Raw genomic sequence first — 143775 nt, forward strand, 5'->3', positions numbered from 1 at the left:
CGCCTCTAACAATGAAGCAGAATATGAAGTCATCCTATCCGGATTGGACCTCGCCCTGGCTCTATCCGTCTCCAAACTCCAGGTCTATAGTGATTCTCAAATCGTGGTAAGACATGTCCAGAAGGAATACGAAGCTAAGGATGCACGCATGACGCGATATCTAACTAAAGTAAGGGACACCTTACAACGATTCACCGAATGGACGATCGAAAAAATTAGACGAACTGAAAATGGGCGCGCCGACGCCTTGGCAGGCATAGCTGCCTCCCTCCCCATCAAAGAACCCATATTGTTGCCTATACATGTGCAAGCCAAGCAAACGTCCAAGAGTGGACGAATGACATTATAGGGTACCTCCGGACAGGCACTCTGCCCGAGGATCCCAAGCAGGCACATAAGATCCGGGTGCAAGCCGCCCGTTTCACCTTGATTGGGGGGCACTTGTACAAGCGATCCTTCACAGGTCCCTATCTCCGGTGCCTAAACCATTTAGAGGCCCTGTATGTATTAGCTGAATTGCACGAGGGAGTATATGAAAATCATTCTGGAGGACGATCTCTAGCGCACAGGGCCCATTCACAAGGATATTATTGGCCCATAATGAAGAAGGATGCGACAGCCTATGTCAAAAAATGCGACAAATGTCAAAGACATGCCCCCATACCACATATGCCCTCAGAGACGCTGAAACCAATTTCAGACCCCTGGCCCTTCGCGCAGTGGGGTATGGACATAGTAGGACCCCTACCAGCCGCACCCGCCCAAAAGAAATTCCTGCTCGTCGCCACGGATTACTTTAGTAAATGGGTGGAAGCTGAAGCATACGCTAGCATCAAAGATAAGGATGTCACCAAGTTCATGTGGAAAAACATCATCTGTCGCTTCGGAATCCCCCAAACCATTATAGCCAACAACGGTCCACAATTTGATAGCATCGCTTTCCGGAATTTCTGTTCGGAACTAACATCTGGAATTCATACTCCACACCACGTTATCCTCAAAGTAATGGGCAAGCAGAGGCCACAAACAAGACTCTAATCACTGCCTTAAAGAAAAGGCTCGAGCAAGCAAAAAGAAAGTGAGTGGAGGAGCTACTCGGCATCCTATGGGCTTATCGAACCACACCCGGACGTCTGACAGGAAACACTCCCTTCGCCCTCGCATACGGTATGGACGCAATCATTCCTACTGAGATAGGGCTACCCACTATCCGGACCGAGGCAGGAAGGCAGGTCGATGTAAATGTGGAGTTAGGAAGAAGCTTGGACTAGGCAGACGAAGTACGAGAAACTGCATCCATCCGGATGGTAGAGTATCAACAAAGGGCATCCGCTCACTACAATCACAAGGCAAGGCCTAGAAGCTTCAAAAATGGTATGCTGGTCCTTAGAAAGGTTTTCAAAAATACTGCTGAGATAGGAGCAGGAAAATTTCAAGCCAACTGGGAAGGACCCTATATAGTATCTAAGACAAGTGAAAGTGGGGCTTATCATCTACAAAAGTTAGACGGAACCCCATTACTCAGACCATGGAATGTGTCCAATTTAAAGTAGTATTACCAATGAAAGAAGGAGACAAGTACAAATATGAATAAGTATGTTTTATTAATACTTGTGAAGTTATATACAAAGAGTTCTCCGGACTACAAAATACAGAGAGAAGATAGCAGTAAAAAATTACAAAAAGAAAAACTCTCATTGGGAAGGCTTGCTGTGCAGCTTCTCCTCCTTACCCGGGGGAATCGAAGGGACGTCCTGCTTGATACCATGTTTCTTCATACAGCAACGGTAGCCGAAGAAGTACATTTCGTCTACCTGCTTCTGGTAGTCCGCTTCAAGTTCCTTCCTTTCCGCAGCAAACTCAGCCTCCAACTCTTCTTTTTGCGCTGATAAACGCAACTGCAAATCCTCTCTTTACTTCTTCTCGATAGATACCTCCGTCCGAAGTTGCCTCACCTCCCCCCTCAGAAGGGCCATCTCGTCCTCCGCCTCAAGCAGGCGGGCGTCCGTAGATTCCTCCCGGATCTTTGCCTTAGCTAGCTCCATCCGGAGTGCCTCGTTGTCACTTCGAGCAACGGATAAACTGGCTTCGGCCTGCTTCAATCTCAAGCGCAGATCCTCTTCACTGTTTTTGCGCTGAGAGACGAAGGCCTTCATATAATCAGCATTCCGCAGCAGGTCAGAAAAAAGATCACGTTGTTGAGCCATGCCGCGAATACCGCTCACCAGTTGTAGAAAAACCCACAAACAAGAAGTGCAAAAGTTACAACCCATGTAACTAACACATCAGTATGACGAGAAAAATCAAGAAATAAACTATACAATTTCCGCCGCTTCGAACATTTTTGCTGAAGGCACAGCAACATCTGTGTCGGATGGAATCCGTTTTAGCATCTCTCCCAACTCCGCGTAGCTGAAAGGGCTAGCGGAGATGCAAACTGCATCATCAACAAGACTCCCCCCTGACAAGGCATTAGGGAGTGACTCCTCCCCCGGGTCCGAGGCCCCTTCATTCTCGGTCGGTTGGGCCTCTCCAGGTGAACCCCCATCCAGGACCAGCACCGGGACGGTTGGATTCTCTTTTGCCATCTCCGTCTCACTGCCCTCCGGATGATCATCTTGGACGGGCGAGCAGCTGACTTCGATGGTTTCCAAGAAACGATCCTGAAGTCGCCCGATGAGGCCAGCCTTCAAGTCGAGGGCCAGACGAGACCTCCTTGTAGCTGGCCCCTTCACCGGTACAAAGGCAAGGGGGCTTGGCTAGCAAGGAGGGAAACCCTGACTCTTTGCCCCCATTTCTTCCGTTGGGGGTGTCGTAGGAGGCAACGCTTCAGCACAAAAGGCCCCGGCTGCATCCGCGTCCGGATGGGGAGAGCCGGGCTGATTTACTGAAGTTGCTTTCTCAGCCAGAAGAGTCAGCCGTCCGGACGCTGGCACCGAAGGCCCCGAATGGTTCAGACCCGCAAGACGTCCGGAGCCACTTGAAATAGAGGGCAAGGCGGGGAGCTCTGGCTCTCTTATTGTTATTTCCTTCACAAAAGTTGGAGGCGACATTACCACTTCCTTTGGGGGAGTTGGAAGTTTTATTTCTTTCCCCTTATTGAGAACCAGTTTCTTCTTATTCTTCTTTTTCGCTGGGGCGCCAGCAGGAAGAGAGGGTGCAGAGGGTTTTTTACCGGGAGCCTTCTGCAAAGTTCCCTTTTTCCTCCTTCCCTCCCGATCATCGAGGAGTGCTTGGCGTTTCTGAGCATCTGCCTTGCGCACCTCCTTGTAGAAAGGGAGGTCTTTTAGAACGTAATGCTCCCCAGGCACTACCTTCTTTGGCAGCTTCCTGGGGAGAATATTGACGACGTACGGTTGGGACTCCCGAGCAACGGCCAACAAGTTTCGCGCAGTGAGCAGCGTCTCATGATGCCTCTCAGCGGCAATAATCTCAAATAACTTGTTCAGTCGAGCGAACGACGCTTTTTCTACCCACTCGACTACGCGACCCCTATTGTCCGGACCTGCATTATCAGCAACCAAAGATATTAAGTCATCTGCTAACCAAAGCAAGAAGAACAACAAAACGAATGTCGGACAAACCCCGCAAGTTGCCTTACCCGGAAGCACCAACGAATGGTTTGGGGAAAATGGCCTCTGCGGATGCTCTAGTAGCCCAGCCCGAACCAACATATGTCCCTTGGCTCCTCCCTTCGTCGAATCCGACAGCTCAGTCACCAGTTGAAGAGAAGGCAGGTGGGCAACCATACTAAAAATGTCATTTTTTCCCTTCTTGAGGGAGTAGACGAAAAGAACCTCCAACTGCGAGAAGTCCAGATTGAACAACATGCTTAGAATGCTGCATCCCATCAGCACCCGGACCATGTTGGGATGGATGTAAGCCGGAGGAATCTGGGTGAAGTGAAGAAATTCCTTGAACAGTGACGGGAGGGGGAATCGGAGCCTAGCATTGAATTGCTCCTTTGTAAAAATGATGGCATTGTCCTCAGATTTCTCAGTCGTCATGACCTCTCCGTCCATAAGTTCCACGAGCACGCCATTTGAGATGCAGAAGCGTTCGCAAAACTCCCTCACATTCAGCTTATCCAGGGATTTCTCAGCATGAGCATCTCCAGACGAGCTAGATGAGGTAGTTTCCTTGTTCGCAGACATTTTTTTAAGCTGGGGCTGAAATTGAATCTGCATGGAGAAATGCCAATAGTCAAACACAGCAATCCGACCCCACAACCTTAAACTCTACCCCAAAGAAGGATCGACAACCCACAAAAAGTGCAGGGGGCAACAGAAACCCTAAACACACCCAAAACACAGTAAAAAAACCCCCAAAAAAAAACCCTAGAAACCAATATCCACACCTAGTCGCAGAGAAACTTGCCTAACAAACCAAAAACAACCAAACAAAGCAAACACAACAAGGAGAAGACAGATATAGAAAACGTACCGAGTGTAAATTGGAAAAATAGGGTTGAAAACCGCAATGCAGTCACCGACACAACACGAGTTTTGCCGGAAAAAAACCCTAGAGCTTCACGCAAGAACGAAGATACACAGAAGGTAGAAGAGAAAGCACTACCAGAAAAACGCAGAAGGAAAAATGCAAGGGAAGGAACAGTTTGCTATTTATAGCGAGACAAACCTCTCGGTATTCTAACTGATCAGCTGCGCCATTATTGAAACGACACGTTGCTTGGGAATACTCAGAGTCGGCGGCTCATCATAAATGCTTTTCTACCTCTTCGCCCCCGCTCGCCACGTGGCCCAATCAAGCAAAAAAGTCAACTTCAGTTTCAGAAAAACAATCATTTTTTAACCCGCCCATTTTGCCAGGGCAAAATGGGTAGGTTAAAAGGGGGGCATTGTAGGGACCCCTTCCCTGATGACACGTGGCACGCATTTCTATCCGGATTTCCCCCAAAGGAAACACGTGGCGCGCTTCTCCTATCTGGACTTCCTCAGGGAGTAGCACACGACACTCACAAACATCACATCCGGACGATCGTCATATTACATCCGGACGACCAACATATCCTATCCGGATATATTTGTCCGGATCGTTGACTAAAGTAAGCAAGTCTTACTACATCGTTCCGACAGCCTGTCACGGCCCACGTTCCGCCACCTGCAGAGTGAAAGGGCAAGAATGATGACAAGTCACTTCCTACGATCTCAGACAGCTGCGGCGCCTCCCACGATCTCTGTCAGCCGCCCTACGAGTGATGATGGTCCTGTCACCATCTAGAGGCATCATGACAAGCCAAAATATCTCCCTATCATTAAAGAGGGAGACAGAGCTTCTGATACGATATATATATATGGACCTTTGCACAAAGAGAAAGGTAAGCTTGCTATACCTGGTAAAAGACCAACTGATTATTCTCTCTAACCATGCCTAACAAAACCATTGGAGGGTGTGTCCGGACACCCTGTCCGGACGCCTTTTGCAGGAACGACTGAACCAGGAATCTATATTGGTTGAGATCGTGTGTCCATCCATTTGGTAACTACGTGGATCACCAGGGACGTGAGGCCTCAACACATAGAACTCAGAACTGCAATGGCGTTTCGGAGCCATTGCTGGTGACTGAGCTTGTTGATGGCGTCTTTATTGGTTGCACTATCAATCACATGATCGTGGACGACACATCCTTCTGGTATTTCTTCAATTCATGGTTGGAAATCTCTCGAGGTTCCAATGAAATAACCCTATCTCCCGTTCTCGATCGCTGGTTTGTTGATGATCCCGCTACCCCATACGAATTCCTCGGTCGCTACTAGTCTGCTAGGCGCACAAGCGCACCACTACAAGAGAGGATTTTCCACTTCACAAAAGGATAAAAATGCAGTGCTCAAAGTAAGAGCCAATGCAGAAATGGGCACCCACAAAATTTCCTCTTTGCAAGCCCTCTTGGCCCATCTTTGGCGATCCGTTATTCGTAATAGGCGTTTACTAGAGGATCAAGAGACTATGTACCGGTTCCCAACAGGTATGAGACCAAGGCTGCATCCACCATTGCCCCAACAATATTTTGGGGCTCCAGTTCAACTGGGAATGGTTACGATGAAAGAAGGGGAGCTACTGAAGCTGGGTCTTGATCATGCGGCTTGGCAGTTGAACAAGGTGATTTCTACTTACACTGAAGCAGAAGCTAGCCATCAACTTCTTGGAATCTTGGGTGAAGAACCCTAAGCCATCAACCTCTTTGTTATGCGAGTGTTTTACAAATTCTGACAATGAAAATTTATGTTTATCTTTCACAATTTCTTAACTAATTCTTTTCTTCATTATCATTAAAAATAAAAAATAAAAAAAATAAAAAATCAATTTTCCCAATTAAATAATAATAAATTTATTTTTCAAACGGTACGTAGTCTAATAATAATCTTGAACATGAAATAAATACTTTTTTTCCTAATTTTTTTTGCTTCAGATAACATCAAATAAATATCACCTATGATTTCTTCTTTTAAGGTAATATTTTATTTCCCTATTTTATTCCAATCTTAAATAAAATAAATTAATATTTGTGATCAACTATTTTGTTTTTAAGTAATTTTTTTAATGGTAAATCATTTTTTTTACTAGTGATAATATTATGAAACATATGTTTTTTAAATTTAGCTTTTTTATTTCACTATCATAAATAAATTTTTCATAAACAATTTTTAGAAGAATATATATATTAAGTAAATACGTTGAAGTGACGGTAAGTCTGTAAGTATGTTTCTTTAACCTGCCAGCTGTGGCTTTCTCATTGTGGGTGAGCCTTTGGGAATCAGCAAAATCCATTTCTTTTATATTTACTAGGAGGTCTGAAAGAGACTACTTGGACAAAGAAATGAACTCTTTCTCTAACTTATATACACAACTTACATCTCTTATGTTTTAGTTCATTTATTTATACCTACTCTCATTTATTTATATTATAATTCCATATGTTGGTAACTTTATCCATTAACCTAAATTTAATCATATATTTTCAAATATTGAAATTATAAGTTCATTACTTATCAAATCAATACTCTAAATTGGCACCCTAAAATTTTCCTTTTACATGGAATACCGTTTACTTTACATTCCCCCCTCAAAGAGGAGCAAAACAATTTAGATCTTTAGCAAAAGAAATAAAAAAGGCACCAAATGAAATTTGTTTTCCATATTTGAGAGTGTTTATTTTAATTTGAATTCTTTGCAAAAATAGGAGAGGAGAGATTGAGATTCATATAACCAATGATAATAATTTTTTAAAAAGTCAAGGGTGTATTTTGGTAATCATTCTTAAAAATAGTTTTTTATTTTTGAGAACAAAAAAATACTATTTTGGATATAAAAAAATAGATTTGATTTTAAAATTTTGAAAAAATCATCTTTATGAAATTCTTCTTAGTTTTAGAACTACATAGAGACAAAAAAAATAGAGATCCTAAAAACATTGTAATGCAATTTTTTTTATATACTTTCGTATTTAACATTGTATAGAAAATTTTTGAAAACAACTAAATTTTATTTTAAAAATAAGTTTTATTAAAAATATTGAGAAAGTATTTCCTATTTATAAAATTAAAAATATATATATTGATCACTCTTGCTTAGAGATAGATAATTGCCATGGTTGGATGATTATTTAAATGATTTGGTATAATTAAAAACAACAATTAGTGGATGGAAATTGAACCAAAACGAAACTCCATTGTTGATGTCAAAGATAGGCTCCAGCGTATGAAAGCAGCTCACACAGAGGAGACAAGCCCTAAGATTCTATGCAAAGAAATTAAGATCAAATGGTGACAGCCTCCATGAACTCTGCATCTTCCATCATAGCCTCCAAGGTCTCCGGCGATAAGCAAACCTGGATATCGATGCTTCCTTCTTCAGATCCCGGGAAAAAGGTGGTCTTTCCATCCAACTTGTTCCCTCCTCCACTTCTAACCGCAACTGGCTTTCCCCATCCAAAATCAGCACCATATACATGGAACTGCGGAGAATTGCTCATGTACAAAGAATCATTAATCATCGTTGTCCCACCTCCAAGCAGCTTGGGGTTCTTCACCCAAGATTCCAAGAATTTGGTGGCTCCTTCTTCAGTGTAGGCAGCGACAGTCTTGTTCACCTGCCAAGCCGCATGACCCAAACCCAACTCCAACAACTCACCTGCTTTCATCGTTACGGTTCCGGGCTGAACTGCAACCCCAAAATATTGCTGGGGCAATGGTGGACGCAGCCTTGGTCTGATACCTATTGGGAAGTTATATCTAGTCTCTTGATCCTCTGCAAGACCCCTGTTACGAATTACGGATCGCCAAAGATGGGCCAAGAGGGCTTGCGAAGAGGAGATTTGGTCGGTGCCCATTTCTGCATTAGCTCTTGCTTTGAGCGTAGCGATTTTATCTTTTGTGAAGTGGAAAACTTTTTCTTGCAACGGTGGCGTAGTGGGTATAGCAGAGACTAGTGCCGACTGAGGAATTTGTATGGAGTAGTGGGTATCATCCACAAACCAAGGCTTGAAAATAGGAGGAAGGGATATGCTATTGGAACTCCGAGAGGCTTCTGACCATGAATTGAAGAAATGCCAGAAGGAAGTGCCGTCTGCAACCATGTGATTGACAGTGCAACCGATAAAGATCCCATCAACGAGCTCAGTCACTTGCACTGCAAGGAGTGGCTCGGAGACGCCTGCAGAGTTGCGGACTCCATGGAGTGGGAAAAAGGAAAGGACGATTCGAGGAACATAGGCAGGCTCAAGGACATCGGCCACGGTGACGTCATGCGCAGCAGCATGGACAAACTGAGCTCCGGCGCCATTACAGTTGATGAAGAAACTAGTAGTATTGTCGTCGTTTACGGTGGCGCCAAGGCGGCCGGCCAGTGGGTAGAACGAGTCTAGAGTGCGAGAGAGAGAGGTTTTCAAATGATCTATGATGCTGCTATTCTCTTGTGGTGGGGTTGAAGGCTTGAGAAAGAGGAGACCCTGTTGGATGGAACTAAGGAGAAGAAGCTGAAGCTCCCATGGAGTTAACTCAATCCTCTGAGTTGACTCGTTCTGACTCGCCGGTACGACCGTAGTAGTGGAGATGATGCTGATGCCTGCCATAAATCTTGTCTGCCACAATGTCCAAATCACAGCTAGCCTATGTTAATAAATTGACTACTCAACCTAGACTGCACTTGAATGTGTCAGAATTGAAAATATTATAATCAATTTTTAGTGGAAAATTATGGAAAAAGTTTCCTCACCTCCCATGACCATCATACCTTTTCTCCTATCTCATAGAAAATGCCACTAATCCAAAACCATAAGAGTAATGGGTCACGATTAATGGTGTTATAAATTTAATTCTCAATAAATAAAAAAATGCGAAAAGTTTGATCCCTCATATGATTCATGTGTTGACAAGACTCCTAATGCTAAAAGTTTCATCTAAACTAACAAATATCGAAATAATTGATTCAATTTTCAATAATAAAAAAAGTGATTTTAAAAATCAATCTTATTTTTTCGATTCTCAATTTTCTTGTTTCCTAATAGTTATAAACTGAATTAAACCCTTTATGTATAATTGTTTAATATTTGATCATTCTGTTTATATTTAATTTTATTATAATGATTCATTATTTTATATTATAATTAAATTAATTTTAAATATATTTTTATCATCAAATTTGAATTAATTTTAAAAACAAATTATACATAAAAATTCAATAAATTAATGAGTCTGGATTCAAAACAAAAACAAATTTACAACTAGACTAAATATTAAAAAAAAAGACTATTAAACTTAGGAAAAACCAATTTATAAAAACTAAATTAAACCGGTTTTAAAAGGTTTGGTTTGATTTAATTTTTAATCAATTTGGATGATATTTAAGTCAAAAATCAATCAAATCGTATTTATTTATTTTCTTTACCCTTACTTTACGTTCATTGTGCTCTTTATTTCTACTTTATATGTTCGAATTTTTTTAGTCCACTTCATACTCATATGGGCCTGTCAATTACAGCTATTTACCAGTAAACAATACATCACCATCTATTATTATTTAATATATTTGAAGAATTTTTAAAATCATAATATCAATTCGAAGAGTAACATTCCTCCTCATGCCTTATCAGACCATCCTATCTTAATTTATTCTAACAATCAATTGAATAGAACTGTAATACAGACGAGCCAACCCACCCAACCAATGATTTAATTGGTGTAAAATTTTACTTTTATTAAGTTATTATTTATGTGAATTAGGTGATGTTTGTTTTTTTGGTTGATTAAAAAAATTAAATATTATTTGATTTTTTCTTATTTAATTAAAAATAATATAATTATTTATTTCAATCAATATAATTAAATTAAACTTATTAATAATAAATTTATTTTAATTGATATTAAAATATTATTTTTTATCTAAATATAAAAATTAAATATTTTAACATTTTTTATTCAATTAAAAAACAAATACTATCTTTTGGTATTAATTGAATTTATGAAAAGCAGTCAAAACCTAATATTTATATTATTATTTTAATTATATTATATATTATTTCATATAAAATATGAGAAATATAAAAATAATTTTTAAATATTAAAATCAACATTTCTAACATTACCATAATAAATTTTAATTTATCTATGTAATAAAATATTATTAGATAATATATTTGATATTTGTTAATATTATTTATTAATTAATAGCATCTTCTTGATTGATAAAAAATCATAAATTTAAAATAATCAAACTAAATCTTCATCATCATTAAACAATTTAGTTGAAATAGTCATTAAATGAAAATTAAATAATTGTCAGAAATAAATATGTATATTAATTTTAGTTTTTATATACTAATTTTATTATTTGAAAGAAGAATATTTGAAGATCCCTATATACATGTAATATTGAAAAAATGATTAAATTATAAAAACATATTTGATTATAAAAAGAATGAAATCTAAATTATGTATGTAACATTGTTTATTACTCCCATTTTTTGGTATGTACTTATTCTATATCATGGTGGGATTGTTATTTTTATTTGGATCTTAACCGTGTTAAATATTAGTGTAGACCCCTTTTGTGGGGGGCCGGGAGAGAGTTTTTTTTTCTCTTCTTTGCATTTCTTTTTTGAAATAAGGGGGGCCCCTTTTCTCCCGGAAATCGGCTGCATGGGCATGGCGGGGGCCATGCTGGTGGTTGAGAAGCTATGCTGGCTGATGGAGGAATAGTAGGGTTGGTGATGGCTTGCTGAGGAAGACATAAACAGGGGTGTTGGGAGATATTTGAGGAGCAAGAAGAAAGCCGGAGGGGCAGAGGTTTTTCTGGAAGAAAAGGCTTAAAGAAGGAGAGGAGGATCATCGTGGTGGGGGGTAGCAGAGAACTTTTATAAAAAAAAAAAACTGAGGTTAGGAGTTGTCTGGAGCTTGAGAGGACTTTGGAGGAAGGTGAGCATCTCGGGAGGAAAACTTGGAGATAGGCTGGTCTTGCTGGAAAAGGATTTTCTCAGGTACGAATGCTACGGGTTTATTATTTGTTATTGATTGTTTATCACTTTTCCATGTCCCTTGTTGATATTTGAACGTTCATTAACTTGTTTGGGGTGGATAATGAAGGCCACTGGAAAAGGATGTTCTCAGAGGGCTCACTGATGACTCATGAAGTGAAGCCTCTGAGAATCACCTTTACTTGTTTTCTTTTATGTTCTATTTTCTATGGATTCTTCTTTGTAGTGGCCACTATTTGTTTCTAAGCCTTGCTCAATGCAATGGCTGTGAAAAGGCATATCCAAGTCTGGCTGCACACTCCCACAAAGATCTATCAGGGTCAAAAGGGACGTATTGGGTTTTGAGAGATGTTTTGTAGAGGTTGTTTTGGCTGAAGAAGTAAACCAGCCGAAGACATCCAGAGATGAGACTTGCTTGAGCCGAGAAGGATTCTGGAGAACAAGCTTTGCCCGGGAAATAAGAAGAACCTGAGACATAAAGAATTGTGGGCAGCTTGAGAAGAAGATCATCTGGAGAATGTCCGGATGCATGGAGCTCTGAGATGCTTGACACTCCTTTTTGGGGATTTGGATGACATAGTAGTGCCAAAACTAGCGCCTGTTTTGTTCCCATGCTCACATACAATTGTTTCGTCTCCTCAGATTTATGATGAACCTTTGCTCACAAAAGCATTTTTAATAGTTTATGCTTGCACTTCCTTGTTGGGTGTGATGGCTGGTGTATATGAGACAGAAACCAGTAATTTTGATGATGCTAATGCTTAGAACATGGATGGATCGGTTCTTACCATCTTAGGGCCCCCGGCGCAGTCTGAAGATCCTGATGATTGGAGCATTAGAATGGAGGTTTTAAAGTGTTTGAATAAGTTTGACCAGATTTTCTCAAGCCTCACGGAAATAGAGTTTAAGGTTGTTGTGGGACCTTTGTGGCAGACATTTGTATCATCTTTAAGAGTGTATGAACCGCTATCAGTTGGAGGTGCAGATGATCCTCATGAGGGAAGATATGACTTTGATGGTGCAGAAGAAAAAAAAAAAAGCCTTGAATCCTTTATAATCCAATTATTTGCGTTGCTGTTGACCATTGTGGGTGGCAGAAGATTGGCAAAGGTTGTTGCAAATAGATTTAGTGAGTCACACGGGAAAAGGAGTTCATTCACTTGCATCTAAGGCCCCACGTGGATTAGCTTGATGGGAAAATGGGTTTGTGGCCTTTTTTTTTTTATTATTATTATTTGTTTGTTTGCTTTTCTTAAGTACACGCCTGTTTGCCAGGCCATTCCTATTTTTATCATTTTCTTAGTTTTTCCAACTTTTGATGCCAAAGATTCATTTTCAAAATTTTATTTTTAATTTAATTATTTAAAGAAAAACTCCCATTATATATATATATAGTTTTCAAAATTTTGACCTCCCAAATTTTAATTATTTTATTTATTTATTTATTTATTTTTAAAATTCCATCCTTAAAATAATTTTTCGGGTTTCCATTTTTCGAAATTTAATTTTTCGACGTTCCATCCTTAAAATAATTTTTCAGGTTTCCACTTTTCGAAATTTAATTTTCCGGCATTCCATCCTTAAAATAATTTTTTAGGTTTTCACTTTTCGAAATTTAATTTTTTAGCGTTCCATCGTTAAAATAATTTTTCGGGTTTCCACTTTTCGAAATTTAATTTTTCGGCATTCCATCCTTAAAGTAATTTTTCGGGTTTTCACTTTTCGAAATTTAATTTTTCGGCATTTCATTCTTAAAATAATTTTTTGAGTTTCCATTTTTCAAAATTTAATTTTTCTGCATTCCATCTTTAAAGTAGTTTTCCGGGTTTCCACTTTTTGAAATTTAATTTTCCGACATTCCATCCTTAATAATTTTTCGGGTTTCTAATTTTTGAAATTTAATTTTTCGGCGTTCCATCCTTAAAATAATTTTTCGGGTTTCCACTTTTCGAAATTTAATTTTCCGGCATTCGATCCTTAAAGTAATTTTTCGGGTTTCCACTTTTCGAAATTTAATTTTCCGACATTCCATCCTTAATAATTTTTCGGGTTTTTGATTTTTGAAATTTAATTTTCCAGCATTCCATCCTTAAAATAATTTTTCGGGTTTCCACTTTTTGAAATTTAATTTTCTGACATTCCATCCTTAATAATTTTTCGGGTTTCTGATTTTTGAAATTTAATTTTCCGGCGTTCCATCCTTAAAATAATTTCCACTTTTCGAAATTTAATTTTCCGACATTCCATCCTTAATAATTTTTCGGGTTTCCAATTTTTGAAATTTAATTTTCCGACATTCCGTCCTTAAAATAACTTTTCGGGTTTCCACTTTTTGAAATTTAATTTTCCGACGTTCCATCCTTAAAATAATTTTTCGGGTTTCCAGTTTTCGAAATTTAATTTTTCGACATTCCATCTCTAAATAATTCTTTAATTTTCCAATTCTCAAGTTCACTTCCCAATTTTCACAATTATTTACCTAATCATTATTACTATTATTCCATTCGTTTATCTATTCACTTATTCTTTTATTTAAAATCTCATTTCTAAATAACTCTTCAAACTTTCAATCTCAAAGATTCCACTATTCACGTTCATTCGTTTAAATATTATTCCATTAATTTATTTTACAAATTCCAATAATTAAAGTTCAAATTTTCAAAATTCCATTTTCCAAATTTAATTTTCATTCTCAGAAATTCCACTATTCACATTCAGTTGTTTAATATTAATTTCATCATTATTATTATTCCATTCATTTATTTATTCACTCATTCGTTTATTAAAATTCCGTCTTTAGAATAATTATTCAAAATTTCGATTCCCAAATTTAGTTTTTCGAAATTCTAATTCCTTTCAAATTTAATTTCTAAAATTCTCATTCTTGTATTTAATTTCTATTTCGGGTTTCCATTTTTTGAAATTTAATTTTCCGACGTTCCATCCTTAAAATAATTTTCCGGGTTTCCAGTTTTCGAAATTTAATTTTCCGACATTTCATCTCTAAATAATTCTTCAATTTTCCAATTTCGAAGTTCACTTCCCAATTTTCACAATTATTTACCTAATCATTATTACTATTATTCCATTCGTTTATCTATTCACTTATTCTTTTATTTAAAATTCCATTTCTAAATAACTCTTCAAACTTTCAATCTCAAAGATTTCACTATTCACGTTCATTCGTTTAAATATTATTTCATTCATTTATTTTACAAATTCCAATAATTAAAGTTCAATTTTTCAAAATTCCGTTTTCCAAATTTAATTTTCAATCTCAGAAATTCTACTATTCACATTCAGTTGTTTAATGATTAATTTCATCATTATTATTATTCCATTCATTTATTTATTCACTCATTCGTTTATTAAAATTTCGTTTTTAAATAATTCTTTAAAATCCCGATTCCCAAATTTAGTTTTTCGAAATTCCAATTCCTTTTAAATTTAATTTCTAAAATTCTCATTCTTGTATTTAATTTCTAAAATTCCAATTTTCAAATAATCTCTAAGATTCCAATTTTCAAATAAATTTCAAAAATCCAGCTTTCTCTCGAACAGTTTTTAATTCCTATTTGGTGACGCGTGTGATATGTTTTATGCTCTTTATTATACACTGACTCCATTTTTATGATAGCGCATTGCTCGTTCGTGGTCCAGGTATGCATCCTTTCCCATTTCGGTCATTCTTTATGCATATTTTGATTCCCATGTGTGCATGGTCGATTTGAGTATCCATTGATTTTCCCATTGATTACCACATCAGCTTCATTTTATTAGTAGAGACCCGACTTTAAGGACTTAGAGGAGTGTTACGATTTTTACCGTACCTTCCTGATAAGTAACATGACCCTCGAGCCTGATCTGGTTTTTCACATACCACATTTTCCAAAATAAGGAGTCACACTTAGGGTTTTATTTCTTATTTTGTTTATCCTTTTAAAAATAAAAAATAAAAATAAGTGGCAACTCCAAGTCATTATTTTAATAAATAAAATCATTTTCAAATAAAAATCGAACTCACCATTGAGTGGAAGACATATGAGTTGAAATGCGAGGTTCACAATTAGATTTATTTAGTTAAATATATAATTATTTTTTCCCTCAAAAATGTTTTTTTTTTCTTTTTTTATGAAATAAATACAAAGAGCAAATAAGTGGATGTATTTAACATGTGTTTTCTAAATACCGGTAATTAAATATCTTTGGCCTTATAAAAAATAATTACTATATTATTTTAATAAATATTTGAAAACTAGTAATTTAAGAGAAAATAAAAATTTATTACAATTTTTAAATATTCCAAAATATCAAATTTTGTTATAGTAATAAAAGGTTTAAAAATTAGTAAGATTAATATTATTATCCTTATTCAAAACTTGAAAAGAAAAAAAAAGACACCAAACATGCAAGAATTCAGTCAAACAAAATCATAAACGACAATTTCATTCCTCAAAAACTCTTAAAAATATAAAAAATAAAAAATAAAAATGGAATGGGGGCGAAGATCTGGAAATATATAAGTGATGAGTGCTTGGAAGCCAGTGATGAGTGCTTGGAGGCTGTGGCAGAGAAGATACATGGCAGAAATAAGCTTCATTTCCGCAGCCATCGTCGCCCTGACGAATCCGAGCTAGTCAACTCAGAGGATTGAGTTGAATCCATGGGAGCTCCGGTTACTTCTACTTGATCCCATCCAGAAGGGTCTTCTTCTCTTTCGCATGCCTACACCCCCATAAGAGCACAGCATCATAGACCACTTGAAAACCTCCCTCTCTCGCACTCTTGACTTGTTCTACCCATTCGTCGACCGCCTTGGCACCACCGTAAACGACGACAATACCTTTTGTATCTTTATCAACTGCAATGGCGCCAGAGTTCAGCTTATCCACGCATCCGCCAATGGCGTCTCCGTCGGGGACATCCTTGATTCTGTCTACGTTCCTAGGATCGTGTCTTCCTTTTTTCCACTTAATGAAACTCAAAACTACCATGGCATTTCGGAGCTGTTGCTTGCAGTACAAGTGACGGAGCTGGTGGACGGCATCTTTATTGGTTGCACCATGAATCATGTGGTCGCGGATGGAACTTCCTTCTGGCATTTCTTCAATTCGTGGTCCGAAGTCTCTCGGGGTTCCGACAAGATATTCCTATCTCCTGTTTTCAAGCATTGGCTTGTGCCTCGTACCCATTTCCCCATACGAATTCCTCAGTCAGCACTAGTCTTTGGTAAGGTCCCTTCATCACCAACCCAAGAAAGAGTTTTCCATTTCACAAAAGAACAAATTGCAGTGCTAAAAGCAAAAGCTAATACAGAAATGGGCACCAACCGAATTTCCTCTTTGCAAGCGTTGTTGGCCCATCTTTGGGTATTGGTAATTCGTAACAGGCGCCTTCCAGAGGATCAAGAGACTAAGTATATAATCCCAATAGGTATGAGGCCAAGGGTGCATCCACCATTGCCTCAACAATATTTTGGGGTTGCAGTTCTGGGCGGGAACGTGACAATGAAAGCAGGTGAGCTACTGGAGCTGGGTTTGGGTCATACGACTTGGAAGATGAACAAGATGATTTCTACCTTTACTGAAGTAGAAGCCACCAACTTCTTCGAATCTTGGGCGAAGAACCCTAAGCTGTGTTGAGATATTAGGAATGTTTTCCTTATATCATTATTTCCTTATATCATTTAGTGTTGAGATATTAGGAATGTTTAGATATTAGGAAAGTTGAGATATTATGAATATTGAGATATTAAGATATTAATTGTTATTTCCTTATGTCATTCTTTCTCATTCTTAGAATGGCAATACCCTCTATATATACTCTGTATATGAACGAATGAAAATATGAATGAAAAAACTATCATTTATCAATTTGAACATGGTATCATAGCCATGAAACTGAAATCCTGGATATTTTGTCGCTATGGTAGTCCGACAGTGATCAACCATCCTAAGACAAACCCTAATATTGATAAGTCAACCTTCAAATGCACTCACTGTAATAAGACTGATCCCACCAATCTGGATATCCCACAATTTCAAAGCAACGACTCTTGGTATGATCAGGAAAAAAATGAGGAACCGAGGGTTTGAACCATGGACCTTTAGATCATGTTTAGGTTATCAACACTTTGTTATTAATGATAATAATCGTGATCAACGGAAGAAGGATTCCAAAAAAACCTCGACTGCAACTGTTGCCGAAATAAAAACAGAGGTTAATGTTGCTGAGAAAGCTTCTGCATTGGTAGTCGCTACAGATCATGGTGGTAAGTTTTTAAATACTTTTACACCTGTTATTAATAGTGCATGGATAATTGATTCTGGTGTTACAGATCATATGACTTTTGATTCTAGACAAGTTTCACCCCTTAAACCTTCCTCACAAAAAATTATTTCCACAGCCAACGGTAACACAACTCCAGTCATTGGGGAAGGATCCTTAACTCTTACTAATACTTTGAATTTGGATTTTGTTTTAGTTGTTCCATCTTTAGATTACAATCTTTTGTCAGTTTCTCAAATCACTGCAACCTTATCTTGTATTGTCATTTTTTTGCCTGAATTTTGTGTGATTAAGAACATCCAAACAAGACAGACGATTGGTTGTGGTATTAAGCGGGGAAAACTCTATTACTTGGACTTGCAGTCAAAGAATTCAAATAAGTTGCAACAAGCCTTGATGGCTGATGGATCTGAGGGAGAGAAGAAAAAATCTGAAATTTGGTTGTGGCATCGACGTTTGGGACATGCTTCTTTTGGTTATTTAAAAAAATTGTTTCCTAGTTTGTTTGCAAAGAGTAATATGTCTGGTTTCCGTTGTGATATTTGTGAATTGGTTAAAAGTCATCGTGCTTCGTTTCCGTCAATTTTAAATAAAAGTCCGTTTCCTTTTATGGTTATACATTCTGATGTTTGGGGCCCATCCAAAGTCCCAACTTTGAGTGGCTCACGTTGATTTGTTACTTTTATTGATGATTGTACCAGAATGACATGGTTATGCTTGATGAAGACCAAAGATGAAGTGAACTTGTTGTTTCAAAAATTTCATAAAGTACAATGCAAAGGTTCAGGTTCTGCGTAGTGATAATGGTGGAGAATATCAAAGTTCTGATCTTCAAAAGTATTTGGAAGGACATGGCATCATTCATCAAACTACTTGTGCCAATACACCCCAGCAAAATGGAGTCGCTGAACGAAAAAATCGGCACTTGTTAGAGGTTGTTCGTGCTTCCTTGATAGCAGCAAAAACACCGATATCTTATTGGGGAGAAGCAATCACATCTGCCGCATACTTGATCAATCGGGTACCTTCTAGCTTAATTAACTTTCAAACACCACTCCAAGCTCTTACTAATGTCGTAGTTGCCCCAATCGTCCCAAATTTACCTCCTCGTGTTTTTGGTTGTGTGGCATTTGTGCATCTACACAAGCACCAACGCACCAAGTTAACTTCTCATGCATTACAATGTGTGTTTGTTGGATATGCATTGCACAAAAAGGGATATCGATGTTACCATCCTCCAACTCGACAAATGTATATTACAATGGATGTGGTGTTTCATGAAGATTCGATGTATTTTTCATCTGAGTCTGAACTTCAGGGGGAGTACCATAAGGAAATTCAGACTCTTGATTATGATTGTCATATGTCTGAGGAAGATGAATCTGGACAATCTGAACTAGTGAACAAGGAAATGGGTGAGTTGGATATGAGTGGTCAACAATTTGGGTCCGAAAATGTCTTCACTGAAATACCAAACCAATCGTCGTCTGTTGAGGGTGTTCTTAATTTGGAACCTGATCCATTCGTGAAACGGTTACCACATCGTCATAATAGAGGTATTCCTAAACCCACATATGAACCTGAATTGTCTACCAAAGTCAAATATCCCATGAGCAACTATGTGTCTAACCATCGTTTGTCTGAATCAAATAAGTCATTTGTAAATCAACTATCTACTGTACCTATTCCTAACAGTGTGCAGGAAGCCTTAGCTGATCCAAGGTGGAAAGCAGCCATGAATGAAGAGATTAAATCATTGCAGAAGAATGAAACATGGGAACTCGTAGAATGTCCACCAGGAAAGAAGCCAGTTGGGTGTCGTTGGATCTATACTGTGAAGTACAAGGCAAATGGTAGTATTGAACTATTTAAAGCAAGACTAGTAGCAAAAGAGTACACTCAAACTTATGGAATTGACTACACAGAGACATTTGCACCTGTAACTAAGATCAACACAGTTCGAGTATTACCGTCTTTAGCTGCAAACCTAGATTGGTCATTACAACAATTTGATGTGAAAAATGTCTTTTTGCATGGCGAGTTATCTGAAGAAGTATATATGGATCTTCCACCAGGATGCATGGTGTCAGAAAAGCAATGTCAGAAGGTGTGCAAATTGAAAAAGTCATTGTATGGGTTGAAGCAATCCCCGAGAGCATGGTTTGGAAGGTTCACAAAGTCAATGAGAGCTTTTGGCTATCGTCAAAGTAATTCAGATCACACTTTGTTCCTGAAAAAGCAACATGGTAAGATTACCGCACTCATCGTATATGTGGATGACATGGTAGTTATAGGAAATGATCCTGAAGAAAGAAAAGCTCTGCAAAATTATCTATCTAGAGAATTCGAAATGAAAGATCTAGGTTCTTTAAAATACTTTCTTGGGATTGAAGTTTCTCGATCAAGTGAAGGAATTTTTCTGTCTCAAAGAAAGTATGCCTTAGATCTTTTACAGGAGACTGGAATGTCGGGATGTCAACCTGTTAATATACCAATAGAAGAAGGTCTGAAATTGTGTGTTGAGCCTAATCAAGTATCAACCGATAAGGGAAGATATCAGAGACTTGTGGGGAGATTAATGTACTTAGCTCATACAAGACCAGATCTTGCTTATGCATTGAGTGTAGTGAGTCAATACATGCATAATCCTGGAGAGCAACATATGAATGCAGTCATGCGTATTTTGAGGTATTTGAAGAATGCTCCTGGGAAGGGAATTTTGTTCGCTAAAAATGTTGATCATCAAAGTATAGAAGTATATACTGATGCTGATTGGCCGGTGGAGTGGATGATAGGCGATCTACATCTGGTTACTTTACCTTTGTATGTGGTAATCTTGTGACATGGAAAAGTAAGAAGCAAAATGTCGTTGCTCGTTCAAGTGCAGAAGCGGAATTTAGAGGTATGACTCTAGGACTTTGTGAGACATTATGGCTAAGACTCCTCTTACAGGATTTATGTTACCTATCTAGGCAACCAATCCGATTGTTTTGTGACAATAAAGCCGCGTGTGACATTGCTCATAATCCAGTACAACATGATCGTACAAAGCATGTCGAGGTGGATAGATTCTTCATTAAGGAAAAGTTGGATGATAAGATTGTGGAATTGCCTAAGATTCGATCAGAAGATCAATTGGTCGATATCCTTACCAAAGCTGTCTCAAGTTAAGTGTTCTCAAAATTTTTAGACAAGTTGGGCATGTGTGACATCTATGCACCAACTTGAGGGGGAGTGTTGAGATATTAAGAATGCTTTCCTTATATCATTATTTCCTTATATCATTTAATGTTGAGATATTAGGAATGTTTAGATATTAGGAAAGTTGAAATATTATGAATATTGAGATATTAGGAATATTGAGATATTAGGAAAGTTGAGATATTAGGATATTAATTGTTATTTCCTTATGTCATTCTTTCCTTGTATCATTTTTTCCCATTCTTAGAATGACGATACCCTCTATATATACTCTGTACATGAACGAATGAAAATATGAATGAAAAAACTATCATTTATCAATTTCAACAAGCTGGTCATACCTTTGAACGCAATGATCAGTAATGTTCTCGTGATGAGCAATTCGCCGCGATTCAACGTCTACGGTACTGATTATGGTTGGGGAAGGCCAGTTGCGGTTAGAAGCGGACGTGGCAGCAAACGTGACGGGGAAGACCACCGTTTTTCAAGGGGCTGAAGAATGAAGTATTGACATTGAAGCTTGCTTATCGCCGAAGACCTTGGAAGCTATGATGGAAGATGCAGAGTTCATGGATGCTGTCACCATTTGATTTCGATGTTTAGAATCCAAGGGTTTGGGTTTTTGGAGCCTTGACATCCATTCTCATTTTCCACCCTTGACTACATTTCAATGTTTTTAACCAAAGCATTTAAATTGGTGTACAAGAATGGTAGTCAAATATTTATAACAAAAATTCTATCACGGTTCAAGAGTTGAATAAGTGGTTCAACCGTGTTAGACGATATATATATAATTTATATATTATTAAAATTTAAAATCAATAATATTTATTTCTTCCATCTCTTATCTAAATTTACAAAAATTCCAAATTTTATCAAATAAAACATAAATAATATTTAAATATGAAAAATATATTGAAAATAGAAAAAAAAAATCATGTATATTTATCATTCATATTATTTTTTGAAATAATATATGTAATTTATTTATTTATTTATTTATTTATTTATTTTTAATCAATTTTAACACAAAGGGTTTTATTTTTCTATTTTTTAATTTAGAAAGAAGTTTAAAAAATATAAACAAAGGCACCTTTTATTCTTTTCCTTTTTTTTTTTCTTTTTCTTGTTTTTATTTTTGGGATTGAGATAAGAATAGACACTTTTTCTTGTTAAGAATACAAAATAAATCAATTTATAATTTTGTGCAATATATATATGGTTCACGAAAGTATCGAGAAAAAGATAAGGTATGAAAAATATATATATTTTAGTTTTATTATTAAAAATATAAAATCAAATTAAATATTATTAAATTAGTTAAAAATTTTAATTAATTAAATTTAAAATAATATATAAAAATAATTTATTCATTTTGGGCATATATATATATTTTATTTATTGTTCCTCTTTATTTTAACTTAAAATCTATTTCCCTCTTAATTATGTTTTTTTTCTTACTTTTTCACCCTCCTCTTGTGACTATATGTAGCTAATGATTAAAGAGTTTATTTTTTGTTTGCATATTTTTCTTTTTAAAAAAAAAAAAAATCATGGCTGGAATATCAAAGCGGACAACGTGGTCCACGAGATGCAGGATGTGGTTTTAAATGGTTCGCTATCACTCCAGCGTACAAAAGCCAACAACGTGATCTACGGTGTTGTGTGTCGGCTAAGTATCTTATTATCTAAATTATTGTTGATGATACCATAATTGTGTGGCTTTAATTGTCATTCAGTGAACCATTGCCATTAATGGTGTGGTGCTATGGTTGATACTGCATAAATAGCATTTTTTGGTAGTTGATTCGATTGGTATAGGTAATGAATTGCGTTCCAAAATATTGTTGGGTAGTTAATGGCTTTGATATTTTATATGGTAGTTGTCAGATCCTTGTACCTTTGACCCGATGATGACGGAACAAGGTGCCTTACGGGTATTTTCGAGGTAAACACATACGTTCTTAGGTCATTTAGATGCGAGGTGCCGGTAATAATTTGAGAATTACTTTAGTGGCTGTCGGAGGTAGTGAGACAAAGCATCAGTTGCTCCAGGCCCACAATCACTGAAATCAGAAAAAGATTGGGTAAATGGGTGAACGCGGAGATGGATGTTAAGGCCTGAAAGCTCTAAAATCATGTCATGGAGAATTAAGCTTGAAGCAAAGAAGAAAAAATGGCAGAAATCAGCATCATCTCTACCACTTTGGTTGGACCGGTGAGTACGAGGGAGTCAACCACGAGAATTGAGTTGACTCCATGGGAGCTACAGTTTCTTCCCGTCGGTCCCATCCAAAAGGGTCTTCTCTTTCTCAAGCCTACGCCCCCACCACAAGAGAGTAGTGTCATAGATCACTTGAAAACCTCCCTCTCTCGCACTCTAGATCTGTTCTATCCACTTGTCGGCCGCCTTGGCACCACCGTAAACGACGACAATACCACTTACTTCTTCATCAACTGCAATGGCGCCGGAGCTCAGTTTGTCCATGCAGCTGCCGATAGTGTCATCGTGGCCGACATACTTGAGTCTGTCTACGTTCCTCGAATCGTCCACTCCTTTTTCCCACTCAATGGGGTTCGCAACTCCGAAGGCGTTTCCCAGCCACTCCTGGGAGTGCAAGTGACTGAACTTGTTGATGGCATCTTTATTGGCTGTACTATCAATCACTCAATTGCAGACGGCGCTTCCTTCTGACATTTCTTCAATTCATGGTCGAAAATCTCTCGGGGTTCCAATGAAATAACCATTTCTCCTGTTCTCGATCGCTGGTTTCTTGACGATGCCCATTACCCCATACCAATTCCTCAGTCAATGCTAGCCTTTACTAATTTTCCCCCTTCACCACCAGTCCAAGAAAGGGTTTTTCATTTCACAAAGGAAAAAATTGCAGTCCTGAAAGCAAGAGTGATAAGGGAGAATCAAAATCTCCATGATACGTGCTGCATTCCTTTTCTGTTAGCATAATATCCTCTTGTATAGCTGTAGGGATATGCTCAATATTTGTATTTGATTCTTTCCTATTATGTAGGAGTTTACAACTGTAATTATCGTGTATATAATGAAGAGTTATCTCCTCATCCGGTAAGGAGGATTTCAGTCATTTACCGTGTTTATCAAACACCTTTATGGTATCAGAGCAAGGTTTCTTTCGATTCTGACCATGGCTGTTTCGTCTTCTTCACCTCCTAGTCTTCCGCTCAATACAATGGTGCATATGCTCACCATTAAATTGACCTCCTCCAATTATCTATTGTGGAGAAATCAGTTCGTTCCTCTGTTAGCTAGTCAAGAGCTTTTTGGTTATTTGGACGGTAGCATCACGGCTCCTTCTCCCATGATTACTGCTTCTGATGGCACCCCAAAATCCAATCCTGCATATACCTCTTGGCTGCATACCGATCAGACACTGCTCAGTTTACTCTATTCTTCTCTCACAGAGGAATCTATGAGTGAGGTACTGGGTTTCCGTCACTCCCACGAGGCCTGGCATGCGCTTGAAGTCTCATTTTCGCACCGATCAAAGACTCGCGAACTGCAACTCAAGGATGAACTCCAGCTGATGCACCGTGGCTCTCAGTCCATTGCTGAGTTTTCTCGCACCTTCAAAGGCCTTTGCGATCAACTGGCTGCTATTGGACGTCCCATTGACGACACGGATAAAGTCCACTGGTACCTACGCGCATTGGGACCCGACTACAAGATCTTTTCTACCACCATGATGTCACAACTTCCTCTACCATCCTTTGCTGAAATTGTTCCGAAAGCTTTGAGCCATGAAATCTTTGAACGGTCAGTCTCCCATTCATATTCCAACTCTGCTTATTTTGTGCAGCAAACTTCCAAAGTGGCTGGTCACAAGCAAGTGAAGCATCGGTCTTCAGCTTCTCCTATACCGTTTGCCAACTCAAAGTCATCATCCAACTCCTCCGTCCGCTGTCAATTGTGCAACAAAGAGGGACACTTGGCTAAACGTTGCTGGAATTTCCTGAAACTCAAAAAGAAGCAATCGGCTAACCTTGCTGAGGCTTTTTCTGCCTGCTCGATTCCGGATTTTAATGACTCTGAATGGTTCCCTGACTCTGGTGCAACGTCCCACATGACTAGTGACACCGAAGGTGTGGATCAACCGACTGTCTATTCTGGTAATGAACGTGTCATGGTTGGCAATGGTCAGTCCTTAGCAATCTCTCACACTGGTTCTATTTCATCTCTTGTTCCGTCTAGTCCTCTTCTTTTATCTAATGTCTTAGTTGTTCCTGGAATTAAGAAAAATCTTATTTCTATTAGTCAACTTACTAAAGACAATAATTGTTGTGTTACCTTTTCTTCCTCTGGTTTTACCATACAGGATCGGGTCACAAGAGTGGTACTGGGAGTCGGAAGATGTGAAAATGGTCTCTACGTGTTGGATCGTCGTCATCATGCCTTAGTGTCCACTACTTCTTCACCGCGAGCATCTGTTCGTTTATGGCATACTCGCCTTGGTCATCCACATTATCGTACTGTTGCTTCTCTTTCTAAATTAGGATCTATTTCTTGTAGTAATAAATTGGTGAACAATGATTCTGAAATTTGTGTTGGTTGTAAACTCGGCAAAAGCCACCGTTTACCTTTTTCTCTAAATAATGAACGTTGTGCTATGCCTTTTGATCGTTTACATTGTGACCTATGGGGTCCGTCACCAGTTTCTTCCTTTAATGGATATAGATACTATGCGGTTTTCATTGATGATTGTACTAGATTTAGTTGGATATTTCCTTTAAAACACAAATCTGATTTCTTTGATAATTTCATCAAGTTACAATGTTTTATTGAGACACAGTTTTCCGCCAAAATCAAATCATTTCAGTGTGATGGTGGAACTGAGTTTACTAATAATAAGTTTCGCTCTCATTTGCATTCGTGTGGCATTGATCTTTGTCTGGCATGTCCCTACACTCCTAGTCAAAATGGAATTGCCGAACGTAAGCATCGTCATGTCACAGAAACAGGTCTTACTCTTATGTTTCATGCTCGTGTGCCGCTCTCCTTATGGGTTGAGGCCTTCTCTACTGCCGTCTTTCTCATTAACCGACTCCCGTCACCATCTCTTGCTGGCAAAACACCTTATGAGCTCCTGTTTGGTAAGCAACCCGATTATTCTATGCTTCGTACCTTTGGGTGTCTTTGCTTCTCTTATTTGAAAGATTACTCACCTCATAAATTGTCTCCAAAATCTACTCCTTGTGTCTTTTTAGGTTACAGTACCCTTCATAAAGGATTTCGGTGCTTAGATCGTAAGACACATCGTGTCTATGTTTCTCGACATGTGCAGTTTTATGAACATACTTTTCCCTATAATGGTGATTCTGTGCAAAATCTGCCATCTAACATTGACTATATTCATTTTTCTGAGTTTCAGGAATGTGTTTCTAGTTCTTCTAACGTTAGTACTTCAGATTCTTTGCCTTCACCATCTTTCTCGAATTCACTGTGTCTGCCTTGCAATGATATTCCACACTTGTCTTCGACTTCTTCTCCTAGTCCGCAAGTTCCTCTTGATGAGGACTCTCTCTTGGATTCTGTTGCTACAGATTCGACCACTCCTTCACCAGTCTCGTCCTCTTCTCGTGTGACCACTTCCAGCCATCCGATGATTACTAGAGGGAAAGTTGGTATATTCAAACCACGGTTGTATCATGCTATGCATATCTCATCTTCTTCTCAGTTGTTTCAGGCTCTTCTTGCTCTCAAAGAGCCACGAGGCTTCAAGTCTGCTGCAAAACACCCTGAATGGCTCTCGGCTATGGATGATGAAATTCACGCACTGAAGAAAAATGATACGTGGGTTCTTGTACCTCGTCCTCAGCATCATAATGTGGTTGGCTGTCGCTGGATTTTCAAAACAAAGCTTCACTCTGATGGGTCTATTGAGCGTCATAAGGCACGTCTTGTGGCTCAAGGATTTTCTCAAGTTCATGGTCTTGATTTTGGTGACACCTTTAGCCCTGTGGTGCGTCCTGCTACAATCAGAATCATTCTATCCTTGGCTGTTACTTCAGGATGGCGTTTACATCAGCTAGATGTTAAAAATGTCTTTCTTCATGGCTTTCTCAACGAAGAGGTGTACATGGAACAACCGCCTGGCTACACTGATTCACAGTTTCCTCAGCATGTTTGTCGTCTAAAACGTGCTCTTTATGGCTTGAAACAAGCTCCTCGAGCTTGGTTTCATCGATTTAGCTCATTTTTGCTCAAACTTGGTTTTTACTCTAGTCAGGCTGATTCTTCGTTGTTTGTCTATCACTCCTCGCTTGGTACTGTTTACTTACTTCTTTATGTTGATGACATGATCATCACTGGAAGTACTCCTTCTCTGGTTCACACCTTTACTACTCGGCTTTCCAACGAATTCTCCATGAAGGACTTGGGTGATCTTCATTATTTTCTCGGAGTTGAAGTTCAAGCTAATGAGAAGGGTCTATTTCTCAGTCAAACGAAGTATGCTCTTGATCTCTTGCAACGTGCTTCAATGATTGATGCCAAGCCTATTTCTACACCTTTTGTTGTTGGACAGCATCTATCCGCCGAAGGGACTCTATTCTCCAACCCTACTCTGTTTCGTTCTCTTGCCGGTGCTCTTCAATACCTCACGATCAGCAGGCCTGATTTGTCCTTCAATGTCAACTCCATTTGCCAGTTCATGCATGCTCCCACCGAGGATCATTTTCGTGCTCTCAAGCGTATCTTGCGCTATGTTAAAGGCACTGCTCATCATGGTCTCCAACTTCACAAACAGTCCACTCGTGATCTTCTTGGCTACTCTGATGCAGACTGGGCTGGATGTCCTGATACACGTCGCTCTACTACCGGCTATGCTATCTTTTTTGGAGCTAATTTAATCTCTTGGTCTTCTAAGAAACAAAGCACTGTCTCTCGTTCAAGTGCAGAGGCCGAATATCGCTCCTTAGCTGTTGCTACTGCTGATATTGCATGGATTATTCAGTTGCTTCGGGACCTTCATGTTACACTCTCAGTGCCACCTAAAATTCTTTGTGACAATCAAAGTGCAATTTTTATGGCAGTCAATCCGGTTACTCGTCCTCGATCCAAACATATTGCAATCGACTACCATTTTGTTCGTGAACTTGTTGATAAAGGCACTTTGAAAATTGATTTTGTTCCTTCCCATCTACAGCTTGCTGATTCACTGACCAAAGGAGTTACCAAGCCACAGTTCTATATCTTTCGAAGCAAGCTCAGCGTTCTCCCTTCTACCACGCTCACCTTGCAGGGGGGTGATAAGGGAGAATCAAAATCTCCATGATACGTGCTGCATTCCTTTTCTGTTAGCATAATATCCTCTTGTATAGCTGTAGGGATATGCTCAATATTTGTATTTGATTCTTTCCTATTATGTAGGAGTTTACAACTGTAATTATCGTGTATATAATGAAGAGTTATCTCCTCATTCGGTAAGGAGGATTTCAGTCATTTACCGTGTTTATCAAACACCTTTAAAGAGCTAATGCAGAAATGGGCACCGACCAAATTTCCTCTTTGCAAGCCCTGTTGGCCCTTCTCTGGCGATCCGTAACTCGCAGTAGGCGTTTCCCAGAGGATCAAGAGAGCTGGTATGCATTTCTAATAGGTATGAGACCAAGGATGCGTCCACCATTGCCCCAACAATATTTTGGGGCTGCAGCTCAGTCCGGAATCGTAACGATGAAAGCAGATGAGCTACTGGAGCGCGGTTTGGGTCATGCGGCTTGGCAGATGAATAAGATGGTCGCTGCCAATACTGCATTAGAAGCCACCAATTTCTTGGAATCCTGGATAAAAAACCCAATGCCCTTTCCACTTATAAATTTTATAATCAACAATTCTTTGTGCATGAGCGGTTCGCCACGATTCAATGTGTACGGTACTGATTTTGGTTGGGGAAGACCAATTGCGGTTAGAAGTGGAGGTGGGAACAAGCCTTATGGGAAGACCACCCTTTTTCAGGGAGCAGACGAAGGAAGCATTGATATTGAAGCTTGCCTGTTTGCTGAAACCTTTGAGGCTATGATGGAGGATGCCGAGTTCATGGAAGCTGTCACCGTTTGATCTTAAAGTTCTTTGTATACGACTGATCTCAGGACGTGGCTTCAGAGACTATCTTTGATTCTACAATAATGGAGTTTATTTTGATTGTTCCCATCCATTTACATTTAAATGATTATGCAACTCTGTGTTGATATTTATGGTCATTATTAAATATTAGACTTAGGATTAAAAAAATGTTGAACAACCTATTTGGATTCAATATGTTGCAAGTCCGGATCACGGATAAATAAATGGGTGGCTAACGGGTAAGGTGTGGACATGGATGTTACAGCATGAAAGCTATAAAAAATCATGTGACGGAGAATTAAGTTTGGGGTGGAGAAGATAAATGGCAGAAATTCGCATCATCTCTACGACTACGATTAGACCGGCTAAGATGAAGGAGCCAATACCTACCAGAATTGAGTAGACTCCGTGGGAGCTTAATTTATAATTTAAATTAAATAAAAAAAGAGTAAATAATAGATAAAATTTGAAATTAATGATGACTAAGGGATATTTATACTAAACTCCTACTATTTACATCTATATACAATATATATATTTGAAACATATCATAGTAACATTTAGATCGACTGATATTAAGGGGTTTTAATATTTTTTGAATCCCTACCAATTTTTATGGTGTCCATATATCAATAGATATGCCTTATGCACTCAATTGAAAATGTTTTTAGTTTTATAAATTAGAAATATTTTTTCTAACTTAAAGAATATTGTAGACCCCTTTTGAAGGGGAGGGGGGGGGGGGGGAGCCGGGAGAACTTTTTTTCTCCTTTTCATGACATTTGTGGAAGAAGGGGGGGACCTCCATGCACGAGACAAGCCGCACATGCAACTGGCCGTAGGCAAGCTGCCCATGAGGGTGGTTGGGGTCTCCCATGCTTGCTGAGAGGGGAACAGCAGGGCAAGTAGTGGCTTGCCAAAGAAGGAAAGAGGAGCTGAGGAGAAGGAGGGGGGAGACGTCTGAAAGCAGGAGGGGATCCAGAGAGGAAAAGAGCTCAAGGAAGGAGAAAGAAGAGGTATGAATACCATGGGTCCCTGGATTTACTTTATCGATATATAGTCTCATTTCTTTTTCTCAATAGTTTCTATGGATTGTTTGATTATATGCTCAGTTTCACGGATCATGTTTGAGTTATGGTTTATTTGTTAATATCTCCTTCACTTCTTTGGGTTGCTTTGAGAGCAATACAGCTTTGTTCTAACTTTACCATGCGTCGTGTAGGAGTCTTGTTTTGTTTCCATTTCTATGAGATGCACTCTAGTTTACTCACCTACAGCTAAACTTGTTGTTTGAAACACAAAGTATGGCTTGGGTTGCTTTATTTAGCTTCGTTAGTTTGTGCTCTGTTTTATTTCGTCATTCCCCTGTTCCTGCTTCTGGTACTGGTTTGGCTGCTATATGAAGTAGCAGTATAGCGGAAGAAGAAGGGTTTTTAGGTCCTTGTGGACAAATTCTTAAGGAAGAGTTTGGGAAGAGGCGACTGTGATTGAGCACACTGATGTTGCATTGCTCTAAGACCATGAGGTCATCTATGATATCTGCCATGGTTCGCTGAACATGAAGAGACCCGTTTATACCAACCTAAACATGTTTGGTGCTCATTTTTTTTTTCATCAAACTGCATCTCTCTGTTTTGATGGAGCCTTCATTGTAGTTTTCTGTGACAGAGATCACTAGCAGGGCCTTTGAGCTTGTGTCTGTAATGGCCAAATGTGACCCACGCCCGAGAGAATGCGTGTTTGTTGTTTGGTGAAATAAAAATGATGCAGTGAAGTGCATGCTGCCAAAGCCACCATCTCCATCTCTTTTTGCATGGCCATGCATGGCCCCACAAGTTTTTTTCTTTTACAAAAAAACCACCCTGTATACCCATTATCCTATATACCTTTCTACCTCTTAATATCCATTGAATCCACTTCTCACCAACCTCCATTACCCATACTCATCACCTAACCTAGATACCCATATCTCACCCCCTTATGCATGTCCATTATTCCCATTACTTGGAACGCCCATATTCTTCCCATAATGCATCTAATAAACCCATTTCTTCTAATCCTATTTCTATTACCTACCTCTCCTATCATTTTTCCCATCATTCTAATCATTGAACTCATAAGTCTCACTTCCCTTCACCATTTCCTATCACCCTCAATGGTTCTCACCATACCCACATACCCATCACCACCATTTCTCTCTCTAAACCTTCACATCCCCCCCCCACCACCTTTTCTCTCTCTACCTTCTACCACTCATCCCACTACCCATAACCCTCATCTTCATTCCCATGCAAATGTTCACCATCCCACATCCATCTCCAACCCTCCACCCTTCATACCCGTTTTCTCACCACCCCACCCATCCTAACCATCCATGAATATGGTTTCTTTAAATATCCACATACCCATCACCACCATTTCTCTCTCTAAACCTTCACATGCCCCTCCACCACTTTTTCTCTCTCTACCTCTTACCACTCATCCCACTGCCCATAACCCTCGTCTTCATTCCCATGCAAATGTTCACCACACCACATCCATCTCTAACCCTCCACCCTCCATACCCGTTTTCTCATCACCCCACCCATCCTAACCATCCATGCATATGGTCTCTTTAAATATCCACATACTCATCACCACTATTTCTCTCTCTAAACCTTCACATACCCATTACCACCTTTTCTCTCTCTATACCACGCCATGCATCCATTCCACTCTCCATGCTCTCTCATGCATGCCCATTACTCACATACCTGAAAAAACCATGTCTCTCCCTATACGTGAGGCATCTTTAGTGCACTCTCCATCAACATAAGAGGGTCTCCAAGGAGTGGGGTTGAAGGAAGGATCCGGTTGGAGTGGTGGGCTGTGAGGGAGTTTGGAGCCTTTTAGGCTTGCCCATATTGGCCTTGAACTTGGGCTTAAGTTGGAGCCTAGGCCCAAGCTTTGATGGTGATGGTGCCTTGGGCTTAAGTTGGAGCCCAGACCTAAGCTCTTGGTGACTGGTTTGGGCTTGAGTTGGAGCCCAACCCAAGCATGTTGATGAAGGGCCCCATGCCGCCTATGCTAGCCACCCTCATTGGCCCATGCCCACATCAATTTAGCCCATTAGGTTGCCCAAATCCTAAATAATTCTCTTAAAAATCTCTAATATTCATAATTAATTAATTCAATCATTCCCTTTTATTTGTTATCTTATTCTATTTCTACCAATTTATTTAGCTTAACTTGAAGACGATTAAAGGACAAATTATTAAGGTTGGATATCCTTTCAAAACACAAGATAATTTATATTTCACCTTCCCATCTTTAAATTATGTCTAAATCACCATATATGAAAAACTTTTGTATAAATTAATTTATATTGGACTCAAAGAATTTTCTACATTCTAAACTTTAAATCCCATTTTCAAAACTTAGGTCTTTAAGTAATTTTTCAAAAGTCCCATGTCTTAATTTAATTCTTCAAATATTCATTTAAATCTTATTTTCATCAATTAGAATTTTAATCCCGTGTTTATCTAGTTATTTAAAGTCTAATCCTTCAAAAATTCCATATTTTAATTTAATTTTTCAATCCTAAAAAAATTCTACAATTAGTTTAAATTTCATTTTCATCCATTAGAATCATCATCCCATATTTATTTAAAGTCCAATCTTTCAAAAATCTCAATTTAACTTTCAACCTTAGAAATTCTATTATTCACCCAAATGTTATTTTCGTTAACTAGAATTCTTATCCCCTATCTTTTTATTCATTTAAGGTCCAACTCTTCAAAAATTTAACCTCCTAACTTAATTTTCAATCTTAAAATTCCACTGCTCCTTTTCTATTCGTTTAAAATATTGTTTCCGTTAAGTAGCATTATTATTCCATATTATCTGTTTATTATAATCATTAAAGTTTAATTCATCAGAATCCGACTTCCAAATCTAATTTCCAATCTCAAAAACTCCACCGTCCATATATCGCCGTTTAATGATTATTCTCGTTATTAATGTTATCCCATCCACTTACTTATTCAGTTATTCATATACCAAAGATCTCATCTCTAAATAAATTCTTAAGTTTTCAATCTCTAAATTCACATATTCAAATCTCTAAAATTCCATCTTTCGCGATTATTTACCTAAACTTTATTATTTCACCATCGTTATTTCATTCCTTTACTTATTCACTCATCCACTTATCCCCTCATTTAAAATCCCGAACTCTCAAATCATTTTCAAGTTTCCAACCTCGTTCAAATTTAATTTCTAAAAATTCTCATTCTCACATTTAATTCCTGAAAGTCCAATCTTCAAATAAACTCTAAAATCCCAATTTTCTTTAAATAACCTTCGAGACTCCAATTTTTCAAATGAATTTCAAAAATCCAATTTTCTCTCGAATAGCTTTAATTCCATTATGGTCTTCAAACAATCTTCTGCTCCTCTTGATTTTAATAAGCATGAACGAATTTTCCGTAATTCCAAATAATGGAATTTATGGGATTAATTCATGTAAAATAAACGGGTTTTGGTGGGAGCCCAACATAAGTAAATTTATAATTGATTGATTGTTTGATTGATTTAATTGACATGCATGATTGATGTTATTATGCTCTATGACATGCTTGAAATTATTTCTTAATTGTGCATTAACCTCACTTTTTGATAAGTTTATTGTGGCTCGTCGCCCAGGTACGTATCTATTCCCATTCTGGTATTTCTATATGCATACTTTGATTCTCATATGTGCATGATAGTTCCGGGTATTCATTGTTTTCCTCATCAATTGTCACGTCAACTTCATTTTATTAGTAGAGACCTGTTTCTAGGGACTTAGAGGGATGCTACGGTCTTTATCGTACCTTCCCGATAAGTAACCTGACCCCCGAACCCGATCTGGTTTTTCACATACCACCTTTTCCAAAATAAGGAGTCACACTTAGGGTTTTTCTTTCTTATTTTGTTTACCCTTTTAAAATAAAACAAAAATAAGTGGCGACTCCAAGTCATTTTTCATAAACAATAAACATCAATTTTTTAAAAAAATTAAAAATTGAGCTCGCCATCAAGTGGAAAACGCATGAGCCGAAATGCGGGGTCCACAAATATGTTTTATAAAAAATTATTTTTAAAAATATTTTTTTTATTTTGAAAAAAAGTAAAATATATAAAGAAATATTTAAAAAAATTAAATTACAATATTTTTACGATAATAAGATAAAAAAATTATTTTTATATTTTAGTTATCAAATAAAATATTATTTTTCAAAAAAAAATCAAAACTGTTTAAAAAACTAATTTTTAACAAGTATCCATCTAAAACGCTTCTATAAATATTGTTAAATTTCGTTTCCACTCCAAAGACTTATGCCTAAAATATGTGAAAGTAATTTCGTGAATGTGAATGGTACGAATCCGAGCGAGTCAACTAAGAGGATCGAGTTGAATCCATGGGAGCTCCAGTATCTTCTGTCTGCTCTCATCCAGACGGGTCTTCTCTTTCGCAAGCCTACACCCCCACAAGAGCATAGCATCATAGATCACTTGAAAACCTCCCTCTCTCGCACTCGACTTGTTCTATCCATTCGTCGCCCGCCTTGGCACCACCGTAAACGACGACAATACCACTTGTTTCTTTATCAACTGTAGTGGCGCTGGAGTTCAATTTATCCATGCAGCCGCCAATGGCGTCACCATGGGGGACATCCTTGATCCTATCTACGTTCCTAGGATCATGTCTTCCTTTTTCCCACTTCATGAGACTCGGAGCTTCCATGGCGTTTCTGAGCCACTACTTGCGGTGCAAGTGACGGAGCTGGTGGACGGCATCTTTGTTGGTTGCACCATGAATCATGTGGTGTCGGATGGAACTTCCTTCCAACATTTCTTCAAAATGTACGTTTATTTTGAATATGTAAAACACTTATTTATATTATTGAACTCAATAAACAGATAAGTTGAGTTGACAAAAAACAATATCTTATATGGTATCGGAGCATACAACAATCAGGCTACTTGGACCGCGCTCTCTTCAACACTTATGCAAAGCCATCTCGAGGTTGTATCATGTCTCTCAAGGGAATCCTAGACAATCTGCACAAGGGTGAGACAACCATTACAGAGTATATGCAGCTCATTAAAATGTGCAATGATGAGCTTCTCCTCACGAATGTCGCCTACGATATTGACGAGCTCATTCTTAAAATTATGTGGTCTTTGTGACAAATATTCCTCACTTGATTTTGCAATCAAAGCTAAAGAAACCCCTATTTCCTTCGATGAATTTCATGAGAAGCTTATCACCTATGAAGCCCAATTGAAACAAGACCATGATAAGATTAACTCTAGCCTCTGCTTATTTGACTACCAAGAATCCTAACTCTTCCCCACATCATAATAATAAGGCCAATTCTTATGGTCATAACTCTTTCTCCAATAACCCTCTCCTTCCCGCTAGTCTTCACCAACCACGACAACCTCCTATACCTTATCGGGGTTTTGTCAGCTTTGTGGTTTTCTAGGCCACTCTGCCAAACGATGTTTTACCTACAATCATATACCATGGACTACTCATTCGTCCCTATCTGCTCGGTCAACAATTCCCCAAGCACATTTTGCCTTCCCGACTGCTTATTTTTCCATTGACTGGTTGTTGGATTATGGTGCCTCTCATCACGTGACAAGTGACTTACAAAATCTCTTTCTCCACTATGATTCCACTGGTCATAATGATATCATGATTGGTGATGACACTAGTCTCCCCATCACTCACACGGGTTCTTCTACTCTTCAATCCTCCCCTCACTCATTTCTTTTACATGATGTTTTTTGTGTTCCCTCTATGAAACACAACCTAATTTATGTTTCTCAATTTTTCTTAACTAATAATGTTTCTATTGAGTTCTTTCCTCGCTCTTTTCTTATGAAGGATCTTCGAACGGGGGCAACGCTTTTGATCGATAATTCTAAGGATGGAGTGTACAAGTGGCTGACCATCCATGAGAAATCCAAACCATTACTCATCTTTGCTTCTATTAAAGCATCTACTTCTAATTGGCATCACCATCTTGGTCATCCTTCTACTAAAGTTCTTAGTCACCTCATGTCGTCCCAGCTCATTCACTTATCTTTTACTAGTATTAGGAACTTTTCTTACAACTCTTGTCACTGTAATAAAAGCCATAAGCTTCATTTTTTTGCATCATCGCCAACTAGCACTTCTTCTCTTCAACTTCTTTATTCTGATGTATGGTGCTCTCCTGTGGAATCTTTCAATGACAATAAATATTATGTTATTTTCATTGACCATTTTACAAAATATATCTGGTTTTATCTCAATTATGATGTTTTAGATATTTTTATTCATTTCAAATTGCTTGTGGAAAAAAAATTTAACAAACAAATTATCCACCTATACACGAACAATTGTGAGGAATGTCTTGCTCTCAATTTTTTTTTGGCTCATCATGGTGTCTCTCACTTCACTACTCATTCCCATACTCCTGAACACAATGGATACTCGGAGTGTCGTCATCGTCATATAGTTGAGACAAGCCTCACTTTGTTACACCATGCTTCTATGTCCTTATCATTTTGGCTTGAAGCCTTTGCCATTGCTGTCTATTTGATCAATTAATTACCAAAACATAATCTTAGGTTTCTTTTTTCTTACCAAAATTTTTTTGGTCAACCGCCAAATCTAGCAAAACTTTGAGTCTTTGGTTGCTTGTGTTATCCATGGTTACGTCCTTATAATTCTCATTAGCTTGAGTCCAAGTCCAAACCATGTGTATTCATTGGTTATTCACTCTCTCAAAGTGCTTACATTTGTCTTGATCCCACCATTCATAAAACCTACACATCTCGTCATGTCAAGTTTGTCGAATCTATCTTTCCATTTGCAACATCCAATCCTCCTCCATATTTCTCATTCATAGAGTCTGGATTTTCACCCCATTTATCTACCCTTGCTCCTATTGGTACTCCTCCATTGACCATCTCTTTGGCATCTCCTCCTTCTGGTAACTTGGTTCCCTACTTGGAAACACAAGCGAGTAATGACAATAGAGGTTTCATATGTCTCCTTTTTTTTAGCTCTCCTAATATTTCTGTTCAAATGCCTTGTCTTTGTGTTCCTAATCCATATCCATGTCAACCTACTGTATCTCATTCTCCACCATTTACACTTCTACTACTTCCGATTTTGAATCCACCATCAATTCCTCGTGTTAATCCCCTCAATTGCCACTCTATGATCACCCGTGACAAAAACAACATTGTTAAACCATCCACAAAGCTTACCATGTTTGCCACTACCCATGCCGAACCCATCACTAAGCCCACATGTGTCTCCTAGGCCCTTAAGGACCCTTGTTGACGTCAAGCAATGTCAGAAGAATTTGATGCTCTACTTCGTAATGGTACTTGGGATCTCGTACCTTGCATTGTTGATCAAAATCTTGTGGGTTGTAAGTGGGTCTTTCGTATCAAGAGAAAACCTGATGACTCCATTGATTGTTTTAAGGCTTGACTTGTCGCCAAAGGGTTTCATCCGTGTCTCGGTATAGACTATCATGAGACATTTAGTCCTATGGTTAAGCCCACTACAATTCATCTTATTCTTGCTTTGGAAATCTCTTTCGGGCGGTCTCTTCGCCAACTAAATGTAAATAATTCCTTCTTGCATGGGTATCTTACTGAAAATGTCTTCATGGTTCAACCTCCCGATTTTTCTGACCAACAACACCCATCTCATGTGTGTAAGCTCCGAAAAGCACTCTTACAATACTTATCTCTTAGTCGACTTGACATAACTTTCTCTGTCAACAAACTATCCCAGTTTATGCATCATCCGACCTCAACTCATTAGATGGCAGTGAAATGTCTTCTACGGTATCTAGTAGGAACATTGCACCATGACTTTTTTCTTCATAAAGAGTTTTCACTTCGCCTTCATGCTTACTCAGATGTTGATTGGGTTGGCAATCCTAATGATTGATCTTCCACAAGTGCTCATGTTGTTTTTCTTGGTACTATTGTCATCTCTTGGTCCTCCAAGAAACAAAAGTCCATGGCTCGATCCTTAATGAAAGCAGAATATCGTGTTGTAGATTCTGCCGCAACTGAAGTACTTTGGATTAAATCTCTCCTTCTATTGCGACAATGTGAGGATGACATATCTTTGTGCCAACCTAGTTTTTCGCTCGCGCATGAAACACATTGCCATCGACTTCCACTTTGTTCGTCACAAAGTTCAAGACGATGAACTGGGTGTCTTATGTTTCTTCTACTAATCAATTAGTTCATGCACTAATCAAACTGTTATCTTCCACTAGGCTACATGTCAAGATTGGTGTCCATCGGTCCACCATCTTGAGGGAGCGTATTGAGACGTCTACTTATTTGCCTAAAAGATTAGAATAATATCAGTATATTTTATATATCCATTATTTGACTACATTTTTTTATAACAAGTTTATTTGTATTTGAATTTGTTTTATTTTTTAATTAGCATGTAAACAGATAACTACTTGTATCAGTTGTAGGTATATTTTGAACTTGTAAAACACCTATATATATATATTATTGAACTCAATAAACATAAGTTGAGTTGATCAAAACAATATCTTATAGGATATTCCTATCTCGTGTTTCCAAATGTTGGTTTGTGCCTCATACTTAGTTCACCCTACGAATTCCTCAGTTAGCACTAGTCTTTGGTAGGGCCCCTTCATCATCGACCCAACAAAGGGTTTTCCATTTCACAAAAAAAAAAATAAATAAATAAATAAATAAATAAAATTGCAGCACTAAAAATAAAAGCTAAAACAGAAATGGGCACAACCAAACTTCCTCTTTTTTCGAGTGTTGTTGACTCATCTTTGGCTATTGATAATTCATAACAGGCGTTTTCCAGATGATCAAGAGACTACTATATTTTCCCAATAGATATGAGACCAAGGGTTCATCCACCATTGCCTTAACAATATTTTAGGGCTGCAATTCAGGGCAGAACCGTGACAATGAAAGTAGGTGAGCTACTGGAGCTGGGTCTAGGTCATACGGCTTGGCAGATGAACAAGATGATTTCTATCATTACTGAAGTAGAAGCTACCAACTTCTGCCAATCTTGGGTGAAAACCCCTAAGCCGTTCTCGCGTAGCAACGTAACAATCGGTAATGCTTTCATTACAAGCAGTTCGCCACGATTCAACATCTACGGTACTGATTTTGGTTGGGGGAGGCCAGTTGCAGTTAGAAGCGGAGGTGGTAACAAATTTGATGGAACTATCACCGTTTTTCAAGGCGCTGAAGAAGGAAGCATTGACATTGAAGCTATTTTATCGCCCGAGACCCTGGAGGCTATGATGGAAGATGTAGAGTTCATGGAAGTTGTGACCATTTGATCTTATTATCTTACTTGAGAATGGGCCTGAGTACTTTTGGGTGTTGTCGATTTGATTTGGAGCCTATCTTGGCATCAATAATGGAGTTCAATTTCTATTTTCGATCCATTAAACTTTTGATATTCTACACCTAATCATTTAAACCATAATGCAACTATTATAATTATAATTCTATAAGAAAGAGTGATTCATGAAGGAACTCCATTATGAATCCAAATAATAGACATGAATCTCATGTTAAATCATTTAAAGAAATTATATCTGATATTTGCAGAATACGAACAAACCTCAGTCCATTATGGGTGTTGAAGAAGTATGGATCTTCTAAGACGATAGAGGGGAAACCACCTTTCTGTATTCTCTCTAAGATGGGAGACAGGAGAGGGAAACGATATGTCCTTTTGAAAGTGAATTGAATTGACACAAAAAACCCTAATGAATTCCTTAAATATCAATTTCCTCTATGCTTTAGGGACCATACCCTTTGGAATGTTGGACCTCATGTGTCTTAGGCCCATCATCTAAAACATATGTGGCATTGGGCTCTACACATAAGGTGGCCCATACTCAATGAATATTAATCGAAAAACATATACAGATAGCTTAATCATAAACTATGGTTAATATGTGTGAGTCTATAGTTATTCTAACAATCTCCCACTTGGACTACATATATTACTGAACAATGTTCATGATAATACTTTATTGAGCTCATCTTTACTATCCTATCCAAATATTCTTAAACAATTCAGTCTACTAATTATGCTAACACAGGATTAAAGCGACCTTTGTTAATTATAATTATAACTAGACCCATCAATGACCACAACATTAACAAAATTAGCAACATGGATCAAGTATGGACGTGTAGCATGTAAATTACATAACATGTGATCTTTAATATGTCTATTTCCAATTGGTCCTACTTTATGACTAAAAATAGTCAAATTTCACTTTCAACACTTGATGTTAAATTGCTTCTGAAAATCATCATTTCAATTCAGAGTATTCAAACACAATAGTCTTTAAAACTAAAGTTTGTATGGATAACATAAACATACAAATACATCAAGAAAACAAATGCAAAACACAAATACAAACTCCCACTATACTAGCACATCATTAATATGTACAATACCCATATGTGTGACATGCTCATGATATACTTTGGGTGGCAAACACTTAGTGAGTGGATCCGCAATCATGGAGTTTGTGCTTATGTGTTCAATTGATACTTGAAGACTCTGAACTCTTTCTTTTATAACCAAGAATTTGATTTCAATGTATTTGGACTTTGGTGAACTTCGATTGTTCTTAGAATACAAATCTGCGGCCTTATTATCACAATTGATTCTCAATGGTTTCTCAATCCCAATAACAATTCGCAACTCAGTGATAAAATTCCGCAACCATATCCCATGGTTAGATGGCTCATAGCAAGTTATGAATTCTGCCTCTATAGTGGAAGAAGCAATAAGTGTTTGTTTAACACTTTTCCAAGAAACTGCTCCTCCAGCCAACATGAGGATGTAGCATGAAGTGGATCTCCTGCTGTCAAGACATCCTGCGAAATCGGAGTCCGAATATTCCACTATCTCTAAATGATTGGATCTTCGATATGTGACCATATAATCTTTAGTTCTTTGTAAATACCGCATAACCCGTTTTATCTTTTTCCAGTGATACAACATCCTCAATGAACTTAGCATTGCCCATTTCAAAGAAAAACCTAGTTGAGGGGTCATAAAACTTAAAACCTCTCAACCTTTCAAAATACCTTACAAAGTAACAGCTCACAGTTTTGGAGTCCAATTTCTTTTCATTTGGCTTGTAAGGCCTAGTCTCAACTAGACAACCCTAGACATGCAAATGCCTAATACTAGGTTTCTTGCTAGTCCATAACTCATATGGGGTTTTGGTTACTGTTTTGCTTGTGACTCTGTTCAAAATGCAAACTGCAGTTTTGACAGCTTCGCCCCAAAGTGATTCTGGCAAGATGGAATGACTAATCATACTTCTTATCTTATTCTTAAGAGTACGATTTCGCCTCTTTGTTACACCATTTTGGCTTGGAGTCCCCAACATGGTGTACTGAGGAACGATACCACACTCCATCAAATATTTGGCAAATGACCCTAGATGTTGTTCACTGGATCCATCATATCTACCATAATATTCACCTCAACAGTCAAATTTAACGACCTTTATTTTCTTGCTTAGTTGGTTCTCAACTTCAACTTTAAAATTCTTGAATACATCCAATGACTGAGACTTCTCGTAAATCAAATAAAGATAGTCATAGCGTGAGTAATCGTTAATGAAAGTGATAAAATATTGTTGTCCATTCCAATAAGGGGTAGGAAATGGACCACAAATGTCCATATGTATCAATTCTAAGACGTCACCACACCTATTGACATCTTTTTTCTTCACATTTGTTTGTTTACCCTTAATACACTCTATATAGACTTGAAAGTCTGACAAATCAAGTGGATCAAGAATTCTTTCTGACACAAGCCTTTGAATACGTTGATTTGAAATATGACATAAACACCTATGCCATAACATCGATGAATTCTCATTTGTTAATTTTCGCTTAATGCCATAATTACTTGAATGTAAGATTTCATTACCATTAGAGGCCTTTATGTTCAATTTGTATAACATATCTGTTAGATTACCGGTACCAATAATACTTGAATTTAGACAAAGACTAACCATTCCATTTCTAAATGAACAATAATATCCATATTTTCCCAAACATGAAACATAAATTAAATTTTGTCTAAATGACGGTACCACAAAAGTCTCATTTAAATCCAAAGTACAACCAGAATCCAACTATAATCTAAAAAAAACCAATAGCCTTCACTGTAGCCTTATTTCCATTTCCCACATAGATGTATCTTTCATCATCAGTTGGCATTCGACTCCTTAGGCAACCCTGCATCGTGACACTTATGTGAGTAGTTGCACTCGTATCTATCCACCAAGTGTCAATAGGCACTATAGCTAGATTAATTTATGAACAAATAAAGTTGAGAAGTGTACCTTTCTTTTCACGCCAAGATGCATATTTGGTACATGTCTTCTTTATATGACCACCCTTCTTACAAAAGAAACAAATGATCTCCTTATCTTGTTTCTTTTGCATCTTTTGCTTAGATGTCCCAGAAAATGTAGTTTGTTTTCCTTTATTGTCCCTTTTTATTTTCTTGCCGGTACCATATCCTTGAGATGTGGAAGCCAAGTGAGCACCTTCTATCTTCTCTTGTTTCAATCTTTCATCTTATTGTACATACTAAGCAATAAACTCATTCAGAGTCCATTTTTTCCTTTTATGTGTTGTAATTGATCTTGAATGGACTAAATTGTGTAGGCAGAGAGATCAAGACCAAGTGCACGAGTATGTCTTCTGACAACTCTAACTTTAGTGCCTTGAGTTTAGTCACAAGATTGGACATTTCCATTATGTACTCCTTTATATTCTCTTTTCTTTTGTACCGCATGGAGACAAGCTTACTAAGAATAGTGTTTGTCTCAACCTTTTCGTTTGTAGCGAATCGGTTTGCTATCTGGTCCAAGAATGTCTTGGCTCGGGTCTCCTCAAGTATTGCACCCCTTATAGCTTCTGGAATTGAGTGTTTCATTATCATTAGACTTATGCAATTGGATCGCTCCCATTTTTCCATAGCAGCCTTTTGCTCAGCAGTGCTGGCACTAGTAAGGTCTGCATGGCGATTCTCTTAATACATAGTCCAAATCCATGCACCCAAGCATAATTATAACGTGCTCCTTCCATTTCTTGAAGTTTGTGTCATCAAGCACAGAAATGTTATTAACATTAGCAGATATAGAAGATGTTGAATCCATAACAATAAAGCTCACAATCAGTCACAAAAAAATATCATACAGATATGAATAAATAAAAATTTAACATATATGTATATATGCATGTGGGACTATTACAAGATACCTAGCACAAACATTAATATTCAATCTTTGGACAAAAATATCAACTTGTAATTGGTATTCTTTTACAAAATCAGTTCATAAATATTGACAATAAAATCGAAGCAATATTCCTATCTTTGGACTGACATACAACATACAAGGTAAACTTTATATGACATACATTTATGACTACTTAATTTATTATTGTATTAGAATAATCTTCATTTGGGTCGATTATTTTACACAATAATATGTTTACATATTTCAAAATAAATAAAATTACATAATATAAGTTACTTTGGCAATAAATATACATAACTTATTTATTTTGAAATGTTAAACACAAATGTAGCAAGAAATAATTTTTTTTATGGTACAGAATCATAAATCATCATAAGGGTTTTATATCTCAGTTGGTAGAATGCAAGACTTTCAACCTTATGGTAATGGGTTCGAACCCCACAATGGGCGTTTTTATTTATTTATGTTTTATTGTTCATGCGAAATCAATGGCCCATCAAATCTTGGGCCTTGAAAGTCCTATGGCCGAAAATCAAGTTAATAAGAGAAAGTGATTTCACATTTCCTCCTACTATTTAAACCTTAATTAAATTTTAACCTACACAATAATGTAGGAAAAGACTATCATTATTTATGACTTTTCTTTTGGCTTTATTTGATCTAAAGCAAACATCTTTTTCTTAGTCAAATAAAGCTAGTGAAAGATAGATAGATACCAAACACTCTCGACAACCAAAAAAGTCCTTTGGTTACTTTCCCATTTTTCTTATTTATGAGGGGGTCTTTTAATGGGTCATTTTATTTATTTATCAATTTATGTGGGCACAAATTAATGGAGGTGCAAATTAAGGTGATTTGCATAAATGAAGCTCCAAACGACGTTGACATCGGTGCCTAAAAGCCAAAGGATGCCAACTGACACTAGCAGTGGCGCCAAACGATGCCACAACGTTTTTTCGATCGCCTAAAACAGTGCCAGAACGACGCTTCTCTAGGCGGCATCTCGATGAACACTTACATCACCGGCGTCACAGCAAAGGTGCAGCGTCACCCGTCACAGGCGTCGCAACAGAGCCGTGGATCAGAATCGCCGACGCCTAGGATTGAATTTGTCTTCTCTGATCACCAAAACGACGCCATTCTCTCTTGAGACCCGAGTTGCCATAGAATCAGGTCTCCCAAGCCGCGCCGCGACTGTTGGTGTGTGGATCGACTCCGGGAGTCGCTTCGAGAAAGACGCCACCAACAGCATGGCTCATTTTATGGAACACATGGTGTTTAGCCTAATGGTCAGGCACGACACTTTTCGGGGGGGGGGGGGGGGGAGGAATACTATGCCTGGGGTTCAATTCCCTATGGGTCATGCCTAAATCGGCATGGTGTTTTTGGGTCAAGGTCTGGATTTCATTCTTCTTTGTTAGATGTTTTGTTCAAATTGTGGCAATTTCTTAATGCTTCAACATGCGGCTTTGATACCAATTGAAGGAATTCCATTATGAATCCAAATAATAGACATGAATCTCATATTAAACCATATAAAGAAATTATGCTTGATATTTGTAGAATACGAACAAACCCGAGTCCATTATGGGTGTTGAAGAAGTATGAATTTTCTAAGGCAATAAAGGGGAAATCACCTTTCTGTATACTCTCTGAGATGGGAGACAGGAGAGGGAAACGATATGTCATTTTAAAAATGAATTGAATTGACACAAAAAACCCTGATGAATTCCTTAAATATCAATTTCCTCTATGCCTTGGGGACCATACCCTTTGGAATGTTGGGCATCACGTGTCTTAGGCCCATCATCTGAGACACATGTGACATTGGGCTCTACACATAAGGTGGGTCATACTCAATGAATATTAATCGAAAAACATGTATAGATAGCTTAATCATAAACTATGGTTAATATGTGTGAGTCCATAGTTATTTTAACAATTCATCCCATGAAATTTAAAGTACCTTTTTATAATGGTTTTATGAAGCGTAACTAGTATTTTTATACTTGAAATAGTAATTCTAGGAAGTGTTTTTTTGTCTTTCTAATACTTAAAAAAATTTATTTTTAAAATATTAGAAATATTAGAAATAATTCTCACTGTAAAACACATTTTTAGAACTTGTTTGACAATAATTTTATGAAACATTTATTCTCCTTTTAATGCTTGAAAGATAAAAAACTGTAAGTATTAAAAATATTAAAAACACTTTTTAAAATCACTTCTAAATGTATTCTTAAACTCTTTGTGTAGAAATATTTTTAACCTAAAAAATATTTTCAAGTGTTTGGAAAAGTTTACAAAATATTTTTAAATTTTTTAAAAATTACTTAAAATATTAAAAAATAATTTATACTGTTTTCATAAAAAAAAATCTAAAAATATATTTCTATTAAGAATATTTCAAATAAAAATGCTATCAAATTATTTTTAATAATATTTTTCATTTTATCATCAAATAAAATTCACCAATAGACTCTACATAATGGGATCTTTTATAATTTAGTTTTTCAAACTGAGTTATGGTAATTCTAAAAAGTATTTTTATTATTTTTAATACTTGAAATTTTTTATCATTAAAGTGTTAAAAATATTATAAACATTTTTTAAAATTACTTCCAAACACACTCTAAGATAAATAAAAAAAATACTTTAATTAATAAGAATATCAAACCCTACTCATTATTCAAGATGTTTTCTCATTCTACTCAAGTGAGCTTTAACAAATCTTCTAACTTTTGAAAATAATTTGGAATTCTTTAAATTGACCCAATTAATTGTAAAGTGAATCAAAGCTAGTCAAAAATATTTTGTCCATAATTAAATAATAAATGTATACCTATAACAAAAATTTGACTTATTTAAATATTAAAAAATTAAATTTTATTTATTTTAAATAGAATGTTCTTAATCATTTTTATTTTAAAATTAATCATGGCCTCCCATCAACAGCATACCTTAGGGCGTGATATCGAACGGCAATGGACAGTGGTTTAACGTCTAAGGGGATTTTAAAAATAGACCATATTTTTTAAAATATAATAATTTTAAAAAATATTTTTAAATCTAAAACAATTAAGACTTAAGAGGAATTGAATAGAAAGTTGAATTTGAAGAAACAATTTCAATTAAAGCTGAAAGTTGTCCTTTGAAAAAGACATCATACCTATGCATGTCATTTTCAAGGCCACATCAAGTAGATTAAGGAATCACTTAAACATGCTACTAAAGGTTCCCCAACGATCACCGAAAAAATTGCAGTGCTCAAAGTAAAAGCTAATACGGAAACGGGTACCAATCAAATCATTTTAATTTCCTCCAACTTTTTCATATTATACTTCTAACTCATTTTACTTATTTTTATATATCATTTTAAATTTATTTTAAAATTTTAATATATAAAATTAAATAATTTAAAAATATATAAAATTTTAATTAATCATAATTATATTATATTTTTTTTATAAAAAATTTAAATATGAGACAATCATTTTCCTTAACATTCTCTTATTTATTTGATACTTTTTATTAACGAAGTATTTTTTTTTAACTTTCTTTTATTTCTTTACTGCTTTTTATGACCGAAACATAATCTTATAGGTTTAGATAAATTTATGATAACCTTAAAATAATTTATGAAAACCAATCATCATAAAATATACTTAATTTCATATTTAACACTAAAAGTAGAAATAATTAATATTGTGTTAGATTTTATATTTAAAAACTTTATCTTAAAAATATTTTTAATAAACATAAGGAAAAATATTATTAAAATAAAAATTCACTGCATGATTTACTTTTGATGTAACATTGATAGTCACGTCCGGTCGGAAGATATGGAACTCATCATTGGCAATATGTTAGTCAAACATAAGTTTGCAATGCTTAATAAAAAGAGCCCTCCAAGTCCAAACTTTAATTTTTTTTAAAATTAACTAATTATTATTTTATTTACATTTTTTGAAATTTGATCTAGAGATGCAGATAAAGAGCACACATGTGTAGAACATTTGAAAAAAGATGCCACGTCCACACTTTCCCACCAAATCTATTTACGCACGCTCCATTCACCAAACCTTCCCCGCATTAAAAACTAGGAAAAGAAAAGGAAGGCGCTCTGCCGCATTAGAAAACAACCAAATCCAAATTTCAACGCCCGGATGGGCGGATGGGATTACGCATCTAGGGTTTCAACTTTTCAAGCCCAACCCCGCCAAAATTCATAACCCTAACCCTAACCCTAACCCGCATCCTATCTCCCTGTTCTCGCATACTCTTCGCCGGCGGCATTGCCCCGCCTCTGCATGATTCGGATTCAGACCCGACCCTCCGCTTTCGGATCGGGTTCACTCCGGATTCGAGAGCTCTGTCAACGCCAATGTCGTCCAAGCCGTCGCTCTCCGCTTCCGCTTCCGCTTCTGGTAGCAGATCGGAGCATTCCAAGGATCCTACGGTATTGGTTGTTTCTCTCTGTCAAATGCACAGAACATTGCTTCTGGTTTTGTCTATCTTCGTTGTTTTGACTGCATTCCGTGTCCACCGAAGGCGATTCAGTCACATCTAGTGCATATGTTTGCTTGTATGTGTTGTTTTGTTTTAGTTTTCTCTGAAATTTGGAGTAGTCCGGAGGCAGATGGCGGCCTGCATTGTACGTAAACGAGGTCATTTGAGTGTTGGATTATGGAGGAGACTGCGAATTTGTGTGTATTTTAGGAGAATTTAGTGAATATGTTGAGCAAGCCTTTATCAATCTCGGAATTGGTCTGATAAATGCAAAGAATTGTGTTGTAATTATGCAACTACATGCTGGGAAAGAACACGGGTGTTTGAGCTTTTGGTTGCTCGGGTCTTGTTTGATAAAGAGTAAAGACCATTCAATTTAATAGTTTCACCTGTATAATTTTGAGTATTTATTTTTTGAAGCATTCTAAAAGGGCTTCCACAAATTGTGGGGTTTGATATACTAAATATGTGTCATGATTTCATCATATGGGAGGAATCCTTTTATTCACATAAATTTGGTAATTTTTAATTTCATATTGGAAACCTATGGAATATGATAAGTTGGACTGCAAGCAGCTCAAGTTCAAGGTTGAGTATGTCCATTCACCATCTAGACACCCTCATTACATGCATATTTGAAAGTTTGATGCTGAGGAAAAGCTTAAATAATTATTAGACATAGTAAAAGATTTGTAATTTCATAAACCGTGAAGGGCACCCATTTTAAGTAAATTGATGCGGTGTTTGGCAACAATGTTGGAAGTCATTTTCCCTTTTTATTTCATGAAACAGACTCATGCTTGGTTCTGAGATGAATGTCATAGGTACATTTATTTCTTTGCTTCCTTTGTTTGCTTTTTGTTGTTTTCAATTCGTCATTATGCTTTTTTCTTTTATTTGTATTTTCTCTTTCTTGCATAGCATTTTGATTCATTGTTGATTGAAATTGGGAATTACACTAATGCCAATCTATCGATTTTAGAGCCTTCTACAGTAACAAGGCTAAGAAATGTCATATCTGTTTCTCTTTCCAGTTTTGATTTATTTAAAATTTTCTAGTAGCTAGGTTGTAAGTATATTATGGTTTCTAAGTGGGTTCACCTCTTTTTATTTTATTTTATTTTATCCTGCAGACGAATAAACTACCAGAAACAAGTCCGATTCCCAGGGACATTTCATCAGTCATTGATTCTTTAAAAAAACAGGCTCTTGCTGACCGGTGTGTTTCCATAAAGGTGCATTATATACAGTACCTGTGTTTTTTTTTTTTTTTTTTTGATCAGTAAGTAATATGTGTATTCAAAAGAGGTGCTAAAGAAGCGACTCAAATAGTTATAGTATAGAACAACTCACCCTCTTACAAAAGAACCCAAGCTACTATGAAAGCACAAAAAACCCTCTCCCTTAACGCATGCACACCCATTCTATAAAATCTATTAAGGTCGAAGGATCATCTTTTATCCACAATTTGGTTTCCGACCATAGTAAATACACAAAAGAAATTTTCAGCTTTTGGATGGACAACACACCGTCCTCAAAAGCAATAGAATTCCTAGCCTTCCAAATAACCCAAAACAAACATAACGGTCCCAAAAGCCACGCCACCTTCCTCTGATTGCCCACAAAGGAGCCTCTTCAACCTATGAGAGTTTTCTTAACCGAAAGCGGAAAAACCCAAGAAACTCCAAAAAAAGAGAGGAGCAAAGTCCACATCTCCCTTGTTCTTTCACAATGAAGGAGGAGGTGGTCAATCGATTCCCCACACTTTTGGCAAAGAAAACACTTATTTGCCAAAGCCCAACCACTCTTTTGCAAATGGTCCAAAGTTAAAACTCTACCCCACGAAGCCTCCCACGCAAAAAAGCTTATCTTGGGTTGAGCACAGGACATCCAAATAATCTTTGAAGGGAACAAAGCAGAAGACACTGGCTGCATTGCCCTATGCAAGGATTTTATCGAAAAAACCCCATCCTTTGATTCCACCTATCTCACCCTGTCCTCCTCATCCATCCTCACCATCTTCCCTTCCAAGCAACAAAGTAACCTTCCCACTTCTTCCATCTCCCAATCATTAAACGACTTATTGAAAGTAGGAGTCCAAGTTCCCCTCATTTCCCTCTCGGCTGTCCAAACTTCATTTACCTAAGCCTCTTTTGACGTTGCTAGGGCAAATAATGAAGGGAAAGCCTCGCTTAAAGGGCTGGTACCACACCACTTATCTTTCCAAAACCTCACATTCTTACCATCCCCCACCTCATAGCCAAAAAAAGGGGTTACAAGCTGTCCCACCTTATTTATAGCTTTCCATAAACCAACTCCATATGCCTTCCTAATCTCATAAGATCTCCATCCTCTTTTTTCCTCCCCATACTGCCTTCTAATCACCTGATTCCAAAGGGCCTTTTTTTCGTTTGCAAAGCGCCAAGCCCATTTGCCCAGGAGAGCCTTATTGAACGAACCAAGGCTTTTAACCCCCAAACCTCCTATACTTTTGTCTTCACACACAATTGGCCACCTTACTAAGTGAGGTTTCTGCTTGAGAGCGCTACCTCCCCACAGAAAATCCCTTTGTATCTTTTCCAATCTCATCCTAACCGCCCTTGGTAATTGGAAGATGGATATGAAATAGATCGGTAGGTTGGACAAAGTACTCCGAATTAAGGTAATCCTTCATCCTTTTGAGATGTACTGTCGCTTCCACATAGCCAATCTCTTTCTGAATCTTTCCTCTATTCCATCCCATACACCAATAGATATTTAAAAGGGGCACCCAAAGGCATTCCTAGATAGGTGGATGGCAAATTTCCCACTTTATATCCAAATTCATCAGCCGACTCTCCCACATTTTCAACTCTACCAACTGGGATCAGTTCATTTTTTTCCAGACTCACTTTTAACCTTGACAAAGCCTCAAACCACATTAACAACTATCACAAGTGTGTCAACTGATCCTCTTTAGCTTCACAAAAAACCAACGTGTCATCAACAAACAATAAATGTGTAATCTAGACCTCTTCACCTTCTTCCTCGAACCATACAAGGTGTCAAAAAGCCTCCAGCAATTGCTCTTTTCATCAAACAGCTAAAAGACTCCATCACTGTTACGAATAAATAAGGCGAGAGGGGGTCTCCTTGCCTAAAGCCCCTTGAGCTTTAGAAAAAACCCGTTGGACTGTTATTCACCAAGACTGAAAATCTGACAGTGGATAAACACCACTTTATCCAATTACACCACCTTCCTCCAAATCCCATTTTCCCTAATACTGCTAACAGAAATGACCAATCCATATGGTCATGGGCTTTCTCGATATCTAATTTGCACAATATTGCCCCTCTATTACTTTTCAGAATGGAATCTATTGCTTCATTAGCGATCAGAACTGCGTCCATAATCTGCCGCCTCTCCACAAAAGCATTTTGAGAGAAAGATATCACTTTGGCTAACTCTCCTTTTAACCTATTAGCCAACACCTTAGCTAACCATTTGTAAAGCCCTCCCACCAAACTTATTGGCCTAAAGTCCTTCAAGTCCTCAACCCTCCCTTTCTTAGGAATCAAAACTAAGAAGGTTGCATTCAGACTTCTGACAAATCTCCTCGTCTAATGAAACTGTTTGAACAAATTCATAACCTCCTCCTTCACAAAATCCCAAGCAAACTGCCAAAAAGCCATTGAGAAGCCATCCGACTCTAGTGCTTTCTCTTCGCAACAGCCTGCCAACGCTTCAAAAACCTCATCCTTTGAAAAGGGCTTCTCTAGCCTCTCCACATCCACCTATTCCAGCCTCTCAAAATTTAACCCATCTATACTAGGCTTCCAATCACCAAGATCTGTCAACAGCTCTTGGAAATTTCTGCCAACCTTCTCTTTGATTTCACTTTCCTCAATTAAACACCTCCCTTTCACCTTTATTCTATTCAGTTGATTCCTCCTATTGTGAGTATTTGCCATTTTATGAAAAAACTTGGTGTTTCTGTCCCCCTCTTTTAGCCAGATTTCCCTAGACTTTTGCCTCCATGACACTTCTTCCAATAAGGTCCACTTCTTATATAACTCCCTTGCCTCCTTCCTAGCCTCTTCTTCTTCCATTGATAGAGAACGAACCCTCTCTTCCTTATCCCAATAATCTATTAAATTCCACGCATTTTGCTTCTCGGAGTCAATCTGTCCAAAAACCTCTTTATTCCAACTTCTTAAAAACGGTGTTAAAGCCTTCAATTTTTCAATCAAGATGAAACTAGTTGATCCGCTCACTTGAATCCCCTCCCACCACTGTCTTAGCACCTCTTTAAAGCCCTCACTTTTCAGCCACATGTTCTCAAATCTAAAAGGCGTGGGCCCTCTCCTCAATCCTCCCCAATCCAGAAGAATCAGGGCATGATCAGAAACCGGCCTAGCCAGAACAGTTTGGATGGCCCCTTGAAAATGAGCTTCCTAATCCTCAAAAATCAGGAATCAATCAATTCTAGACTTTGATCGATTATTGAGACCTGGACTCATTGCCTGGGACAAACGACCTCCTTTGCTCCTCTTGGAGGGGAATCTAATCATGTTGAAATCTCTTACTACGCACCATGGTTCATTCCATAACCCTCTAATTGCCCATTGCTCACTCCAAAATTCTTCTCTCTCCATTTTCACTGTGGGCCCATAAACTCTTGAGAAATACCAGCAGAAACCATCCTCACAATTCTTAAATTGACAAGAAACTATAAATTTGCCCACCTCCATTTCCTCTAATTGCTATACCCTGTTATCCCAAAACACCAAAACCCCCCAGCTGCCTCCCTGGAATTTAAAGCCCCCCATTCCAAGCGTCTTCCAACCCCGAGGCTTTTGACCAAACTATTTGACATCTCCTGAATTTTTGTTTCCTGAAGACGCACTAAGTTGACTTTCTGTGATTTAATCACATCCTTTATCAATTTTCTCTTTTCCCTGTCGTTTGCCCTCCTTACATTCCATGACAGAATTCTTAGCTTCATCTAACAGACTCTTGATGGCCCGATCCCCTTCAATTCCACCATAATTCACCTACCACTCAAGTTTCTTTAACTCACAATCAAATCTCGAAGGTCTCTGACCTTTCCTTTTTTTTTTTTTTTTCCGGTGACCCTCTCAGAACAATCCCTTCTTTCTCTTATTCTGTTGAGGAGTTTCAAGATCTCACTTTCAAAGCTCTCCGAAGGCATTCCCAAGCACTGACAAAATCTTGCCAGACAACTATACCTCCAAGACTCCTCGTCATCTCTTTCTTTCTTAGCCCTGTCGTCCCTCCCCTCTTCCAACATAAAAGAAACACCCGCTCCCATCTGATTGCCCATTTCTTCCGTCAGACACACTCTCAACGGAGTAAAGTTTAACTTCCCTTCACTTTCCTTCACCACGGCGTCAATACCACACCTCTCCTCCACCTCAATCACAACCCCCTCCCCCTTAGAGTAAGTAGAAGAAGAAGAGACCCATCCCCCCAAAAGCAAACAGCAGAAGGCTCAAGAGTGGAATACCTAGCATTTTCCTCCATTAGCCACTCGTCCGCAAAGGAAGCCCTTCCATTCTCGCTTCTCTTTGCTGCAGAAAACATCCCACTAGGCAGGAGCTCTTCTTCAAGCCATTTCTCTGAACACGATCGACCAAAAGAAGCCCTAGTTTCTTTTAAACGTCTTTCCTTTGTGGCCCTAAAAGAAGGACAAGCCCACAAAGCCTCCTTAGACTGTCCTTCTATCAAACCCAAGCTGGGCCTGCAATCCACCCCACCCGGCCCAACCCAAGGAGGGCTTGAATGGCCATCGCTATAGGCCCGCCTTGAACCTTCGTTGGACCACCCCTCTTCCCAACAGTCCCATGGCCCACTGAGCTTCTCCTTCTCTTTTAAAGCCCAATCCAAATGGACTTGAGAGACTTCAAGAGTGGGCTTGCACTGATCAAGCCTATTAACCCCTTCACTTAAGCCCACCACTCCTCTCCTTTTACCACCAAACTTCTTCCCTAAAGCTGAAAAAGCTTTAGTTGTACCAGGCGTCCCGTCTCCATCAAGCTTTTCTTCCCCTCCAACTTTTTTGACTGAATCTGCCCCCACAGCCTCTACAGCATGCCATATTTCCTTCCCTTTGCTACTGCTACTCTTCGCGCGTGAGCCCACTTCTTGTTCTTCCCTTGCCTTCTCCTTCTCTCCCCCTTTCATCTTCTTCATCGGCACCACCTTAGATAACCATGGTAGCCTTTCCCACCACAGCTGTAATGCATAGCAGTAATCATCAACCGCTAAATGCATAGTTCCCGAAAAAAAATTCCCCCTATTCTTCACCAAAATTCTGGCCCACTGGAGCTGAGAGCAGTTCTTTGTTTCTCCATCCACCTCAACAAAGCCTCCACAACAGTCTCCTATTCTCTTAAATATTTTTTCACTCCAACAATGAAGCGGGAGTCCCACCACTCTTACCCATACATCTTCTGCTTGGCTTCCTGCCTTTGAGCATCCTGCCTCCACGCTCCATCTCTCTAATTGCAACACTTTGTCTTTAAATCGTCACGTCCCCCTCTTAAGTGTTCTCTCTACCTCATCTTCATTTTCAAACTCCAGCAACATTAAAGGTCCTCCCATACTCAGCACTTTCAATCCATTTCTTATATTCCAACTGTGCTCCCCCCAATTTCCAGCAACTCCGACTCCCCCACTAACCCAGCACCCCATCTTCCAACAAGGCATTGGCCCAATCCTTCCTCCCTATTTCTCAGCCCTCTCCCTCCAACTTGAAGCCATAAAGCATCTCCTTGCCTTCTAGCTGGCTCCTTAGTCACATCCACAAAGGACTTCTTCTCACCCTCCACCTTCTTTTCATGGCACCTTTCATCCTTTTTTTCTATTACCACCTTTTTCGGCTTTGACACACCTCGTAGGGCTTCTTCCAGCTTTATTTCCTCATGCGTTACTACCCCTAAAACCCGAAGTTTCTCAGCAAACAAGGCCCAACCTCCTAGCAAACCCTTTCCTTCGAGGACAACTAAACAAAACCTCTTAGACTCTACATCAATAACAAAACAGAGAATGTATCTCCCCGCCCCATTTTCGGGTCTTCACTTTAAACTTTCTACCCTCTTCCTCCCACACTTTATCTAATCTTCCTTTCCTTTCCTCCCCACAACATTCTTCAAGACCTTCCAGAAACTTTCTCAAACTTGTCACCCCAAATCTAATCCAGGAGGAGAAACCTCTACTCCTTTCCAAAATGGTACCTCGTATCTTCCCTCTGACTTCCTCTACTGAAACCTCAAACGTCTTTGACTCAATCACAAACCAACACTTTCCCCCTCTCATCTCATAGGTTCCTTCTAGCTTATGAAGAATGTTAACCTCCAAAGAGTAGTTCACTACTTTTTCCAGTACCTGTGTTTTATTATTGATTTAGCTAAAATGCTTTGAGATATGGTTTTCTTAATATATTAATGCATATCTTTTTTATTTTATTTCCAGGAAAGAATGGAAGAAAACAGGCAGAGGTTGGTTGGTATCACAAAACATCTTCATAAATTGTCAGAGGAAAGAAGAAACAACAGGAATAGTGATATTGACAAAAGTGTAGATCTATTAACGAAGAGGCAAAGAGATGCACTTGATATGCAAAATGGTAATGATGCAAATAATGGGGATAAGGCTAGCCATTGTTCCCAAGAAGATGGACATGTGTCTTCAGCAGTTCTCCTAGGATCTAGTATTGCGGTCAAGAATGCTGTTCGCCCTATCAAACTTACTGAAGTGAAAAGATTGCCTCCTTATACCACATGGATTTTCTTGGACAGGTGTGTTAAGGTTATGATGTATTTTTCCTTCCTGTGCACTTGCCCACTTTTCATTTGATTATAAATTTGATGTCACATACTTACATATGGTTACAAAGTTTTTTACACAATTGATGTTTTACATGGTCAGAAAAGTTCTACTTTGTGTTCATATCTTCATTATAGTTGTTAAATTGTATAGCTTTTGGTGCATACTTTAATGGTTTTCACATCTTGTCATAGCTTTTAACCTATATTTTTTTGATAGGATAGCTTTTAACCTATATATCCTGTAGTATATCAGTTTCATGGTTGTTCTTAGTGAACCATGGTTTATTATTAAAGTGAGCAGGGCAGAACTAGAAATTAATTTCAGAGTAGGAAAGGACTATTTTTATTAAGACAAGATTAATAAAATTTAGTTAATATGAAACTTTAAATATTAATTAATATTATCCATATTTAATGAATTTATCATTGTACTCGACAGAATTTTATGATTGATCCATTGATGTTTCATAGTTGATCTTAAGAAATTCAGTAACTTTATTTTGAAAATATTCAATAATTTTATTTGAACTTTGAAAGTTAATTATTTGTTGCCTGATTATTTATTTATTTATATTTAAGGAGTTTTTCTTAAAAATAAGATAGGTTTGGTGAATATAATTTCATATCAGCTAAATTGAATTGAGAGCAACTTTATGGTAGTCTTTTAGATCTGGTTAACTGGGTAGGAAGGCAATTGTTTTTTGATGACATTTACATCATGAGAGTACATTTAGGTTTACAAAATAGTTTAGAAATATAAGCATATATATAACATAAATGGATATTCTAAGAATGAATATACCTGGTGAATTTCATGGAAAGATGTGTCAAAGAGACAAACATGCATTCATCTTATGTTGAAGATCAGAGGTAAGAAACAAATCTAGCAAAATATGGTATTTTATTTCCTTACCCATCAAAGGTTCGACTATAAAGAATTCCTGAATTTAAGTGATTTTCTGAAGGCATTCAAGGCTTGTGCCTTGGTAGTTGAGTGAAAGCAAAAGCACAACATGTTTGGATGTTTGGGATTAGTCATCTGGATGAGTATCCCATTAATTGAGATTCTCAGAACCATCTTGTGTCTATAATGCTTTATTAAATTTTCTGAAGGCTAAATCTTGGCAGTTGAGTGAAAGTAAAAGCACAAAGAAAATGCATTATAGCCATATTTTAATATTTGAGATTATTTATCTGGATGAATAAACCATTTAGGCAATCTGGATTCTCAGAACTATCTCATTAGTGCGATTGAGACTCCAGGACTTGAATATGCCAGGAATCCTGTCATGGAAACAAATCAACAGTAACATCTAATTCTAGCACTTTGCTTAGGGCTATCTGGTTCTAGTCTAGTGAACCTGTTTTGTGCAATCTGGTTCTAACCTGGGGAGCCTTTCTTCACTATGTTGGATTTTCACTTAGCAATGAAACTAACAAATGATAGTTGATTGTTGTGTTCAAACATAGATTAAACAAGTAAAATATGAATGATCCAGAAACATAGGCTTTGAAGCCCTAAAACAGAAAGTACAATTGTACTCAAATATGGGGTAGAAGAAGTGCAACTGTATATACAGGGGCTGCAATTTCCAAAGAGAATGAGAGCAGGAAGAAGAAGACGAAGAGAATCATATCTCAGGTGGAGATTTGTGGTTGATGGAGCTCTGTTAGAGAAGATGTCTCTGTTCTTCTATCTTTGGTTTTGAACAAGAGAAGAAGAGAACTCTATCTGGCAATTTGTCTTTTGTGTGATTGTGATTTATTAATCTTCCATTGTTGTTGTTCATTTCTATTTTATCTGCTCTTAATTTCAGCTTGTTCTAAAAAAATAATATTCTATGATAACTTTGGTGCAGAAATCAAAGAATGACAGAGGATCAGTCAGTAGTTGGTCGTAGGAGAATTTATTATGACCAAACTGGTGGTGAAGCTTTAATTTGCAGTGACAGTGAGGAGGAAGCTATTGAAGAAGAAGAAGAAAAGAAAGAGTTTGCAGATTTTGAGGATTATATACTTCGGTTGGTATTATGAAATTGCCTAATTTCATTCATGCCCTTGTCTTTCCTTTCTGCTGAAGGCTTGAAAATAATTTTCACTGCCAGCTCCCATTCGCTTGGGTGGCTGTGCAAGGGGCATTGATATTCAACCTAGAGAAATTACTAAGCATGGCATACATCTGCAGTGATGGATACATTTGTAGAGAGAAGGCACTTACAACATTCTAGTCTCTAGTTACATTGCTACAAGCTATCCTATTAAATCTCTGTTGATGTTGATGCCCCTATTTCCATTTAAATAAAAGTTTGGATAAGCCTTACCCTCATTGTGACATCATCCCTAATCATGCTCCATGATGTTTCTGGTGGCATGACATGCTGGTTAAACGGTGTCTGCCTTTGGCATGATAAGAAAAGGCAATTTTGAGATAAACCTTGAAATTAAAGGATTAGGCTTGTACAAAAGCATCATTATATATATCTTGTTCATGGGTTTATGTCAAGTATACACATTAGTTTACTTATTTTTCACTCTCTGTTACTTATTATCCTGTGTTTGTGTGTTTTTCTTTTTAGTTTTGCCGATAAAAAATAAGACTACATAAATAGAACATATCTAAACACAAAACAAATCTATCCTTATGGTGCTTCGCAATCCCTATCTTATGACTTAACTTGCTTCACTTCTTCAAATTCTCTTCTTTTATGAGATGTTTGCTGTTGAGGTGGCCTAGTTCAACTAGCCCTTATCCTTGTTCACCATTCCAATTAATCCAAGCTATATCTTCTATTGAAGTGTGGGTATCATATTCTTGCTCACTACCTGAAAACTTGCTATTATACGATCTTGCTCTGCTTGTCACAGTACTTTTATGCCAAATCCCTTCTCACTAATTCTGTCATCAGTCTTCATTGTGTGTGACTAATCCTTCTGAATTGGATTTCTCCTGTTTACTACTCAATTGTTTTACCTCTAAGTTTTCTAACTACTCTTATTATTCATTTTTGGATGAAAATTAAATAATTTATTAACTAGATAAGAAGAGCCTTACATGGAAGGAGGAGCAGTCCTTTTAGAAAAAATCATAGTGGAAATGCTCTGTGAATTCCTCAAGAGCACGGGCTTCTGTTTTTGCCAAGAAATCTGCAAACTTGAGGTTTCAAGCAGCCCAAATATCCATATCTATAGTGGTAGATAAACTAGTAATCTCCCTCATTAAATAGATAATCCTTTAAGAACCTAAGCATGTAGGCCTTTGTCTGTTTAATGACAATTGAGAAATCACCTTCCATCTTAAATTTGCTCTCTTGTTATAAGCCTGTCTATTGCCTTCATGAAGCGGCAACTGATCTGCTTTGATGGCATTACTGATGCTCACATACACGTCCCTCATGATCTCGTTGAATACCAGCATTTCCATTTTCCCTGGTTTCCCTAATGAGCTTTCATCAATTGCTCTACCTCTTAATTTCTCACCATTTACTTTTTATTCTCTCCTCCATTATCACGCGCCTCATTCGTTTCAACATCTACATCTCAGTTATGAGCATTGTATGTGCATGTTGTTTCTTCTCCTATCAAAAGTTTCTCTAGAAATTCTGTGAAAAGAATGGGTAATCTGCAATTTAATTTTATTTATTTGTTTATTTGTTCATTTCAAATGAAACAGACTCTAAATACATAAAAGGTTCTGCTTAATTGTATGTGGAAACTGTAGAAATTTCTTGTCTGCTCTGCTAAGAGCAATACCTATGTATGACCCAGGCCATTTACTTGTCCTTGCAAAGATCTTGTTGATACAACCGATATATTCTTCATTCCTCATTGGTGTTAAGACGCAGGCATTGTGAAATCTTCTTTTCTCCCTTTTTGGTGTGGCTTGGGTTCTCTTTGGTTCAGTTAAGGAAACTCTCCTTGGATGGCATGAAGCGTTTGTAGGGAAAACCCGTAAAAAGGCGTGGCAAATGGCTCCCTTATGTATATTTTGGTCAGTCTAGAAGGAAAGAAATTTGTTGGCTTTTGGGAATGAGGTGCTTTCACTCCAAAAGCTGAAACATTCTTTTGTATGTAATCTTTGGTCTTGGGTTAGGGTATTTATAGTTTTGAGCCCTTTTTCTTTTGTTAGCTTTTTTGAGTGGCTAGGCTCTAAGTAAGGGTAGGGGTTGTTGTTTCTTTCCCCTTCTTTGGTTTCGAGTTTGTGGGTTGCTTTTGTATACTCCCTGTATACCTAGAGGGCACTAGTTTGGTGTTTCCTCTTTCTGTTTATTATAATTCTCTTTATCTATCAAAAAAAAAAAAAATTCTTCATTCCTCATTCTGATTTTCTATCCCAAGATTTTGTCAGTACTTCAGGTTTTCCCTTCAATGTTTGAGGTGTGACATGCTTTAGTTGGACACTTGGATGAATAAAAAAATTGAAGTTTGGAATTTTAATTTATTTTTCTTGTGATTGCTTGCCAACAAGGGGAAAAAACTAATTATCCTCTTTGTGTTCTGTATTGTATTTTTCTTTGCCAGAATGACCATCAAAGAAACTGGTTTATCTGATCCTGTGCTTGAGGCATTGGGGCGGTATCTTTCTAGAAAACCTTGCGAAGTCAAGGTATGCAATTAATTGTACAATGTGATATTTGTTCTTTAATTAAGTCCATAGTTCTGTTTATCTGAAGCAAATTATTTTGCGTTTTCTGCCTTGCTTTCTCTCCCATTTTTTCTCTAATAAAAACTGGTCATAGTGTGAACTTTGGTCCAGCTGTTTCCCATTTGTTTTGTTCTGGCTTTACAGAGATATGAAACAACATCAAACATCTTATACAGGCAAGATATGAAATTCTTAATAAGGGAGAGAAGTCTGTGGTGGGCTCTAAGAATGGGGTGATCGAAGACATTTCACAAACTTTGACTTCTTATCTTGATAAAGATCTTGATGCAGCTCTGGATTCTTTTGATAACCTATTTTGCCGTCGATGTCTTGTAAGCTTCTTGTTTTCCACAAGAACTATTGATGTGCCATATCTACCATAATTGTCTTCTCTAGATTTTATTTTTTATTTTTATTTACTTGCAGGTCTTTGATTGTAGATTGCATGGATGCTCACAGGATCTCGTCTCTCCAGTAAGTTGAAATTAGCTAAGAGAAACAGTTGTCTGAATTTCTAAGGACTCTTATATTTGTTATAATTTTAAATTTTATCAGGCTGAGAAACAACTTCCATGGAATCATCTTGATGAGGACAATATACCATGTGGCGCACATTGTTATCGATTGGTAATGATGGGTTTATGATTGCTGTGATTTGTATTGCTAGGCATCTCTTAAATAATCTGTAACTAAGCAGATTCAAACTGACTTATGCTAGGCTGTGAAGTCTGAAAGCATTGGTATGGTGAGCTCTCCTGTGTGTGCTGATTTTGAAGACAAAACCGCTCCTTCATCTGATGGTGCTGGGCCTCATTTATCATCTAGAAAGAACTGTGGTCCATCTAGTAAAAGGAGGGCAAAGTCCTGCCAAAGTGAAAGCGCTTCATCAAATGGAAAAAACATATCTGAAAGCAGTGACTCAGAGATTAGACCGAAGCAGGACACCACCTCTACTCATCACTCTTCATCCCCACCCAAGACTAGACTTGTTGGAAAATGTGCAATTCGTAAGAGAAACAGCAAGCGAGTTGCTGAGCGTGTTCTGGTTTGCATGCGGAAAAGGCAGAAAATGGTGGCTTCGGATTCTGATTCCATTTTGAGTGGACGGCTTTGGCCTAGAGATATGAAACTTAGATCTAATTCACGTAAAGAGAATGAAGATGCTAGTTCTTCTTCACTGAAAAAGGTGAAACCTTCAATCACTGGAAGGTCTAGGAGGAAGTGTTCGCCAGTCCAGGACAGTAACAAATTGGTGGAAGGTGAAGTTCCTGAGGGCCAAATGAACGAGATGATTAATGATCCGCCTGCAAGTAGCAGTGATGACACATTGAGGAAAGAAGAATTTGTAGATGAAAGCATGTGTAAACAAGAAAGAAGTGATGATAAATCCTGGAAAGCAATTGAAAAAGGCTTTTTTGAGAAAGGTGTAGAAATTTTTGGCAGGAACAGGTCAGTGGAGTAATAATATACATTGTTTTTTACTTGATTTATTTGTAATCTCAAAATATATTAAATTAATTAAAACACATTGGAGATGGTGCTGGAAATGCATGACTTTTAATTCACCTTATCTCAGAACTTGCGTATGACTGCACTTTTTCTCTAGAAGTGGATATGTCAGTTGTGGGAAATGTGAAGTGGTTCTTCCTTATTTATTTACTTATTTTTTCTTTTGTCATTAGTTTTTTTTTAAGACTTAGAAATTTTTTTGTCCTACTCATGATATGTTCATATTAAAACCAGCAATATGTTTATATTTAATCCAGCAGTTTCTAAGACCCTAACTTTCTATCTGTTTCTTGACTCCTTAAATTTTTTATATGCATGCCATGAATGGGAGCACCATTATTATTGTTTATTTATATATTTATTTTTTAAAATGTAATTTTCTATAGTCTGGTTGCTGTGTCACTTCATTCTCCTGGATAGAGGCTTCACAGTAGTAATTTTAAAAATCTGGTTGACCTGTACTTATGAGCTTGATGTCACATTGGCAGTATATGGTAATCGGGGGAAAGTGCTCCTTTTCATGCTGCTGTTTAAGTTGCTTTTATACATTTTTCTCGAGATATTTCCATCTTGCCATCATTAATTCTTCCTATAATTATGTTTGTTTACTTGTCATTACAGCTGCTTAATAGCTAGGAACCTTCTCAATGGTATGAAGACATGTTTGGAGGTATTTCAATTTATGAATTGCTCTGAAAATAAGCCATTCTTCCGAGCTGGGGATGGTTCCAATTCTATGGTTGAAGGCTATTCTAAGGTTGACTTTAATGAAACTATGGTTAGTATTTTTTTGTGCTTATATACATATTGTATCGGACCCTTCCTTCCTTGACAAGGCATTTTTTTTTTTATTTTTTGGAATTTCTATTTTCTCGTTTCTTTAGGGTAATGAAGTAAGAAGAAGATCAAGATTTTTACGCAGGCGGGGTAGAGTTCGCCGCTTGAAGTATACTTGGAAATCTGCCGGTTACCATTCAATTAGGAAACGCATATCTGAGAGAAAAGATCAGCCTTGTCGGCAGTACAACCCATGTGGTTGCCAATCTGCATGTGGAAAGCAGTGTGCTTGTCTTCTAAATGGGACATGCTGTGAAAAATACTGTGGGTGAGCCTTTGTTTCTCATTCTGAATAGCACAGAATTAAATATAAACTCATTTCCTGGATTTTCATTTCCCAATTCTTCCAAAAATGGCCAAGTACTGATCCTTTGGATTCTTCCTCATGGAGCTTCAAGTCTCTAATTTGAGATATTGTGGTTCATTGTTCTAGAGGTGATCATGTTATATTAATGCTGTGAGAATAGTCTGAAATTTTTTTCTCTCTCATCTAGATGCCCTAAGAGTTGCAAGAATCGATTTAGAGGTTGCCATTGTGCCAAAAGTCAGTGCCGAAGTCGTCAATGTCCATGCTTTGCGGCAGACAGGGAATGTGATCCAGATGTTTGTCGGAATTGCTGGATCAGGTGATTTGTAATTGTTGATGTTGATCTTTTTGTTCCATCACTGTCATGCTTTTTGGAAAAACATAAAATTTACTTGAGTACACAGTTAAGCAGTAGTATGACATTATATTTGATGGAGCAATGAAAAGATGAGATGCTTATGTTAATTATCACAACCATTTGAGAGCTTTAGGGCCTATTTGTCAACTGTTTTTTAAAAACAGTTTCTGTTTAGAATAGAAAACAGTTATCTGTTTGGAATAGAAAAAAGTTATCTGTTTGGAATAGAAAACAGTCATCTGTTTAGAATAGAAAACAGTTTTTCAATTTAAAAAATATGTTCAGCAAATTTTGAACTACAATCAATTTTTTGAGAATTTGTTCTAAAAACATAGTAATTTTTTAGGGCAAATTAGAGGTATTTCTCAGATGTTTTTTGTACAGTGTTCTGAGAAACAATTGGAAACATGGAGAATAGGCTAGGAACATTGCATTGTGCTTAAGAGCACCATGCTTTCATGGAGAATAGACTCAGAAACATTCCAAATCAACTCCTGGTTTTTCAAACATTAAAGCACCCTGAGGGTTGCCTAATAACTTCCCTTATTATTTAATGTTTGTGATAGAAGTTACAAGCTGTTGGAACTAAAGCATGGATTTGAAAAACTGTGGTCAGACCACGTGAAACTTTGAGTCCCTGTTGATGCGCTTCAGTTTTCTTAAAATAAGCTTGTTTCTCATGGTGAAACCTTAGTTTAAGTTTGAAACGTTTTTGCCCATCATATAGAGGTCAGTTAGGGAAAATTTGAAAATGGGGATGAATTTATGACATGGATTTGAGCTGGTTTGTAGGTGATTGTGTGTATTCCTGAAGTCCTTGTGCCCGATGAGGGTGGAGCATGGTGGTCTCCCTGTTATCTTCAAAAAGATAATAAAAGTTATAAGAAGTGTCGTGTTTTTGAGCTATTTGGTCCATTCTCTCGCTCTCTTTCTCAACTATATGTTGTTGCTACTCTGATTTTCTCACTGTACAAATTTCTACCATCTGAGCTGCTTGAACTGGCGTTGCAGTTGTGGTGATGGTACTCTTGGTGTACCAAGCCAAAGAGGTGATAATTATGAATGTAGAAATATGAAGCTTCTTCTCAAACAGCAACAAAGGGTAATAATCTGGTTACTTATTGTTTTAATGACAAATATTGCCAAGTGTTCACCAATTCTAGCACATGTTTGTGGGGGCTGGGGTGGGGAGATGTTCTCAAATTTGGAAATACCATGTTGGTTTCTTTGTTTGTTTCATGACTAAGATATCCTAGTGTATACCTTCTTGTGTGTGTATCTGTGCATTTGTGAGAGATGTAGTTCTCAGTTTTTGAAATACCATGTTGGTTACGCCATTTTGTTTCATGAAAAAAGTATCCTAGAGCTTACCACCTTGTGCATGTATTTGTGATTTATTTTTTTATTTTTCATATATGAAAAAGATATCAATTGCTTACCATCTCTTGGGGGTGAGTTGGTATTGAAGTAAGATGAAGTTCTCAGGGTTGGAAATTACATATTATTTAATGAATTGCATTTTTTTTTCTGATAGGTAAACAAAAAATGTATTAACAACACCTAACAAAGAAGCACACCAAAGTACATGGGACCCATAGACAGGAAGCAAAGAGGCAAAGGGGAAAAAAGAAAAAAGGACCAATAGAAAAAACAATAGGCTACCTTATGTAGTTTCCAACCAATTTATAAGATTTATCATAAACATGAAACCCCATCTATATGCCTCTTAACTCACAATAAAAGTTACTAAGAAATGTGTTTGAACAGTTGATCCAACTTCCCTTTGCTTTCAAACTATCTCTGGTTTCGCTCCTCCTATAATGGTCAATACACACATAAAGGGACAGCCCTCCAAACCTTCAATTCCCCCCCCCCCCCACAAAAGATCTGGGCATACTCATGGTCATTATATTTTTTGTTTTTCATGGTGTTGTATATATACCACTGACACTGACATCAACTGGCATTGTCAACTGCTGGTATTTGATGGCAATATCTTTTGGCAATACTTTTGTTTGGACTCTGAACTTGATTCCCATATATTTGCAGGTTCTGCTTGGGAGGTCTGATGTATCTGGTTGGGGAGCGTTCTTAAAGGTAACATAATGTTCAAATATGGTGCTGTTTCGGGCTTGGTATCTCTAGCTGCTGAATAATGCTTTTTCATTCTTCAGAATAGTGTGGGCAAACATGAATATCTTGGTGAGTACACTGGAGAACTGATTTCACACAGGGAAGCAGATAAGCGTGGAAAGATTTATGACCGTGAAAATTCTTCGTTTCTCTTTAATCTGAATGATCAGGCATATACTCAATACAACCTTTGAATTTGGTTTAAAACATACTTTCTATTTTCCATTTTTTGAATAGAAATATGAATTGCAAGATTACTTTTTCTGCAGTTTGTTCTTGATGCCTATAGAAAAGGTGACAAATTGAAGTTTGCCAACCATTCTCCAGATCCTAATTGCTATGCAAAGGTACTCTTTTGATCTCCCTCACACAAGGGGTCTGCCGTTTTCTTTGGTGTACCTTATGGAGGTTTTGATAAAATTGTTTGAGAAATACCGAGCATCACCATTTTGGGGTGCTTTAACCAATTTCCCTCTCACAATCAATTTAACATGCTGTGGCAGGTGATTATGGTCGCAGGGGATCACAGGGTTGGCATATTTGCCAAGGAACGAATTAGCGCAGGAGAGGAACTCTTTTATGATTACCGTTATGAGCCAGATAGAGCTCCTGCATGGGCTAGGAAGCCAGAGGCGTCTGGTGTGAAGAAAGAGGATGTTGCTCCTTCTAGTGGCCGTGCTAAAAAGCTTGCTTAATCAATCATTTATTTCAATCTTGATAATATTTTTGTCATTCTTTTACACGCAGAAACATCATTCTCATTGGCCTTAGAGGAAAGGTGGATTCTTAGCCATTTTGTCATTTAAGGGACGATTGTCTATCTCCATTGATAGGGAACTTGGACTACATTTTAAATTCAACATATTCTACTGAACTTTCTGACAGAAAATTTTCATGTAAGAGGGAAAATGGATGAATACATGACATGAAATGTTTCCTGTGAACTGCCCATATTAAAAAGATGTGAATCAAGGTGGGTTGCCTTCCTATTTTATTTTTTCAGTCCATTGACTGGTTGGGCATCCATTAAGAGGAGCGTATTACAAGTCTTCTATATAGCACAAATGCTTAGTAGTCATAATCCTCATCTTGAATGAGTGGTACGTGAAGGTGCATTCTAGGCAAGATTTCTTCTGATTTCTACCGCCTGAGGGTTTGGTATCTGCAGAATCGAAATCTTAATTGAAGTGCAATGACTTGGTAAAAGAGTAATGTCTCTTTATGAGCTTTGGGTTGGTAAGTCACACCATCTTAATTTTCAAGTCTGACGTGATTGACACAGTTTTGGTGCCCTCGTAATTTAAGCATCGCTAGAGAGCTAAATTCATACTCAGTGTCATTTAACCGACCCAAGCAAACTATCCTACAAGTTTGGAGTTAAGAAAAAAAATCGTTGCTTGTGATGTGGAATTAACGCTAATTGCAAGAAACAAATCTATTGTGTGTCACGGTTGAGTGTTGACGATGACACATCTACCAGGATTGTGCATCAGACGGGCTGCATTGTATTGTAAATGTCCGAGAGGCAAATGATCAAACACCACAAGCCCAAAGTGGCCATCGGTAGCACCCATGACCTGCCCCACCACGTGAAACGCATCCACAGAAGCCTACCAGAGAGTGGCAAAACGCAGAGCTACGAGACAAAAAAAGAAAAGAAAAAAAGGGGGATTTAAATACGCTTGGGATGGATAATTCAGGTGGGGTTTTGCCTAACGCGACGTCGTTTTGGAGGTGGCTTCACAAAAGGGAGTTGGGCTCAAAAGAAAAGAGAAACAGAAAATGAAAGTGATAAAGCCCGCGTTTAATGTACAAAAACCTGTTGAGTTGTGATTTGTTTACGCTATCTCTCTCTCTCTCTCCCTCTCTCTCCTTTTTCAGCAAATCTTCTCTTTTGCTTTCATCTGGGACGGAGAGAGAGAGGCTGCTTTGATTCTCTCTCTGGTACAGTTCCCATGTTCCCGAGTTTCTCCGACCAGCGTAGCTTATGCAGAGCCTCTGCAATTCCAAATGGCTACTTCCTTCTGTTACTTATCATCTCTGTCTTGATTATCAATTCCGCTGCTTGCTCTAATCGCAATTGCCAGGTACTTCTCTCTCTATAACATAACGTGTTCAAGATCCGTACAAGTTCGCTTTCCTCTTTCTGAATTTTGTACTTAATTTCGGGAATTGGCAGGTTCTTGAGCCATGTTCTTTGCCCACTGACTGTGGGCCAGGTCTCTACTGTGGGAACTGTCCTGCGATGGGGAAGAATCAACCCATCTGCACCAGAGGCCAAGCAACTATCCCTACTACAATTGTAAGCCTCTTTTCCTTTTACTTTTTGGGTGATCTTTTGGGTATTTGAGGATGGGTGTGAGCTATTCTGTGCAATCGATGCGTAGATTAATGGGTTGCCTTTCAACAAGTACTCGTGGCTTATGACCCACAATGCGTTTTCCATTGTTGATGCGCCGCCCCTGCCGGGTGTTCAGAGAATAACGTTTTACAATCAAGAAGACACTGTCACTAATCAGTTAAGGGTGTGTCTTCTGTTCTTTGTTTCTAAGTTCCATTCCCATTTATGTGCTCTGTTTGGTTGCTGAGAATGCCTAGGAAAATAATATTTGAATTAAGCCTAATACTGGAAACCATGAAACTTAAGTCGGATAAAACTATTTGACTTAATTGAGGTGAGGTTTATGGTTTGAAACTAAATCAATGTGAAGGGAGAGAGGCTCAAAATTTTGTTTTCATTTTCTTCACCTCAGGTTTCTTGGCAACCAAATGGAGGGTGAGAGAATTCTGTTTCTCCTCGGTTAATGAGAAGTAACATTTTTGCTTTTGATCTAATTTCTTGTTTTAATTTTGACTTAATGTTTGATTGGTATTCTTTAGAATGGAGTGAGAGGATTGATGTTGGATATGTACGACTTCGAGAATGATATCTGGCTCTGCCATTCATTTCGGGGGCAGTGTTACAACTTCACAGCCTTTGTAATCTATGCTTCATCTTGTCCAATTTAGTCTTTTTTTCATGGCATTTTAAATATCATGGTTTTGCAAAACTAGTTTCTTAATGTATTTACCTGAATGTTCACAGCAACCTGCAATTAACACTCTGAAGGAAGTGGAAACATTCTTGAGTGAGAACCCATCAGAAATTGTGACCATTGTAATTGAGGACTATGTGCATACTACTAAAGGGTTGACAAACTTGTTCACTAATGCTGGGTTAGACAAGTACTGGTTTCCAGTTTCTAAGATGCCAAGAAAGGGTGAAGATTGGCCCACCGTGACTGATATGGTACAAGAGAATCACAGGCTTCTGGTTTTCACTTCTATTGCTTCAAAGGAAGCAGATGAAGGAATTGCCTACCAATGGAGGTACATGGTGGAAAATGAGCGTAAGTATTAAACAAATCTTGTATGTTTATAATTTTGTTTATATTAGCTTCTTCTATAATCAATGTTGTATTGTATGTAATGGATTTCAGCTGGAGATGGTGGGGTGGTACAAGGATCATGCCCAAACAGAAAGGAATCACGGCCACTCAATTCGAAAAGTGCGTCTCTTTTTCTACAGAATTCTTTCCCATCATTTCCAGTTGAATCTGACTCTTGCAAAGAGCATTCGGCTACAGTCGGTGAGTTGGTAGGTACCTGTTACAAAGCAGCAGGGAATGTGATGCCCAACTTCTTGGCGGTTAATTTTTACATGGTATTGAACTTTGGACTTAATATAAAAACATATACAAGAATATATTCCAATTAAGCATCTTAACCAAGGAAAACATATTGCAGAGGAGTGATGGTGGTGGTGTTTTTGATGTTCTGGATGGAATGAATGGCCAGACATTGTGTGGTTGTAGCTCTGTTGCTGCCTGCCAGGTTTGTCCTCTTTCCTTGTCTCAAAGATGATTGTTAGTATTTGATTCTGCATGTCATATTAGTTGTTTGTGCTCTTGCTTCATTCAGAGTGTTGTCTCATGATTTTTGAATCACATAGTGACTGGCACAATTTTTATTTGTCTGAAGTAACTTTGTTTGGATTTAAAAGCACAGGGCTGACTGAAGTAATTCAGACAATGTGGACCTGAGTTTGGTCGGTCAGAAAACTTCAATTATTGACCTATTTGTCTGAATTTCATCAAACTATCCAAATTCTTTGTCCAAGTCTTTGACAAACTATGAAACTAATTAAAAAATGTTAAGTTGATGACTCTTTCTGATGTTTTCCCCAGTTTCCAAATTCGTGGCTGAATATTTTTGTACCTCAATCTTGCATCAACTCAATTTTGTGTTGTCTCTGCAAACCCAGAGTTTGTTACAATTAGTGGCCAAATTTTGAATTATTTTCTATCTGTTTGCTCCCTTGCATGCAAATGGGATGATGAAAAGTAGTTCTTTCCTGTAGTTGCAGAAGATGTCAAATCTTGACCCCACACCTTCTATGTTGGTCAAGATCAAATATAATTTGAGACTACAAAAAGTCATCTACATCATGAATCTAAACTAATGCCTAACTTGAAATACTGAGTTATACATGGGTATGCACATGCAAAATGTTGAGAAATTTTCAAATATTGAAACATAACCTTAGCATTCCCAATGTTATCTATACTCTTAAAACCTCTCTGACATCCTGCAACTAAACTTGATTTGATGGGATCATGTCATATATTGATATTTCCATTTGTTCACAACATCTCTACATTTTTTTATAGTGTTCATGGTTTGAATAGTTCTATAGGATAATTTGGATCCTTGGGAATTCATGGATCAAAGGCTCCTTCTCATATTTTTGTAATTATGTGCTTTTTTAGGTATTTGTTTCTAAAGTTAACCTTCTTGATGGGATTGTGCAGGCAGGAGCACCTTTTGGAACTTGCAAGAATGTTGCTGTATCTAATACAACCCAAACACCCAATACTTTTGGAAGTTTTTCTGGATCTGTGCAGTTATCAGGATCTGCTTCGACAATCCATTTTATGAATCTCTTGTATTTTTTCTTGTTGTTTTTTTCGTTTTTAGTGTTCCAATTATGACTATAACATATAAATAGAGTCAAAGAATTTATGAGCTACTCCATCTGGATGAACTTCTAGTATGTTGGTATAAATTTTGGAGTCAGAACAGGAATACTGCATGCCCACCTGAGTTAGTGGAAGGTCAAGGAATGCTAGCTAGAGTTTTGGAAAGTGATTGAACCGGCAAGAACATTTAAAGCTCTCATATTGAGGCAAAATCTGAGTTGCACAGGATTGTGAAGTAGATAGTGGCCAAGAGATTAAACATTGTAACAAGTGGTTCAGGTATGCTTTGTTATATGACTTTGTGTTGATCTAGTGTTGCAGTGTGCTAGATAAATTGCCACTTCCCTTTTCTTGCTTCTTTATGAAAAAAATTCACTTCTCTTGCATTGATGCATGCCTTTTCCATTCCTTGGCTGTGATGAGTCTCTCCTACATACTCTAGGAGTTCATTTGCTATTAAACCTTAGATTTATACTTTGTATTTTTTGGTTGAACATGAATGAGTTTTGTGCCACTACATAGGAATAACACACTGAAAGATAGTCAAATGTTAATTTTTAGACTAATATATTGAGGAAGTGATTAAACATGTGCTTTCCATGGGGAGCAGAAATGTGGGGTGTGGTGTGAAGGGGGATGCTTTGTTTGAGTGCAAAAATGATACCATTTGCTTCTGCCTCCAGAATATATATATTGTGGGGTGTGGTGTGGAGGGGGGGATGCTTTGTTTGAGCGCAGAAATGATACCAGTTGCTTATGCCTCAAGAATATATATATATACATATATATGGTTATTCTTCATCACTTGAATGACAATATTTGCAGATAATGGAAGGTATGTGTAGTTGTTAAGCTTGAATTTTGTATTCAAAATTTAGAGTTCTTGATGTGAAGCTTCACTTTCAAGTGTCATCCAGTGTTTAACTGATTACTAAAGCCCTAGGCAGCTGCCTAGTTTGTCACAGGGTGACCACCTTCATTACATACTAGGCATCTTCTAATTGCCTAGGGAGATGCCCCAAGCATGGGCAACTTGTCCAAGCTTGCTTACTTGAAGGGAGCTTTTAGTGCAGGCCCCCCTGACTAACTAATGGTAGCCTGTTCAACATTGGTTTTAACCACTGGGTTTGTTCAGGAGCATACTGGATATCTGCTTCGGAGTCCGTCCAATGTAGTGTGTTATATTGGAATTTGGCTTGAAAAATAGTGTGGCATGTAGCATGCACTATGACATCCTTATTACCTATATGCTTCTTATCCAGTTGTCAGTTCTTGTGTGAATGGAAAGAAAATTTTAGAAAGACACTTGCTATCACACCTTTTTAGAAGATCAAGGATTATTTCTTACAGGTTTATATTAATTAGAAATGGTTTCCTGCAAATGTTCTCTCAAATTAATATGAAGCTGGAAGTCGAATTGGTATCAAAGGCCACATTAACTAAACTGTTTCAGGAATGTTGGATTCCACATTGTTTCTTTTAGAGGATGCATTCCATGTAAATTTGGCCAAATCCTGTTCTAATTTTCATCTTTCAGGGAATAGAAAATGGTCAAACCTGTTTTTCCTTTAGTGATCCAATAACAATATTGTTCTTTGTCAAATTGTTATATTACCCTTTCCCTTCTGCAGATTACTTTTGCTATATGCCAGTGCTTGTTTGCCTGCAAGGTTAGGCTAGTTAAACCTACTCCAATACAGGACAGTTAACATTCTACCGATTGTTGGTCCCACCTTGACTTGTTTTCTTCAAATCCTGTCATCCATTTCATTTATTACTTTTCTTTTATAGGTCACAGTCATCTACTGTGCTTGTTAAAGCTGCAGTCATTTACATGGAAACAAAATCAGCTGCTCTAGGACTATAATAACCTCAACTTGTATAGGTCTAACCATTCCTCATGACTAGTGTTCAATAACCCACTTGCCACCCTGACCCCATGGTTACTCTGTGTTATTGCAATAGTTTTCTTGGTATGTGGCATTCATTTGTAGGCTATAACTAAATTCATATTGTCAAACATAATACACCTACAATTGTGTTCTCTCCTCATCTGATCATCTTTTCATCTGTGTTCTTTCAGGTTTTCTGTTGGGGTAGTTGAGATGTAATGGTAACTAGTAGTTGGGGAGTATCTGGTTATAATATATATAGAGGTGCTCCCATTATCTGTTGTCTTATTCTCTATGAGACCTTGCCTCATGGATGGGGCGAAGCATCAAATCCACCAAAGCTACAAAGAGGGCTGGTGAGATGCTCCCCCCTTCATTTACTGGGTTAGATTGTATTCCCACATTTCAATATTTGCTGGTTTCCTTTCTTATTCAAATATGGGTCAATTTCGTTCGTTGTGTTTTGTGTGGAGGCTGTTTTAAAAAGGTTTTCACTTTGAGATTGTGTTTTTGGAATGGCAGATGGTGTGTTTTTCCATTTTGGGAACGATGTGGAATTTTGCAGGGTGATTGATTTTAGTATGTGGGTATATGAATGAAGATAAGACGGGAATGAAAGTAAATCAAAATCCTAATGAGAATGGTATTTGATTTCCATAATAATGAATTTATTATTCCCCTTCTCATCATTCTCCATTCCAGCCCCCAGGGTTTCAAATGGGACTGCAAATACACTCTTAGGTATCCATGACAGAAATCAGAACTTATTTGGATTCTTCTTGAGATAGAGACTTATTTTAGGATTCAGCCTCAGAACTCAGGCTTGGCCAATGAAAATCTTGGGTTTATCATTCAAACCTAGGAGCAGGAAAGGATCTTACCTCTGGGTACAGAGAACATGGTAACCTTTACATTGCTTTCTCATTTCCAGGAGAAGCAGGCTGGGGAATATTAAGTTATTGACTCATTTATCCATTTCTGGTTGCCACTTGCACACAAAAACTAATGGAATTTATATAAATTAAAATCAATTTAATAGCCCATTGTTTATTGGGCTAAAATGCAATGATGGAAACTTGAAAGAGATATGTACAGAAAACATTTGGGAAAGCAAATGTATAAATGGCAACTTAGAGAACAGGCCACATGGAAACCCTTTCAACGTTGAGCAGAAGTCTTCCAGGCTTGATCTGAAGAGCCGGGCGGATGGCAAGCAAAGCGAAAAAGCAGTCCACGGGAACTCTCGTACCCCATACATTGATCGACTGCAGTTTCCGACATTTACTTACAAGAACTAGGAGTCCATTCTCAGTCACATGACGGCAGCTCCATAGCACAATCGTCTGGAAAACAACAGTTCATGGAAGTATATATCATCCATTAACAAAAAAAGTAGGCTCAAATGGGAATAAATCTTAGATCAGGCATGATCAATATTGGTAAACAATCACGTCTTGTGTTCAAGCAAAAGAAGTCAATGGTTAAAATTGGCTCCTCGCCACTACGTGAGTGATAATGACGAAGGACACAGGGGTGTCTAAATTACTGCCTAAAATAAAAACCAGATCGCAAATTTTCCAGATAACTGACCTTCAAACATGGGCAGCTCTCTGCAATGGCAAATAAGGATTCGTCGGTTATAAATGTACCGCCAATATTCAGGTGTTGCAAGGAAATAGCTCTTGAAATCTGTGGAAAAGAGAAACATCGACCCAACAAGTAAAATCTATTCTTGAATTAAGAACAAAGTGAAGGAAGAAAAGAGATTCATTATTCTTGAATTGAGAATTATTCGTGAATTATGGACAACGTCAAGAACTTACAATGTAGACTTCTGCAAAGCAGAAAAATTGTACTGTTTTGGATGATGAAAAGGGAAAAGAACTCTCATGATATGAATTGGTGCTATGTACTTGAAAAAGTCACAACTAATAACCTGCTTAATCTTGTTTAACTAGAAACTTCCTAGCAACAAGAAACCCATCCTAGGATTATCCTTAGATTTTGTCTTCTTTCTTCTAGTTGCTATGGGGAATCAGTCAAGTAGAAAAAATTAAATACACATATATGCAACTGCTTTTGTTAAGAAGTCCTGGATCCAGTATAGATAAGGGTCTGCCTAATCAGTAATCGTCTAAGAAGAATGTCTGCAGCTCTGCATTCCCTCATCCAAACTGAATACTAGAGCAGTCACAAGCACAAAGTACAACACCCCCAATATAAACAGAGATCTAGCTTTAGATAAGCTCTTTTTCTTCAAGAAACATTCACCATGAGAAGTTCATTTAACATTTAGAACATCATTTTGATTTTGTGTTATTACCAAATACTAATATCTAAGATTGGTCACTAAATGTAATGGAAGAAAGCTGCAACAAATAGGATCAGATAATTGAAGGAACAGAGCTTGAAATGGTTGTTCATGATCAAATCTATATAACTTTAAGAAGTGTTTGAGATGATAAGATCGTTTACCAGTTGAACAACCCCACTATCTGTGATCCCTGTCACACCCCATAATGATATTGAAGTCAGCTTGTTGACACACTTTGCCAATGATATTTTGTACAGTCCATTGTCTGTTACTTGGCAACCCCAGCGGCTTCTTGAACTGAAAATATACAATAAGACAGATGAGGAACTGATTAATATATGGAATATACACATCATATACCGATAAATTGTGAAAACATATGAAAGAACTAGCTATGTCTAGTTTCATGCACAAGGTTCTCACATCTTTTGTCAATGCTAGCAGAACACAGCACACCCGACTTTTATAGTACAAAACTAGATGAAACAACCAATAAAATATCCTTGACACTTGGTTGTGTATCCATTGTTAAAAAAAAAACCGAAAAAATAGAAATCGCAATTATCAAGCTGCCTACATCTCCAATGCATCTCAAGAATCAAGCTGTCTTGGGGCTATTTGAAGAGGCTTTGCCCTAATGGCTATGCTATAGAAGATACCCCATTGTGCAACCAAAAATGCCTGTATGACAGCATTCCAGGAACTTCTGCTGATTCTATGTAAATATTCAAGATTGGTTGACTAACCTTCACTATTTACATCTCCCTTCATGCCCAGCTAACCAAAAGAAGGAAAACAAAAAAAGGAAAGAGAAAAAAGAAAAAAGATCCATCTTCTGCTTTCCAATCTTCACACTCCTTAAGAATCCCACTTCTTACATTTTATTACTCTGAACTGCAATAATAACCGCTCTTTACAGTACATTAGGAGTGATTTCGAAGGATGCATAATCTTGACTCTCTAATGAAAGGGGTTGGCAATAGAATTAGCCAAAATCACATCATTTCTTTTAAAGATTATGGATTAAATTAGCCAAATTCACACCTATATTATTCATCAACACAGAACAGAACATGAAGAGTCATTGACCTGTTTCAAATCCCAATCCTTATCTAAAATTGCATTGCAGACATGGGGCATCCTCTGAAGAGAAAAATGATCCCAGAAATCCAGAAGAAGGATTGGGAATTTCCCAGTCTATTACCTGACCTAACACTAATCCAACACAGAAACTCATAAATTCAAACACTCCTCAATAATTATCACTAGGGTTTTGCCTCAAATTCCAATGAAAAATAAAGGGCACCCACAATTCCAAACAATCAATGATTCCACAAACAAACAGTAGCCATAATAAGCAGGCAATCAAATTGCAAAAGCAAGAAAAAGCAACAAGAATGAGAAAGAAACAGACATGTCAAGCTCCTTGAGGCCGTAAGCATGGCGAAGGAGACGAGCAATGGAGTCATCATCCATTTGCCAGCCGGCAAAACTCAGACTCTCTCTCCTTCCCAGAGATTGCTTCACTCCCTGCTTCCATTTCCTGCATACACTGCTCGCCCTGATACAAACATACCCACAAACCCAAACATCAAAGTCAACACAAAATACAAAGAAAATCATCAGAATCCTAAACCCCACCAACAAAAAGCATATTCTCACTGTGCCAAATCAGTGAAGGAAGTGAGCATAACAAATATATTAGCCAGCAGGTCCATTGGAAGCCGCTCAATCTCTGCTTCTTCCCCTTCTTCTCTCCCAGCCATGCTGCTGTCCCCAGTCCCCACCCAAACACAACTCAATTCTCTCTCTCCCTTTCTCTATGTATATACAGAATCAGAAACAGAGACTGAGAGAGAAAGAGAGAGGATGTGCTCATCTTCTCGTCATGGCTTCAGTTTTCACGAATCTGCCATGTACCGCTTGCGTAATTACATAATTTACATGGTCCCTTGTCCTCATCTCTTTCTTTTCTTTCACGTGTACTTTCTCTGACTAAAATGCACCTATTGTTTTGTGTCGTAAGTTGTAACAAAAGGTCAGTTATTTTCTATTTTAAAAAGCATTTTCCAACAGCAAAAACAAATTTAATGTTTTCCCTGCAGTCGGTTTGTAACTTTCGATAATATGGATTGTGGACCACAATTTTATTTATTTATTTATTATTTTTAGGTGAGAATAATGTTTAGGCAAGGAATGGAGGTCACGATGTCAAAAAATGAAAGCATTTGATTACTTGGAGAAGGAAATGGAATTAGTCCAATTTGGTTGGCTTTGGGATTGGTTTATTATAATGTTTTTTTAGAATTTTGGAATCACATTGACCTTACATTATCATGTGGTCATTCATATATGTGATTGGACCGATATAAATATTAAGAAAATTAATCATTGAAATAGTGATAAATAATTTTGCAGGCAACCAATAAAGAAATATGAGAAGGGTAGAAATAAAAAAGTTGATATTTTATGGAGAAATTATAAAAGGACAATTTTTTTTAAAAAAAATTAATTGGCAAAAAAATTATGTATCTATTGGTATGAAATTTTTATATGTCAATTTTAATCAAGTGTTGGTTACATTGATTTCTTCATCAAAATCTTAATACAAAAGTGAATTGATATTGGCTAAAACCAAAAAATTTGAAGATAATAATATTGATTTTGATTCAATTTTAAATCCCTTTTAAAAGTAAAAACACCTTTATTGAAATTATATATATATATATATATATATATAAAAGAGCCATTTAGCCATGTTTTTTAAAATTTGTTTTTCAAAATTGTTTTTAAGTTAAAAAATAAAAATCAATTTTTAAAAACAAATTTTAAAAAATATGATCAAATAAAATTGTATTTTTTTTTTGTTTTTCAAAATTACTAAAAAGAATTCATACTTATTATTTTAAAATTATTATCAATTTCACTTTATTTAAAAAAAAATGATTTTAAGAAATGATAACCATTTATAAAATTTTAAAAACATAAAAATATTTTTAAATCATAGAATCAAACAAATTCTAAAAGACTGAATTTATGAAAAGTAATTTTGCATTATGGATTTATATATATTTCAAAAATAATTTTTTAAAATTTAAGGTTTGTTTATCTTTAAAATATTTAAAATATTGATTAATTATTGGCATTAAAAAATGATATAATTCAATAACAAAATATTAATTAGTAAAAAGGGAGAACTATGGGCCGCAAAATTATTTGGCCGTCATCAAAATTAATTATGATAGGCTCCTATAGCCACAAGTTTTTCATATGTCAATTTTGATCCAATTCATCAATTTTTTCTTAAAAACAAAAGGGAAAGAGCTCAATTATTGGCTGTTTGGTTCTTATCTTCGGAAATAATGATTTTTTGTTGACGGACCATTTTCCAACTATTTAATATACAAATAACAAACCAAACATAATTTAAATTATTTTATATGCTTTTTAAAACAGAATTAAACATGGCCAAGCCTTGAGAGGCCTTAGAATCCACTGCCAACCAAACACCGTCTTCTCCTCCAAGATAATCTCTTCCCAAGTCCCAAGTCCCAACCACCCCCACCAAAACCAAAAGAAAGAAACAAAAAGGGAAAAACCATTTAAATTGGGAGAGTAAAATGTAAAATGTAAAATATAAACCATGAAGTGGGGGGTAATCAGCTGATGCGGCGGCACAGGGTGATCCCATCGCCAACAGGAAGCTGACAAATCTCGATCCGGGGATCAGCGGCCAGGGCCTTGTTGAGCTCCAACACGAAGTCCTTATAATATCTAACGTACTTGCGGAGAGGGGCATCAGGTGGTGCGACCACAGAGCCGTTCCATAGGGTGTTGTCGTAGCCTATCAATCCTCCAACCTTGACCAGATCAATCAGCCTTTTGTGGTAGTTCAGGTAGTTGTCCTTGTCAGCGTCCACGAAAATAAAATCGAATGTCCCATGATACTTTCCCTGCAATTTGGTGATAATTTTGAAATTACAATTCTGTTCAGATGAGGCATGGAGAATATTGGAGTGGGCTAGGGGCATTATTGTACTTACATCTTCTATCATCTGATCAAGAACCGGGAGGGCTGGACCTTCTCTGAAATCAATCTTGTGTGCAAGACCAGCTTTCTCGATGATTGGAAGACCCAATTCGTAATTTTCACGGTTGATGTCCATAGCCAGTATCTGAATCATTTAAACAACAAGTTCGTTATTCATTTGTGCCTTGTTTGGTTGGTGAGAAACCGTGGAAAGTAAGTAAAACTGAATTTTCAATCCACTTGTTTATGTCCAGGAGGGAAAACCAGGTACAAGGAAGGAAATTGCTTGAAAAATGATTAAAAGGAAATGGTTTTAATTTTTCATTAATAGTAATAATGTAATACTCCAAGTTTCTTATGAAATTTTTACAATGTGAATGGTCAAAATTTTTCTCTGCATTTCCTTGGTTTTCTATGAAACCAAACAGAGTGTTTTTTCTTTGATTTTGTCTTGATGGGTGATGATTTTTTCTTACCTTTCCGTCGTCGGGAAGAGCGAGGGCGGTGGCGAGGAGGGAGTAGCCGGTGTAAACGCCGATTTCCATGGTGTTCTTGGCGTTGATGAGTTTGAGCAGCATGTTCAAGAACTGCCCTTCATCAGCCGAGGTCGTCATGATGTTCCTGTCATCATTAATTCTTAAGCTCCATTAAAACCATCATCCTATTGATCCCATTAATCCAGTATGAATTCAGACACAGAGGTTGAATGAATCTCATCTCTCACCAGGGGTGTTTTGCCGTCAACTCTCGCAGCTCTTTCATGGGCTTCGGCTCTCTGGGATAAACGCTGGTCTCAAGTATATACTACATGATACACACATAAAGAAAACAAAAGAGAGAGTAAAAACCCTCCATCAGTCCCAAGAAAATAGCTTGAAATGGAACAATGGCAAATGGCTGTTCATGGATTTGAACTTTACCTGGTAAAGAGCATCACTCTGTAACAGACTCTTGTGGCCAACCTCCTGGTGTCTACCAGCTTGGTTTTGCTGCCCTTCCTGATTGCTAGCCATTTTTCTCAGTCTCCTCCTCCTCCTCCTCCTCCTCCTCCTTTCTCACTTGGCAGGTCAACCTAAATGGAAGGATACAGGGGAGTCCATATATATAGAAAAAGGGTGGTGGAAGTTGGTCACCACTAGTGGACTTTACGTGAACGAAAATAAAATTTCCTTCATTCAAATCATTTAGGTTTCGAGAAAAACCCGTCTAGAAAAAGAAAAAAACAAAGTAAAGCCGTGGAGTTGGTGAATTGGCAATTTGGCATGGGTTTGGTTGGGACCCGCTCACCAACCTCTTCTTGACTCTTGATGTGTGGCCAACGCTTCTCTTCACCTACCGCCACATTGCCGTGATAAGCTTCCTTCGTGGGTTGGAATTTTGGTAGAGTGCGGATAAAAAAAGTAGACCCGATTTTCATCCTTGGGATATATAGATTAAAAGTAATTTATACTATGTAACACAAATGTGTAATTTAATTGAATGTCCGGCATTTCTTTAGGTGACAAATTTTTGGGTTAGGACCATACCCACGCACCCACCCTACAAGTCCATGACACGTGGTAGAATATAACTGGTGGGAGTAGGTGAAAGTCTCCAATATTCTCGTGTCATTCTTTGTACAACTGTTCCCCAATTAACTAAAGACAAATTTTACCGACCGTTTTCTAGTTTTATATTTAAAATAAACAATTTTTATGAATCTTTATTTTCTTTATATAAGTTATTTATCATTCTTTATTTTCTTGATTTTGCCCAAACAAACAGTTCCTTAATTGCTATGTTGCTTTTCTCTGTCTTGCTCCTCTGCGTTGTTAAACAGTGGTATTTCCTCTTCAATGTTACTATTCTCATATTCCATTATCAAAGCTTTGAATGAGCAAACCAAACCTGCCACTTCCAAGGCCCTGTTTGGACATGTATAATTTCTTTTAATATTTATGTTTTTAATATTTAATTCATATATAAAGAAAAATTTGTTAAAAAAAATTATCATGATAATTTTGATATTTTTGATGACCAATTAAATGAAATTTAAAAATAAAATAATTATATTTAATTTATTTATTTTAATATTTTATTTTTATGATGAGTTTTAGTATATAATTATTTGGTGCACTTAATGTAATCAAAGGGCAGACGTGCCCAGTGGTCACCCAAGGCTCTGTTTGGACGTTTTGTTTTGAGTTTGAGTCCTGAAAGCTCGCATTGACTAGGCCAAAAAATCGCCGAAATTCCATGGTTCGATATTTCCATGCCATGTGTCACTTTGGAGACCACCGACACCTGAAACACCCAAAATATTGTTCAATTTTTGAACCACTAAGCTACAATGTCATTTCAATAAATGGTATGGTAAAAAATATATATCAAGTTTGATTTAAATGTTTATATCTACATTTATTTTTATAATAAATTCTAATAATAAATATGAAAATAATATAAATTAATTAATATAATAAATTTTAAAATAATAAAATACATATATAGTTAAATTAAATATTATAATTTTCTTTTCATCTTAAATATATCTTTATATTTAAATATTATACATATTCTATTTAATATATTAATACATTTATATTTATATTTATCATTTAATTTGATATATCAAATATAAAAAATGAAATATTATTAAAAATTTTAATTATATATTTAAAATTGTATATTTATTTCATTTTTAATAAAATATAAATTATATATTTATGATGTCACCGATTCAATCGCGGTTCAACCATTGATTTAACTAGTGAGTCGTAAATCAATAAATTTTTTAATTTAATGTTTGGTTCGATTTTGAAAACATTGTAGTTAAGTATAAAAGATTCGAAAAAGGTTAATTAGAATAATTTATGACATAAAATAAGCATTAGGTTTATAAATTAAGCTAACATATTTTTAAAAAACATGCACAAGTTATCAATCCATGCATCAAGCGCTCAAGCACTAAGCCTTGGAAGTGCTCAAGACTCTTGAGGAGACTCGAGAGAGAACTTTCTAGAATTTTGAACATATTTCTTTCCATGTTTTTAATGAATATTTTTGAGAAGATTCTATTGTCCACTAGGGATTTTTCTTTCCCTATAAATACCTTATTATAAAAGTTTTTACCTTTTGATATAAACTTTGGAAAAATCAGACCAAACTCTTGATTGTTTGGTTTTCTTATTCATGGGAGTACACATGGCGCTGCATTGCGAAAGTGAAGACTAGTGTAGTTAGTAGGGAGCAAGTCTTAGAGATAGCATTTGTCATATAAATCTATATGCATTTTCTTTTGAAAATGGATTTGTGTTTTACATTCCTTGACCCCATGATTTTTATATCTACATAATATGTGGGAGACTTTGTGGATGATTTTTATTTTATTTATTTATTTTTGCATTAAAAATTAATTATTGTATCTTTTTCATTCTCTAATAATTATTAAAGAAGAATTGAAAATAAAAATTTGGATTAAAAAAAATCAATACCTCTTCACTCCCTCTGCTTATTTTGTAAGCAAGATGAAATTTAATGCAAATCTTGAAAATGAGGGCCTTTCATAATCATTAATTTTATAGAGGAAAAATCAATGTAAAATATCATAATCCTTTGAATGGAAGTCTCAAAATTTGATGGGTAAATAAATAAATAACTAATAAAAGAATATATATTTGATTTAAAAATTCATTGGCTTGACACAACAAAAATGAAGTGTATTATGTACGTATATGAAGAGAAACTTTCAATTTTTAGAGTTACTTGGAACAATGTACAAGTTGTAAATTAAAGGACCTCTAAATGCATAGAAATTTTATTGGCTATTTGTAGTTTAATGGAAGTCTAAGAAATTCGCATCGATCTCTCTTTGTGATGATAAATATTAGTTAGGCATGTACAATGAACTAAACACATGTAATTCTAATAATAATAATAATAATAATAAACCTTTTGTTTTAACTTTTTAGTAATGGACTTTCTAGAAGCTTTGAATCCTAGAAAATCTTTCTAGAAGCTTACCATAAAAATTTCAAACACATGTTTAACATTGATCTTAAAAGGATATATAAAAATGAGCTATTTGATTACATTTTAGGAAAATAAGATTCCAACCTCATTGTAAAACTGAAGTCTAAAATAATGGAATGCGATTTAAGCCATAATTTTGATTTCATACCTTTTATGAAAACGTAGGAAGAGGATAAGCATTCATGTTGAAATCACAAAAAGGTCTTTTAAGTGATTTAGAGTTTGATCAGTATTTTTCCCTTTCTTGGACTCAAAAGTTTTAAAATCAAATCTCAAATCATATTTGCACCAATAGAGAAATGCTAGCAAAAGTTACCTTTTGTGCTTGCTTGAAGCCTTGAACAAGTCTGTTACTTTTGTTCAGACTTTTTTATGGAACATATGACCAAACCAAGGGATTAAGTGCTTACAAGTGTAGCTTGCCGTCCTTTCTAATAACTAACAATAATTTTGGTAGAAAAGTAAAATTATCTCTTAAGATGAGATAATTATTATGTTTTCTTTTTAAATTATTCTAAAATATTTGTATTTTAAAAAAATATAAAAAAATATTATGAAAGTTGGGTTATCAAATATGTTTTCCTTTCGTATGGTTCATGAGGGTCAACTCATTCCGAATATCAGTCTCAATTAATATTAATTGCATGCTACGATTAGCCTAAGTGAAGTCCGAATGGTTAGTAATCCTATATATATATATATATATTTTACTTTGAAAAATAAGAATAATTATCATAATTTTCACTTTCAAGTGACCTTTTAATATTACTTATTGTTTAAGAAATTTGAACTACTCGTTACCCCCCTCACATGGTAATTGATAATATTGTAGGAATAATTACATTGTCAACATGGTGGTGATCTCCTTGATAATTTACTAATATAACTTATTGCAGTAATTGTACATCAGGATATGTTTCCATGCAGGGAAGATTTTAGAGTTCACTTACGTCTTTATAAAGTTATCATCTCTTCCATTTTCTTTTCAAATCTAAAACCTCTAGGCCATGGAAGAACTTGAAGTAGATCATCAATGTACCTCAGAGGCTTCTAGCAGCTCTGCAACATCAGAGGGAACTCCATCCAAGGATGGGGAAAAGGCGAAGACGTTGAAGATGAAAGGAAAAGGAAAAGTTATTGCAGAGGGTTCTGAAGCAGAGCCAAAATCCGAATCGGGTTCAAGCCTTTTGCTTGATCTAAGACTCTCCAATGACGATTCTACGGTGGAACTCAACCTCTGCAACTCTCTCAACATGGCTTCTTCACCGAAAACGAAGATGATGGAACGTGAAAAACAATCCGATAGGCGGGTTTTTTCCTGCAATTTCTGCAAGAGAGAGTTCTCCACTTCACAAGCACTGGGTGGACACCAAAATGCACATAAACAAGAGCGTGCAATGGCAAAAAGGCGACAAGGTATGGATATGCCAGGCTTTGGACATCCACACTTTCATTATTATACCTATTCAAGCATCCCACACGTCCCTTTATATGGCTCTTTCAATAGGTCACTTGGGGTGAGGATGGAGTCTATGATTCACAAGCCTCCTTACTCATGGATGACGCCGCCGCCATCTGGGTACCAATTTGGCCATGGTGGGTGGCTTAAGCCTACCATGATGAGCCCACAATCATCTTTTGAGCATAGAATGAGAAGGGAGGATTTTCAAATCCACGGTGGTGGTAGTAGTGGATTTGGAGCTCCTGCAGGGCCTTCTTCTACGATTGAGGGAAGTGGTGGTGGTGGTGCAATTTCAAGCCTTGTTGGAGGTTCCAATTCAAACGGTAATGACTCCAGCATTTTGGCTAACAAGACAAGTGGAGGTGGTAATCTTTGGCAAGGGGGCCATAAGGAAGATGATCAACCAGGGGGACTGAATCTAGATTTGTCTCTCTAGCTTTGATCATTGTTCCTATTCTAAATTGCTATGGTTGATGTCTGGTGTTTCTTTGAGAATTTTTTTCTTGTATTCCAACTCATGATTATTTTATGGAAAATAATGCGTCTTCCTATGAAAAATAAGTATACATACTTATTTACTATATATATATATATTCAATGAGGCAAATTGATTATTAAATCTAGAATCTCCTAATTTGATTTGGTTCGAGTTTATTTAATCATGTGGTTTGTAGGTGACTCCTTGGTTTGAATAACCTATAGACTTAGATTGGTCTAGCTAGTAATGGCAAATCCGTGTGAGAGATTGAAGACCCCTTCGTGTGAAATGGTAATGGTTTACTCACAAAGATTTGAGAAAATATCAAGCATAAACTTTGAAAATTTGAATTGCCTTTGTGTTCAAAATGATTTTCTTTTTAAAAATTGAAAATATTCACTTAACTAAGATATTTAAGAAAAAAACTAGTTTATGTCTATTATTAAAGGGAGATGTAATCTCATTAAAAAAAGGGGGCATTATGCAATCATACGCCACCCCAAAAAATCAATTTTTTTGAAACTTTAATTAATTTTATCATTTTAATTTAAGTGTAAAATAGAGAAATTTTTTTTCCATTCATGCTCTTGTTTTTAAATTTATTTCAAAATTACCCTTACGCCGCAACCCCTTCTACCCTTTCTCTCTCTCTCTCTCCCTTTTTTTAATCCACTAATCGAAAACAAAACATAGCTTTAGTATTTTTCCAAAAAATGTTAGTAAATGTTTTTCCTTCAAAATCCTGAGTGGATTTATCTCATATGAGATGCTATCAATGTCAAGACGCATGTCATCATGCGGGTCGTCCTCATGATCTTCATCCTCGACAGCCTGGTGGCTAGTAACCCTAGTATGACTCTGAAATATATGCCATCATTAGTGCTGTACATCACAAATTATATATGCCTTAATGAAATCAAAGCCAAGCGTTAATACCACAAATACTCTGCACCTACATTAAGAACAACATGAGTAAAACCTTTAACCAAATTAGCAGGGCATGTTGGCATAGTAATGAAAATAGCTTGAAGATGACAATTTCTCCAAAAGTTTACTTCCATATGTATTACCAATGATGTGGCAATCACAATAAATAAATGAATGGAAACATCATTTGTGTATCAAAGCAAACAAGAGCTTGATAATCAAATGACAGCCAACCCAAAATTTTATAGTGCCGCCACGGCCTTGGAATTCTGTTGGGTTGCGAACCTAGTATGGAAAAACTAGCTGAAATATAAGAGCTAGATCCAGGATGATTTATTACAATTAATGTGAAAAGAAAATTCATGGAAACAACTATTCATGATTTGTGCAATTAGGACGTGGAAACATCAATGTCAAGGAACTAATTAAGAAAATAGGGAATGGAAAAGAAAAAGGAGAAGGATGAGGTGCATTCCAAAGAAATTTTTTCCTAGGATCAGAACTACATGACCATGGGGCAATTGAGATGACTATGACTACACAAGAAATTAAAGGGAACTCTTGAAGTCAGAAGAAAAGGTTCTCTGGCCTTATGTGCAAATTGTCATGATATTCCATTCTTTGTTGCTGCAGCCTTGACTTCCATTGATTTAACCTTTCTTCTGGACAAGAAATCGTTGTGGAGCAAAGATCCCCAAATTTTTTGATAACACGGAACAGACAAAAGAGGTGACATATATTAAAAGAATTCCAGTTTCAATCCTTGGCTGCCTCCCAATGTGATGGGTTACTGATTTTCATATAAATTGCTAAAACTAGTATTGTTCATTTTCTCCCTGTCAATGTGATAGGTTACTGATTTTCAAATAAATTACTAAAAAGTTGTTCTAATTTTTAACTGCAGGAATGACTAGTTTGAACGTAAAAAGTCATTTTCTATGGACTAGTTTGCAAATGATAAATGCCCTTTTCCCTGGGTGTTCTTTATAAGAAAAATAGACTCTGAAAACAGTGCCTTTTGTAAGATAGACTTCTCTTGCAAGGTTTGATTGACTGCCTTATGATAAGATAGACTCATCAATAACTGTTGCTCCCTGTTGAGTAAATGAAAACACCAAGAAAAAGGTAAGCTAAAGTTCATTGGGCTTGGGATGTTGTTCTTTGATTTGGTTTTGAACATATAATTAGGATGGATTCAAGTGGAGTTTTAGGTTTTTTTTTTTGTTTTAAAACTTTTTTGCTCAACCAAAATTCAATTCATCAAAACAATGTGACAGTTGTATTAGAGTCTGGCACTGCACTTACACCTTATGCAGATCTCTTGAAGTCCCAACAGAAGATGGCCTTTTGCACATACAAGTTTACGCATTTTTCTTTCTCTTTTTTTCTTTTTGTTCTTTCCATTCTTGTTGCAGTCCATTGCTGAAAATAACTTGCTTTATTTACTATTTCAAACTATTTGGGTTGTCAGGCTACGTTAAGTGCACTAGCTGCTCATGCTTTTCTTTCTCTTCCTCCTCTTCCCCTCAACATCCAAATTCTTTGTGCTTTGTAGTGTTTAAAATAAGGAATTTAATTGACTGCTTCTGTTCATGTTACTTGTGCTTTGGTTTATGGTCCCGCTGGCAGAATTCACAAAGGGGTGTGTTCAACCCTTTTTGTACAACTTTGATGCAACAAAGTTAAAGGTTGAAGAAGATACATCAACTTTTGAGGCTCAGGCGAAGGAGGATAAATCTGCTCTTGAGGATCTGTTCTCATACAAAGGTTGACCTTGAAGTGAAAGTCTTTTATGAGTTAGTCATCATTGCAGAAATCCAAACTGGACTGGCATAGCTAAAGTCTGCCAGAGTTGAAGAGGCTGAACAAATACAACTCACCAGAAAAGCCTTTAGCTTGAAGATGTGATGCAGTTATCTTATTCCAAAGTAGAGGATACTGCAAAAGCCTTGAGTCGTTCTCTATTTGACATTGAAATTTTGTTTGGATATATGTTTGGAAATATGCAATTTTCTGTTAAAATTTTCTTGCTTCAATGCAATTTGGATACGTGTTATATATATATATATATGAAGAATTTGAAGAAAAATATGAAGAATTTGAAAACAAAATATGGAGGAACACCTCAATTCATTCTGTGATTCCTTCCTTTACAATGAATGAAAGCATAAATAAATAGCCTACGGATATGAGACAATTCCGGAATGGAATTTCCCTTACATGGAAAGTGAATAAACTCTTACATGGGAATTAAATAAACTACTCTTACATGGAAAGTAAATAAACTACTCTTACATGGAAAGTGAATAAACTACTCTTACATGGAAAGTGAATAAACTACCTTGCTAGAATTATTCCTAAATCAATTATAATAAAGGCTGTACATTACACTAATTAGGGAAGTAAACAGAGGATGTTGGTTTGATTTCCAACACTCCCCCTCAAGCCGCGTTGTAAATGTTGATCATTCCAAGTTTTTCTGTCAGATCTTCGAAGTTAACTCGAGCAAGAGCTTTTGTGAGAATGTCAGCCGTTTGACAGTTTGTCGGAGTGTAGCTGACTTTGAAAACTCCTTCTTCAATCTTTTCCTTGATAAAGTGTCGATCTATCTCCACGTGCTTAGTTCGATCATGATGAACCGGATTCTTAGCGATACTGATGGCAGCTTGATTGTCGCAGTATAACACCATGGGATACTTCAATGGAACCCGTAATTCTTCTAACAGCCTGTTCAACCAGATTCCCTCGCAGATACCTTGTGCCATAGCACGAAATTCTGCCTCAGCAATGCTACGGGCTACCACTGACTGTTTCTTGCTTCGCCATGTAACCAAGTTCCCCCAGACAAATGAACAATAGCCTGAAGTTGATCTCCGATCAGTCACTGAACCTGCCCAATCTGCATCTGAAAAAATTTCAATCTCTTTCTTTGTTGTTCTTTGAAAGAAGAGGCCCTTTCCCGGTGTCATCTTGAGGTATCTCAATATTCTGATCACAGCAATCATGTGTTTTTCGGTTGGATTATTCATGAATTGACTTACCACACTAACGGAGAAGCTGATGTCTGGCCTTGTATGAGAAAGATAGATGAGTTTTCCCACAAGACGTTGATATCTTCCTTTATCAATTGGCGCACTTCCATCACTTTCTTCCAGTTTGACAGTTGTATCCATAGGTGTTTCTGCCGGCTTGCATCCTAGCATTCCTGTTTCATTCAATAAGTCCAAAACGTATTTGCGTTGTGAGACTGCTATACCTTTCTTTGACCTAGCAATCTCCATTCCGAGAAAGTACTTGAGGTTTCCAAGATCCTTGATCTCAAATTCCTTTGTCAGTAATTTTTTAAGTAAGTCAATTTTCTCTTCATGATCACTTGTCAAAATTATGTCGTCCACATATACAATGATAATTGCCAGTTTCCCTTCTGGGAAGTGTTTCACAAATAATGTGTGATCGGATTGACATTGAACGAATTCGTACCTTTTCACTACCTTAGTGAACCGTTCAAACCAGGCCCTGGGAGATTGTTTGAGACCATACAAGGATTTTCGGAGTCTGCAAACCTTGTTGAAATTTGATGTCGTCTCAAGTCCAGCAGGAATGTCCATGTAAACTTCTTCCTCTAAGTCACCATTGAGGAATGCATTCTTCACATCAAGTTGGTGAAGCGACCAATCGAGATTAGCTGCCAAGGATAAAAGTACACGAACAGTATTGAGCTTGGCAATTGGAGCAAAAGTTTCTTGATAGTCAATGCCATAGGATTGGGTGAATCCTTTGGCGACCAACCGAGCCTTATACCTGTCCACATTACCATCTGCCTTGTACTTTACTGTGAAAATCCACTTACACCCAACTGGTTTCTTACCTCTTGGGAGGTCAGTAATTTCCCACGTACCATTCTTTTCCAGCGCCCGAACTTCCTCATCGACTGCCGCCTTCCACTTAGGATACTTGAAAGCTTCATGAATATTTTGAGGAACTTGTATCTCTGTGATGCTAGAAGTGAATGCACGAAACGTAGGTGATAGCTTATCATAAGAAATAAAATTTCCAATGGGATGCTGAGTGCATGATCTAACTCCTTTCCTCCAAGCTATGGGCATATTAAGAATATCATTTTCTAACTCGGAATCAACAGTACCATCAGGAGCGTTGTTACCTGGAAGTTTGCTTGGATTAGGACCCGGTTCTGCCTCATGGGTTTGTTGAGAAAGTGCTCTTTCCTCCGTTTCCTCTTGGATGTGCTCTTTATCCCACAAGTCAACAATGGACTCGGGTTGATTAAATGACTCTGGAGGAATGTGATTTTCAGTGGTGATGGGTGACTCACTGAATGACTCAAGATCCCAAAATTGATATTCCTGAGTTGAATTCTCCCCCTGAATATCGTTTTTGGGATAGTAAGGCTGGGTTTCAAAAAAGGTGACATCCATTGAATTGTAGAATTTTCTTGTGACCGGAGAGTAACACTTATACCCTTTTTGATTTGAAGAATACCCAAGAAAGATGCACTTGAGTGACCTAGGATCAAGTTTACTTCTATGTTGTTGATTGATATGAACAAAGACAGAGCACCCGAAAATTTTGGGTGGGACGATGGAGATGAGACGAGTAGTCGGAAAGGATTTTAGGAGAGTTTGACAAGGTGTTTGGAATTTTAGTACCCTAGACGGCATCCTATTGATGAGGTAGGCTGCCGTAAGGACAGCTTGCCCCCAGAATAATTTTGGAACATTCATGGAGAACATTAGTGATCTAGCCACCTCTAACAAATGTCTATTTTTCCTTTCAGCGATTCCGTTTTGTTGTGGGGTATCAACACATGAACTTAAGTGAACTATCCCTTCTTGTGCTAGAAATTCTCCTAGAATGGAGTTGAAATAATCCCTAGCATTATCAGACTTTAGAATTTGTATTTTTGACTGGAATTGAGTCTGAATCATATTTTTAAAATTTTTGAAAATTTGACTCGTTTCAGATTTTTCTTTCATGAGGAATACCCAAGTTAATCTAGTGTGATCATCTATGAATGAGACAAACCACCTAGTACCAGTTACATTTTTTATTCTTGACGGACCCCAGATATCGCTATGAATCATTGAGAATGGACTAGACTCTTTATAGGGTTGAATGGGAAAATGAGACCGGACTTGCTTTGATAATTGACAGATTTCACACTCAAAGGATTGTGGATTTTTATTAAATAATGAAGGAAATAAATGCTTGAGATACATAACATTTGGATGACCTAAGCGATAGTGCCACAACCTAATTGCACTATCGTTATTTTGACATGAAACCGAAAAAGAATTACTACCAACTGTCATTTGAGGTTGTTCTTGTGGATCGTGGCGCTCCTTAAGGATGTAGAGTCCAGAGCATTCCTCAGCATTGCCAATCGTCTTCCCCGAATCCAAATCCTGAAATTCACAGTGAGTGGAGGAAAAATTAGTAATACACCTCTTTTCCTTAGTGAGTTTACTAATTGACAATAGATTACAGTCCAAGTTAGGAACAAGGAGAACAGAGTTGAGAGTAAGATCCCTTGATAGCACAACTGAACCTGTTCCGGCAACCTTTGATAGTGAACCATCTGCTATTCGGACTGTTAAATTATTTGGACATGAGCTATATGTATCAAAAATTGTCGCATCTCCCGTCATATGATCAGATGCTCCTGAGTCCACTATCCAAGGTTTTTTACGTTTCTTACCAGCAGTGAAGGCACTCAAAAAATTACCTTTGTGAGCCAAGGTTCCGGAACCAATGACCTGGTTGGAAGATGAGCCAGTTTCCATCTTATGAGAGGATGAAGACGATGAGATGATGATATCAGAAGTAGAGGATGATGAGTTGGTAGCCATTCCAAAGGCTGGACCGTATTTAGGCATAAATTAGAAGAATAGAATTGAGTAAAAACTGACTAAAGATGAAGACGATGAGACAAGATTAAACCTGCTCTGATACCATGAAGAATTTGAAGAAAAATATGAAGAATTTGAAAACAAAATATGGAGGAACACCTCAATTCATTCTGTGATTCCTTCCTTTACAATGAATGAAAGCATAAATAAATAGCCTACGGATATGAGACAATTCCGGAATGGAATTTCCCTTACATGGAAAGTGAATAAACTCTTACATGGGAATTAAATAAACTACTCTTACATGGAAAGTAAATAAACTACTCTTACATGGAAAGTGAATAAACTACTCTTACATGGAAAGTGAATAAACTACCTTGCTAGAATTATTCCTAAATCAATTATAATAAAGGCTGTACATTACACTAATTAGGGAAGTAAACAGAGGATGCTGGCTTGATTTCCAACAATATATTATAGGTAGCATGATTATGGCACATGTGGTTTGGCCATATAGATGAGAGGAGATGATGGGTTTGAGCAAATTAGGTTTGCTTAGTAGAACATAAGACTTTCACACTCATTGATTGCTTGGAAATAGTGCAAATTAAATTTCATGTAGATATATTCATGGATTAAAGATGGTTTAAATTACATCCATTTAGATTTTTAATCTATCTCCATCGCATAGTGATGAAAAATATATATTAATTTCTAAAAATAAATTATCTCTGTATATATTTTGGGGCACCAAAACAACATTTTATCAACATGTTAATTAGCGGTTTTTTAGAAAAAAACTTTGCTGAGTTATGATGTATTAAAAACTTGTTTTTATACCAAATCTTAAATAAGTATTAATGCTTTGCATTGAATCCCCAAACTATGTATGCCTACTTCCTTCTTTATCTTCATGGTATTGAACAATCAATTTTCCTAAAAGTTTAAGTTTATATGATTTGAGTTTACAATGTATATCATACTTTTCGATGCCCTCCCTAGCTCATATATAAATGTATTTTTTTTTTTGGGCTTGCACATGAGTTTAATAAATTGAGAAAATAAATTAATTTTTTTAAAAACTTAATTTTGTAGAATTTTGGTTCACAATGTATATCATAATAATTCAATCCCATATTTTAAAAAAGTTGATATCATAAATAATACAAGTATGCAAAGAGAAACAAGATATGAATCAGGAAAACCAAAGGTACTTTGTTTTAGGTTTCTCTATATAATATTTTTCTTTTTGGTTCTTCTTGAAGAGTCGGATGAAGAGAATGATTTTCGAATGAAAAACAATGGTGATATTTCATTATGGGAAAGCATACAAATATATAGAAAAGATGGAATTTTTTTTTTTTAAAAAAGGAAGTAAAGTCATGTTGCTACCTTGTTCAAGGGATTGTGCTGGTTGACTAGACACTATACACCTATAAGAAATACCCTTCGATATGACCATATGTACATTGAGCAAGATTGTCTTTCAACGGTAATAGGTTGGAGATAATTCTTGAGAGCAAATTTTGGAGTTAGTTGGCTAGAGATAACTATTAGAGTAGAGCTGGTTGTCAACAAGTATGCAAGATTGGCTGACAGTGTATCATCACCATGATTTGCATGAATTTTGGAATTATTTCCATCATCAATTTTATAAGGCCCCTCAAATTGGTGAGTGTAAAATTGTGAACTCCTTACTTGAAACGAAATTGATCAAACAAATTCTGGTGAAGTGGTTTAGTGAGGACATCAACAATCTAAAGTTGACTTGGGAAAATAATGAGTGGTGAGAGCTCCAATTGCTATGTTTTCTCATACAAAGTGATAATCCAATTTGATATGTTTAGATCTTTGCATGAAAGATAAGGGTTGATAGACATATGAGGGCCACTCATACTATTAGAGAGAGGTTGAGGTGGTCGTTTGAGTTGGATGCCAATGTCTTTTAGTAAGTATGTAAGCTATGCTATTTCAGATGTGGTAGATGCTAATGCACAATATTTTGCTTCTACACTGAAGTGTGAGATTGTTGGTTGTTTTTTGGATGACCATAATATGTAATTTGAACCAAAGAATGTACAATATCCTATTGTTCTTCTTGTGGTAGGACAACTGGTCTAGTTTGCAGCAAGATAATGTTAGCATACTTTGAGCAAGAAATCGTAGGCTAAAGGTTAATGAGTCTTTGAGATATCTGAGTATTCTTTTTAATGCCTTAAATGCTCCTTGTTGGGTTCTGGAAGTGTTGGCACATACGAGTCACAGTATGGGTGATATTGGGGTGTGTGAATGTAAGATATTGTAAGACCCCCACAATGCCATTTGGTATTGAGTGGCATTAGTAGCTTCTTGATCATGATGTAGAGTTGCTACTTTGATTACAACTGGAGTATTTATCTTCAAGGACTCTAGCTAACATCTTAGATCGTTCAAGTAAATGTCTAGTATATTTTGTTTGTGCAAGGAATAAACCATCAGGAAAATATTTCACTTCAAGGCTAAGGAAATGGTGAAGTACTGTCTCAAGATCCTTTAGAGCAAATTCTTGACCAAGTTGGGTAATGAGAGACTCCATGAGTGTTGCATTACTACCTATGATAATTGTATTATCAATATATACAAACAATAGAATTAGAACATCGCCATTGTTATAAATAAATAAAGGAGGATCAACTTTATTGTAATGATTAAAGTCTAAGGTTAGCAAATATTGAGATAGTCTATCAAACAAGAACGAACTAATGTTCGTGCAGAAGCACCCCCTCAAGAGAACACTTTGAACTCTCATTCCATGATCATAACGAAGTAAGCTATGAAATAATCCTGAAGTAGGAACATCCCTGGCATTGACTACAACTAAAATGAATCCTATTAGTGAACCAAAGATATTAAAAGCAATCTTCAAGCATCCAAATTGGGTCCAAGCAATGGAAGATGAACTAGGTGCTCTGCACAACAACTGCACTTGGACACTTGTGCCATACTCTAATAATGTAAACGTTGTGGGGTCTAGAAGGAATTCAAAACAAAATATAAGGAGTAGCTCATAGCATATGGTTTCTCAATGTCGATGTCCTTGTTTCATCTACTCGGTCAAAATGTACTCTACTTATAGCCTCTTTTTCCATTTTTCTTCTGAAGCTTAATTTTTCTCAATCAGATGCATTACATTTTCAAGTCTAATAAATGATAAAATCCAAGTATTATAGAAGAAATAACAATTAACGTCTACTGAAATTTAGAACAGGTTATTTGTTGAGCTAGGAAAGATGCTTTGTGAACCGAATGGATTCATGCACCCAAGCTGTAGATTTTCAATATGTTCAAATAAATATAGAGGCATTGACTGCAATTTTCACAAGACAAGAGGGTCACTCTTTCTAGACACCTCCAGCAACATTCAATTAATTCTAACACATGATATCCCACCTTCAAAGCAGTCAATAATGCCACTGATGAAAAATTCAGATAACTTCAAACAAGAAAGAGAAAGCTTATAACAAGATTTTGTGTCAAATATATTAATGCCAAAAGCAGCCTCTACATGAAACCTCAAAACACTTTCTGAATACACTATCAAAGAGGAAGTAGCTACTGCTTCCTGTCCATGATTGATGCGAGCCGAGGCAACTATTCCTGATGAGGATTGGACTCTCAGGTAGCCAAGGCAGTCTTCTTGCAAATGGGGCACGAGTTCTTCTGTACCAGCCATTCCCTGATGCAGGCAACATGATACTCGTGCTCACAATCTAGCTTTCCGATATCATCATCATCTGCATACTCTTCCTGCAATAGGTTACAAAGCAGAATATTACAAACAAGCAGTTGAAAGATAGGTAATAAAACAAATAAATTAAATACAAACCAAAAGATAAAATATTAATTAACTCCAACCTGACATATGCAGCAAGTTTTCTCACCAACACAAGGGCCTGTTGCTAAGCAAATATACTTCCTTTGCTTCAGCCTTGCCATAATCACTTCCTTGCTCAACCCTGTGCTGACATTTCCAATGTGCTCTCCAAGAGCAAGCAATTCCTGAGCCCAAAACTGTTAGTATTTCTCTAAAATAACAACAATCTAATTATGCATAGTAGATGTTTTTCTTTTGAAATCTTTGAGTCACCTCATACGACATGTTATCAATGTCAAGACGCATGTCATCATTCTCATCATCCTCATCTTCATTTTCATCAGGCAGGTAAATCACGTCTAATAACCTCCAGTAGCCTGGAAACCTAGTATGACTCTGGATACATGCCACTATTAGTGTGAATAAAAAGAATATGTATGCCTTGAAATTAAAGCAGGAATGTGAAAAATTAACACACTCTCCGGCTACAGAAGAAACAGAATAAGGAAAGTATTTTAACTAAATAGTAGGACATAGTTAGTCTCGTGTCACTACTAATTAATAATTATTTGAAAACAGCTTTGAAATGGCAATTAATTTCTTCACACGTTAATTTATGTCCCATTTAGCACCAAGGTGACAAGGAAAATCAAATAAATGAATGAATAAATGATTTGTGTATCAAAGCAAACAAAGAGATCTATAATCAAAAGAAAACTAACCCGATACTGTATGGTACCACCACGGCCTTGGAGTCCCATTGCATTATGAACCTGTTGGGGGAAAACAAGGAAATTAAGAGCTTCAGCCCAAGTGATGATTTATTACCATTAGTAATTAAGGAAAGAGAATTCCTGGTAGCAAAAATTCTTAACTTGGGTAAGCAAGGATGGAACAACATTGTAAGATCTCAACCACTAATTAAGAAGAAATGAAGAATAGAAAAGAAACAAGCAGAATGATACCATGTATTTCAAAGGAAATTTTCAACACTACTGAAAAACAAAAATCAAACCCAAAGCAATTCAATCTTTTCAAGAGATGAGATTGTGACTCCACAATAAATGGATAGATGCAAAGGCAACTCTTGAAGTTCTAGAGAAAAAGGAAAAAAATGATTTTTTCACATCACCATTCATGGAAGTCCAAGTTAAGATATGGTAGTAAAGAAAGATTAGGAAAGGAAAAATGGATGATAAGCTGACATCAATGGTTTTTGGATGAATTGGCAAAAAATTGATCAAATTTAGTATAACTAAAGAATGAACAATTAGTTTGTCAGAGAATGGAACTGCAATCTACACAAGATCAATTGAAGCAGTAAAACTTTAAGAAGATACTGGGGTCTAGCAAACCTCCGATATTAATCTGCTTCTGATACGAGGATCATTTACTTGTGGAATACCACCACCTTGTGCCAAGGCTGCGTCAAGGATTATGACAACCTGACCTGGATTTTGGGTTGGATCTCGTTGCCAAAGAGAACTACGAGATTGCCAGAAGCTATTATTTTGCTGTCCGGCTTGCTCGGTGTTTGATCCTCCTGAATGCTGCCTCCTCTGCTCAGGGGCAGTAGGTTCCAAATCCTGTTGGTTAGGAGGATTAGTTCTCCGCCGAAGAATTCTCTCTAGGATTTCTCCAGTTCCTGCAGCTGAGCTTGGACCTGCCAGCATAGAAGATAGTTCTCCCATGCCAACCCCAGGTGTGGCAGTACTGTTTGAAGAAGTATTAGATGTGGATTCTTCACGCTGTCGGCCAGAAGAGCTTAAACCACTCTCACTTGCACTTCTTTTCAAAGACCGATCAATATGACTTGGACCTTGCCTGCGTTCATCACCTTCCATATTTCAAAGCTTGCTGACCTGAAACCACATATTCCATAGAAAACTTGCATGAAGCTTTTGTTAATTTATCATAAAATTATCAGATAATACATTTGTGCGAGGGTTGTGCTGTAAAATCATATTAGAAAACTAATTGATTAACAAATAAAATTTTGCGTAAGGAAAAAGTAAATAAAAGGAGATCTTTTCTTTAAGATTTTTTTCCCAACTAAGGAAAATAAATTGGTGTAGCAAAAACTTTTTTATGGTCACAAATAAATATCACTACCAACTAGTTTCAGATATAATTCACAAAACCCCTCGTTAGAAAAGATGATCTTTGAATTGGTGTATAGATTGGCTGTTGCTTAACAAAAACAAAATGATACAAAAAATACAAGTAAATTAATATAGGTAAACTAAATTTTTTTTCTCATCCTTGATTGAACATCAGCAATTTGCTTGGACGAATGAAGATTTGAACATCCATGAGATGTATAGATCCTTTAACAAACAGAAAGGAAACAAAAAATTAAAAGGAAATACCAACAAATAAAAGGTCCTTTTTCACAAGTAGATTTCAAAGATCTAGCTCTAAACCATGAAGCCTGAATGAGGGCAAGGACCAGATGGATAAATTGTATAGTTTTTATTTTCAAAGATGACCATGTAGGTTTTGGTAGATCAAAGAAATGGATTTCTTTAAGGGCAAATACATATATATATATATATAAAATGCAGAAAATCTTCCAAAAGAAAAAGAAATAGAAAGATGAATGGCACTCCTCTATTAGCTTCAAAGATCTGCACTTAAACTGCAGGCGAAATAATAATTTTTGAGATTGATGGAATACCTTCTTATGAATGTGGGTAATTCAAATTAATTAACAATAATGCTTTATGAATGTATCCCTCAAAAACCTGCATCTTGATTTTACAATCTTGAAATCACTTTAGAGAACACAGTTCATATAAAGAAATCCCTTTATGGTCAACATCTTTTAAGAAAACCAAAACCGACCATGGAACAATCCCTGTAGAAACCATTTAGATTCAAAATCAAATGCCAATTCCAAAAACTGAAAAAACACAAAGAATCACTAGGTTAGTATCCACTGATCTCACATATGATGAAAAGAAACGAGATTATACCCAGCAGATGAAAGAAAAGGTGGAGCAAATGAATCAAACCTATGTCCCACACTCAAGAACGCTTTTTTATGATACCTTCAGTCTGATAGCTCTCTTTTGTAATCTCACTCTCCTCTCTGCAGACGCCTATTGAAGAGGATGTAGAGAGATCGCACTTGTTTATGGAGAGAAAGAATGAGAATAACTGGTGAATATTTCAAATGAGGATACATGTCATATCATAATTACATTCCCAAAACTGACAACTAGGTGTCCTGCTGGAGACACACCATATACAATGTGGAACTGCAATAAGAGACTCGTGTCACTGAACCCTTGTTACTTTTTCGCTCTCTAAACTCTATGGAAGGTGCCTTCTTCAGTCTCCACCAACTCTCAGCCTTATTTTTCTTCAATCTCTCTTCCCTTTTCCACTTTCACGTCTATGAGAGTTGCTTCGAATTTCCCTTCACATGGCATTTTTGTTTGTTCTTTACTAATTTTGTCATTATTTGCTTCAGTTTTTTTCCGTCTTCACTCCGCTCTTCTTTCTTTTTCACTCAATTCCTCTGCTTGTAAGTTCTCTCATTTGGCTAATTCTCTTTCCTCTTTATTGTTCTTGTTCCTTTTATTGATAAAAGCTTTATATATATATATATAATTCATTTTGATAATTTTATGTCTAACATATGTGTGTTTGGCATGGATGTTTATTTGTTTCTTCTAGTTTTTATTTTTAATTTTTTTTTTATTGTATCATCATTTTTCTTGTTTGAGCTACTTACGTACTTTATTATCATTTGCTTTTTAATTTGTTTAAGGTTTAGGCATTGTTACATTAAATTACTTCAACTCACCATTTCTATATTTTGTACTAATGTTTGGTACCAATAATTACCTTAAAATAACTACAAATAGTATAATAGTAAAAGAATAAAGGTTGCATTGTTTATGATATCATAGAGTACTAGTTTAGAATGTGGTTGTGTAACTCGTATTATTTTTTTTATAATATCATTGTTCTTCGTTAATTTACCTAAGTTGGAAACAATGTTATTACGCATGTTGTTTTTCAATTGGAATGATGAAATATATTTATACTAGCTACAAATTATACCTTCAATAATTTACAATTATCGACCACAAACTATACCTTTACTATTGTACAAATACCGACAAATTATCCATTTTTCATTTTCCTAAAATAACAATCAACTTATTAAAAGTATAATCATTAATGAAAAACTATAACTTTACTATCGTACAACTACCGACAAAATATAACTTTACTATTGTACAACTATCGACAAATTAGACCTTTACTATTATACAACTATTGACACATTATCCATTTTTCATTTTCTTAAAATAACGATCGACTTATTAGTTGATTCTCATTGCATTACTTGAACCAAACTAATTGACTAACTAAACTAGCAAAATATTCATAATATCATCGAAATTAGGTAATTAACAAAATAATGATTGCAATTCATTATGTTGGGTTTACTATACCAAAGCTTTAGTTGATTGAAAAAAAAGAAGAAGAAGCTAGGTATACTAAATTATACCAAAGTTTTGCTTTTGAACATGACAACTTCGTAATTTTTTTCATTAATTTTGATAGTCTCCTTACCAAATTCTTATTATTACTTTGTAGTTATTGTGGTGTATGGTAAAAAATACTCTCTCCTCTAAGGATGTTAGCATAACTTTAAATTTAAAGGAGTTTAACAAAAGGGTGCATGAGAATGTAAAATAAAAAAAATAAAAAATCCAATGAAGATTTGATGGCTAGAGAAAAAAAAAAAATCATGGTAGTAGAGGACAATTTATGTCTAAATTGAGATAAAATGGAAACAACAAGTGTCTCAATTGCAACAAAAAAGAACAATGTAAGAAATTATGAAATTGTTTAGAGGACATAGTAGTTGCATGGGAAAACCTTAATTAATAATGCATAGCTCTTGTTACTTACTATTAGAAACTCAATGATTAATCGATTATTTATTCAATGTACTCCTATCATATTTCCTAATATGAACTTGTTTACAATTGACTTGTCTATAAATGATAGGAAAGTTCTTATAGGAACAATATAACCTACATGCTTGTAAGGATAAATACAATTCAAATTAAAATGCATAATGATATTATAAGAATATTCACCAATGTGTGTTACATGTTCCAAAGTTGAAGGAATTTTGTATCTCCTTGAGCATGCTTAATTTTGTTGGTTCACATAGAAAACCAAGGTGGAGTTTTAACAATCTTGGAACATGATTTTGTTGTGAAAAGAATAGAAAAAATAGTAGTAGCTAGTTTTAATACATTGTATGGTAGTTCATTAGCAATGCAAGATATTTAGTTTGAAACGTTACCAAGTTGTGGCATTTATGGCTTGAGCATATAGATACGATGGAATGGAAGTTTTGAGCAAATCAGGTTAAACAACAGTATTCAATTGAATAAAGCAACTACTATGTTACTAGCACTAAATCATAATGAATTTTATGCAAAGGAAATTGTGATATAGTATTTGATTGTCCAAAAGGCAGTTTACAATTTTTGCCTTGCTAGCATGAAACACAAACAGTAGGCCCTTGAATCCAAATAGATATATTTATTTTATTTTTAAACTTTAAAATCTGTAAAACTTAGAGACTTGGATGTCCAAGTCCTTGATTCTAGATACTAGAATCTATCATAGTCCCTCAAATAGCACTCAAAGCTAGCTACTTTTTTGTTTTCTTTCAAGGCATAAAGATTACATTGCCAAAGCCCTCTAACTGGAACCATGTTGTCCTTGTCCTTAACAACAAAATCATGAGAGTTAAATTCAAATGAATATTGATTATTAGTGGCAAGTTGTCTAATAAATAGAAGATTTTTCTTTAAGTTATGTACATTAACTAAAACATTTTTTAGCTCCAACTTTCCATGGTTAGTAGTTAAGGAAGTATCACCAATATGTGATATTTGAAGCCCTTAACTATTACCAACAAAAATTTTATCTGAATTTTTGTAGGGTATAAGTTGGTCAAGTTTACGTGTATTGTTTGTCATATGAGAGGTGGCTCTGAAATCTACATGAAAGTTTGGATTTGCATTGTCACTAAGGTTTAAGGTAGTGAATGCTCGAGGACCTTCATCATTATGAAAAGTTTGGTTATATCAATCCCAACATATTGCCGTTGTGTGATTTAATTTGGTTTGCCATATATTTGGCATATCATAACAACCCTTTGATTTGATCCTTGTTTGTAATTAAAGTTGTTTTAGATTTCTTTCGAGTAGCACTTTCTTCATTGTCTCATTCGTGTTTCCTTCTGAACTAGGAGTAGAAAGACAAAAAGGCTTGTTTTTAAGAATTTGAGGGGCTAGCTTGGTATTTACTTGATGGGATGAAATAAGAAAGAGTCTCCTCATAGCATTACTTCTCAAAGATGGAGTTATTGGCTAAGAGAGTAGTCTATAGCAAAGTTTTCACAAGTAAACTACTTCTCTACCCTTGTGGTGCAATCTCTGTACTAGCGACTGAGCTACGTATATGATTTATGATGAAAAAGTAATATTTTTTATTGTCGAGCTAAGCTTCACTTTAGGAAGGGAATACATATTAGTAGTTATAATAGATGAACAATCCTTCCATGCTTTGTTCTTACAAAGACTAACTAGGAAGAATAGTTTCCAAGGGGGTAAAGTAGCAAAGTATCCTTGCCCTATCAGAGGTTGAATTGGAGATTGACAACTATAATATATTCTAAAAAAAAGGTTGGTGGCAAATTGTTGAGCCCTTGTAATTGAAGACCGGCCAAACCAAAGAGAGGTCGAAGAAGAGAGGGACTTAACTTTTTATAGAGTGGGATGGGAAGGCTCCATATGCCTTTTGAAAGAAAAATTCTTGCTTTGGATTTGAAGTTTTGGAATCCAACATCATTGTCATTGAAAGACAAGAAATATTAAGACCTTGGATGGGCATATAAGAGTTTCGAATTGAATCCCTTTAGAAAGATAATTTTTTTTTTGGTCTTTAGCTTTGCAATTGAATGTGATTTGAGATTATATATGTTCCCTAGGCTAGTCCATATGAGAGAACTAATCTAGCAGTCGAACTTAGATGCATGGTATATAATTGATCAAGTATGTTGCAGTCAACACAACTTCTATCCAAACGAAGTACATTCATCCCAAACATCATAACACTTTAACTCTTTCCAATAAGTATCTATTTTTCCCTCTTAGCTACTCGAGGAGTATATGCATAAGATCTCTAATGAATAGTGCCTTTGGAAATAAGATATTGAGATAATTCCATGGACGTGTATTCTCCTCCATAATCATATCGTCAAAATCTTTTTTGTTGTTGTTGTTGTTGTTTTTGTTTTTGCATTGGAAATTATGTTTGACTTGTTAATTGTGTGCCATTCTCTCCAATATAGAAAATTATGTAAATCATACAGGCTGCTAAAATGCACTTATGAACTGATATTTAAGCTTAGTAGTAGGAGATTGAAAACATGAGGTTTGATCAACCAATCAAGTAGCAAGTTTTCTCAGGCAACATCTTTATGCCAACGCTTTAAAGGGTATTTGTTCAATGGTGTTCTTTTCCAAGGAAAGTCTCTCTTGCATATCATTGTAATCTTCACTCTTGAGGAACCATTGAGCGTGTTGTCTATGGTGGAAAAAAGGGCAACATCGGGAGTTGTTGGGTGTGGTGTTTTGAGGAAAGGAGGTTAATCTCTATCATTCAATAAGTTTGATTGCTTCACTTCACAGAAGGGGGTTGGGATTTACATGTCAAATCCCGAGACTAGAAAGAAAAAAGTGGTATGGAATATTTTTAGGCAAAAATCTACATAAAATTTGAATTATTTTAAAAGATTTATATAATTCAAAAGATTTATTTTTTTTTCCTAAATAATTTTTCTACCTTGAATGGTGTATGGGCTCTATTTGTTTATTTAAAGTAATTGTGACCTGAACCACATATGAAAAAACCATGCATTTATTGATAACAAGTACAACAAAAAAAAAAGGGGGGCGCGGTGGTGTCAAAGATAGCAAGCAAAAGGAGAAACTGAATGAAGGACAAAAAAGAACAGGGTTGAGAAAGAAGAAATAAAAGCAATATTGACAAAATTAGTTAAAAACAAGAAGGCCATGTGAAGGCACAGAAGGAAAATTTGATGCAGCCCTGATAGACTTGAAAGTGGGAAAATGAAGGAGGAGAGAGATTGAAGAAAGAAAAGGCTAAGAGTTGGTGGAGATTGAAGAACGCACCGCACCTTGTATTTTAGAGAGAGAAGGTAGCCAGAGTTAAGCGAAATACAGTTCACTTTGTAACAGGTGTGTCACTAGCAGGACACCTCTTCGTCAGTTTTGGAAATGTAATTATGATTTGATATCCTCATTTGAAAATCTCCGAATTTCTTCATCACCAATCCATCTCATCCTCTCTATGAAGAAGTTTGTGCAGAGGACTGTGAGATTATAAAAGAGAGCTCTCAAACTGAGGATATCATACAAAAGATTAATTCTTGAGTGGGAAGCATAGGCTTGGTTCATTTTCTCTACCAGTTCTCTCATCTGCTGGGTATAATCCCCCTTCTTTTTTGTCTACATCATATGTGAGATCTGTGGCTGATCATAACCTAACTAGTTCCTATGCTTGTGTAAATAAATATATACCTAGTGATTTTTCATTTTTTTCAGTTTTTCTGAATTGGAATTTGATTTTGAATCCATATGATCTCTTCAAGATTTGTTCCATGGTTTGTTTGATTTGCAGTTTAAGGTATTCCTATGCTTGTGTATATAAATATATACCTAGTGATTTTTCATTTTTTTCAGTTTTTCTGAATTGGAATTTGATTTTGAATCCATATGATCTCTTCAAGATCTGTTCCATGGTTTGTTTGATTTGCAGTTTAAGGTAGATCTTTGAAACTGATAGAGGAGTGGCATTCATCTTTGTATTTCTTTTCCTGTTGTAAATTTTCTGATTTTCCTTATATCTCCTTTCCCTTAATCAATCCTTTCCATCTATCTATATCAAAACCCTATAATGGTTATCTTTGGAAATAAAAACTATACAGTTCATCCATTTGCTCTTGCCGGTATCCAGGCATAATGGTTTAGGATTAGTTCTTTGAAATTTACTTCAGAGAAAGGAGCATTTTTGGTTTTGTTTCCTTTTCAGTTGTTAGAGGGTCTATCCCACGGATGTTTCAATCTTCAATCCTGTAAGAAAATTACTTTATGTTCAATTGAGGATGCAAAAATTTTTAGTTTGCCTATATCAATTTAGCTTGTCCTTTTCTTGATATCATTTTCTTTTTCTAAATCAATAGCCAACCTGTTCACCAATTCAAACATCATCTTTTCAAGTGATGGTGAGGGATTCTGGACAAGTATCTGAAAGGACTGCTGAAACTAGTAACAAGTGATTCATTTTTGTGTTGCCTATTTCCCACAGCAAGATGCCTATTTCTTGGTTGCTTTTATTTCCTCTGTATGTGTGTGAGAGAGAGAAAGAACCTACATTTTTTTTTCCTTTTCCAAATTTTATTTGCTAATCAATTAGCTTCATTAATTATTATGCATGCAACTACGATTTTATCACACAACCCTCAGACACATGAACGTATTGTCAACTAAATATACTATAAACCAACAAAAGCTCCATGCAAGTTTTCGACTTTCAACAATTACAAAGTTGATAAAACTTGGAGTTCATAATAAATGTATCTATTATTTCATAATCTTGGTTGTATCTATTTGTGCACACAAATTACTATTATTTTCTATGGTCCTTGTAGAATTGAATTTGTTTCCAAACTAGGAATTGTGGTTCAGGTCAGCAAGTCAATCGAACTGTATATTCCTGATCACCATATAACAACCATTGAAATATGGAAGGTGATGAAGGCAGGCAAGGTTCTAGTCCTCATAATCTGTCATTGAAGAAAAGACCACCTGATGGTGGTTTAAGCTCATCAAACGAAATGCAGGAAGAATCCATGTCTAGTTCTTCTTTCAACAGTGCCACACCTGGGGTTCAGAGGATGGAAGCATCTATTATGATTGCAGGTCCAATTTCAGCTGCAGGGACTGGAGAAGTCCTTGAGAGAAGAATTAGACAAAGATCAGCCAACCCCGACCGAGAGAATTTGATATCTGCTGCACCCATTGCTCCTGAGTTGAGAGAGCAGCACTCTGGCTGATTGAACACTGAGCAAGGAGAGCAGCAGTACAATCACTCCTTGCAATTTCATGGTTCTCACTGGCAGAGGGACATAACCCGCAATCCAGGTCGGATTGTCATAATCCCAGACACAGCCCTGGGAGGTGATGTTCCACAAGTTGATGATCCTTGGATCAGAAGTAGCCTAATATCTGAGGTTTGGTAGCATATCTTAAGTTCTACTGCTTTCTATTATCTTGTCTACATTGGAGCTCCATTCCCCGTCAAACTAATTGATCATTCTTCAGTGATACTGAATTTGATTAAATTTTTGACAATTTACCCATTAATCCGGAGATGAATTCAGTTCAGTTTATGTATCAAACATTTTTTCCTTTAGTTTTTTCATTCCTCCTTTTTCTTTATTGTCATATCTTAACTTAGACATCCATAAAACTCTTATATGAAAAAACCTTCTCTTTTTCTTCAGGCCATGGACTTCAAGAGTTCTCTTTAGATCTTTCCATTTCTTGTAGAGTTACACGCTGATCTTCCAAATTAGAGACTGAACATCTTGGGATTAATGTTTTGATCTATTTTTCCAGTAGTACTGTTGAAAATTTCCTTTGAAATGCGCTTATATATATCACTCCTTTCTCTTTTCATTCACCAGTTTTTCTTTATTAGTTCACTGGGATCTTACAGTGTAGTTGCATCTTTTGCTTACATGAATTTGTCCAGAGTCCTATTAGGATTCCAGGGCACTGGTGGTCATTTGGTATGATTTACCAGCCTGAGGATGAAATGCGCCTTGACATCAATAACATGTCATATGAGGTAACTCTACTCAATATTTCCAAGAAACCAAAAAAAAAAAAAAAAATCAACTGTGCATTAGATTTCCTGTTGTTATCTTGAGAAATACTAACAATTTTGGGCTGAGGAATTGCTTGCACTTGGAGAGCGCATTGGAAGTGTGAGCACAGGGCTCAGTGAGGAAGTAATTATGGCTAAGATGGAGAAATGGAAGTATAGCTGCTCAACAACAGGGCATTCAGTTGATGCAGAGACTTGCTGCATATGTCTGGTAAGGAAATATTTTATCTTTTAATTAATTTGTTTAATTAAAATGGTTTGCATTTATTTTATTTGTTTGATAAATTTCACTTCTAACAACCTAATTGTTTCTAATTCATTCTTTGAAATCTATTGTAGGAGGAGTATGCAGATGATGATGATGTTGGAAAGCTAGACTGTGGGCATGAGTATCATGTTGCCTGCATCAAGGAATGGTTGGTACAGAAGAACTCATGCCCCATTTGCAAGAATACTGCCTTGGCTACCTGAGAGTGTAGTCCTCATCAGGAATGGTTGCCTTGGCTCACATCAGTCATATGCCTTGTTCATGGACAAGAAGCAGCCTCAACTTCCTTTGTGATAATGTATTCAGAGAATGTTTTCAAGCTGGAGCAATACTGTTAAATATGTACTGTACGTGAGCTTTCATGTGGAGGTTGCTTTTTCGCATTTTTCATATTTGGCATTTTTATTCAGAGAATCTTTAAGGTCTCTTTTATCTTTAATCTAGCTAATTTATGATTTTGCTAGTTGGTAAAGATCTCCATGCATTAGGCTCTCTTTTTTCTCCTATATTGAACCCAATGTTGTTCCTATGTCAAACACCTAATTTATGATGTTTTGCTCATTTTAGTTTTGTAATATTCCAAAAATTTTACTCTTGATTTACTTGATTGTAGCTACTTTGTAGCGTTGTTTTTATACAATCTAGAAATTAAATCTTGAATATTTAATGGCTTTCTTTTCTTGCTCTATTTTTGTTCTTAATATTGAAGTTGAATCTATTTTTGTTCTTAGGATCCCCTTATGCCATGGAATGACCTTGATCAAATATTAGGTGTTTGATAATATATTCAATCTATGAGTTGAATTTTATTTATTTATTAATTAGAACACTATGCTTTGATGCTTGGAAATTGACAATTAAGGACCTCTTTAAGGGTATCTCAAGTGCTTAATGCTTGAGAACCATTTTGATTTTAGGTTGCCTTCATTAAACCCTAATGCTTTGATTTAGCAAGCAAATGGGTGGCCGAGGCTTCAAGAATAATATATAGAGGTCCAACTCATAGGCATGAGACATTAAGTTCGGTTAAGAAGTGCTTGCATTGAAAATTCTCCATCGAAATACCTTTAGGTAATCTCAGATGTGTTAGTTTAATTGTGGGCCTTTTTATGGCAAGAAGAGGTTCCAAGGAATCCTTCTATTCTCAACACTCACAAATCTTTTTAAGTTAAATTTTAGTTTAAGTTTAATTAATTTTCTTTGTGCTTTTCAAAAAATTCATCAATCGCTTTTTGCAAACACTTGAACAAAAGAATTGCCTCAAAAATTGCCAATCACCTTTCGAGTCTATTCAATTCCCCTATACCCATAAGGCCTCCTTGTAGATATTACCCAACTCACTAGGATTCTAAACTATATATAGCCTTTTCCTATATTTGGGGACACTGCCATAGGGATCCCATTATTGGGAGTGTTTAGTACTTCTTGTGTTTGGGTTTTTCTTGACCTATGTATATATCTTGATATATATTGTAATTCTAGAGTTTAATCCTTAAAAATGAAGGTGAGATTATAAAAATGCTTGTAGACACTTTGGCTGCTTGGGTCTTTAACTCTTAACCTATATTTAATTTCCATGAACTGATTTCATAAATTTAAGAGTTGAGTTGGAGATGTGCATTTTGTTTATTTACCGTCAAAGGTAAAATCATTGTTTAGAAGACATGTTTGTGAAAATGAAAGTGATTTTAAAGCTACATTTTAAAACTTGGGACACCCCCTTTATGCTTGTTGTTCCATGCAAAAGACCATGGAAGGAAACTCTAAAAGAATGCCCATTCCCTAATGTGTTACATTGGTTTTAAATAATATCTTTTGATTTCTCTTTTTTTGGGATAATTTCTTCCCCACCTATCCACAAAATTTCCACCCATTTCACCTTTATTCACCTCTAAACTTCCACCCATACCACCCCTTTCCTTTTGGTTACTTCAAGTTAGTGACAAGAATATAGCCTTCATATTAATTACCCTTCTCTAAACTATTTTTATAAAGAAAGAGGGGGAAAAGATAGGGAAGAGAAATAAAGACTTCAAATTATAAAATAAAAAAAATATGGACAAAAAACAAAAAGAGTGAGTAGACAAAATATAAAAACAAAAAATGAATAAAAATGGAAAACAAAATAATTGATAATAAAGATATTAAATCTATAATGTTAGAAATTATTAGGATAAAATAAGAATCCATGTGTAAATTGTGTGCATCTATTGTGTGCATCTAGGGCAAATTTGAGCAATGGAGATAGGGATGAAGGTAGTAAATGGCACAATATGAAGTATTGCTAGTGAGCCACCTTCCATATATGTTAGAGAGAGAAAAGGTTCAATGAGAGAGTTGAATAAAACCAGTTATGAACACCCTTTGTGTTTGTCATTCTAACACCAATTGTTTTGTATCCAACAAGACAACCCTCTAAAATTGTTGTCCTTTTATGGAAATGTAATCATGACTCTAAATCCTTATTTGTAGTCATATCCTCTTCATTCTGTGAGTATAGAGAGTGAAATCATAAAGGAGATTTCACATAGTAATCAAAAGCATAAACTTAGTTCAACTTCACCAAATTTTTCATCTCTTCTTTTGGGTATAATCTCATTTCTCTTATATTGATTACATACCATTGTTTATCTAGTGATTCTTTTTGCATTTTTTTTTATAAAAAAAATTCAAATCTATGTCTTGGAATCATGGTTTCTTTTATTTTATGATTTTTGATCTATTCATGAAGCTTGATGTTGATGATTGTTTTGAGTTAATATTTTAAATGAATTCTAGCTCTTTGATGGTCACTCTAATGGAGTAACGGATAAAAGTAATAAAATATATATATTTATTTTAACTTTTCTCATTTTTTGCAAGTTAAGATACACAAAGGATGCACGCTCAAAGAGCTTGGAAGAATAGAAGCTTTATTACACAAGAATGATTTACAAATATCTCAAATATTGGTTACCTTGGCCATACGAGACCATCCTCTATTTGCGTACACTTAAGGAACTCTCGGGAGCTCTCAAAGGTTTTATTAGAGAGTTTTACATGGATAAACCTCAAGTACTTAAAGAGTTGTGACTTTTGTTAGGAGGTGAGCCAGTATGTAGTGTTCAAGCAGCTGAAAGTGTCATTAACTGTACATTATGTGAGAAGCTTGAACAAGAAACCTACTAGCTCACGATGGTGCTCACCAGAGATTCAAGCAATGAGGATGACAGCGATGGATCATATGCTGGTTTGGAAGGGAGGTTGAGGATCATATAGGCATAAATGGAAATGGAGATGCAGCGTGTAGAACTTGCACAGGAGATGAAAGCCTTGCTTCAAGTGACAGATAAAATCTATAAAGAGAATGAGTACCTTCGTACTCATGCTGACAAGACCCATAGCAGTCTGATGTGGTCCCATCCCTAGCATTAGCCTTCACAGAAGTATCCTCCCACAGCAGCGGAGCCACGATCCACTCCAGCCCAGAACTCCTTATAAATTCTATTGAGGTCCCAGAAGCAACAAGGGCCTGACTTCTTCCTGATGGGATTGGGATCTCATGCAGCCAAGGCAGTCTTCTTGCAAATGGGGCAAGAGTTCTTCTTTGACAGCCATTCCTTGATGCAGACTACATGATACTCATGTCCACAGTCCAGCTTCCCAACATCTTCATCATCTGCATACTCCTCCTGCAATAGGTTTCAGAGAAGAAAATTAAAATTGAGTTGTTAAAAGATGGGTAGAACAAATAAAATAAATGTGAAATCAAAAGATAACATATTAATTCTTACCTGACATATGCAGCAAGTCTCCGCATCAACTGGATAGCCCATTGTTGAGCAGCTATACTTGTGTCGCTTCAGCTTAGCCATAATTACTTCCTCCCTTAGCCCGTTGCTTACATTGCCAATGTGCTCTCCAAGCTCACGCAATTCCTGAGCCAAAAATTGTTAGTATTTCTTCAAAAAGCAGCAGGCAATTCAATGCACAGTAAATGTTTTTCTTTTGAAATCCTGAGTAGATGGATTTACCCCATATGACGTGTTATCATTGACAAGATGCATGTCATCTTCTGAGTCATCTGAGTCATCTGAGTCATCCTCGTAATCTTCATCCTCAACATCCTGGTAAATCACACCAAGTAACCACCAGTGGCCTGGAACCCTAGTATGACTCTGGATAATATATGCTACCATTAGTACTGTACATCACAAACTATATGCCTCAATGAGATCAAAGCATTAACATGACAAATACTCTTCACCTACATTAAAAACAGCATGATCAAAACCTTTAACCAAATAGTAATCAAAACAGATTGAAATGAAGATTTCTTCAAAAGTATATGTACATGCATATGTATCACCAATGATGTGACAATCAAAATAAATAAATGAATGGAAAAATTATTTGTGTATCAAATGAAATCCAACCCGAAATTGTATGGTGCTGCCATGGTCTTGGAGTCCCATTGCATTGTCAACCTGTTATGGAAAACAAGCTGGAAAATAAGAGCTCCAAGATAATTTATTACAGATGATGTGAAAAGAAAATTCATGGAAACAACAATTTGATTGTGTAATAAGGACCTGGAAACAACAATGTACTCAAGGAATTAATTAAGAAAATAAAGAAGGGAAAAGAAAAAAGGAGAATGATGATGTGCATTACAAAGGAAATTTCCAAGTACTGGAAAAATACTAAGATCAGAACATGACCCGGGGCAATGCAGTCTCTTTATGAGAGATGACTATGTGACTATAGAAGATTTTATAGATGGATTAAAGGGAACTCTTGAAGTCCTGGAGAAATGGTTCTTTTCATGCTCCATTTTATGGATGTCCAAGTTAATTAATATGGTAATAAAGAAAAATGAGGAAAGAAAAACCTCCAGGGAAAAATGCTTCATGAACTGAAACCAATATCCTGGTTTTAGGATGAATTGGAAAAAAATTTGTGCAATTCAATATAACTAAAAAAAACATGATAAATTAGTTTGTCAGAGATTGGAACTCCAATATACATGCACAAGAAAAAATAGAAGCAGTTGGTACCAAATTTTCTTGGTCAGATGGAGCAGTTCTTTGCCGAGTACTACTTACGAGGACTTCTCCTGCCTCTGCAGCTAAACTTGGACCTGCCAGCGTAGAAGATGCTTCTGTAGTGCCAACCCCACATGTGGCACTGTTCAAAGAAGCATTGGATGTGGATTCTTCATGCAGTTGGTCGGTAGAGGTTAGACCACCACTATCAGGTGCTCTTCTTTCTAATGTCGGATCGTGAGAACTTGAACCTTGCCTGCGTTCATCACCTTCCATATTTTCAAAGGTTGTTAGGCGAAGATCGGGAATAGCTTGATTGACTTGGTGAGCTGAAACCACACTTCATAAATTAGAAACAGATCAGAAATAGTTTGATTCGGTACTACAAAACCTTTATAGAAAGTCAGTGAAATTGATATAACAAGATTATGGAATTTAAGATACATTTATGATGAACTCCCAAGCTTTTTCAGTTTGTTCTTGTCAAAATGAATTTTTTTTTTACCTGCAAGATTTTTTTATTTTTTTTTTATGATCACAAAAATGAAGATAACTTCCAACACCATCTTTAAAACCACCATTAGGTAATATGATCTTTGAATTGGTGAATAGATCTATTTTGATTTACAAAAAGAAAATGACAACTAGAAATAATACAAGAGTGATATAGGAGACTAAAAATGTTTGCATTCTTAACTGAATATAAGCATTTTCTTACAAGATTGAAGATTGAAAGTTGCATGGCATACATTGTTTAATAAATGAGAAGGAAATACAAACAAAAAAAAGCTTCTTTCTCTCATGTAAATTTCAAAGATCTATCCCTAAACCATTATACTTGGATCACGGCAAGGGGGAATGCCACTCCTCTATTAGTTTTATTTACAAAGATGGCCATTTATAGGGATTTGATAGATCAATGAAATGGACTAAAGAGGAAAAAAAAAACACCAATCCATGCAACAAAGCTTGAAGAAACCAAATGGATTCAAAATCAAATTTTAATTATAAAAAAACAAAGAATCACCGGATACATACATACATATATATATATATATATATATATATAGGAACTAGATTATTGTCCACCAATCTCACATGTGATCAACATAAAAGAGGGGAGATTATAACCTACAGATGAGAGAATTGGTGGAGAGAGTGACCCGTGCCTGTGGCTCTCAATAACTCTTTTTTATGGTGTCTTCACGTTCAGCATTCTCTTTTATAGTTCTCACTCTCCTCTCTGCACAAACCTATAGAAGAGGATGTAGAGAGATTGTACTGAGAACCAGATGGATTGGTGATGAAGAAATGGAGTCTTTCACATGAGGATTCTAAATCACAATGATATTTCTAAAACCGACAAATAGGTGTCCTGCTAGAGACACACCGGGTACAGTGTGACTGTAATATAAGACTCGTGTCATTGAACTCTTACCACTTTTCCCCTCTAAAACTAAATGGAAAGTGCATTCTCCACCAACTCTCAGCCTTATCTTTCTTCAATCTCTCTTCCTCCTACATTTTTCCCACTTTCAAGTCTATCGCGGTTGCTTCAAATTGCCCTTCACATGCCTTAATGATATTTAACTTAATGAGGCAACTACTATATTATTAGCAAACCAAAATAACGAAAAGCCAAAAAAGTGGAAGGACTAAAATGAAAATATATATAGCATATAGATTTTTTTCCATAATGTTCAATAACATAACATTTAGCCAAAATATGGAAGAAAAAAACTAACACCTACTAAATTAAACGAGCTTATATATAATTGGGAAAAGTGTGTTTGGGTAAACACTTAAAAAAAAAATCAAATATGTAAAATCTAATATTCATTTCAAAATGATTAAAATTTTGTGTACTTTTAGGTCTAAGGTAATGTGGAGATATTTTGTTTTAATGATATAAGTATTACATTTGATTTAAATAAATACTTCTTTGATGGTAAAATACATAAAATTTGAATTATTTTTAGAAGATTTGTCTTTTATATTTTTTAAATGTATAAACATTTTTTTCCTAAATAATTTCTACCTCAAATGGTACATCATACCATTTATTATTATTTTAAAGTAATTACCTGCACCAAATACCAATAAATGAAATAAGAATGCTATTGATTTAGGTAAATTATCTGAATAATAATTAAACCTTAAACAAAATAAAAAATAAAAAATGAACATAATAACTATAGTGTAGCATCATCACTACCATAATGACACAATGAATTAAAATCTAGAAAGAAATGAACATTCATGTTAAATACAGATATATAATATGTTGTAGATAAAATTGTCAAAATGGTTTGCAAAAGGAAAAAAGAAATCCATTCATTAAATGTAGTACAAAAAAAAATGTGGAGGGGAATCAAAGATAGCAAACAATAGGAGAAAATTTACAAGCAAAGGAACTGAATGAAGGACAAAAAAGAAAAGAGTAGAGAAATAAGAAATTAAAGCAATAGAGACAAAATTAAGGCACTGAAGGGAAATTAGATGCAGCCCTGATAAACTTGAAAGTGGGAAAAGGAAGAAGGAAGAGAGATTGAAGAAAGATAAGGTTGAGAATTGGTGGAGATTGGAGGATGCACCTTCCTTGTGTTTTTGAGAGAAAAAGATGAGAGAAAAAAGAGGAGTATGGAGAGAGAAAAAGTAGCAAGGGTCAGTGAAACGAGTCTCTTAATACAGTCACACATTGTAACAGGGTGTCTCCAGCAGGACATCTATCTGTCAGTTTTGGAAATGTAATTATGATTTGATATCCTCATTTGAAATACTCTCTATGAAGAAGTGCAACCTCTCCACAGCCTCTTCAATAGGTGTGTGCAGAGAGGACTGTGAGATTATAAAAGAGAGATCTCAGACTGAGGATATCATCCAAAAAATTATTGAGTGAGGAGCATAGGCTTGGTTCATTTTCTCCACCAGTTCTCTCATCTGCTGGGTATAATCTCCCTTCTTTTGTCTGGATCATATGTGAGATCTGCGGCTATAACCTAACTAGTTCCTATGCTTGTATATATAAATATATACCAAGTGATTTGGTGTTTTTTTTTTCAGTTTTCTGAATTGGAATTTGATTTTGAATCCATATGATTTCTTCAAGGTTTAAGTGTTCCATGGTTTGTTTGGTTTTCCTAAAAATGTTACCATGAGTATAAAATGATTTTTTTATATGAAAAGAAGTGATGATTTTGGTGGTAATAAAATATTTTCTTTTCTTTCTTCCTAGCATTTTGTTTGTTTTGTAAGCCATTTTCATGGACGTGTTAATACTCAAGCATTCAAAATGGAGATGCTGGTGTTTGTTAAGGGATATATTCATAATCAGGGCGTTTGATCTCAACATCCTTATTGTGATTGCAGTTTAAAGGTAGATCTTTGAAACTAATAGAGGAATGGCATCAGATCTTCTGATTTTTCTTGTATCACCTTTCCCTTAATCAATCCTTTTCATCTATCTATCAAAACCCTATAATGGTTATCTTTGTAAATAAAAACTATACAATCCATCCATTTGTTCTTGCCAGCTTCCAGGCATAATGGTTTAGGGCTAGATCTGGGAAACATAATTACTTCAGAGAATGGTGCATTTCTTGTTTGTATTTCCTTTTCACTTGTTAAAGGGTCTATCCCATGGATGTTACAATCTTCATTAACTATGATCTTATCACACAACCCTCGAACACACATGAACGTATTGTCAGCTAATTTTATTATAAATCAACAAAAGCTTCATGCAAGTTTTCTACTTTCAACAATTATAAGGTTGATAAAACTTGGAGATTATAATAGTTGTATCTTAAATTTCATAATCTCTCTTGTATCAATTTGTGCCCACATATTTCTATTACTTTCTATGGTCTTTGTTTCTATACTATCAATTGTTGTTTCAGGTCAGCAAGTCATTCGAATTGTATATTCCTGATCACTGTATAAAAACAATTGAAATATGGAAGGCAATGAACGCAGGCAAGGTTCTAATCCTCATGATCCATCGGTGAAGAGAAGATCTCCTGACAGTGGTTTAAGCTCCTCTGACCGACTGCAGGAAGAATCCATGTCTAGTTCTTCTTTCGACAGTGCTACACCTGGGGTTCAGAGGATGCAAACATCTAATATGCTTGCAGGTTCCAGCTCAGCTGCAGGGACTGGAGAAATCTTTGAGAGAAGAATTAGGCAAAGAACCATCCCCAACCCAGAGAATTTGGTATCTTCTGCACCCATTGCTCCTGAGCAAAGGGGGCAACACTCTGGTGAATTGAACACTGAGCAAGGAGGGCAGCAGAACAATCGCTCCTTGCAATTGCGAGGTTCTCTCCCGCAGAGGGACCCAACTCGCAATCCAGGTTGGATCATCATAATCCCAGACACAGCCCTTGCAGGCCGTGTTCCACAAGTTGGTGATCCTCGGGTCAGAACTAGACTGATATCTGAGGTTTGTTAGATCACTGTATCTTAAGTTTTACTGCTTCTATTTATCTTGTCTACATTGGAGCTCCATTTCCTGTCAAACTAATTGATTATTCTTCAGTGATACTGAATTTGAATTAATTTTTGACAATTCATTCATTAATCAGGATATCAATTTCAGCTTATATATCAAGCATATTTTACTTGAGTTTTTTTTTTTTTTTCTTTCTTGATTTCCTTCTTTTTCTTTATTTCCATATCTTAACTTGGGCATCCACAGAAAGGTTATATGAAAAAACGTTTTCTATTTTTCCACGACTTCAAGAGTTCTCTTTGGATCTATCCATTTCTTGTAGAGTTACATGCTGATCTTTTAAATTAAAGACTGACCTGTTATATGAAATTTCCTTTGAAATGCACTGATCATTCTCTTTTCTCTTTTCTTTCTTCATTTTTTTCTTTATTGGTTCACTGGGATCTTCCAGTGTAGTTCTATCCTTTGCTTACATAAATATGAAATTCTGTTACCATGAATTTTTTCCCTCCCTGATTGTAATAAAATCATCACTTGGGCTGGAGTTCTTAGTTCGTAGTTTTTCCATAACAGGTTCGATATGCCATGAGACTCCAAGGCAGCGGTGGCACCATACAGTATCAGGTTAGTTTTCTTTTGATTATGAAGCTTTTTGTTTGCTTTGATTACACACATCATTTATTCATTCATTTAATTGGTTTTGATTGTCCAATCTTTGGTAGTAGGGGGACATAAACCTGTGAAAATTTTGTCATCTGCAATTAAGCTGTTTTCAAATAATAATTAATTAACAGTCCCAAAATAGTGAGTATGTCCTACTATTTGCTTCAAAGGATTTGCTCATTCTGTTTCCAACGTAGCTGAAGAGTATTTTTTTCACATTCATGCTTTAATTTCATCAAGGCATGCATATTTGTGATTGACAATATTAATGGTAACATATATTCCAGAGCCATATTAGGGTTCCAGGGCACTGGTGGTTATTTGGTGTGATTTGCCAGCCTGAGGATGAAGATGATGAGGATGATGAGATGCATCTTGACATCGACAGCATGTCATATGAGGTAACTCCACTCAATATTTCAAAAGAAACAATTTTTTTTTTTTTTTTTTAAACTGTGCATTAGATTGCCTGTCGTTATCCTGAGAAATACTAACAATTTTGGCCTCAGGAATTGCTTGCACTTGGAGAGCACATTGGAAGTGTGAGCACAGGGCTTAGTGAGGAAGTAATTATGGCTAAGATGGAGCAATGGAAGTATAGCTGCTCAAAAACAGGCTCTTCAGTTGATGCAGAGATTTGTTGCATATGTCAGGTAAGGAAATATTTTTTCTTTTAATTTATTTGTCTAATTAAAATGGTTTGCTTTTAATTTATTTGTTTAATTAATTTGTCTTTTAACAACTTAATCGTTTCTAATTTCTTCTTTGAAACCTATTACAGGAGGAGTATGCAGATGATGATGGTGTTGGAAATCTAGACTGTGGGCATGTGTATCATGTTGCCTGCATCAAGGAATGGTTGGCACAGAAGAACTCATGCCCCATTTGCAAGAATACTGCCTTGGCTACTTGAGAGTGCAGTCCTCAGCAGGAATGGTTGCCTTGGCTCATATCAGTCATATGTCTTGGCACAGAAGAACTCAGGAATCTGGCTTCTTGTTCATGGACAAGAAGCAGATTCTACTTCCTTTGTGATTGTGTATTCAGAGACTATTGTCAAGCCGGGATCAATACTGTTAAATGTATAAGTACTGTACAAGCTTTCATGTGGAGGTCGCTTTTGGCATTTTTCATAGTTGGCATTTTTATTCAGAGAATCTTTAAGGTTTCTTTTATCTTTAATCTAGCTAATTTACAATCTTGCTAGTTAGTAAAGATCTCCATGCATTAGGCTTTCTCATTTCTCCTATATTGAACCCACTGTTGTTCCTATATCTCCCTCCCTACTAAGCCTTTGAGCATCTGAACTTCGACCACAAAGTTGTTGTCTATGTTTCACCATTGGGTAGTTCTGAAAAGGCTTATCATTATATTAGCAAATCTAATACAAATCTAAATTTGACCAATTCCTAGCAATATAATTATTCTTCCATTATTTTGACAATGATACTATAAATATTTCTGACTATTCATAATATAACATTATTTTGATTAGCAATATCCTCTTTTGTAGCTGATCAAAGACATGGTTGCTCTTCCATTCTTGGAGGCCCCTTTTGTCCATTTCATTTTAGGAGATTGATCTTGGATTTTCTTCACAATCCTTATTTTTTAGATTAGATTAGCTTAAGATTTAGTTTCTTTTATATGTAACCTTCCTTTGGTTACCTTTTATCTCCACTTGGAATTCCATTTTTGTAATCAAGTACTACTCCACATTTAGATGATGTATTTTGGTAGTTTGCTTTCATTCTTGGAGGTATTAATTTTTTTTACCTTAGCTAGCTTTCTTGTACTAGGGAGATGCCTCCTTGATGAGGGAACTCTCATAATTGTTTTGTACCAAACTATTGTGAGTTTAATGTATGAAATATAGATGTTGGTTATGCATTTATGGTTTATCTCTTGGATTTCAACCTCATTTCAGACTATGAAATGCTTGAGAAATACTTGATTGATGTCATATATTAATGCAGTCACATGGGAAAAAAAATCATATCCTAGGCTTGATTGTATCATTAAACATAGTTCTCAACCAATTAATTGTACACACTCTTGCATGTGCCCAACTTTGCCTGACTTTCTCGCTCGCATTTTTCCCTTTATCCTTTGATGTTTATATATATATATTAGTGAATAAGGATGGTCATAGGAGCCTTTTTGTACACCCAAGAAACAAGAATGGAGTAAGAGTAGAGTCAAATGAGCAAAGTTTCATGAAGCTCGATGGTGTAGCCCTATTTTAACCAATCCTAAATTTGAGGTTGGTTGAGAAAGTTAAGAGATTTCAATAAATGGTTGTATTTTTTTTTTTAATTCTACATATAATAAAGATTAGTCTCACCAATTTTCATAAGATTAGATGTTATTTGTCTGTTTAGATAAGTCGAGAAAGATTGATTAAAAATGGGAAAATTGTATAAGGAAGCATACAGTTGCTCCCTAAACTAGTGCCATAATGGCGCCACAAACATGTGGCACCATTTCACCCTATGTTATAGATAATTTGTATTGTGTAAGATCAAGACTTGGCAAAAAAATAGAGCTAGGATGACCCCACTCATACCCTTGGCAATATTTCTAAAAAGCATAGCATGGGACCTATATTTTTGGATATTTCCCTGGCCACTATAGGATCTCCCACCTTGCTTTTAATGTCTACATAGAGTATACTTCCTAGGGCAACATGGGAGCACCTATATATATTACTTTTGAAGTTGATGAAAAGTACTTTGGAGAGCCTTGAAGTTTTGTAATATCCCAGAAACTTTGCTCTTCATTTACTTAGTTGTTGCTACTACGTACTAGGCTTTGGTTTTATACAATTTGGAAGTTAAATCTTGAATATTTAATGGCTACCTCCTTTTGCTCTATTTTTGCTTTTAATTTTAGAGTTATTTTCATGTCTCTTGAGTGGTAGTTTAGGTTGAGGCAAAGAAGGTCCTTAGGAGCCACTTATGCCATGGAATGACCTTCAAATGTTAGTGTTTGATAATATATTCAATCTGTGAGTAGAATCTTTCTTTGTTTTTTCTTTTAATTATAACACCATATCTTGATGCTTGGAAATTGGCATTTAAGGGCCTCTTTAAGGATATTTCAAGTGCTTAATAGTTCAGAAACCATTTTAATTTAAGATTGCCCTTATTGAGCCCCTAATGTTTTGATTTAGCAAATAAATGGGTAGTGGAGGCTTGAGAGGATAACATATAGCCACAAGTATGAGACATTGACCTTGGTTAAGAAGTACTTTTGTTGAATACCTGTAGGTAATCTCATATGTATTAGCTTAATTGTGGGCCTTTTCAAAATTTGCGACTCATATATTTCAAGTATTTTTAATTCCCATATACTCATAAGGCCTCCTCCTCATGGATGCCACCCCGACTCACTAGGATTCTAAACTATAGCTTTTCCTTATTTTTGGGAACACCTCTATAGTGATCACATAATTGGGAGTGGTTAACACTTTCAAAGCTTGGGTTTAAATCTCTTGACCTATGTATCTATATATTGTAATTCTAGGGTTTGTGTTGAGACTTAAGAGTATGATTGATCCTTAAAACATGATGTTTAGATTATAAAATCCTTAAGATTTGAGTTAGAGATTTGGTTTATTTTTATATTTATTATCAGGTAAAATTATTGTTTAGAAGAACGGTAGTGATAATGACAAGTGATTTTAAAGCCATATTTTCCAACATGGAACACTCCCTTTATAGTGCTTTTGTTATGCTTGTTGTTTGTTTAAATAAGATCTTTCAATGTATTTTTAAATAATATCTTTCGAATTCTCTCTTGTTTTTGGAAAATTTCTCACACACCAATATATCCACTAAATTCCCACCCATTTGGCCTTCATTCACCTCCAAACTTCTACTTATACAACCCCTTTTATTCCTCTTTCCCAATAGATCAACAACAAACTCATCAAATTAATTATTTTATCACTTGTAACTTACACTTGGACCGGAAGTGATCACCATTTATAGGCTAAGGTGAGCCACAAGCACATGTATGGTTCAGCCAAGCATTATCATGTCAATCTAGTTTAAACAATGATACAAACTATCAACTAAAACAACAAATAATGACTATGCTATTAGTTGTATTGTCATTTCAACCATACGTAAAAACAACAAAACAATAAATAATATTTTTGTATGAAACAAGTCAAAAAATCCCTTCAAAGTACATCTAAAATTCATTGAACCAAAATAACCCCAACACATGAATTTTTGTAGGGAAGAGTTAGGTAATAATATACACATACATCTACATAGGAAAAGGACGAGCATTTTGCACTATTTTTAGTTCAAATGTTTTGTGGTTGGAAATACATGCAAATATTGCATATAGATTCAAGAAACTATCCCAATAACCAAACCATATGCTCTCTGAATGTAACGATCAACTTTCCTTCCCCAAACAACCTTATTGTTATAAACGGCTCCATCCAAATACCATTGAAACTCACCCCTAGGAACTACGTACCCTTCATGGCTGGCTCAATTTGACTCTTTGTTATTTGGCTATGATCTCCTTGGGTTCATTGATGCAACCAATGCTGCCCTTCAACAATAGTTAGAGGAGACAGTTTTCAACCCAGGTTGACTGCAATGGATACCACAGGATAAACTACTTCTCAACGCTATCCTTGCATCACTGTTGGAACAAGTCATGCAACTTGTGGCCTCTTCCAAGCCATCCTGTGAGGCTTGGAATCAACTGAGCAGTCTTTACCCTAACAAAAGCTGTTCTTGAGTGATGGGATTGAGGGGACAACTCACCTCAATCTCTCATGGCTCTAGATCTGTTTCAAATTAATTACCTCAAGACTAATAAAAATCTTGTGGATGTGTTGGCCCTTGTTGATGCTCTTCAATAATGTCATTGATGAAAAATTCAGATAACTTCAAACAAGAAAGAGCAAGCCTGTAACAAGATTTTGTGTCAGAAAAAATTAATGCCAAAAGCGGCCTCCACATCAAACCTCGAAACACTTTCTGAATACACAATCAAAGAGGAAGTAGCTGCTGCTTCCTGCCATGAACTATTCCTGGTGAGGATTGGACTCTCTGGGAGCCAAGGCTGTCTTCTTGCAAATGGGGCACGAGTTCTTCTGCGCCAGCCATTCCCTGATGAAGGCAGCATGGTACTCATGCTCACAATCAAGCTTTCCGACATCATCATCATCTGCATACTCCTCCTGCAATAGGTTTCGAAGCAGAAAATTACAAACAAGCAGTTGAAAGACAGGTAATAAAACAAATAAATTAAATGCAAACCAAAGTATAAAATATTAACTCCTGCCTGACATATGCAACAAGTTTCCTCACCAACCCAAGGGCCTGTTGCTAAGCAAGTATACTTACTTTGCTTCAGCCTCGCCATAATTACTTTAACCCTGTGCTCACATTTCCAATGCGCTCTCCAAGTGCAACCAATTCCTGAGCCCAAAACTGTTAGTATTTTTCCCTACAATAACAAGCAATTCATGTACAGTAGATTTTTCTCTTTTGAAATCTTTGAGTTATCTCATATGACATGTTATCGATGTCAAGATGCATGTCATCATCTTCATCATCCTCATCATCTTCATTCTCATCAGGCAGGTAAATCACATCTAATAACCTCCAGTAGCCTGAAAACCTAGTATGACTCTGGAATACATACCACTATTAGTGTAAAGAGAAAAAATATATTTGCCTTGATGAAATCAAAGCATGAATGTGAAAAAATTAACATATATAATCGTCAGCTACACTAGAAGCAGAAAAAAAAAAAAAAAAAAAAACTGAATGGTATGGCATAGTGATCTGAAATGGCAATTTCTTCATAAGTTTGTCCATTTACCGCCAAGGTGACAATGAAAATCAAATAAATGAATGACAAAGTGATTTGTGTATCAAAGAAAACAAAGAGATTCATAATCAAAAGAAAACCGACCTGATAAAGTACGGTTCCACCACTGCCTTGGAGTCCCATCGCATTGAAAACCTGTTAGGGGAAAAAAAGGAAATTAAGAGCTTCAGCCCAAGTGATGATTTACTACCATTGGTAAGGAAAGAGAATTCATGGTAGAAAAAATTCATAACTTGTGTAAGCAAGGATGGAACAACATTGTAAGATCTCAACCACTAATTAGGAGGAAATGCAGAATAGAAAAGAAATAAGTAGAATAATATCACGTATTTCGAAGGAAATTTTCAACACTACTGGAAAAAAAAGTAAGATCAAAAAAGCAGTTCAGTCTTTTCAAGAGAAGCGATTGTGACTCTACAAGAAATGAATAGATGCAAAGGCAACTCTTGAAGTCCTGGAGGAAAAGGAAAAAAAGGGTATATCACCATTTTATGGATGTCCCCAAGATAAGATATGGTAATAAAGAAAAATGAGGAAAGGAAAAAAAAACTCAAGGAAAAAATGGATGATAAGCTGACATCAATGGTTTTTGGATGAATTGGCAAAAAAACTGATCAAATTCAGTCTAACTAAAGAATGAACAATTAGATTGTCAGAGAATGGAACTGCAATCCACACAAGATCAATTGAAGCAGTAAAACTTTAAGAAGATACTGGGGTCTAACAAACCTCTGATATTAATCTGCTTCTGATACAAGGATCGTTTCCTTGTGGAATACCACCACTTTGTGCCAAGGCTGGGTCAAGGATTATAAAAAACCGACCCAGATTGTGGGTTGGATCTCTCTGCCAGAGAGTACCATGAGATTGTCAGAAGCTATTATTTTGCTGTCCGCCTCGTTCACTGTTTGATCCTCCCAAAGGCTGCCCCCTTTGCTCAGGAGCAGTAGGTACTAAATCCTCTTGGTTTGAAGGATTAGTTCTTTGCCGAAGAATTCTCTCAAGGATTTCTCCAGTGCCTGCAGCTGAGCTTGGACCTGCCAGCAAAGAAGATATTTCCCCCATGTCAACCCCAGGTGTGGCAGTACTGTTTGAAGAAGTATCAGATGTGGATTCTTCACGCAGTCGGCCAGAAGAGCTTAAACCAATCTCACTTGCACTTCTTTTCAAAGACCGATCATGAGGACTTGGACCTTGCCTGTGTCCATCACCTTCGATATTTCAAAAGCTGCTGACCTGATACCACATATTCCATAGAAAACTCAGCATGAAGCTTTTGTTAATTTATCATAAAATTAGCAGATAAACGTGTGTGAGGGTTGTGCTGTAAGTCATATTAGAAAACTAATTAATTAACAAATAAAATTTTTGGAAAGGAAAAAAATAAATAGAGGAGATCTTTTCTTTCCTTCTTTTTTTTTTCCCAACTCTAGGAAAATAAAATGGTGTAGCAAAAACATTTTATGTTCAAAAATAAATATCACTACCAATTAGTTTCAGATATAATTCACAAAACCCCTAACTATCATTACAAAGGATGATCCTTGAATTGGTATATAGATGGGCTGTTGATTTACAAAAACAAAATGATATCGAAAATACAAGTAAATTAATTAATATAGGTACACTAAAAAAAATTTGCATCATTAATTGAACATGAGCAATTTGCTTAGACAATTGAAGATTTGAACATCCATGGGATATATAGATCCTTTAACAAATAGAAAGGAAACAAAAAAAAAAAAATGAAAAAGAAATATAAAGAAATAAAAGCTCCTTTTCACAAGTAAATTTCAAGGATCTAGCCCTAAACCATGAAGCCTGAACAAGGGCAAGGATCAAATGGATAAATTGTATAGTTTCTAGTTTCAAAGATGACCATATAGGTTTTGGTAGATCAAAGAAATGGATTTATTAAGGGAAAAAGATACCCAAAAAAAAAAAAAAAACAGAAAATTTTCCAACAGGAAAAGAAATAGAAAGATGAATGGCACTCCTCTATTAGTTTCAAAGATCTGCACTTAAATTGCAGGCAAAATGAGGATTTTTGAGATCGATGGAAACCTTCATATGAATGTGGGTAATTAAAATTAATTAACAATAATGCTTTATGAATATATCCCTCTAAAACCTGCATCTTGATTTTACAAGCTTGAATATCAAGAAAACATCTTATTTCACCAAAATCATCACTTTTTCCATTAGAGAACACAGTCCATATAAAGAAAAAATAAATCTCTTTGCTTTTAGCATCTTTTAGGAAAAACAAAAACCGACCATGGAACCACCCCTGAAGAAACCATTTAGATTCAAACTCAAATTCCAATTCCAAAAACTGAAAAAACACAACGAATCACTGGGTTAGTATCCATTGATCTCACATATGATCAAGACAAAAGAAAGGAGATTATACCCAGCAGATGAAAGAATATGTGAAGCAAATGACCAAGCCTATGTCCCTCACTCAAGAAAACTTTTTTATTATATCCTCAGTCTGATAGCTCTCTTTTGTGATCTCACTCTCCTCTCTGCACACACCCATGGAAGAGGATGTAGAGAGATCCTACCTGTTTATGGAGAGAAAGAATGAGATGCATTGGTGAAGAATAAATGGTGAGTACTTCAAATGAGGGGATATATATATATATCAGATCATAATTACATTTCCAAAACTGACAATTAGGTGTCCAGCTGGAGACTCACCATGTACAATGTGGGACTGTAATAAGAGACTCGTATCACTTGTTACTTTTTCTCTCTCTAAACTCTATGGAAGGTGCCTTCTCCAGTCTCCAACTCCCAGCCTTATCTTTATCTTTCTTTAATATCACTCTTCTTCCTTTTTTTCCACTTTCACGTCTATGAGGATTGCTTCAAATTTCCCTTCACATGGCACTTTTGTTTTTAGTTACTAATTTTGTCATTATTGCTTTAATTTTTTCCTTCTTAACTCTGCTCTTCTTTGTTCCTCCGCATGTAAGTTCTCTCCTTGGGCTTATTCTTTTAGAATGTGGTGTTAAATTTTTTTCTTCTTCCGTATTTTGGCTAAATCTTATTGTTGAACATTATATATATATATATTCCTTTTCAATACTTCCACTTTTTTGTTTTTTTATTCTATTATTTTAGCTTGCTAATAATAAACTAGTTGCTTTATTTATTTAAATACAGTTATGTAACTCATTTTTTTTATAATATCAACATTATTCATCAGTCAATTTATCTAATTTGTAACAATGTTATTATGGTATTTATACTAGCGACAAATTATATCTTTAGTGTTGTACAATTACCAACGACGAACTATAACTTTACTATTTTACAACTAATGTCAAATTATCTATTTTTCATTTTCCTAACATAGTAATCAACTTATTAGAGCTATGCCTTTATTGTTGTACAACTATCGACAAATTATACCTTTATTATTGTATAACTGCCGACACTATATCCATTTTTCATTTTTCCTAGAATAACGATCAACTTATTAGATGTAAAATTAATTGATTCTCATTGCATTATAACTTAAGCTAAACTAATGGGACTTTGACCAACTAAACTAGTGAAATGTTCATATAAACAACGAAATGGCGTAATTAACAAAATAATTTATTGTAATTCATTATGTTAGGTTTATTATAACAAAGTTTTAGTTGGCTGAAAAAAAATAGCTATGTATATTAAATTATACCAAAGTTAGTTTTTGAACATGGCAAGTTTGCCTCCATTTTTTTCAATAATTTTAATATGCTCCCTATCAAATTCTTATGAGCACTTTGTGGATATCAAATCTATGGTAGAAATACTCTCTCTACTAAGGATGTTAGCATAACACTATATTCAAAACAAAAGAGTGCACAAAACTAGAAAAAAAGAATTGAGCGAAGATTTGTTGGATAGAAAAAAAATAAAAAAGGAAAAATAAAATTGTTAGATCAACCCAAATTTCGATATTGTTTGATGCCCAAATTTTTAAAATTTTTCCAGTAGGCCAAAGTTTGGATCAACCCAACTAATTTATACATGATGACTTTTTAATTTTGTTCAATAGGCCAAGAGATAAATCAAGCCCAACCAGATAATAAATGTAAATTTTCAAATTTAGTACAATAGGTCAATAGTAGACTCAAACCTAACCCACCCATTTATTGCAACAGTGTTGTACAAGGCACCATCTTAAATAGAAGGTACAGAGCTTTGCTATCTTTCAGACTTTCAATATGGGATTGTGCTTTTATTTACACTAAAAATAAAAAATAAATAAAAACATACAAGAAGGGAATCAAACTCAAGTGCTTAGATATGTATCAATTGGCTTATACCATTATGCTAAATCTTATTTTTGTCATAAATATGAATATATATATATATATATCTTATCATCTATTTTCTATACTAATTAAATATAAGACAAATATAAATCATAAATAAAACTATCAATATTTTTAAACAAAAATATTTTGTGTTAAAATATTCAGCGATATTTCCTTATGTATCTCCATATATTCGTAAAATTAGGTCATTGTTATATGCGTCAAAACAAATATTTTCATCCTTATTTTAGACTAAATCGAGTAACGCAAGCCCATGTAGGCTCAGATCATTTAAGTCCAATGAGAAATCTTATAAATACCTCTTTAGGGGTTAGGTTTTTTAAGTTAGTTGTCTTTCACCATCTAAAGAGAAGTGAGAGCTTTAACCTCCACCCTCCTAAACACCCCATCATTTGAGTGTTAAGGATTGAGGTAGAATGATCAAGCAGAAAATCGGGGGTTTACAAGACTTTCAATGATTTTAATTTGCTTATTCTCCAAATGAATTTGATTTAAGAATATCCAAATCAAAGATCAAGTTTTCTATAGCACTTTTCTAGATCTTCTAATGTTAAAAAATTGTATTTTTGCTTCCATTATATATGATTTAAATGCCCTAGGTAGATTTCATCCTCCTAACCTAGTCCTAGGATAAGGAACATAGAGATTCAAGATTCTCTTCAGTAAGAAATGTATCTTTATTGGCTATAGGTCTCAATCAAAATGCTACAAGTTATATAGTTTGAAAAGTAAGAAAGTGATAATAAGTTGTGATGTCTTATTTGATGAGAATGCTATGTGGAATTAGGAAAAGGAAGAAGTTGAGAAAAATGTTGATGTTCCAATTGATTTGCCCCAAAAAATCAGTCATTAAAGATGAAAAAGATTCAGCTCAACCAAATTCTCTATCACCAAAACTAGCCCTTCAAGCTAAAGTTCATCATCACCAAGCTCAACTCCAATAAAAAAATGAAAAGTTTGAGTGATGTTCACAAGAGATGCAATTTTTGTATTGTTGAACTAAATTTTTTTGAAGAAGCCATGAAAGAAAAGTGTTGAAGGAAAGCCCCCATGCAAGAAGAAATGGATGTTATTGAAAAGAATCAAACATAGGGGCTAGTTGATTAGCTAAAAACTAAAGAAATTATTGGAGTAAAATTGATCTACAAGATGAAATTTAGTGTCGATAGATATATTCTAAGAAACAAAGCAAGATTAGTTGCTAAGGGTTATGCTTGACAACCCATCTCATTTTCTTAATTTTCTACTTCAAATCCGATCAAGAAATTAGGGGGTAGGGGGAAGAAAGAAATTTGGGTTACAATTGCAAGTATGGATTGCCAAAGTTGTTGTCTCTCTTTCTCTCTCTCTTTCTTTTTTTTTTTTTCTTTTTTTTTCTTAATGTAAACATAATAAAAAAAATGGGGAAAAAGATTGGATGAATGCAAAGGGAAATGAAGTGACAAAAGGAAAAACTTAGGGGAGATAAAATTAAAGAAGATGAGATTAGAGTTATGCTTTCATGGATGAAGAAGATGAGGGTATTTTTATAATTAAGTGTATTTCATCATCTATAATTATTTTATTATCTCCTTCTTTTTGTTCTAAATCATTCCTTGAATTGTTTTAAGAACAATACTACATACTATTTCATTGTTTCAATTGAAAAATGTTAAGTAATGTCATGTACTTTAGGTTAAGTAATGGTAACATGATCAACCAATAACAGTAATGAAATAATGGTAGGAAAACGGGATAATTTGTCAGTAATTGTACAATAGTAAATGTATAGTTTGTCACTAGTATAATTAAATACGATTTCATTGCTTCAATTGAAAAACATTGAACATATTAACAATCTTACCAACTAAAATAAATTAACCAAATAACTGTAATTTTATTAACAAAATGAAAGTTAAAAAATAATATTCAATTGAATAAAACAACTACTATATTATTAGCACTAAAACAATAAATAAATAAAAAAGCTAGAAAGAAACAATATATATATATATATATATATATATATATATATATATATATATATTTGTCAAAATGGTTTGAAAAATGAGAAAAAGTAAAAAAGTCACTTATTGATAAAAGGTTGAAGGGAATCAAAGATAGCAAGCAAAGGAACTGAATGAAGGACAAAAAGGAACAGAGTTGATAAAGAAAATTAAAGAAATAGTGACAAAATTAGTAAGGTGGAAACAAGAATGCCATGTGAAGGCACAGAAGGAAATTTGATGCAGCCCTAATAGACTTGAAAGTGAGAAAAGGGTAAAGGAAGAGATGTTGGGATTGAGCAATAGCCCAGATGGTACCAGGAGTGACATTTAGGTGGACCTTAAGGGTTTGGTACTAGGTTCAATTCCTGGGGACATTTCCTTTAATGGGACAAATAAACAATTGGTATGATTGAGGGTCATGGTCTTGGGCCTCTAGCCTTCCCTTCGGAAGTGCTAAGCACCAACCATGGTGGGCCTATAAGGCTCAATCGCACCAACCATGGTGGGCCTATAAGGCTCAATCCCAACAAGAGAGAGATTGAAAAAAGAAAAAGCTGAGAGTTGGTAAAGATTAGAGAACGCTACAACTTCCTTGTATTTTTTTGAGGGAAAAATAAGGAGTATGTATAGGGACCCCTCCCCCTGATGACACGTGGCGCGCCTCGCAGTCCGGAGCGACTCCATCCGGACTCCCCAAAGAGGGACACATGGCGCGCTCCCCTATCCGGACTTCCTCAGGAAGAGGCACACGGCACTCGCGAGCATCACGTCCGGACGATAGCATATCTTATCCGGATATGATGTCCGGATCGTTGACTAAAGTAAGTAAGTCTTACTACGTCATTCCGACAGCCTGCCATAGCCCACGTTCCGCCACCTGCAGAGCGAAAGGACAGGAATGATGGCAAGTCACCTCCCACGATCTCTAACAATCGCGGCACCTCCCACAATCTTTGACAGCCGCCCGTAGGGTGATGATAACCCTGCCACCACCTAAAGGCATCATGACGAGCCAAAAAGTCTCCCTACCATTAAAGAGGGAGGCAAAGCTCCTGACACTATATATAAGGACCTTCACACAAGGAGGAAGGTAAGCTTGTTATACCTAGTAAAAGGTCAACTGCTTAATCTCTCTAACCATGGCTGACAAAACCATCGGAGGGTGTGTCCGGACACCCTGTCAGGACATCTTTTGCAGGGACAACTGAACCAGAACTCTATCTTGGTTGAAAGCGTGCGTCCATTTGGCAGCTACGTAGATCATCGGGACGCAAGGCCTCAACAGTATGGAGAGAGAAAAAGTAGCAAGAGTTCATTGAAATGAGTCTCTTATTACAGTCCCACATTGTAACTGGTGTGCAGGACACCAATTTGTCAGTTTTGGAAATGTAATTAATTATAATTTGATATCCTCGTTTGAAATACTCCAGAATTATTCATCACCTTCAATAGGTGATGAAGAAGTGCAATCTCTCCACAACCTCTTCAATAGGTGTGCGCAGAGAGGATTGTTAGATTATAAAAGAGAGCTCTCAAACTGAGGATGTCATCCAAAAGATTCTTCTGTGAGAAGCACAGGCTTGGTTCACTTTCCTCCCACATCTTCTGGGTAGAATCTACCTTCTTTTGTCCGGATCATATGTGAGATTGGTGGTTGATCATAACCTAGCTAGTTCCTATGCTTGTATATATAGATGCTTAACAAGTGATTTTTCGCATTTTTTCAGTTTTCAGATTTGGAATTTGTTTTTGAATCCATATGATTTGTTCAAGATTTGTTCCATGGTTTGTTTGATTTTCCTATAAATGTTACTATGAGTATAAATTGAATTTTTATATGAAAATAATTGATGATTTTGGTGGTAATAAAATATTTTCTTTTATTTCTTCCTAGAATTTTGTTTATTTTATAAGCCATTTTTATAAATGTGTTAATACTCAAGCATGCAAAATCAAGATGCAGGTCTTTATTAAGGGATTTCGATGTATTCACAATCAAGGTGATTGTGCTTGCCGTATAAAGGCAAACCTTTGAAACTAATAGAGGAGTATCATTCATCTTTGTATTTCTTTTCCTATTGAAAATATTCTAATTTTTCTTAGATCTTCTATTAAGTAGTGAAGCCATCCCACATTGATTAAGAGATAAAAGGAGGGAGTTTCTTTGTGTTATAAAAAAAGGCCTCCACCCCCTATACTATTCATCCTAAAATAGACTTTCCTCTTTTTGTAAGTTTTTTATATTCTCTCCTCCTAATTAAGAGAGAGGTTGTAATTTTTTTTCATATTAAATATTTTTTCAATTTTACTTGATAGAGGTTTCCTTAAAATTAAAAGGTTTAAGGGTCTTACCACTATGAAGACAAAATTACAACCTCTCCCTCAATTAGAATGAGAGAATACAAAAGTTTATAAAATGATAGAAGCCTTTTTTTAAAAAAAAAAAAAAAAAATTAGGAAGCTCCTCCTTTTTGTCTCCTAACCAATGTGGGATGACTTAACTACTTAACGTCATCTTTCCCTTAATCAATCCTTCTCATATATCTATCAAAACTCTATAATGGTTATCTTTGTAAATAAAAACTATACAGTTTGTAGGGCTAGATCTTTGAAATTTCTTTGAGAGAAAGGAGAATTTTTTGTTAGTATATATTAATTTCATTCTCATTGTTTCCTTTTCATTTGTTAAAGGGTGTATCCCATGGATGTTTCAATCTTCAATCCTGGATGAAAATATGTTCAATTAAGGATGCAAAAATTTTTAGTCTACCTATATTAATTTAACCTGTTCTTTTCTTGATATCATTTTATTTTTCTAAATCAGTAGCCAATCTATTCACCAACTCATTGATCATTTTTTCTAAAGACGGTGAGGGATTCCAGACATGTATCTGAAAGACTGATGAAACTAGTAAGAAGTGATTCATTTTTTAGTCCATTAGAAATTTTTTCCCACGGCACCTTGCCTATTTCTGTTGCTTATTCTCAGAGAGAGAGAGAGAGAGACCACCTTCATTTTTTTCCTTCTCCAGAATTTTATTTGTTAATCAATTAGCTTCATGAATATTATTACGCATGCAACTATAATTTTTTCACAAAACCCTCAGACACATAAATCTATTGTCAGCTAATTTTATTATAAATCAATGAAGTTGACGGAATAGGAGTTCATAATAAATGTATCTTAAATTCCATAATCTTCATTGTATTAGTTTGTGCATGCACATTACTATTACTTTCTATGGTCTTTGTACAATTGAATTTGCTTCTAAACTATGAATTGTGGTTTCAGGACAGCAAGTCAATCGGATGGTGCAGGAAGAATACACGCCTAGTTCTTCTTTCAACATGAGTACCACACCAGGGTTTTGGACGATGGAAGCATCTATTATGCTTGCAGGTCCAAGCACAGATGCAGGGATTGGAGAAATCCTTGACAAAAGAATTAGACAAAGAACTACCCCCAATGGAGAGAATTTGGTATCTGCTGCACCCATTTCTCCTGAGCAAAGGAGGCAGCACTCTGGCGGATTGAACACTGAGCAAGGAGGGCAGCAGAACAATTGCTCCTTGCAATTGCATGGTTCTGGCAGAGGGGCACAACTCACGATCCAGGTCGGATTGTTATAATCCCAGACGCGGCCCTGGGAGGTGATGTTCCACAAGTTGATGATCCTCATATCAGAAGTAGACTAATCTCTGAGGTTCAATAGATCAGTATATCTTAAGTTTTACTGCTTCTTTTTATCTTGTCCACATTGGAGCTCCATTCCCTGTCAAACTAATTGATCATTCTTCAGTGATACTGAATTTGATTAAATTTTTAACAATTCATCCATTAATCAGGATATCAATTTCAGCTTATATATCAAGCATTCTTTTCCTTAAGTTTTTTCTTTCCTCCTTTTTCTTTGTTGCCATATCTTAACTTGGACATCCAAAAAACAGTTATATGAAAAAGCCTTTTCTCTTTTTCTCCAGGAATTCAAGAGCTGTCTTTGGATCTATCCATTTCTTGCAGAGTTAAATGCTGATCTTTCAACTTAGAGACTGAACAGCTTCGGGATCAATGTTTATTTGATCTATTTTTCCAGTGGTAGTGTTGAAAAATTCCTTTGAAATGCACTTAATAAATCATTCTCCTTTCTCTTTTCATTCTTCTTTTTTTCTTTATTAGTTTGCTGGGATCTTACAGTGTAGTTCCATCCTTTGCTTACACAAATCTGAACTTCTGTTACCATGAATATTTTTCCCCTCCCTAATTGCAATAAAATCATCACTCGGGTGGAGTTCTTAGTTCCCTGTTTTTCCATGACAGGTTCGCAATGACATGGGACTCCAAGGTAGTGGTGGCACCATACAGTATCAGGATAGTTTTCTTTCGATTTTGAAGCTTTTTGTTTGCTTTGATTACACACATCATTTATTCATTCGTTTAGTATCTACTCATTCATTCATTTTATTTTGATAGTCCTCTCGTTGGTGGTAAAGGGACATTTATAAACTTGTGAAAATCTTGTCATTTTCAATTAGGCTGTTTTCAAATAATAATTAATTAGCAGTCCCACAGTAGGGTGTATGCCCTACTATTCGCTTGAAAGGATTTGCCCATTCTGTTTCCAATGTAGCTGAAGAGTATGTTTTTTCACATTCATGCTTTGATTTCATAGAGGCATGCATATTTGTGATTTACACTATTAATGGTAACATATATTCCAGGGTCGTATTAGGGTTCGAGAGCACTGGTGGTTATTTGGTGTGATTTACCAGTCTGAGGATGAAGATTGTGAGGATGATGAAATACGCCTTGACATCAATGACATGCCATATGAGGTAACTCTACTCAATATTTCATAAGAAAAAAAATATATATCTACTGTGCATTAAATTAATGCCTGTCGTTATTTTGAGAAATGCTAACAATTTTGGGCTGAGGAATTGTTGCACTTGGAAAGCGCATTGGAAATGTGAGCACAGGGCTCAGTGAGGAAATGGCTAAGATGGAGCAATGGAAGTATAGCTGCTCAACGACAGGCCCTCCAGTTGGTGCAGAGACTTGCTGCATATGTCCGGCAAGGAAATATTTTATCTTTTGGTTTGCATTTATTTTATCTGTTTAATTTATTTGTCTTTTAACAACTTAATTGTTTCTAATTTCTTCATTGAAACCTACGGCAGGACTATGCAGATGAATTGCATTTGCAAGAATATCATGTTGCCTGCATCAAGGGGCACAGAAGAACTCATGCCCTATTTGCAAGAATACTGCCTTGGCTACTTGAGAGTGAAGTCCTCGTCAGGAATGGTTGCCTTGGCTCACATCAGTCATATGCCTTGTTCATGGACAAAAAGCAGCCTCTACTTCCTTTGTGATTATGTATTCAGAGAATGTTTTCAAGCTGGAGCAATAGTGTTAAATATGTACTGTGAGCTTTCATGTGAAGGTTGCTTTTCGCATTTGTCATATTTGGCATTTTTATTCAGAGAATATTTAAGGTCTCTTTTATCTTTAATCTAGTAAATTTTTGATAGTTGGTAAAGATCTCCATGCATTAGGCTCTCTTTTTTATCCTATATTGAACTCACTGTTGTTCCTATAGCTCCCTCCTTACCAAGCCAAAAAGAGCATCTCAACTTCGACCACAGAGCTGTGTTGTCCATGTTTCACCTTGGGCAGTTCTGAAAAGGCTTATCATTATATTAGCAAATCTAAAATTGACCAATTTCTAGCAATATAATTATTGTTCAATTATTTTGATTTAGAATGACATTATTATTTCTAGCTATCGAATGTTATGTTGTAATATGTAACTCATATCGAGGGAAAGACATATATGGAGAAAATGAGGCAAATGCCCAGAGTGGAGTGAAGTGGAATGACACCATTTATCATTTAAACTTGTATTTTTATTGTTAAGGGCGAACGATAGGTTGGGAGGGAGGGAGGGTGTAGCGCAACGCCCCCTCGTGGTACGGTTCAGGGGTATTTTTTGAATTTCATTACCTGAGGGTTAGTATAAATACCCTTTTATGTAACTCTAATTTGATATATAGTGAAAGTCTTCTTCCCTATTCCTGTGGACGTAGGCAATCTGTCGAACCACATTAAATCTGTGTGTTTTCTTTTCGTTTTTCTCTAATTTTTCACCAGGAATCATTGCACAAAAATCAACATGTTACGTATTGATTAGCATTGGAAATTGATATTTATTCATGACTTTTCAGCACGTTTTGGAGCATTTCGATGAGGTCCTTATCCCATAATTGGCCATGTTGTAGCTAGTTCAGCATGCTTGACAAATTTTATGTTCCCTTTGTGTTTTGAAATGCTTTTGTAGTCTCCACGCCCTCCTCAGAGCGTATGTCAGATCATGGATGATGCTTCAAGTTATGCATCACAAACCCACTTGAAGAAGCCAAAATCCACTTGAGGCAAGTCAAAGAGGTAGGTTTCAACCATGGTTTTAAAAAATGGACTGGACAGGCCGGTACAACAAGCCCATGTATAGAGAGTTAAGAATATACATAATTAAATAAACCAAATTCTTTAGAAAGTCTATGTAGACTTCACATGTGATCTAAGAGTCAAAAACTAGGTAAGGAAGGCATGCACAATGACAAGAAAGTGAGGTGTTAATCAAAAAGGGTAGAAGATATTTCATTTCCTGTGTAAGGCATAGCAAGGCAATGAAATAGGAAGAGTTTTAGAAGGATCTCTCATGTGCTAGACAAAACAATAAAGCATATAATCACAAACCTAAGTTATTGACTTGTATAAGTTAAGATTTGTCCTTCAATATAATGGAACCTATCTTTTTCTTAAAAACGAAAGAAAATATTATTTTGGAGCACATGAAATATTTCATTACGAATTAAGATATAAGAAACTTTGTAGTTATGGAATGAATTAATGGAAAAATTGGTTAAGAGATTTATTAGGGAATCTCACTCATGCTTGGATCAAATCTTACACTTGCAAAAGAGAGTAGCAGGACATGTAAGATAGATTTGCATGTCTAAAATAGTTCACAAGAGAGCCAAATAGGGACACTGCATGAATGCATTCAGACTAGTGAACCTAGCTAGGCCTCATCAACCCTACTTTTAAGCTTGTTGAAAAAATTTCCCTACTAACCAATCTATTCTAATCAAGTTTTCTCACTTTAAAACAAGTTCAAAAATCTCTTCAAAGTACATCTAAAATCCATTGAACTAAATTAACTCCGACAACAACATGAATTTTTATAAGGAAGACTCCATCACATATCCATTTAAGGCAGTAATATACTACACATGCATCTACATAGAAAAAGGGTTACCATTTTTGCACATACCTAATACAAATATATATTTTGTATTTGGAAAGACATGCAAATATAACATATAGATACAAGAAACTAACCCAATAATCAAACCATATGTACACATTTGAATAATAAATTAACTGAAAAAAAATATATAAGCTCATAATAATTGAATTTCAAATGTCAATAGACATGAATCAAACATTTGTATATACTATTCATTGTATTCTCAGGCTGTCACTAAAGGATATATGTTCATACTATAGTTGGTCATTATCTTGTAGATCTAGTTTAAATAATGGTGCAAACTATCAAACTGAAATAACAAAATAATAATTATATCATTGACAAATTATACCAATATTTCAAACATCTACAAAAAAACAAAATAATATCATTCTCTTGACAAATCACATTATTTTTTGTGCAAGAAAAATGATTGTATAGTTTGTTGGTGATGAAAGTTAAGTTCTCTACTAGTATAATTATTATTCATTAGCATCAAGATTTAGGTGTTGTTAAAACTAGCTGGTTTTCCTCCTATATTATTGTGCTCAATGTTCTTCCAAAATCTCCCACCTTACAAAGCAAAAAAGCATCTTAATTTCTAGGTCAAATTGATCATCTATCTTTCATCATTGGCAAGTTTTTAATAAAAGTTACCAATCCCTTTCAAGAGTTGGAGTGATTCTAACAAAGCTTATCCTTAATTATATATGAAAACAACAAAATAATACCTTAAAGTTTAATTGAAAAAAATTACATTATTACTGAACAGTAGAAATAACAGTATAGTTAATCTAGTGATAAAAGTAGAGCTTGTTGTTGCTAGAATTACACTAGCACTAAGATTTAAGCATGGTTGGAGCCTTACATTTTTTCCTATGTCTGCCTCCTTATTTAGTCAAAGAGCCTTATAACTTCAATGACAAGGTCACATCCTATATTTCATTATTAATGACAGATTTTTAACAAAAAATTTTACTAGCAATTCTTGGAGTTGGTGTGATTCTAAAAAGGTTTATCATTATATTAGCAACCTATTTTTCTAATGATATAATTATTGTTTTAATTATTTTGATTGATAATTATACCGTTATTTCTAGATATTGATGGTGTAACATGTTACTTCAATTGGTTGTTGCAAGATCAGTCAATGATATAAACTATCAACTAAAAATAACAAAACAATAATTATGTTATTGACAAATTGCACCACAACAATTTTCTAAGAACAAAATAATATATTATGGTTTTGTTGACAACTTATATTATTATTTAAGCAGCAAAAATAAAAGGTTTAGTTTGTCAGTGATAAAAGTAAAGTTTACCTTTAGTATAATCATTATTCATTAGCATCAAGATTTAGGTGACGTTTGTTTTTTTGGCTTAATTCTAAATAGAACTTTTATTTAACTTAATGCTAAATAATACTTAATAGTATTAAGTATTAAGTTGTTTGTTTTTTTAATATTTTATTTCTATTAACTTAATGCTAAAAAACATTGAGATTGTTTTTTTTTAAACAAGAGCCCCCTCCAGTGCTCCTGTGCCTATCAACAAGCCCACCAACATAAACCCCTCTACCCCTCTCCATCACTTGGCCATTACTCTCCTTTGTATCATTCTCTCTTTCAAGCATTTTCACAAACACTTCCCGCACGAAACGTTTTCTTCCCTTTTTTTTTAATAACTCTAACATGGCCAGACCTCAGCAGCGATATCGAGGGGTCCGATAGAGGCATTGGGGTAGTTGGGTCTGTGAAATCCACCACCCACTTTTGTAAGTTCACACACATGAACATGTATATGTTTTGGTTTTGGTTTTGTTCACGTTTCGGTGTTCACTTCCAAGTTGCTAATTGAAATCAGGTTTGTGCAGGAAGACTAGAATTTGGCTGGGCACATTCGAAACGACAGAGGACGCTGCTCGGGCTATGACGAGGCGGCGAGGCTCATGTGTGGTCCGAGGACGAGAACCAACTTCCCTTACAATCCGAACACCTCCCTGTTATCGTCTTCCAAGCTTCTTTCAGCTACTTGAACTGCCTTTTCTATTTAAAAAACTAACTTTTTCTATTTAGAAAAAGCCAAATATTTTAGCTTTTTTTATTTAGTTAAAAAATTTTAAAATTTAGTCATAAGTCATCAAAAATTAGAAAAACAAATAACCTAAATTCTAAAAGCAAATTGCTTTCAGCAAAAAGCTAAAAAAACAAACATCACCTTAGTTGTACTTGAAAATAGGACAAATAAAGAAAACATCTAATACGTCATCGCAAGAATAAATAAATTTGAATAAAATTTCAAATAATTACGGTAACTTAGTTAATGACACACTGTCATGTAAACAAAACAACGATCAAGTAAACTAAAGTGACTTAACAGAATAACGATCATACTATAAACAAATTACAAATAAAACAATTATTATATTGTCTAAAAGCTAAAATAATAATAAAACAAATAACAAAGTTTTTCATAATAAATAGGACAAAAAAATATATCTAATACATCATCAAAATAATAGATAAATTCCAATAATATGAAGTATAAAATTTCAAATAATTACTACAACTTAGTTAACAACAAATGGTCATGTAAACAAAACAAAGGTCAATTAAACTGAAGTAATTTAATGGAATAATAGTCATACTATAAACAAAATACAAATGAAACAATTATTATATCATCAAAAAGCTAAAATAACGATAAAACAAATAAAGCTTTTTTATTAATAAATAGGACAAAAAAAAACATGTAATACATCATCAAAAGAATAGATAAATTCAAATAATATGAAGGTGTAAAATTTCAAATAATTTATGCAACTTAGTTAACAAAAACTGAGTAAACAAAACAATGGTAACTGAAGTAGCTTAATGGAATAACAACTATACTATAAACAAATTACAAATTAAACAATCCTTATACCGTCTAAAAACTAAAATAACAATAAAACAAAGAACAAAGTTTTTTTTAGAATAAATGGGGCAAAAAAATAAAATATCTAATACATCATTGAAAGAATAGATAAATTCCAATAACATGAAGGTATAAAATTTCAAATAATTAATGCAACTTAGTTAACGACAAATGATCATGTAAACAAAACAACGATCAAGTAAATTGAAGTAACTTAACAGAATAATGACTATACTATAAACAAATTACAAATGAAACAATTATTACACCATCTAAAAACTAAAATAACGGTAAAACAAATATAAAAAAAATAGAATAAATAGGACAAATAAAGAAAATATCTAATACATCATCGAAAGAATATATAAATTCTAATAATATGAAAGTATAAAATTTCAAATAATTACTGCAACTCAATTAACGACAAACGGTCATGTCAACAAAACAACAATCTTGTAAACATAAGTAACTTAGCACAATAACAACCATACTATAAACAAATTACAAATGAAACAATTATTATATCGTCTAAGAACAAAAATAATGGTAAATTGAATAACAGAGTTTTTTTAGAATAAATAGGACAAATAAAGAAAATATCTAATACATCATCAAAAGAACAAATAAATTATAATAATGAAGGTATAAAATTTCAAATAATTACTGCAACTAAATTAACGACAAAAGATCATGTCAACAAAATAACGATCATGTAAATATGAGTAGCTTAACAGAATAACAACCACACTATAAACAAATTACAAATGAAACAATTATTATAACATCAAAAAACTAAAATAATAGTAAAACTAATAACAAAGTTCTTTTTAGAATAAATAGGACAAATAAAGGAAATATATAATACATCATTGAAAGAATAAGTAAATTCCAATGATATAAAGGTATAAACTTTCAAATAATTACTACAACTCAATGAATGACAGACGATCATGTCAACAAAATAACGGTCTTGTAAACATAAGTAACTTAGCAGATTAATAACCATTCTATAAACAAATTACAAATGAAGCAATTATTATACCATCTAAAAACTAAAATAACGATAAAGCAAATAAAAAAGTATTTTTTTTTTAGAATAAATAGGACAAATAAAGAAAATATATAATACATCATCTAAAGAATAGATAAATTCCAATAATATGAAGGTATAAAATTTCAAATAATTACTACAACTCAATTAACGACCAACGGTCATGTCAACAAAATAGCAGTCATGTAAACATAAGTAACTCAAAGGAATAATAGCCATACTATAAACAAATTACAAACAAAAAAATTATCATATCGTCTAAAAACTAAAATAACGATAAACAAATAACAAAGTGTTTTTTATAATAACTAGCATAATATATATATATATATATATATATATATATATATATATATATATATATATATCTAATACATCTTCTGAAGAATAGATCAAATTCCAATAACATGAAGTTATAAAATTTCAAATAATTTACAACTCAATTAACAACAAACGGTCGTATCAACAAAATAACTGTCTTATAAACATAAGTAACTAATCGGAACAACAACCATACCATAAACAAATTGTAAATGAAAAACAATTATTATATCATCTAAAATGGTAAAACAAATGAAAAAAAAAGTTTTTTTAGAATAAATAGGACAAATAAATAAAACATATAATATGCCAGTGAAAGAATAGATAAATTTCAATAATATAAAGGTATAAATTTTCAAATAATTACTACAACTCAATTAACAACAAACGGTCATATCAACAAAACAACGGTCTTATAAATATAAGAAACTTAACGAAATAACAACCATACCATAAACAAATTACAAATGAAACAATTATTATACCGTCTAAAAACTAAAATAACGGTAAAACAAATAGCAAAGCTGTTTTTTAGATTAAATAGGACAAATAAAGAAAATGTATATTACATCATCAAAAGAATAGATAAATTCCAATAATATGAAGGTATAAAATTTCAAATAACTATTGCAACTCAATTAAAAACAAACGGTCATGTCAACAAAACAACGGTCATGTAAACATAGGTAATTTAACGGAATAAAAATCATACTATAAACAAATTACAAATAAAATAATTATTATAACATCTAAAAACTAAAATAACGGTAAAACAAATAACAAAGTTTTTTTTTAGAATAAATAGGACAAATAAAGAAAATATCTAATACATCATCTAAAGAATAGATAAATTTCAATAATATGAAGGTATAAAATTTCAAATAATTACTACAACTCAATTAAATGGTCATGTCAACAAAACAACGGTCGTGTAAACATAAATAACTTAACGGAATAACACCCATATTACAAACAATTTACAAATGAAACAATTATTACACATTGTAAAAACAAAAATAATAGTAAAACAAATAACAAAGCTTTTTTTAGAATAAACAGAACTTGATATACAAAATATAATTATAAAATTTTGATACATAATCATCAAAAGTAATAAAGGGAAAACCCTAATTGCCATCTAACATTAATTACCATTCTCTGCAATATTTTTTGTTAAAGAAAGAGGGGGAAGATAGGGAAGAGAAATAAAGACTCCAAATTATAAAAAAACAAATATTGAATAAAAAAACAGAAAACAAAATAATTGAGAAAATAAAGATATTAAAGCAATAATGACAAATTAATTAAGATCAAACAAGAATCCGTGTATACATCTAGGGCAAATTTGAGCAATGGAGATAGGGATGAAGGTAGGAAATGGGACAATACGGAGTATTGCTTGTGAACCACTTTCCATATATATTAGAGAGAGAAAAGGTTCAGTGAGAGTTGAATAAAACCAGTCATGAACACCCTAGGTGTTTGTCATTCAAACACCAAAATGTTCTGTATCCAACAAGACACCTCTCTAAAATTGTTGTCCTTTTTTGGAAATGTAATTATGACTCCAAATCCTCATTTGATTCCTTTGCTATTTTCATATTATAAGTACTTCAATTTTTCACCCCTCACAGCCCAATTCACTCTATAAAAGCCATATATTCTTCAATCCGTGTGAGCATAGAGAGTGAAATCAAGAGAGTTCTCTTAGAAATCAAGAGAACAGACTTAGATCAACTTCAACAGTTCTTTCTTCTTTTCTGTTGGGTATAATCTCATTTCTCTTATCTTGATTACATGTCATTGTTTATCTAGTGATTCTTTTTGTTTTTTGTTTTTTTTGTTTTTTTGTTTTTTTTATTTAAATCTGTCTTAGAATCATGGTCTCTTATATTTTATGTTTGATCTATTGGATGTTTCAATTTCAAATGAATCTGCAGGCTCTTTGCTCACTCTAATGGTAGAAGTGATGAAAGTAATAAAAATGTTTTTCTTTTTTTACTTTTTCTTATTTTCTGCTCATAAATTTTTAAACATCTCCCTTCACTGTCTTAAGTATCATTTAGATCTGTGGATCTTTGGTTTTTTCTTGAGTTGAATCAATTTCTTGATTTTAAATCCATCTGTTTTTTTAAATTTCTTTTCTTCCATTTGATGGACACTTTAGGGTTGGTTGTGTTTATATGAAAATGTTGATTGATGATTTTGTATTTTAGAATGAAGCCTTTGTCCCACATCAATAAGAGAAAATGGTGCTAATAAAACCTTGTCCCTTCTTTAATATCTTGTGGGATTGTAAGAGATTTTCATGGATATGTTAATATTCAACTCAATAAAATGAATATTTCAGGTAGTATTTACCCCTATATAAATTGTTGTTTAATGGTGAATGTATATGAGAGTTTTCATTCTCAAAAGCATTACTTTTTTTAGTTTAAGAGCAGATCTGTAAAACCATCAGGGAGGAAATTGCATTCAATTTGGTTTTCCAACCCTAGTCTTTCTTTTTGGCATTTCCTTATAATTTTTTGCTCCACTTTTGTTTTTTTTTTTTTTTCTTACGGATCAATTTTCACTGGCATATCAATCTTTCTGGTTTATAAAATTTGTCTTTTTAGCCATTCATGTTCACGGACTCTCTTACACTGAAGAGGCTTTGTCATTTTTTTTATTTTCTATATATATACACATATCACATTTTTATGACCTTATAAGCAGTGTATTCCTAAAGTGCATTTTAGGGTTAGAACAGTAACATTAGGGCTGACGTCATCTATTAATTTCTTAGTAGGGCTTGTAGTTTTGCATCTGCAAGGACCCTTGTTGAACCTGTGTTTATCTGCTGCTCAGCGGAATTCTTCTGCAGTTTGTAAGCCCTATTGCTCTCGCTTAGATTAACTTTTCTTCTATATCAACTTGTCTTCACAACTTTCAACAAATACCTACTGATAAAACTTGGAGTAATATATCTATTGTGTCCTAAATTCCATGATCATCACTATATTTTTGCATTACTTTCACAGTACTTTTGGTGATGCTGATCACTCTATTTCAAATCCGTATCTAATGCAACTATGGTTTCATGTGTGCAAAGCAGAAGTTAAGCACAATCTATCGGATTGTCATTATGGCAGGCTATAGA

At 35.7% G+C, this 143775-nt stretch overlaps 11 protein-coding genes, 1 long non-coding RNA gene, 1 other non-coding gene and 1 pseudogene across 19 annotated transcripts in view; 9 read left to right on the forward strand and 5 right to left on the reverse strand.

Annotated features, from left to right (window-relative positions):
• Positions 1-7669: 7669 nt before the first annotated feature.
• On the reverse strand, positions 7670-9272 carry LOC100250876 (uncharacterized acetyltransferase At3g50280). Its single transcript, XM_002282894.4, has one exon. It carries the CDS (start codon positions 9089-9091, stop codon positions 7778-7780), a length of 1314 nt encoding a protein of 437 aa, XP_002282930.1. The 5' UTR covers positions 9092-9272; the 3' UTR covers positions 7670-7777.
• Positions 9273-15986: 6714 nt separating this feature from the next.
• LOC100261185 (protein ENHANCED PSEUDOMONAS SUSCEPTIBILITY 1) lies at positions 15987-17133 on the forward strand. Its single transcript, XM_019221010.1, has 2 exons — positions 15987-16123; positions 16239-17133. The coding sequence occupies exons 1-2, from the start codon at positions 15987-15989 to the stop codon at positions 17131-17133; spliced, it is 1032 nt and encodes a 343-aa protein (XP_019076555.1).
• Positions 17134-22981: 5848 nt separating this feature from the next.
• On the forward strand, positions 22982-29160 carry LOC100256019 (protein ENHANCED PSEUDOMONAS SUSCEPTIBILITY 1-like; annotated as a pseudogene).
• Positions 29161-34433: 5273 nt separating this feature from the next.
• On the forward strand, positions 34434-35288 carry LOC100266394 (uncharacterized acetyltransferase At3g50280). The gene is made up of 2 exons (XR_009465953.1): positions 34434-34961; positions 35063-35288. It is a non-coding gene; the product is annotated as an uncharacterized acetyltransferase At3g50280 (transcript).
• A 12242-nt stretch (positions 35289-47530) lies between these two features.
• LOC100249229 (histone-lysine N-methyltransferase CLF) lies at positions 47531-66516 on the forward strand. Of its 4 annotated transcripts, none has more exons than XM_010654493.3 (17): positions 47531-47906; positions 49090-49191; positions 55431-55756; positions 57646-57807; positions 60305-60389; positions 60605-60760; positions 60855-60902; positions 60984-61055; positions 61147-61877; positions 62559-62715; positions 62822-63042; positions 63269-63400; positions 64451-64541; positions 65489-65536; positions 65614-65742; positions 65842-65919; positions 66076-66516. In XM_010654493.3, exons 1-17 carry the CDS (start codon positions 47832-47834, stop codon positions 66265-66267), a joined length of 2805 nt encoding a protein of 934 aa, XP_010652795.1. In that variant the 5' UTR covers positions 47531-47831; the 3' UTR covers positions 66268-66516. The 4 variants fall into 4 exon arrangements, with proteins under 4 accessions (XP_010652795.1, XP_010652796.1, XP_010652797.1 ...); XM_010654494.3 differs by having other exon boundaries at positions 62559-62694; XM_010654495.3 differs by lacking the exon at positions 49090-49191 and having other exon boundaries at positions 47544-47906.
• A 666-nt stretch (positions 66517-67182) lies between these two features.
• Positions 67183-70976, forward strand: LOC100261104 (PI-PLC X domain-containing protein At5g67130). The gene is made up of 8 exons (XM_002282849.4): positions 67183-67659; positions 67752-67874; positions 67960-68097; positions 68453-68551; positions 68658-68961; positions 69052-69275; positions 69359-69445; positions 70423-70976. Exons 1-8 carry the CDS (start codon positions 67528-67530, stop codon positions 70600-70602), a joined length of 1287 nt encoding a protein of 428 aa, XP_002282885.1. The 5' UTR covers positions 67183-67527; the 3' UTR covers positions 70603-70976.
• A 2495-nt stretch (positions 70977-73471) lies between these two features.
• Positions 73472-76788, reverse strand: LOC100266310 (F-box protein At5g67140). The gene is made up of 5 exons (XM_002282845.4): positions 76459-76788; positions 76211-76357; positions 74958-75093; positions 74073-74171; positions 73472-73825 (listed from the first exon to the last, which is right to left on the reverse strand). The coding sequence occupies exons 1-5, from the start codon at positions 76560-76562 to the stop codon at positions 73613-73615; spliced, it is 699 nt and encodes a 232-aa protein (XP_002282881.1). The 5' UTR covers positions 76563-76788; the 3' UTR covers positions 73472-73612.
• A 1430-nt stretch (positions 76789-78218) lies between these two features.
• On the reverse strand, positions 78219-80022 carry LOC100243978 (caffeoyl-CoA O-methyltransferase). 2 transcript variants are annotated; one of them, XM_002282831.5, is made up of 5 exons: positions 79747-80022; positions 79551-79630; positions 79303-79447; positions 78840-78971; positions 78219-78749 (listed from the first exon to the last, which is right to left on the reverse strand). In XM_002282831.5, exons 1-5 carry the CDS (start codon positions 79837-79839, stop codon positions 78456-78458), a joined length of 744 nt encoding a protein of 247 aa, XP_002282867.1. In that variant the 5' UTR covers positions 79840-80022; the 3' UTR covers positions 78219-78455. The 2 variants fall into 2 exon arrangements, with proteins under 2 accessions (XP_002282867.1, XP_059594668.1); XM_059738685.1 differs by having other exon boundaries at positions 78219-78971; positions 79747-79921.
• Positions 80023-83841: 3819 nt separating this feature from the next.
• On the forward strand, positions 83842-84732 carry LOC104879940 (zinc finger protein GIS3). The gene has a single exon (XM_010654702.1). It carries the CDS (start codon positions 83842-83844, stop codon positions 84730-84732), a length of 891 nt encoding a protein of 296 aa, XP_010653004.1.
• A 10230-nt stretch (positions 84733-94962) lies between these two features.
• LOC104879919 (E3 ubiquitin-protein ligase MBR1) lies at positions 94963-98548 on the reverse strand. Of its 2 annotated transcripts, none has more exons than XM_010654496.3 (6): positions 98436-98548; positions 96777-97283; positions 96144-96194; positions 95695-95817; positions 95463-95606; positions 94963-95354 (listed from the first exon to the last, which is right to left on the reverse strand). In XM_010654496.3, exons 2-6 carry the CDS (start codon positions 97263-97265, stop codon positions 95223-95225), a joined length of 939 nt encoding a protein of 312 aa, XP_010652798.1. In that variant the 5' UTR covers positions 97266-97283; positions 98436-98548; the 3' UTR covers positions 94963-95222. The 2 variants fall into 2 exon arrangements, with proteins under 2 accessions (XP_010652798.1, XP_010652799.1); XM_010654497.3 differs by having other exon boundaries at positions 98472-98542.
• Positions 98549-103476: 4928 nt separating this feature from the next.
• LOC132252541 (uncharacterized) lies at positions 103477-107379 on the forward strand. 2 transcript variants are annotated; one of them, XR_002030397.2, is made up of 3 exons: positions 103486-103974; positions 105223-106651; positions 106780-107379. It is a non-coding gene; the product is annotated as an uncharacterized LOC132252541 (long non-coding RNA). The 2 variants fall into 2 exon arrangements; XR_009466255.1 differs by having other exon boundaries at positions 103477-106651.
• Positions 107380-109668: 2289 nt separating this feature from the next.
• Positions 109669-112066, reverse strand: LOC100247468 (probable E3 ubiquitin-protein ligase RHG1A). Its single transcript, XM_010654501.3, has 5 exons — positions 111745-112066; positions 111124-111174; positions 110722-110865; positions 110482-110625; positions 109669-110379 (listed from the first exon to the last, which is right to left on the reverse strand). Exons 1-5 carry the CDS (start codon positions 112006-112008, stop codon positions 110248-110250), a joined length of 735 nt encoding a protein of 244 aa, XP_010652803.1. The 5' UTR covers positions 112009-112066; the 3' UTR covers positions 109669-110247.
• A 2470-nt stretch (positions 112067-114536) lies between these two features.
• On the forward strand, positions 114537-118085 carry LOC104879920 (probable E3 ubiquitin-protein ligase HIP1). The gene is made up of 6 exons (XM_010654498.3): positions 114537-114679; positions 115632-116173; positions 116756-116806; positions 117133-117246; positions 117355-117498; positions 117627-118085. Exons 2-6 carry the CDS (start codon positions 115688-115690, stop codon positions 117756-117758), a joined length of 927 nt encoding a protein of 308 aa, XP_010652800.1. The 5' UTR covers positions 114537-114679; positions 115632-115687; the 3' UTR covers positions 117759-118085.
• A 25675-nt stretch (positions 118086-143760) lies between these two features.
• LOC104879941 (uncharacterized) overlaps positions 143761-143775 on the forward strand; it is a 2569-nt gene continuing 2554 nt past the window's right edge. The window contains exon 1 of the mRNA XM_010654703.3: positions 143761-143775. This exon is cut by the window's right edge and continues 1041 nt beyond it. Coding sequence (XP_010653005.1) covers positions 143761-143775 — 15 coding nt within the window.

The sequence above is a fragment of the Vitis vinifera genome, chromosome 7, assembly GCF_030704535.1.
Source record: "Vitis vinifera cultivar Pinot Noir 40024 chromosome 7, ASM3070453v1".
NCBI classification, from domain to species: Eukaryota; Viridiplantae; Streptophyta; class Magnoliopsida; order Vitales; family Vitaceae; genus Vitis; species Vitis vinifera.

Excerpts from the sequence above, each read along its gene's own strand:
- LOC100250876 (XM_002282894.4), bottom strand. The coding sequence starts at position 9,091 with ATGGCAGGCATCAGCATCATCTCCACTACTACGGTCGTACCGGCGAGT.
- LOC100261185 (XM_019221010.1), top strand. The coding sequence starts at position 15,987 with ATGGGGGCGAAGATCTGGAAATATATAAGTGATGAGTGCTTGGAAGCC. Across the intron at positions 16,124-16,238 it reads CGTCGCCCTGACGAATCCGA|CATCATAGACCACTTGAAAA; the intron begins GCTAGTCAACTC and ends ATAAGAGCACAG.
- LOC100249229 (XM_010654493.3), top strand. The coding sequence starts at position 47,832 with ATGTCGTCCAAGCCGTCGCTCTCCGCTTCCGCTTCCGCTTCTGGTAGC. Across the intron at positions 60,761-60,854 it reads TATTTTGCCGTCGATGTCTT|GTCTTTGATTGTAGATTGCA; the intron begins GTAAGCTTCTTG and ends ATTTACTTGCAG. Across the intron at positions 60,903-60,983 it reads CACAGGATCTCGTCTCTCCA|GCTGAGAAACAACTTCCATG; the intron begins GTAAGTTGAAAT and ends AAATTTTATCAG.
- LOC100261104 (XM_002282849.4), top strand. The coding sequence starts at position 67,528 with ATGTTCCCGAGTTTCTCCGACCAGCGTAGCTTATGCAGAGCCTCTGCA. Across the intron at positions 67,875-67,959 it reads CAACTATCCCTACTACAATT|ATTAATGGGTTGCCTTTCAA; the intron begins GTAAGCCTCTTT and ends ATCGATGCGTAG. Across the intron at positions 69,276-69,358 it reads TGGCGGTTAATTTTTACATG|AGGAGTGATGGTGGTGGTGT; the intron begins GTATTGAACTTT and ends AACATATTGCAG.
- LOC100266310 (XM_002282845.4), bottom strand. The coding sequence starts at position 76,562 with ATGGCTGGGAGAGAAGAAGGGGAAGAAGCAGAGATTGAGCGGCTTCCA. Across the intron at positions 76,358-76,458 it reads TCCTTCACTGATTTGGCACA|GGCGAGCAGTGTATGCAGGA; the intron begins GTGAGAATATGC and ends TGTTTGTATCAG. Across the intron at positions 74,172-74,957 it reads ATAGTGGGGTTGTTCAACTG|ATTTCAAGAGCTATTTCCTT; the intron begins GTAAACGATCTT and ends TCTTTTCCACAG.
- LOC100243978 (XM_059738685.1), bottom strand. The coding sequence starts at position 79,839 with ATGGCTAGCAATCAGGAAGGGCAGCAAAACCAAGCTGGTAGACACCAG. Across the intron at positions 79,631-79,746 it reads AGAGTGATGCTCTTTACCAG|TATATACTTGAGACCAGCGT; the intron begins GTAAAGTTCAAA and ends TGTATCATGTAG. Across the intron at positions 78,972-79,302 it reads CTCTTCCCGACGACGGAAAG|ATACTGGCTATGGACATCAA; the intron begins GTAAGAAAAAAT and ends TAAATGATTCAG.
- LOC104879940 (XM_010654702.1), top strand. The coding sequence starts at position 83,842 with ATGGAAGAACTTGAAGTAGATCATCAATGTACCTCAGAGGCTTCTAGC.
- LOC104879919 (XM_010654496.3), bottom strand. The coding sequence starts at position 97,265 with ATGGAAGGTGATGAACGCAGGCAAGGTCCAAGTCATATTGATCGGTCT. Across the intron at positions 96,195-96,776 it reads GAAGCAGATTAATATCGGAG|GTTCATAATGCAATGGGACT; the intron begins GTTTGCTAGACC and ends TTCCCCCAACAG. Across the intron at positions 95,355-95,462 it reads AAACTTGCTGCATATGTCAG|GAAGAGTATGCAGATGATGA; the intron begins GTTGGAGTTAAT and ends AACCTATTGCAG.
- LOC100247468 (XM_010654501.3), bottom strand. The coding sequence starts at position 112,008 with ATGGAAGGTGATGAACGCAGGCAAGGTTCAAGTTCTCACGATCCGACA. Across the intron at positions 111,175-111,744 it reads CATCTGACCAAGAAAATTTG|GTTGACAATGCAATGGGACT; the intron begins GTACCAACTGCT and ends TTTCCATAACAG. Across the intron at positions 110,380-110,481 it reads AGACTTGCTGCATATGTCAG|GAGGAGTATGCAGATGATGA; the intron begins GTAAGAATTAAT and ends AACCTATTGCAG.
- LOC104879920 (XM_010654498.3), top strand. The coding sequence starts at position 115,688 with ATGGAAGGCAATGAACGCAGGCAAGGTTCTAATCCTCATGATCCATCG. Across the intron at positions 116,807-117,132 it reads GTGGCACCATACAGTATCAG|AGCCATATTAGGGTTCCAGG; the intron begins GTTAGTTTTCTT and ends CATATATTCCAG. Across the intron at positions 117,499-117,626 it reads AGATTTGTTGCATATGTCAG|GAGGAGTATGCAGATGATGA; the intron begins GTAAGGAAATAT and ends AACCTATTACAG.